Source organism: Carettochelys insculpta, chromosome 22 (assembly GCF_033958435.1).
Source record: "Carettochelys insculpta isolate YL-2023 chromosome 22, ASM3395843v1, whole genome shotgun sequence".
NCBI classification, from domain to species: Eukaryota; Metazoa; Chordata; order Testudines; family Carettochelyidae; genus Carettochelys; species Carettochelys insculpta.
In genome coordinates this window covers 22,311,638-22,432,830 of record NC_134158.1, presented here as the reverse complement: position 1 = coordinate 22,432,830, position 121,193 = coordinate 22,311,638, and the positions used below count along the sequence as shown (strand labels likewise).

Here is a 121,193-nt window from a genome sequence, read left to right as displayed (position 1 = left end):
AGGCAGGGTTTTCCCACCTTCAAAGGTCTAAAGCAAGCGTCAGCAACCCCTATGAGAAGGAGGGCAGAAATCTGACTTCTTGAACTCTTGTCCCATGGGAAGCAAGATTAACAGAAAAAACAACTGAAGAGAGCTGGCAGGTTTTCAAAAGGACATTATTAAGTGCCCAAAAGCAAACTATACTGCTCCGTAGGAAGGATAGAAATTATGGCAAAGGTCCGGCTTGGCTTCGCCAAGAGATCTTGCATAATCTCATGTAACCCTTCTATTAATGCCGGGTGCCTGCCAGAAGGGCCGGGTTCAGCTCCTAGCGTTTTTTTGTCAAGGATACAACCAACCAGCTCGAGCCCCAACCCAGTGGCCTGGGACAATCTCACCCTACTTGCTGGGTGCCTGTACGGCTGTTCTCCCCACAACTCACGAGCACAGAGTTTAAGATGGAAACAGCTTATTTAATAACAATAACTTACGCCAAGTTTACAGTGACGTATCTAAGTCACTGGATATCTAAGCAAAGGAGAGACAAACCCCTTAACAAGACACCATCCCCATACGCTACAGAACCAAGTATCCTGCTGGGGCTCTTTGCCTTTCCCTCACACACAGTTACAGGGTGTACCTCTCACCATGCAGTCCCACACCCAGAGCCCACAGGTACATCACCAGGGCAGTACTAGCTGTCCACTTGCCGGCAGCATCCCACTGACCTGCTGGCTGCTTCTCCTACCAGCCACCTGCCACTTGTGCTGTCTGGCCACTAGCTGCTCACCATCATCCACACCCTGAGACAGAAAACTGTGATTTTAGCTCTAAATATCTCTAGTGCACAGATTCATGAAAACCCTAGTACCCAACTCTATGCTTCAATAGGGCTAAGTCCACACTAGTCAAAAACTTCAAAATGGCCATGCAAATGTCCATTTCAAAGTTTACTAGTAGAAGTGCTGAAATACGTATTCAGCACCTTATTAGAATGCAGAATTAACACCTCTCATCACCCCACAGCTGGTGCAATCACAATTCCTCTTCAAAAAGACCTCTGAGGCTACATCTACACTAGCCCCAAACTTCGAAATGGCCACACAAATGGCCATTTTGAAGTTTACTAATGAAGCACTGAAATACATATTCAGCGCCTCATTAGCAGGCGGGTGGCTATGGCACTTCGAAATTGACGCGCCTCGCCGCTGCGCGGCTTGTCCCGACGGGGCTCCTTTTCGAAAGGATCCTGCCTACTTTGAAGTCCCCTTATTCCCATCTACTCACAGGAATAAGGGGACTTCGAAGTAGGCGGGGTCCTTTCAAAAAGGAGCCCCGTCGGGACGAGCTGTGCGGCAGCGAGTCGCATCAATTTCGAAGTGCCACAGCCGCCCGCATGCTAATGAGGCGCTGAATATGTATTTCAGTGCTTCATTAGTAAACTTCAAAATGGCCATTTACATGGCCATTTCGAAGTTTGGAGTTAGTGTAGACATAGCCATAAGGGCCATCTCCATGCTAGCCAAAAACTTCAAAATGGCTATGCAAATGGCTATTTTGAAGTTTACTAATGAAGTGCTGAAATACATATTCAGTGCCTCATTAGCATGCAGATGGCCACAGCACTTCGAAATTGATGTGGCTCCTCCAGACAGGGCTCCTTTTCGAAAGGACCCCGCCTACTTCTAAGTCCCCTTATTCCTATGAGCAGATAGGGTAAAGGGACTTAGAAGTAGGCGGGGTCCTTTCGAAAAGGAGCCCCGTCGGATGAGCCACGCAGCGGTGAGCCGCATCAATTTCAAAGTGCCGCGGCTGCCCGCATGCTAATGAGGCACTGAATATGTATTTCAGTGCTTCATTAGCAAACTTCTAAATGGCCATTTGCATGGCCATTTCGAAGTTTTTGGCTAGTGTAGACATGGCCTACACTTGCATTCCTCTTTCGAAAGAGACATGCAAATGAGGTAAATCAAAAATGCAAATGAGACATACATTTGCATGTTCTGCACCTCATTTGCATATTCTAATTTGAAAAGAGCTTCCTTCGAAAGAAGAAAGCCCATGTAGACGGTGCTTTTTCAAAAGTACACCCCATCTTCGAAAGAATCCTTCTTCCCATTAAATAAAGGGAAGGATTCTTTCGAAGATGGGTTTACTTTCGAAAGAGCAGCGTCTACGCTGGCTTTCTTCTTTCGAAAGAAGCTCTTTCGAAATTAGAATATGCAAATGAAGTGCTGGGTATGCAAATTTATACCTCATTTGCATTTTCAATTTGCCTCATTTGCATACCTCTTTCGCAAGAGGAATGCAAGTGTAGACACACCCAGGGTCCATCTACACTAGCCAGCTGCTTTGAAGTAGCCGGCACAACGTTGAAATAGCAAGCGTCACGTATACACGCACAGTGTGCTATTTCGACATTGAAATCAACGTTAGGCAGTGAGATGTCGAAGTCACTGTTCCCATCCAAAGATGGGCATAACGCCCTACTTCGACGTTCAACATCGAAGTAGGGCATGTGTAAACGATCCACATCCTGCTACTTTGAAATAGCGGGGTCCTCCATGGTGGCCATCAGCTGAGTGGTTGAGACGCTCTGTCCAGCCCCTGCAGGGCTCGATGGTTGCCACGTGCAGCAGCCCTTGCCCCAGGGCTTCTGGCTGCTGCTGCTGCAGCTGGGGGTCCATGCTGCATGCACAGGTTCTGCAAATGGTTGTCAGCTCTGTGGATCTCATGCTGTGCAGGGCAAGTGTGTCTGGGAGGGGCCTTTAAGGGAGCGGGTTGGGGCTTTGCTGGCCCCTTATTTCGATGGGGAGTGCTTGTGTGTGCGGACGCTCCACATTTCCTTCTGGGGCAGCTCCTTTTGACGTTCTCTGTCCCTACTTCGATGTTGAACATCGATGGCACCAGCCCTGGAAGACATGTAGATGATACATGTCGAAGTAGCCTATTTCGATGTCCTTACTTCGAAATGGGCTACTTCGACGTAGTGTGCTAGTGTAGACGTAGCCGAGGAGATTTCTGAGCCTTTAGCTATAATTTTTTAAAAGTCCTGGAAGTCAGGAGAGATTCCAGAAGACTGGAAAAGGGCAAACAGTTCCCACCTATAAAAAGGGGAAAATGAACAACCCAGGAAACTACAGACCAGTCAGTTTAACTTCTGTGTCGGGAAAGATAATGGAGCAACTAATTAAGGAATCCATCTGCAAACATCTAGAAGAAAATAAGTTGATAGGTAACAGCGAGCATGGATTTGTAAAGAATAGCTCATGCCAGACCAATCTGATAGCTTTTTTGACAGGATAACAAGTCTAGTGGATAAGGGAGAAGTGGTGGATATGGTATACCTAGACTTTAGTAAGGCATCTGACACAGTCTTGCATGATCTTCTTATCAATAAACTAAGCAAACACAGCTTAGTTGGGTTGGTGCATAACTGGCTGGATAACCGTTCTCAGAGACGAAGGGTCCTGTGGCACCTTATAGACTAACAGAAAAATTTTGAGCATGAGCATTCGTGAGCACAGACTCACTTCATCAGATGCTGGTCTTGGAAATCTGCAGGGCCAGGTATAAATAAACCAGAGCGAGGGTGGGGATAACAAGGTTAGCTCAGTCAGCAAGGGTGAGGCTTACTACCAGCAGTTGATCTGGAGGTGTGAACACCAAGGGAGGGCATTCACACCTCCAGATCAACTGCTGGTAGTAAGCCTCACCCTTCCTGACTGAGCTAACCTTGTTATCCCCACCCTTGCTCTGGCTTATTTATACCTGGCCCTGCAGATTTCCAAGACCAGCATCTGATGAAGTGAGTCTGTGCTCACAAAAGCTCATGCTCAAAACTTTTCTGTTAGTCCATAAGGTGCCACAGGACCCTTTGTTGTTGTTACAGATCCAGACGAACACGGCTGCCCCTCCGATACTCGTTCTCAGAGAGTAGTTCTCAATGGTTTGCAGTCAAGCTGGAAAGGTATAACAAGTGGAGATCCACAGGGGTCTGTTTTGGGACCGGTTCTATTCAATATCTTCATCGATGCTTTAGATATTGGCATAGAGAGCACACTTATTAAGTTTGCAGATGATACCAAGCTGAGAGGGGTGGCAACTGCTTCGAAGGACAGGGTCAGAATTTAAAATGATCTGGACAAACTGGAGAAATGGTCTGAAGTAAACAAGATGAAGTTTAATAAAGACAAATGAAAAGTGCTCTGCTTAGGAAAAACAATCAACTTCATACATATAGACTGGGAAGCAACTGTCTAGGAAGGAGTAGTGCAGAAAGGATTTCCAGGGGTCATAGTGGACCACAAGCTAAATATGAGTCAACAGTGTGATGCTGTTGCAAAAAAGCAAACTTGATTCTGGGATGCATTAACAGGAGTGTTGTGAGCAAGACACGAGAGGTCATTATTCTGCTCTACTCAGCTCTCATTAGGCCTCAGCTGGAGTATTGTGTCCAGTTCTGGGCACCACATTTCAAGAAAGATGTGGAGAAATTGGAGACGGTCCAGAGAAGAGTAACAAGAATGATTAAAGTTTGAGAGAACACGAGCGAGGACGGAAGACTGAAAGAACTGGGCTTGTTTAGTTTAGAAAAGAGAAGACTGAGAAGAGCCATGACAGCAGTTTCCAAGTACCTCAAACAGGGTTATAAGGAGGAGGGAGAAAAATTGTTCTCCTGGGCCTCTTAGGTTAGGACAAGGAGCAATGGGCTTAAACTGCAGCATGTTTAAACTAGACATTAGGAAAAAGTTCCTAACTGTCAGGGTGGTTAAACACTGGAATAAATTAGCTAGGCAGGTTGTGAAATCTCCATTGCTGAGGATGTAGTCAAGAGCAGGTTAGATAGACACCTGTGTGGTATAGTCTAGCTGCTGTTTTCTCCTGCCAAGAGAGCAGGGAACTGGCCTCGCTGACTCTTGAGGTCCCTTCCAGTTCTAGTGTTCTATGAGTCTATCTATGTACGCTCCGAGTGCCAGTGATACTTTCTAAAGTCACTCAGGCTATGGCGGGACTGTAGCTATAGTTCAAAATAATTTATGCAATTTGGATAATGCAAATTGCATAAATTATTTCAAGCTACCTTATTTTGAACTCAGTGCCAACCAAACAGCACCAGCATTCAAAGTAAGGCACAATTGGGAGATATCCACCACCCCTCCTCATGAGAGGGAAAGAGACAGACAGACACAGGTCAGCCAGCTGTATGTGGTGTGTGTGCTGCAGGGACGGCTGGATCATTTGTGGTTGCAGACCCCCTGTGCTGGCCTGTCCTCAGGGCCAGGGTCAGCTAAGAGGGTGGCAAGAAAAGGCCAGGAGGAATGGCTCCCCCTCCACCCGGGTCGGGGGACCTTCACCTTGTTCCTGTGGGTAAGCCTGGCCTGGGCTGGGCAAGCCGGGTTTTTTTACTTGTTGGGTGCTATAGATTTTGCCTGCAAGGGACTCCTGAATGACATAGATCCCGTAGCCCGGGTCTGTGACAGCCAGAATCTCCATCACCCGGTGATTATTGCCTATAATAATAATAAAAGACAGGATCTGATTTATGCAAACCAAACGAGTGGAAGTTTACTATGGGTAAATGTACAAATAAAGGAGGAAATGTAAACTACATGAGATTATAAAACTAATGTATAAAAGCAAGATCCAGGATCAAGGAGTGGAACTGATGGTGGCACAAGAGAACTGGAGTGCCAGAGGGGATTACGTATACAGCGTCTTGCTGGCCAGCATGCTGAAGAGGAGCACGTTGTGTGACTGGTTGGGTGCCTTGCAGTGGAGGATTCTCAGGCGTGGGCTGTCGGTAGCTCTGTCTCTCAGCAGTTTGCCCTGACTTGACACTTCCAGCAGCGCGCTGTGCGTCCATACACTCAGTGAACACAGCAGCAGGGTGTGTGCGTTACAATAAGGCGGTGTGCCATTGCACTTCTGTTCACACCCATGTGCATCCATGGCTGTAACCAACGGTCCCGGGCTACGTGTACATTACCGCAATGCAAGGGGCAGCCGGGCAGTGGGCACACATTACCCAATGAGGGCTGTAGTGCCTGTGTTGCCCAGTTCCTCACATGTGCTCAGGCAGTGCTACCATAGCCAGCTGGGCACACTTGGCTGGTTACTGGAAGCACCAGGCACCAGAGTGTGCACGTGTTACCATGGCCAGCCTGGGCACGAGTGCAGCCATGTGTGTCCGGGCAGGTTACCATCCCACACCAAGCTGGGCGTGCACAGGAGTGCGGCCGTTACCGTAACGAGCCGTGCTGCAAGAGGACCGGGGTGTGGGTGTCCCTGCTCTCGCACAACAGACTCACCAGGCGAGTGATGAGACGGTTCAGCTGGGACCAAGGAGACGCAGACCAATTGCTCTCCATGTCTGCCTAGGAGGGCAGCCAAGAGGACCACCCACGGGTGGATGGAAACCCGCCCCCCGAGACGCAGCCCCCCCCCGCCCCCAGCAGCACCCACTTGGCCCCACAGGGAGGTCAAGCTGCAGGTGATGAGGTTGACCAGGGTGAGAAATTTCCTATCCCCACAGTCGAAGCGCTGCCCGAAGACGATGGAGCTGACGACGTTGGAGACAACCTGGTTGGCGAGGATGGTGGGTGTGGCTAGCAAAGGGGATGAAACCAGCTGTCGTTGGTGTGGGTTGTCACGGGGCACAGTCCTGAGCTGGCGGGCGTCCAAGCTAAGTAGCGTCTGCCTGAGTCACTGCAGGGCTGGGAAACTGGGGTGCAGACGGAAGCGGTGGGAGGGGACTCTCCTTGGAGTCAGGACAGTGTCCCAGCTGGCATGGGGGGGAGGGGCTGTGCCGAGGGCAGCAGGGAGCTCGGGAGGGGGACACTCCCTTGGCTGGTAGATCTTGCATCAGGGCAATGCAACAGGCCAGGTTCAGCAGGGGGCGCTCTGCCCCGGCTGGCAGCACTGGCTGTGATGCCCCAGCACAGCACTAGGGGGCGCCGACTGTTCCCTCCCTGCAGGAGGTATGGCAGCAATTCTGCCTGGACGGGAGCTGCGTCCCGGCGGCTGCAGCCCGGCCGGGCCTTTCCCCCAGGCGCCCACCTTGGGTTCGGGCGAGCTCCTGCACCAGGCACTGCGCCTCCTCCTGGATCCGCTGCTCCAGGCTGCGCTTCCCCACGCCCAAGTCGCGCAGCGTGTGCACAGTGAATCTCCGCAGCACCTTCCACTGCTCCCCATGGCTCATAAAAAGACCTGGGGGGCAGAGGGGTGAAGGACGGGCATAAAAAAATCCTCCCCCCCCCCCGAATACAGCTGGGGTCCCTCAATGTGCACCAGCCCCAGGCCTGGAGAAAATGAGGATCTCTGAGCTCTGCTCATCCACAGCCAGGAGACCCTCCCCAGTGCCCGGCATTCCTTCTCTAGCCCACTCGTCCCCACTGCCCTCAGGAGCTAAGGAGAGAACCCAGGAGTCCTGGCTCTCAGCAACCTGCCCCAGCTCTAAGCACTAGACCTCACTGCTCCTGAAACTGGCCCCTCTGTCTGTAACGCTCTAACACACACAAGGATTGAGGAGCACTAGGAATAGAGGTCACCTGGAGACAGCCTGAAACACCAACCATTTGGGGTTCTTCCACCAATGTCCCTGCATGACTTTGGGTTGGTTACCACTGCTCCCTTGACCTCAGTTTCCCCACCTGTGAAAGCATTTGGGCAGTTCTAACCCAAGGTGGCAGAGGGTCACTTCACTGCAAGGTTTCCTAAACCTACGTGGTCCCAAAACATTGCACGAAGACACATCATTTCCTGGGCTGTCTGTGCCTCTTTCTCCTTCATATCCAGCTATGAACGGTACAATTTTGCACACACTCATTTGCACCCCTTGTCTCCAGCTGGAGATTAATGCTGGGCAATGCAGTCCCTCCAAACTGTCCAGGTCAGTGTAGTGCCACTGAAAGCTTCCTGCAGAGCTGCTAAGCCTTTTGCTTAATGCAACCTCTGCATGGTTTGACTGGATAGTCCATAGTCCTCCTTGGAACAACTGTGCACTTCAGGAGCTGCTGGAAGCAGCTGGAAGCCAGGACGCCAGGGTCCTATCCCTGCCTCAGAGATGGGAGAAGGTGGCATAGAGTAGGTTTCTGGGGCACTGTTGAGTGAGTTCCTCAGGGACAGGGCTACATATAGCCCAAGACAGGACTGAAGTCCTCCACTGTAAGGTACCCCAAACCAGTCACAAAGAGCATGTCTGTTCACCACACTGTCCAGCAGGAAGTCAGACAAGGAACCTCCTTCAGACAGCAGCTTCTCCTGTGCAATCGTCAGCACCACTCCTTCTATAGGTGAAAATGAATGAAAATGAATCTCACCAACTCTGAAAAAAAGAGCAGTCCAGTAGCAGAAGGGTGGGGGGGAGTCAAGAATTAGATTAAGCCAAGTATGCAAACAAGCCCCTACAGTGACCCAGAAAGTTCCAGTCTCGGTTCAAACCACGTGTTAATGTGTCAAATTTGAATATAAAAGAGAGTTCAGGAGCTTCCCTTTGAAGAGTGTTGTGAAAATTCCTCTTCAGTAACACGCAAACTCTTAAGTCATTAACAGAATGGCCCACTCCATTAAAATGCCGGCTAACAGGTTTGTGGATCGGGAGTGTTTTGATGTCTATTTTGGGCCCATTAATTCTTTGTCTAAGAGAGTTTGAAGTCTGTCCAATATACAAAGTATCTGGGCATTGCTGGCACATGATGGCATATATGATGTTAGTAGAGGAGCATGAGAAAGTGCCACAGAATCATGAGATTGGAACTTTCTGGATCACTATAGGGGCTCGTTTGCATACTTGGCTTAATCTAATTCTTAACTTCCCCCGCTTCTACCTCTCTGCTCTCTGATTTGCTCACCTTGATATTTTTTTTCTGATTTGTCCACCTTGATTACTGTTTTTGGTTCTCTGTGCCTTAAGTATCGAGTCTGTTTTGGTCTGGCTCTGGTCTGAAGAAGTGGATCTGTCCCACAAAAGCTCACCTAATAAATTATTTTGTTAGTCTTTAAAGTGCTACTTGACTGCTTTTTTGTTTTGATAGTATATAGACTAGCACAGCTTTCTCTCTGTTACTACTCATCTCTGAAAAAGTTCTTCTGATCCTAAAGTGGGAAATCCCCACATTCCCAGATCCATTTATACATCAGATCTTACCCCACAGAACACACTGTGCCCGTCCTTCAGCATCTAAAATCGAAAGGGTTGTTAATAAGAGGAAATAAGAGGTTGAGAGTAAAATTGTTAAAGAAATCAAATTACGGCATTAATAGCAAAGTTCCTGGCACAGGCTTGCAGCAGAGATGAAATAAACTGCTGTCTTATAAATCTCTGGAATTCATACCCTTTGGTAGGATGGGTCATTGGCTCAGTTCATAGCAAAGATGCTCTAGATGTGATGAGCCTGAATGAAGACAAATGGAGGAACCTCTAAGGCCCTTTTTATAACCTTTCCCAAGTGAAGGGAATTCCAGCATTCTTGCTGTCTGAAAGTGTGCCCCAGATGGAGGGTATCACATGAGCAAGTCACCTCTCAATGCGTGACTCAGTCAGTTTTAGGTAGCAGCCATTGCTTACATGCTGGCTGGAACATTGACAGGAAGGTTCCTCCGATATGAACGGGCACATTGTCAGTCAAGTGCTGTGATTCACCTGACCTGCCACCCCTTCCCAACAGGTTGGCCAACGCTCCTGTTTATACCTCCCAAAAGCAAATATTTGAAATACAAGATCATGTTCTTATGTTCTTAAGCAACACTCGTAACTTCAAAAACAGAAGTGATGCATGCGTGTGAGCAGTAGCAGAGCGGTAGCTGTGTGAGTGTATATTTGAACAACACAAAACAGCTGTCATGTAGCACTTTAAACACTAACAGAATGATTTAGTAGGTGAGGAGCTTTCATGGGACAGACCCACCTCATCAGATCATATATAGTACCTGAGCAATATAACCAGAACCAGCAAATTATGAGCTTTTCATAGACATCTCATTTGGTCCACTTTGTGCAAGATTCTCATGCAAATATAAAACAAGTGGTTGAAACAATGTTCGCACATCCATCTCAAAAATTCACTAACATCAGAGTGTACTACAGTCGTCGGGGGATATGTGGAAGCCAGTACTCCTGGGTTTTCTCCTAAGAGCTGGGAGCACAGTGAGTCTTAGTGGTGGGAGGAGGGAAGCTGGGCACCATGACTCCTGGGTTCTAAGTCCCATCTCTACCATGGGAGTGGGGGCTAGTGGTTAGAACTGCAGACACTGGGAGGCCGGACTCTTGGGTTCCATCTGTGCTCCTGAAAGGTCTGTGGGATCTAGTGCTGAATTCATAGGTCTAGCAGCTTGGAGTCCTGGGCCATAGCCTTTCTTCTAGCTCTGCCCCAATTCCTCGCGTGGTGTGAGAAGAAGCTGCAGCACCCAACAGAACAGGCCCTGATCCAGAATGAGGTCCTCTGGTGTGAGCCTCAGACACAGAGAGAGGGAGCTGGGAGGAACCCCAGCATTAGGGAGCCTGCTCTCGGTACCTGTGGGAACAGAATAGGATCGGCCCCTCACTGTGTTAAGCTGTTCATTCTCCTAGCAGGGCCTGGGACCCGCCTGGCTTGCATTAACCTGCCCTGTCCCTCTCCAGTCACAGCTCAAGGTAGCCAGAAATTCCCCAGCCCTGTGCCCATGCCAGCCCCTGTGAGAAGGCAAAGCCGCCCCTCCAGGCAAGCAGTGCTCTGGCCATGTTCTGTGTGTCCAGCTGCAGCAGGTTCCCCAAGAGGGGCAGCAGGCGCAGGTCGGGGGGCAGATGTCCACTGCTCCTCTGGCCCTTCCCGCTGCAGAAGTGGAGCAGCACAAGCAGCGCAGCCGCAGCGATCGCCATGTGGGCGCAGCAACAGGAGCCCGGCTCAGCTCAGCAGAGGGTGAGCAGCCCAGTGGGGTGTCGGCGGCTGTGCTGGTATAAAATGCCCCTTCAGGTGCACGGCTGATGGACTCCTCTGGAGAGAGAGGGGCGGGTTTTGCAGCCAGCTGACTTGCCGGCAGCAGGGCCCAGGGCTTTGTGCCAGCAGCAGCAAGTGCAGGGGGCGTCTCTCTCCCACTTGCAAAGATGCAAAACATGGCAGACTGGGAGTTTCATAGGCCTGCTCCGGACCCAGGCCCCAAGTGGGGCTGGCATGGGGTGTTACCAGCCAGTAAGTTCTTTGGCACGTCCTCCCCTCCGCTCAGGGCCAGGACTAGAACCCCAGGGGCCTGGCTCCTGGGATGGCTGCTTGGCCACATTCCCTCCAACCCAGATTCCGGTCAGGAATCCTACATGTTTTCCCTCATGGGGCAAAATACACGGGTTTTAGGCAGGGTTTTCCCTAGCGGGGCTGGTATGGAGTGGCACCAGCTGGTAAGTTCTTTGGCATGTCCTCCCCTCCGCTAAAAGCGAGGACTAGAGAGGCTAGAAAGACTGGGACTTTTCAGTCTGGAAAAGAGGCGATTGAGGGGCGATATGATAGAGGTATATAAAATCATGAATGGTGTGGAGAAAGTGAATATAGAAAAATTATTTACCTTTTCCCATAATACAAGAACTAGGGGACACCAAATGAAATTGGTGGGTAGTAGGTTCAAAACTAATACAAGGAAATTTTCCTTCACACAGCGCACAGTCAACCTGTGGAACTCCTTGCCGGAGGAGGCTGTGAAGGCCAGGACACTATTAGGGTTTAAAAAAGAGCTCAATAAATTTTTGCAGGTTAGGTCCATAAATGGCTATTAGCCGGGGTAAAGTATGGTGCCCTGGCCTTCAGTACAAGGGCAGGAGATGGATGGCAGGAGATAAATCACTTGATCATTGTCTTCTGTTCTCCTTCTCTGGGGCACCTGGCATTGGCCACTGTTGGCAGACGGGATACTGGGCTGGATGGACCTTTGGTCTGACCCAGTATGGCCATTCTTATGTTCTTATGACTAGAATTCAGGGGCCTGGGTCCCTGGGCTGACCACTTGGCCATGTTCCCTTCAGCCCAGGAGTCCTAGGCTCATAGAAGCTCAGAGATTCTATCTAGTCCAGTCTCCTGCTCTCATGGCAGGACTAAGTATCACCTGGAGGGGGCAAAGTACAATCCACAGGCTACTTCCAGCCTGCAGGACACTTCTATCCTGCCCCCAGCTCCTCCCTGAGCAGGCGAGCCCCAGACTCTCTGTAGCCCCCTCCCACGCAGCCTCAGCATGGATGTGTTGTATCAGGGGCTGGCCATGCAGAGGTACTGAATTAGAAGCGCTAATCGTGGGACTCACAAATAGGAACTGTCAGTCACAGGTTTTTCTACGCCCCGAGAGCAGAAACACAGGCAGCTTCCAAATGCCCAGAGCCCCTCTCACTGCTCCTAGGGAACAAATCCTGGAAAGTTCCAGTTTCCGCTGATTGAGAAATAGCTGTCCGTTCCTCACACAACGAAACCAGGGGTCAGGCCTCAGCCTCAGCTCCCATTTGCCCCTGGACAGGAAGCAAATGGCTGGAATCAGTCTGCAAAAGCCCCCACCTCATTTCTGGCTTATAAAAGCAAGTTGAGGACCTCCCATGGTTATTACGCACCTCAGACAAGGAATAGGAATTGCCAAGGGACAGGGATCCTGTTAGTACAATCCAGGCTGGCAGCTGCTTTAACAATAGCGCCGTTCAGCTCGCAGAACCAAGCAGGCAAACTGTCCCACTGAGGTAGTGTGGTGATGCCAGGCCAGGGGCAGAACCTACATCTGCAGGGGTGAAGGAGCCAATTGAGTGTGGGCCGGCTAAACACAGGCTTGTGAGCTTGATCCTCGAAGGAGCCATTTAGGGATCAGGAGCAAACAGGTTTTAAAAAAAAAAAAGAGGGGTGGTGCTTGATCCTGCCAAGAGGAGAGCGAACTGGACTCGATGACCTTGTGAGGTCCCTTCCCGTTCCATGAAATGTGTGTATCTCCAATCCCCAGCCCTGTTCTCACAAGGTAAATGTCATCCCCCCTCCAACGGAAAGAGTTGAGACTGAAAAGACCTATGCTGCCAATACCTTTCTTCCCTGCCCTCCCCAACCAAGCACCCGCCTGCCCTGTCCATGGGAATCACAAATAAGAATTGCCAGTCACAGTTAAGGTAAAAATCCTAGGTTTTTCTGTTGATAGAAGTTGAGTACTGTTTATGTTAATGGCAGGGAAGCCATTTTGTTAAACAAAATGGTAGTTTGGTCAGGTGATCTTCAGGTTGACCATTGGCTCTTCCCACCTTTTTCTTATGCTAAACTAATTCCAGTCCAAACCAGATTCCAATCAGAAATCCTACAAGGTTTTCCTCGCCAGGACAAAATACACAGGGTTTCTGGCAGGGATTTTCCTGCCTTTGAAAGTTTGGCACACAAATTTAGTTAATAATAATTATAAGGTTTCTAACCATTGTGGGAACACGAAAAAGGAAGACTGTCCTTAACTGACTTCAAGGGAAGGCGATGCTCTCAGTTTAAAAATGAAATTCTGGCATGTCTATATAAATACATTTTGCTCCCATGTGCTTAGATATGACAGACAGTCAACTGACCCAGAAAAGTTTTGCCTATTGTAATCAATTTGGTTGCTGTGCAACAACAAATTATGTTACTACTAAACACAGGAATTATGAAATGTGATCAGCAATGCTTGCCATGATTGTGGGAATACAGAAAAAACAGAGTGTATTTAACCCATTTCGTAAGGAGAGAGGCTCTGTGAGTTTAAAGAATCTTGGCTGGACAAGTATCAGAGCCGAGTCAGTCTGTATCTTCAAAAACAAAAAGTCCCGTGGCACCTTATAGGCTAACAGATATTTTGGAGCATCAACTTTTGTGGGCACAGACCTGCTTCTGTCAGATGCATGAGTCGGGGGGTTCCAGAGGAGGGTTTATATATTTGGGCTCATGAAAAGGAGGGAGGGACAGAGTTAACAAGGTCTGTTGAGTCACAGAGGAAGTGGCCCATTATCAGCAGCTAATGTGGAGCTGTAAACACCAAGAGAGGAGAAATCAGGTCAGTTCAGTCAGGGAGGATGTGGCCCATTGTCAGTAGCTAATGTGGAGGCATGAACACCAAGAGTAGGAAAACTGCTTTTGTAATGGGCCAGCCACTCCCAGTCTCTGTTCAGTCCTTGGTTGATGGTGTCAAATTCACAAATGAATTGCAGCTCTGCAGCTTCTCTTTGGAGTCTGTTTTTAAAAGTTATTTTTATTGTAGGACGGCTACTTTTAAGTCTGGTATTGAGTGTCCGGGGAGACTGAAGTGTTCTCCTACAGGTTTTTTGTATGTTACCGTTCCTGATGTCTGATTTGTGTCCATTTGTTCTTTTGTGTAGACACTCCTCGCCAGACCTCTGTGAGGATACATGGGGACCTTATGGTTTGGAGTCACCAGCTGGGCTGCCCTCCAGGTGTGAGCTGAAAGACTTGTTTGACTTGTTACTCCTGCTGTTTTTATGAAAGAGCTCACACAGGAGCCTCTTCTTATTGAAAACTCTCTCCGTTGGATGCCGGAAGTATCTTGTGGCTAGACTCTGCTCTGGGCCACAAAAACACTGAAGAGTTGTTCAGAGCTGTAACCCTTGCAAGCTGAGAGGGTGGGTGGCTTTTGGGGGGCAGCATGAGATGACATGCCCCCCCCTTTGTTCACATTAAGGGGAGACTTCATGCAGATGTACCAATGGACTGTGAGTCAGCGCAGAACTGGAGCTGAAGTGGGGGGAACTCTCAGTGGGTATTAAGCTAAACAACTGGAAGCAAAAGAACTCTGCACAGTGGACTCTGGGAAACCAGCCATACATTGTGTGTGCAGAAAGTGCGTGTGCTGCAGGGAGGGCAGGGTCATTTGTGGCTGCAGACCCCCTGCGCTGGCCTTGTCCTCAGGGCCGGGTCAGCTAAGAAGTTGGCAAGAAATGGCCAGGAGGAATGGCTCCCCCTCCACCTGGGCCAGGGCCCTTCACCTTGTTCCCACAAGTAAGCCTCCAAGTCAGGTTTTGTACTTGTTGTTAGGTACTATAGATTTTGCCTGCAAGGGACTCCCGAACAATGTAGATCTCCTTACCCAGGTCTGTGACAGCCAGTATCTCCGTCACCCGGTGATTACTGCCGAAATAATAATAGAAAGGAGAGGATCTGATTTATGCAAACCAAACGAGTGGAAGTTTACTAAAGGTAAATGCCCAAATAAGGGAGATAAAAGGGGTAATTGGAAACAACATCAAATTATAAAACGAATGCAGGAGTCGGTCTTCATGGTATGAAACCTAGATCCAGGATCAAACCCTTGGCCCGGAAAACAACTGCAGTGAGTAAAACAGATTATAGAAACGTTCTTCAAAGTTCCTGTCAGCCGCTCAGGATCAACCTGTCAGTTCATGGCGCCTTCAGAGGGGACGACTGAGTGGTCCCTCGGTGTCGGGTGGAGTGGGTGAGGTGTGCCTGGCTGCTGGCTGGAGCGGAGTCGCCGGACCGCTGGGTGGTGTATGGAAGGGAGTACGTGAGATGTTCTGCGGGGAGGACTGGCACACCTCCACTACTGCGATGGGCGGTGTTGGACTGACCCTGCACTCACCTTTCATGTGAGGGGTCGGCAACCCTGGCACGGGGGCCAGGAGTGGCACGTAGTCATCGGCACGCAAGGCAGGAGCTCAGCCCCCGTCCCACCCCACCTCCCCCACGCAGCAGGGAGCTTGTTCAAAGCCTGTAGATGAGCAGAAGCCCAGCTCATGCCGCCAACCACCACCTAAACGGTAAAGCTCGGCCTCTTCGTTTATTTGTTAATGAAGCTGTGGTAAGTAGAACTACTGGGGATTTTAAATAGTATCATTGGCCATGGGACCGTCCGTAGAGGTCAAAAGGACAAATTTCAGCACTCTGCCTCCGAAAAGTGGCTAATCCCCGGTTCAAACCTTCCAAGGCAGGAAAATCTCTGCCAGAAATCCTGTGTATTTTGCCCCCGCCAGGGAAAGCCCCATAGGATTTCTGACTGGAATCCGGTTCAGACTAGAATTTGCTTACCACGAGAAAAAGGCGGGAAGAGCCAACGGTCAGCCTGACGATCACCTGAGCAAACCACCATTTTGTTTAACAAAATGGCTTCCCTGCCATGAGCACAAGCAGTACTCAACTTCTATCAACAGAAGAACCTAGGATTTTTACCCTAACGTTACTCCCATTCTGTGATGGGCAGGGCAGGGGGGTGCTTGGTTGGGGAGGGCAGTGAGCTTGATGCGGGGGAGTCTGGGGAGAGAGGCATGTGGAGGGAAGAAAGGGGGCGCATAGGGAGGAGGGTTGTGATATCTGGGAAGAGAGGGGGTATCAGTAGGATAGGTCTTAACTCTTTAAGTCTCAACTCTTTCCGATGGAGGGGAGATGACGTTTGCCTGGTGAGACCAGGCTGAGGATTTGATTCCTTCACCCCTGGGGATGTAGGTTCTGCCCCGGTCTGGTAACGCAGGCACCGCCACGCTGCTTCAGTGGGACGTTTTGCTTTCTTGGTTCTGCAAGCTGAATGGTGCTATTGTTAAAGCCACCACCAGCCTGGATTCTACTGACAGGATCCTGGTCCCTTGGCAATTCCTATTCCTTGTCTGAGGTGCGTGCTGCTGTTTGTACCAATAAGCATGGGACGACCTCTGCTTTTGCTCATGGCACAATGAAAATGAGGTGGGAGCTTTCGCAGACCGATTCCAGCCATTTGCTTCCTGTCTGGGGAAAATGGGAGCTGAGGCTGAGACTTGACCCCTGGTTTTGTTGTGTGAAGTAAGCGCAGCCACTTCACAAACAGCGGAAATTGTGGAGTTGCCCAGTGTTTGTTCCCCAGGCTCGGTGAGAGGGGTTCCGGGCATTTGAGAGCTGCCTGAGTGTCAGGTAGCAAAAAACCTTGTGACTCACGTCTCCTATTCATTGTTCCCAAGTGTAGCGCTACGAATTCCGTACCTTCTGCAGGGCCAGCCCCCGGGTACCAAACATGCTCCACTGCACTGAGAAAGAAATTGCACTGAAGAGGAGGGTTTGCAGGGCTGTTTGCTTTTTCCAAAATAGTATGCTTGGGCTGAGGGATTTGGCTGGGAAGGGAGCAGCGCGCGCTGAGCAGAGAAACAGCACGCACAGGGTGGGGAATGGAAAAGAGGAGGGAGAGGGTGGGAAGGGGTGCAGCTTGGGCAGGGAATCTACTGCCTCCCCAAGGGGAGCTACACCCACCACACATTGCTAAGGCTGCGTGGGAGGGGGCTACGGAGAGTCTGGGGCTAGCCTGCTCGGGGAGGAGCTGGGGCCAGGATAGAAGTGTCCTGCAGGCTGGAAGTGGCCCATGGGCTGTACTTTGCCCCTTCCAGGCGATACTTAGTCCTGCCATGAGAGCAGGAGCCTGGACCAGATAGAATCTCTGAGCTTCTATGAGTCTAGGACGCCTGGGTTGGAGGGAACGTGGCCAAGCAGCCAGCCCGGAGAGCCAGGCCCCTGCGTTCTAGTCCAGTTCTAGTCCTGGCTCTCAGTGGAGGGGAGATCATGCCAGAGAACTTACCGGCTGGTACCACTCCATACCAGCCCTGCTAAGCACCTGGGTCCAGAGCAGGCCTAGGAAACTCCCAGTCCGCCATGTTTTGCCTCAGTGCCCGGGTGCAAGTGGGAGAGAGAAGCCCCCTGCACTTGCCGCGACCGGCACAAAGCCCTGGGCTCTGCTGCCGGCAAGTCAGCTGGCTGCAAAACCTGCCCCTCTCTCGCCCGAGGAGTCCGCCAGCTGTGCACCTGAAGGGGCATTTAATACCAGCACAGCCGCCAACACCCCACCGGGCTGCTCACCCTCTGCTGAGCTGAGCCGGGCTCCTGTCGCTGCGCCCACATGGCGATCGCTGCGGCCGCGCTGCTTGTGCTGCTCATCGGCATCGGCCTGCTTCTGTTCCGCATCAGGAAGGGCCAGAGGAGCGGCGGACATCTGCCCTCCGGCCCGTGCCCGCTGCCCCTTCTGGGAAACCTGCTGCAGCTGGACCTGCAGGACATGTCCAGAGAGCTGCTCACGGTGTGGAGTGGCTTTGCCTTCCCAGAGCGGCTGACGTGGGCACGGGGCTGGGGAATTTCTGCCTACTTGTAGTTGTGGCCAGCAGGGAAGAGGGGGCTACTGAATGCAGGCTCCCTAATTCTGCAGACTCCTCCCAGCTCCCTTCATACATGTCTGATGATTGCACCTGGAGTCCTTCATCTGGATCAGGGCCCCTTGCATTTGGCTGTTGCAGTTTCCCTGAGGTCACACCAAGAATCAGGGCAGAGCCAGCAGTAGGACTAGAGCAGGGATTCCTAACCTATGGGTCAGGGCCCAAACATGGGTTATGATTAGGTTGGTTAAGGGTCCCTAGCAGCTCAGAGCTGTATGTGGCTCTTAAAGAAGCCATTTGCAGCTCCTTAACACTGCCACATCCAGCAGCTATCTCTACCAATAGAGAAGCAATGACACCTTACAAAGACAGCTTCTCCACTTTTAATATTCAGAGGCATCCCAGGTGAGCCACTTTAGACTTTTGCGATAAGCAATTTTCAGCCCCTCGTCCCCCTTTTGCTCCCCCGCTTCTGTTCTGTGTGGCTCATTTGTCAGTTTTCCTCTTTCTTTTTTTTGTATCTCACCTTCAACCTCTGAGTGTGACTCACCCAGACCCTCCACTCTCTGAGTGTGACCCTCCCAGTCCTCCTGGCCCATGCGTGACTCCCCCAGGATCTGCCTGTGACCCCCCAGCCCCTGAATGAGACTCCCATCCCCTCCACCCCCTGAGTGTGACCTCCCAGCCCCAAGTGTGACTCTCGCCCATCCCCTCCAGCCTCTGAGTCGGGGGTTGGAGCTGGGGGAGCAGGGGGAGCGGTTTGGGGATGAGGGTCTTTCCCCCACCACAGCTCGGATCAACTATAATAATAAAATAATTAACTATAATACACATAGTGTTTTTTATTATTAACGTATTTTTCCTTTTTCAATTAAATTACTGCTACGAATATATGAACATGAGGGGGCATGAGTTTATATTCTTCCCTCAGGCTTAAAATTAGCTAGGTATGGCTCTGCTTCCCTTTCCTTCACCTTGTTTTTGAATTGTTTTGGGTCACCAAGTCTTCCTGAATTGTCAAAACGGGTCCCCGTCTGGAAAAGGTTGGGAACCGCTGGACTACAGCCCAGGCTTCCAGATGTCTGCTGTAAGCACTAGGCCCAACAGCCCTCTCACAGAGAGAGGTGGAACCCAGGAGTCCCTATTCCCACTGTCTCCAGTTCTAACCACTAGCCCCTTCTCCTCTGCTAGAGATAGGGTAGAACCCAGCAGATCTGGTTCCCAGCTGCAACCACAAAGAGAAAACCCAGCTGTCCTGGCTCCCAATTCCCCCTCAACCACTAGCCCCACACTGTGATGTTACTGAATATTTGAGATGAACACACATACATTCTTGCAAAAGCAAACAGAATACTAGGAACCCTTAAAAAGGGATAGAGAATAAGACAGGAAATATCTTATTGCTTCTATATAAATCCATGGTATGCCCACACCTTGCATACTGAAAAAGGTAGGTTGTTACTGGAAAAGGTTCAAAAAGAAGGCAACAGAAATGATTAGCAGTTTGGAAGGGGTGCTATATGAAGAAAGATTAAAGAGACAGGAACTTTTCAGCTTAGAAAAAAGGAGACTAAGGCAGGGGGGATATGATAGAGGTCTATAAAATCATGACTGGTATGGAGAGAGTGAATAAGGAAAAGTTATTTACTTTTTCCCATAACAAAAGAACTAGGGGGTCACCCAATGAAATTAGCAGGTAGCAGGTTTTAAACTAACAAAAGGAAGCTTTTCTTCACACAGCACACGGTCGGGCTGTGGAACTCCTGGCCAGAAGAGGTTGTGACAGCCAAGACTTTAAGAGGGTTCAAAACAGAGCTGGATAAATTCATGGAGGTTCGGTCCATCAATGGCTGTTAACCAGGATGGGTAGGAATAGTGTCCCCTCACCTCTCTTTGTCAGAAGTTGGAAATGGATGTCAGGAGGGGGGATGGCTTTGGTGATTACTTGTCCTGTTCACTCTCTCTGGGGCCTCTGGCATTGGCCTCTTTCAAAGACAGGACACTGCGCTAGATGGACCTTGGGCCTGATCCACTGTGGCCGTTCTTAAATACTTGTTATATGGTTGCATGGACTCTGCTCAAAGTGGGCCAAGAGAGGTGTCTATGAAAACCTAGTAATTTACTGATTCTGATTGTACTGCTCACATGCACGTCTCTGTTTTGTATCTGAAGTTATGAGTATTGGCTCACTGCTTGTATTTCATATATTTGCTTTCGGGATGTATCAACAGGAGGGTGTCTAGTCAAGTGACTAGCAGCTCTTGGCTGACAATGTGCGTTCCTATGCGCCAATCCACATCTGAGGAGCTTTGCTGTAAACATTCAGACCAACATGTAAACCATGGCTGATCCCTAAAAGGAGAGAGGCACATGTGGACAGGTGGCTTCCTCATGTGACAAACTCCGTCTTGGGCATATATTCAGAAAGCAAGAACAGTGGGATTCCCTTCATGTGGACAAGGCTATAAAAGGGGCCTACAGGTCCCTCTATTTCTTTTCATTCCAGCTCTGCACTCCTAGACCATCTTCACTATACAATCACAGAACACTAGAACTGGGAGGGACCTTGAGAGGTCAGTGGGTCCAGCCCCCTGCCCTCATGGCAGGAGCAAGCACTGTCTGATTTCAGATTCTAAAGCACAGGCACGGCGTGCTCTGTGGGGTAAGATCTGAGTTATAAACTGATGTGGGAATGCCGCGGCACACTGTTGGATCAGAAGAACTTGTCTGGAGTTGGTAAGATTCGTTTTCATGTCTTCTCACCTGTAGAAGGAGTGGTGCTGGTGATTCACAGCATCATAGAATCCCAGGGCTGGAAGGGACCTCAGGAGGTCATTGAGTCCAGCCCCCTGCCCAAAGCAGGATCAACCCCAACAGGAGAAGCTGGACAGTCAAAGGGGGGGTTGCTTGTCTGACTTCCTGCAAGCCAGTGTGGTGAACAGACATGCTCTTTGTGACTGGTGTGGGGTGCTTTACAGTGGAGGACCCAGGTCTTGAGACATATGTAGCCCTGTACCTGAGCAACTCACCCTGAATCAACCTTCTCAGCAGTGCTCCAGAAACCTACTATATTCCACTCTCTCCCCTCTCCGAAGCAGGGGGACAACCCCGGCATCCTGGCCCCCAGCAGCTCCTGCAGTGCACAATTGTTCCAAGGAGGAATATGGAATACCCCATTAACAGCAGCAATGGCTACACAAAAGCAAAATTACGAGGTGCTCCACAGGAAGGTGTTGGTGGGGTTGCACTGGGTTCATCTCTCCACCAAAACTCTACTAACACCTACACTGACCTGAACATGTTGACTAGTAGCAGAGAGGGAGCCATGCTAGTCTATATACTATCAAAACAAAAAAGCAGTCAAGTAGCACTTTAAAGACTAACAAAATAATTTATTAGGTGATGAGCTTTCATGGGACAGACCCACTTCTTCAGACCATAGCCAGACCAGAACAGACTCAATATTTAAGGCACAGAGAACCAAAAACAGTAATCAAAGTTGACAAATCAGAAAAAAATTATCAAGGTGAGCAAATCAGAGACCAGAGGTGGGAGGGGGGGGGTGTCAAGGGGCTCTTTGGCATACTTGGCTTAATCTAATTCTGCTCTCTGATTTGCTCACCTTGATAATTTTTTTCTGATTTGTCAACTTTGATTACTGTTTTTGGTTCTCTGTGCCTTAAATATTGAGTCTGTTCTGTTCTGGCTCTGGTCTGAAGAAGTGGGTCTGTCCCACGAAAGCTCGTCACCTAATAAATTATTTTGTTAGTTTTTAAAGCACTACTTGACTACTTTTTTGTTTTGACCTGACCAGTTTGGAGGGATTGATTTGCCAATATTAAGCCCAGTGGAGACACAGGGAGTGAATGATTGTATGCAAAACCCTAGCACTACTACCTGAGTAAGAAGGAGAAAGAGGCAGGGACATTCCAGCAAATGACTAGTTTTAGGGCAATGTTTGGGACCACTCAGATGTAGAAAACAATGCAGTGTCGCAACCCTCTGGCACCTGGGGTTAGAGCAGCTCAAATCTTTCCACAGATGGGGAAACTGAGGCCAAGGCAGCAGAGGTAACAAGCCCAAGGTCATGCAGGGACCTCGGTGGAAGAATCCTAACGAACCGAAGGTTTCTGATGCCCAGTTAGTCTCCCCATGGGGTCCTGCTGAGTAGAAGTGACAGAAACTTTGGATTTCTGGTTCATGTGAAGTTTTGCTATTTTCATTTTTTTTTTTCAAATTTTATTCACAATTTCTTTCTGGGAAATGGAAATTCCAATATAGCTTGTTCTGCAAACACCTTTTTTTGCTGCCAATTTCAAATGAAGATCACCTGCTGTTCTGAATGCTCTGTGGTAGGACTTCCTTTGAGGCTGTTCTCAGGCCTGTTCCAGCCAGGGGGACAGACACAATGTTCCTTTTTGGGCCTTGGCATCTCCCAGACTGTGAAAGGAAACCTAGGCTCTGCCCCTAGTGAAATGGACGATTCCTGTCAGTTTCAAGCTGACCTCAGTGAAGAGCAGCATTGAAACGGACCACCAGCATGTCTGTTTCACTCCACAGCACTTGGCTCTGCAACTACTGTGCCAGTGGCTGCTCCAGGCTGAGGACCTCAGTGCTCCCAGTGTCTTGGGCCAGCTCCTAACAAAGGCTGCTTGGTGCTTTGGGGCAGTCTGGGGTGCTGAGGTCCTATCCTGGAGCAGGAGCCCCGAAGCTCAGCCCCATCCCCACTGCCCACTAAGACACCAAGCAGGTGCCGTTGGAAACGTTTCACACATCTGGATTTTCCCACACACTGCTTTTCCATTGGAAATTCCCTGACCAGCTCCAATGTTAATAGCCAACAGGACACGTGCTATCCCGGACTCCTGGGTTTGCCTCCCAGTTCTGTGAGGACAGTGAGGTCTAGTGGTTAGGGTAGGGCAGTGGCACTAGGAGCCAAGACAGCTGGGTTCTGTCGTGGGCTTCAAGGCAGGAGTGGGGCTCGCAGTGGGAGCTAAGTGGTGTGGTTGGATGGCTGTATGTTTGACACACGGCCCCAGGGCCTCATGCTTAGATCCCGCCGTGTTTGCAGTTGTGCCAGCGCTATGGGCCAGTCTGCACCATATACCTGGGCTCCCAGCCCTCCATGGTGCTGTGCGGCTACCAGGTGGTGAAGGATGCCCTGCAGGACCAAGCTGAGGAGTTCAGTGGACGTGGAGATTTGCCAGTTTTCTTCCGCATCAACCAAGGAGATGGTAAGGAATCCCCCTCCCCCAACCAGAGTGGCTGGATGGCACTGCCCAGAAATTAGTAACTCTGGTCTGAAATCCTGGGGAAATGGGGCAGGACCCACAGAGGAGCCACCTGCTCTTATAGCTCAAGAGCCAGGACACATCAGTTGCCCAATAACCTGCTGGATGACCAGACTGGCCAGTCAGTTTCCTGCTCTCTGCCTCAGTTTCCCCCAACTCTGCTATCAACCCTCTGCGTGATCTTGAGAAGATCCCCACATGTCACTGTGCCTCAGTTTCCCACCAGTAAAATGTGGATAATAATTCTGCCCCTGCAGAGGGCTATAGGGTTAGCATCAGTGTCACAGGCCATCTCCAGGTGACCTGTACTCCTAGTGTCCTTCAGTTCCAATGTGTTTTAATGTCCCTGCAGAATGCACGAGAGAGGGGCCTGTTTCAGGGGCAGTGAGGTCTAGTGCTTAGACCTGGGGCAAGTTGCTGAGAGCCAGGACTCCTGGGTTCTCTCCTTAGGTCCTGAGGGCAGTGGGGACGAGGGGGCTAGAGAAGGAATGCCGGGCACTGGGGAGGGTCTCTTGGCTGTGGATGAGCAGAGCTCAGAGATCCTCATTTCTTCCAGGCCTGGGGCTGGTGCACATTGAGAGAGCCCAGCTGTATTCGGGGGGCGGGGGGGTTTATGAGCCACAGGGAGCAGTGGAAGGTGCTGCAGAGATTCACTGTGCACACGCTGCACGACTTGGGCGTGGGGAAGCGCAGCCTGGAGCAGCGGATCCAGGAGGCGGCGCAGTGCCTGGTGCAGGAGCTCGCCCGAACCCAAGGTGGGCGCCTGGGGGAAAGGCCCGGCCGGGCTGCAGCCGCCGGGACGCAGCTCCCGTCCAGGCAGAATTGCTGCCATACCTCCTGCAGGGAGGGAACAGTCGGCGCCCCCTAGTGCTGTGCTGGGGCATCACAGCCAGTGCTGCCAGCCGGGGCAGAGCACCCCCTGCTGAACCCCCACCCCACTCCCTGCCTCACTCAGTACCCCTTAGCACCACCCTGGGCCAGCCCTGCCTGCCGGGGCAGAGCGCCCCCTGCTGAACCCCCACCCTGCTCCCTGCCTCACTCAGTACCCCTTAGCACCACCCTGGGCCCCGGAGCACTGCCTTAGCTCCAGCCCCGCCTGATGACGGGGGGGCGCCCTCCTGAGGTTTTGCTCCCCTCAGCACTGCACCCTCCAGTCCCCAGGCCAGGTCGGACCCTGGGGTCAGCGCTGAGAGAAGAGAACCCTCCCCTGGTTCCCACTACACAGCACCCCCTGGTGCTGACCTGACTCCAAGGAGAGTCCTAGAATTAATACTGAGGCTCCCCACAAACCGCTGGTTTTCCAGCCCTGCAGTGACCCAGCCAGATCCTGCTTAGCCTGCAGCCCTCCGCTTCGCCCACCAGCTTAGGGCTATTCCTCACAGTTTTCCCCTCTTCATTAGCCTCACCCTTCGACCTCGCCATCCTCACCAGCAAGGCCGTCTCCAGTATCGTGTGGTCCATCCTCTTTGGGCAGCGCCTCGACTATGAGGACAGGAACTTTCTCACCCTGGTCAACCTCATCATCCCAAGCTTACAGGTGTTTCACACCCTGTGGGTACAGGTGTGTGCTACTGACGGGGGGGGGTCCATGCATCTCTGGGGGGAGTCTCCTTGCATCTGTGTGGGGGGTGCTCCTGGCTGATCTCAACAGACATGGAGACCAGTTGGTCTGCGTCTCCTGGGTCTCCACTGAGCCATTTTGTCACTTGCCTGGGGTCTCTGTCCTGCAGGAACAGCGACGCACACGCCCCAGTGCTCATGCAGCACAGCTCATTATGGCGACGGCCACGCTCCTGGGCATGCCCGACATGGTCTGGGATGGTAACCTGCCCGGACACACATAGCCGGGCTTGTACCCAGCCTGGCTCTCCTCTCTTCACTGCCCAGCCGTCCTTTCACAATGGGCTGGCCAAGCCTCCTGCTGGTGTCCCCCGCGGTACCCTGGGAGAGCGGCGTCCCCTGGGTCTCCTGGAGCTGTGAGGATGGCCGCAGCTGCTGCTCTGCTCCAGGTGAGGAACCGGATGGGCTGACGGAGAGCTGGGGAGGGGCTGTGAACGGCCTGGGCCCAGGGGTCTCCCAGTGCTCTGGGGGGTGCACTCGCCCAGCTCGCTGACACCAGTCACACAGCTGCCCTGCAGCCAGGGAAATGAGGTGGGGACAGCAGGCATGGCTGTTACTTGGGTCCTAGATGCTCCGGGGGAGCCAGCACCTCCCAGGGAGTCTGGGGGACACACCTTGCTGACAGCTGGAGTCACCCTGTCCCCTCCCCTCCCTGCACAGGACCCCCCAGGATCTCAGAGGACAAGGAGGGGGAGGAGGAGGAGGAGGAGAGGGTGGATGACAACATGGAGGAGATGGAGAAGGAGAACGAGTTGCTCCTTGAGGGCTTTGCCGAAGCTGATTTCCGGGACATCTGAGAGCAGCTCAAGGCACAAACGTTCCCCAGCTGGGCAGGAACTGTGTGTCCATCTCCTGGGCAAGGCTTTCCCCAAGCACAGGATGGGGGTGAGGGGACTGGAGAGGCTGCAGGGGGGCTAACAACTGGGGAGAAAAGATGGGGAATTCTGAGCTTGGTCACTCATGGGCAGTGGGTAGTGAGGGGGTGGGGGGCAGCTGAAGCTGGGGATGAGGAAGAAGCTGGTTCCAGCTCAGGAGCTGGGACAGTGCTGGACAGGGAAGTTCTGGCAGGAGGAGGGGAGAAGGGGAAGGGGCCGAGCAGGGCAGGACCAAGGAGGGGGCCCTGCCTGCTGGGCAGGAAGGAAGTGGAGCAGCGGGAGGCGGGGTGTGGATGCTGCTGGCTGGGTGGGCGCTGGCTGTGGGGCTCCTCATGGACGTGTGCGAATGGGGCCCGAATGTCACACACTCCTTTGTCTCCTCGGGGTCTCACAGGAAATCATTGAAGATGAGCCTGAGGACTCTCCACCCCGCGCTGTGCTGGCCAACGCCCTCAGCACTGTGGGCAGCCTCAGGGACCGAGCCCTTCCCCTGGCTCCCTGCCCTGGTGCTGCTATGGCCTTGGCCTGGGCCTTGGCCCTTCCAGGTTCCTACCAAGGGCAGCTCCGCTGGCACAGGGGATGGGCATATTCCTTGTCTCCTGCCTGGTCTTCTCCTTTCAGTCCAGTGATGTTCTGGGGGCCTTGGGGAGAGGCTCCTTCCTGGGGTCAGATACAGAAGAGCAGCAGAGTGCAGGGAAGAGGTGCTAGTCCTGCCCTGCCGCTCTCTGTGTGAGTGGCTTTACCATGCCCTGGCTCGCTGCCTCAGTTTCCTTTTTTGCCAGTTGTAATGTGTCAGGTTAGTTGGGGTATCGCCAAGAGGATCAAATCAGGGCACTTACAGCCCAAGACTGGCTGTCTCCCACAGTAAGGCACCAAATCAGTCACAAAGACACTTCTGTTCGCTGCGCTGACTACAAGAACTCACACAGGCCATCTCCTCAGACGCTTCTCTTCTCCTGGGCCGCGACCAGGACCCCTCCGTACACAGCTGAGAGCTGATGAAAACCAATCTCAGCAAATCCAGACAGGTTCTCCTGATTCCAAAAAACCAGCTGCCTTCCCAGCTCAATTTATCCCTCGGATCTTACCCCCAGGAGCTCGCTGTGCTGATCCCACAGAATCTAACGTCAAAAGGTTTCCGAATAAAAGAAAGAGGGAAAGGTTGAGCGTAAAATTGCTAAAGGAATCAAATGACACACACCAGAGCAAAGTCCCTGGTGCGGGCTTGGAGCAGAGATGCAGTAGAAGTCGCTGCAATCCAGCCTTTGTTGGGATGGGGCATGAGTCCTCCCAGGCTGAGTTCGTGGCAAAGAGGCTCCTGACGTGAGGAGCTGGAACAAAGACAAAGGCGAACGAAGCTCTAGAGCCCTTTCTAGATCCTGGCCCAGGTGCAGGGAATTCCATTGTTCTCGATGTGTGACAGGGACCTCCCAAGATGGAGATGGTCACATGACCAAGTCACCGGTCCAGGCATGACTCTGCCGCAGCCATTGGTGACGTGCTGGGCTGAACCATCCCAGCAAAGTCCCTCGGGGCGGTTTGGCCCCACTTGAGGTGCGTTGTCCATGCAGTGCAGAGGCGTCTGTGGTGAAGGTCGCAGGGGCAGAGGAGCTAACTCCAGCAGAGAGTGGACCCCCCGAGAAGGGGCAGCAGCACTGAAGGGGGACCCCCCAGGGATGGTGCGGGACCAAGTGTGGGCACGACCTGGGAGTCTGTAACACCACATCAGGTTCTCTCTCTCACTGTCGGGACCAGGGCAACTTAATGACTCCTGTGAGCTGCTGGGAACCAGATGGAGACCCAGAGATCCCACCGCCCCCACCACCGGCTGGGAACAGCTCCTGCTCCCTGGGGCAGGCAAAGCAGCTGCCCTGCCCCTGCCTCACAGGTCTCGAACTCAGGCCCACAAGGCACATAAAAGCAGCCTCACGCCAACCCTCCCCTCACCCAGCTGCCCAACCCAGCTCTGCTCCGGCGCCCTGACGTGTAATCCCCAACCCCGGCTTTGCCTCCTGCCTCTGACCCCCTGGTCTCCTAACCCGGCCTGACCGAGTCCTGGCTTGTGACCCCGACTACCACGAGCCAGCCCTGACAGCTGGGCCTATGAGCTCGGAGCTCCACTCAGGCCAGGGGCACAGAAGGACCAGGTCTTCCATGAGCAGAGCCCGGCGGGAGCAGCTTTCAGCACCTGGGTAAGTTTTCAAGAACTTGAACTTTTTCCCTATGTGGAATTGGGACAAAAGGGTAAAATCTCCCAAACACTCGTGAGCTGCCAGATGGAACCCAGAAAGGTGGCCCGGCGCCGTGGAACCGCATTACTGCAGAGACGCTTTCATTCAGGTCTGATCTTTTGACTTTTAATTCTTTTAAAGGAAAACAAAAGTCCAGGTGAAAGATTTGAAACTTCCCATTTTCCAGCATCTCCGTCATGCTGGGAAATTCATCTGTGAGGCCGCGGGGTGTGAGGTGTTTAGGCCCTGGTTGGGTCACGTGTATTTCCTACGGGCCTGTAGTAACACCAGCTGGGTGCCTCAGTTTCCCTTGGCACAGCATCAGTGCATAGTTGGCGATGGGTGTTTTGGCGTGATGACCTCTCGCACACATACAGTGGCATCGGTGGCCTTTTTTAATCTAGGCAACCAGGGGACATCCTTCTTTCTGGGGAAACAGGACAAAGGCAGGGGGAGAGGCCTGGCAGGGTTGAATTGGAACAGGGAGTGGGATGGGGGCACTCTGTTCTGGCTGGAGAGGGAGGAACGAGGACCAGGGCCCTGGCTCAGGGACCCCCTCCGGGCCCAGAGGGGTGGATAGCTCAGTGGTTTGAGCATTGGCCTGCTAAACTTGGGGCTGTGAGTTTAATCCTTGAGGAGGCCATTTAGGGATTGGGGCAAATAGATATCAGAGATGGTACTATGGTCCTGCCAAGAGGGCAGGGACTGGACTAGATGACCTCCTGTGGTCCCTTCCAGTTCTAGGAGATGTGTATCCCCAGTTATCTCCCCATGATGGATTGTACTGACGCTTCTGGTTTCTGTGCTAAGTCTGTTCTACACTGGGTCCCTGTTGCCCCATAACCTCCTGCTCTCCCTGTGGAGTGAGTCATAGCTGGGTGCAGCACCTGGGGACCCACACCCACTGTGACATCATAGCTCCCCATAGGCGCCTGCCAGCTTCCAGACCCTGCATGGGTGAGGGCACAGAGATTCCTCTCCCCAAGAAGTCAGTAGCCAGCTGGAGTTCTAACCCCTCTCCAGCCCCCTCGGTTTGGGTGCAGCAGTGACGGGGGTATGTAGGTGTTCTTCTGCCCCAGGTTTCTCTCCCGGAGCTTGGCGCTCCAGCTCATGAGGTACTCGACATCATAGAACCGGCTACAGAGGTACCGGAGGAGGTGACTGTTCTGCACCTCTGAGGCGGCAGTGCTGCCGTACAGCTGACGGGTGAAGCAGCGGAGCTGCAAAACGCCCGGTTCGTGGTGTGAACGGGTGGGGTATTCAGTCGGACTCAAGGCCTGGGGGTCTGTCACTGCAATTACAGCAATATGGAGCCTCCCCAGCTAATGCTGGCCCCGAGCACCCCCCCAGGAGGGTCTGAGGTTAAACGCAGCCGCTCCTCTCCCAGGCGGCGAGAGCCTCAGCCTGCAGCCCAGCACGGCAGCAGGTGGTGGCCACACAGGGTTCCCTCTGCAAATCCCAGCACCAGCGCGTGGGTGATTTACGCCGCTGCATCCTCTGCGCTCGCACCAGGCGGGTGGGAAACTGACCCTCACACCTCGGATGGCTGCCCACGAGCTCACGGCCACAGACAGCTCAGCCCATGGCCAGGAGCCCTCCACCCCCAGGCTGGGAGCAGCCTCTCCTTTACCATCCTTCTTCCTGGGGGGTGGCAGCCAGGACTCCTGGGTTCTAGCTCCGGCTCTGGGAGGGGAGTGCGGCTAATGGTTAAAGCTGCAGGGGGCAGGAACTAGGATGCAGGACTCCTGGGTTTCTTTCCCTGCTCTCATCTGCCTACTTCATGACTCAGTTTCCCCTGTGCATAAAAAGGATAATAAGGAACCTGAGAGATGAAAACCTCAATCCCATCCCCAGCTGGACGACCAGTTTACCACCAAACCTTGGGCAACTCCCTTCCCTGCTCCAGGTATCAGAGAGGGAGACGTGTCAGTCTGTGGCTTCAAAAACAAGAAGTCTTGTGGCATCTTACAGACTAACAGATATTTTGGAGCATCAGCTGTCATGGGCACAGCCCCCGCTTGGCTGTACTTCTGTTTCCCTGTACCTACTCACCTCGCAGCTTCATTCACTCGCTGCATAACCAGAAGCTACACTTAGAGGGTCTTTTTTTAGCCTGAGCCAAAAAGCCCTCTGCCCTCTCCCCCACCACAGCCCTGGAGCAGAGCAGCCCACCCGAGCTGGGGAAGCGGGTGACCAGGAAGAAATCGTTGTTTGGCCCTGGCTGAGAAACCCCCGGCTGCACAGCTGCAGACAGACTCTGCCCCCTCTGCATATGACCTGAGCACTTCTGTTCAGGGCTGGAGCCATGTTACCAAGGGGAGATCTAAGCCGTCTGGTTTTGCATTCCCTCACCAAAGGGGGAAAAGCAAAGCACAGACGTTACAAACCAAAGCTGAGCTGGGGACGTGGGTGTGGCGGGAGCCCTCTGCAGGGAGCAGCTCACACAGCTCCACCTGTGTGGAGGGAAGCAGGGCGAGCCGTCTGTCCTGCGTTTTTAGGCCAACCTCCCGATTCTGGGCGAGTCACTGAATGCTGGCGGCTGGCACTGCTGGGGTCCGCAGGCAGGTCTGACCCACAGCGCACCTGGGCCTGGTTCTCCTGTCGGGTGACGGGGTTGCAGGCAACCCCACAAATTAACCAGGTGGCAAAGATTATGGCCAAGAGGCGTCATCCCCCCAAGAAAGATGATGTCACGAGAACAGGGGCTGGGGCCTGCCCCATGGCGTCCTGCTGAGGGTGGTCAAGGCTAAGGAGCCCTTCACAGCAGGTCCCGGCTGGATTCCTGCTGTCCCTGCAGAGGGGCAGCTCGGCCACACACCAAGTCCCTCACCAAGCGCCCTGAGCTCGTCCCATAGAGATCCAGTGACACCTACTGGCCACTGTCCTCGGCTCCCTCTTCCTTCCCAGCGGTTCTCAACTCACAGCCAGCGCCTGTATCAAACCGACCCGGCTCTGCCCTCCCTAGCAAAGGCCACCAGCGTGCGGCTCGGCCCCTGCAGCCAGAGGCATGTCTGCTGCCCAGGAAATGCAGCCAGCTCTGGGCTGGAGCACAGCTGCTGTGTCAAGGTGAAATCTGCCCCAAAATATCGGGAGGGTCTCATCAAAGTCCCAGTCCGGCTCTCAATGGCTCCGGGCGGGACAGTGACCAGAGAGGGAGCTGACAGTGACACAGCCCAGCAGACAGCCGGCTCCAGGAGGCACCAGCTGGCTGCCAGCACCGGGCTCACATTCCCAAGGCCTGGCTCTGCCAGTGAGGCTCATGCACCTGAAAGCTGCCGGCCTGCGCTAGAGAACCTGGACACTGGGCTGCCCCCGGAGGACCCAGGACCACAGGCCTGTGCTGTGCTCCCAGGGGGCTGACGCGGCGTTCGGCTGCTCCCCAGACCCAAGGCAGGGGTCACCCCCTGCTCCATGGCAGGGATATGAGCCGCCTCATGGCCGACAGCAGGGAACTCCACACGAACAGTGCAGTGACGCTGGGGGTGCCTCAGCACAGCCAGGCAGGCTCAGCCCCGCAACACTTGCCCCAGGGGCCCTGCAGAAACAGCCCCAGGACGGTCCAGACCCGGTGGAGCCACAGCCCAAGAGGGCAGGAGGGGCTGGCCAAGGCAGGGAACGGCCGGCACAGGGTATGTGGCACTAGGACCAGGGATGCGCTCAGGCAGCAGAGTCGGGTGAGTGGAGCCGGCCAGGAGCTTGGGGAGCAGGTGACCTCTGCAGCAGCCCAAGGCGCTGTGGAGGGGGCGTTACAGGGCAGGGGGAACAGCAGGGGGGAGCTGTGGATGGGGTGCTACAGGGCGGGGGAAACAGCAGGGGGCGCTGTGGATGGGGCGTTACAGGGGGTGCACAGTAGGGGGTGCTGTGGATGGGGTGTTACAGGGTGGGGGGAACAGCGGGGGCGCTGTGGATGGGGCGTTACAGGGTGGGGGGAACAGCGGGGGTGCTGTGGATGGGGCGTTACAGGGGCGCACAGCCGGGGGCGCTGTGGATGGGGTGTTACAGGGTGGGGGGAACAGCGGGGGTGCTGTGGATGGGGCGTTACAGGGGCGCACAGCCGGGGGCGCTGTGGATGGGGCGTTACAGGGTGGGGGGAACAGCGGGGGTGCTGTGGATGGGGCGTTACAGGGGCGCACAGCCGGGGGCGCTGTGGATGGGGTGTTACAGGGTGGGGGGAACAGCGGGGGCGCTGTGGATGGGGCGTTACAGGGTGGGGGGAACAGCGGGGGTGCTGTGGATGGGGCGTTACGGGGGGGCACAGCCGGGGGCACTGTGGATGGGGTGTTACAGGGTGGGGGGCGCACAGCAGGGGGTGCTGTGGATGGGGCATTACAGGGGCGCACAGCCGGGGGCGCTGTGGATGGGGTGTTACAGGGTGGGGGGAACAGCGGGGGCGCTGTGGATGGGGCGTTACGGGGGGGCACAGCCGGGGGCACTGTGGATGGGGCGTTACAGGCAGGGAACACGCAGTGGTTGCCCTGTGGGTCAGGGCAATATGAAGCAGAGTATTACATAGATGGGTCACCAGGGGGGCTGGGGGCTGTTCCCAGCCCCGGAGCAGAAGGGCTGGACGGTAATGGGGAGGGCCCTGGGCTAGGGGGTGGGGTCCCCCCCTCGTGCTGCCATTGTAGGCTTTGCGAGAAGCAGGACACCCTCCCCCCTGCCTCCTTCCTGGTTTAGCCGCACCCGCTCTGCCTTCCTGTCCCCTTAGTGTGCACAGGGCTGGGAGGCCGGACTCTTGGGTTCTCTGCCTGGCTTTGGGGGGGTCGGGGGAGCTCAGTTCTGTGCCCCACTGACAGCCCTGCTCCATGCCTCAGTTTCCCCTGTTGCTGCCCTGCTCCTGGCCTGTACCCAGCCAAGTCCTAGTGCAGACTGTGGGTGGGCATGGGTCCCCAGCCCTGCCCTCCACCATGGGGAAAGCAGCTGGGCCCCTCAGCGCCAACCCACTATGGGGCCTTTCTTGGGGGGTGCTGGCCCCAGGCACCACACCTCTGTCCCCTGGCATGAGCCAGCCTGGGCACCCGCTCCCCATCACCTCCCCAGCAGCTGTGAAACCCCCACTGCCTGCCCTGGGGTGAGGATGGAGCTGGCCCCCAGCTGAGCAGCCCCACCTGCCTGCCCGCCCCCCCGACCCCATGCCTGGCCCACAGGCTCTGTGCCCCTTCACCGCTCGGGGTCCTCAGCTCAGGCCAGGAGTTTTCCTGCCCCAGCTTGGCCTCCCCCCGGCGCAGCCCCTTCCCCACAGCCTCGGCCTGCCCCAGGCCCCGTCCCACCAGAGCACAGATAATGCTGCACTTTCCTGACAAGGGCCCTGCAACAGGCAGCGCCGGCTCCCGGCACCTCCCGCGCAGGCCGCTAGGGAGTCACTGGGGAGGACGGGACCCCGCACAGGGCCGCCTGCCAAAGGGCGCGGGGACTCGCTGCGAACTTTGCCCCACAGTGCTGCAGGGCCTGGCCACTTATTACCCTCTGCCGTCAGCGTGCAGAGCCGCTCCCTGCGCCACAGGCCCCGGCTGGGCTCAGCGCCTCCCCGGGCTGGAGGAGGAGAGAACCGGGGCTGCGGCTCTCACGCTGGGCCGGCCCTTCTGCTCGCTCGGTAAGGAGGGGCCCTTCAGCTGCTGGGGGCCGGTGCTCCACGGCCGGCTTTCCTGCCGTCCCGTCCTCCTGCTCTACCACCCGCAATGCAAGAACCACCTCCTTTGCAATCCCCTCCCACAGGTAACAGACTGCCGGCCCTTACCGCAGGCCTCAGCCAGGCTCTCTGCGCGGGCCGTCTGCCCACACGCCCCCATGAGCATCCCAAGGGCTCTGCTTGGGCACGGGGTGCTCTAGGAACGACAGCCGAGCTGCAGGGTCCCGGTCGGCTGGTGGCCACCTCCATGCTCCTTGGCCAGGAGAGTGGTGTAGTCAGGAAGGATTGCCAGGGGAAAACCAGGGGCAGGGAAGGTGTGGATGATGGCATGGCTGGGATAGAGCCTTTGGAGCAGGAATCCACTTGGGGGAGCCACTAACAGGGGTTTGCCAAACCCCCAAGCCTGCCTCAGGGACGCCCATGGCGGAACACCACTGGATGGAAGAAGAGGGCTCCTTTTGCAAGGGGCTGCCCCCGCTCCCTAGAGGGCTGCAGACGCCCCCCGCATGGGGCCCGCTGGCGACGAAGGCGCTAGGAGCACATGAGACAAGCCGCCAGGGGGGCCTCGCTCCGACGTCCAGCCTCCAGGCCAGGATCTCGTGGGTGCAGAAGGAGCTGGTGAGTCCGGGCTGGGTGCAGGCGAGTGGCCCTGGAGAAGATCGAGTCCTAAGGGGGTGACTGACTGCAGGCAAAGGCCGGTCTGGTCCCCACAGGCTGCCCCAGGGAGGGAGGGAACATCCTCCTTTGCTGGTGGTTTCTCCGCTGGCTTGACAGGCTGAAACACAGGAGCAGCCGCAGTGGGGCGCCTCCAGCACAGGCTCGGGCTGGGGTTGTGGGTAGCGCTCCCCACCCCCAGCCACCTCCTGTAACTTGCTTGTCCTCTGCCCCCAGCTCAGCCTGCAGCAGGGTGACCTGGCACTTCTCCGGCAGCTGGGCAGCCTGGCCCAGGAGATCCAGGACCTGCGGGAGCTGCGCCTGGAGCTGGAGGAGTTCTTTGCCGCAGGGGAGCTGCTGGGTTCAGCTGCCTCCTCCCACTGGCTGGGGAGCAGCTCTGGAGGGGAGGGCATCATGGCTGCAGCCTTCTAAGGGACCCTATGAAGCCAGAGAGCTGCATGACCCTGCAGCGCTCTAGTCCTCACTGCACCTGGGACAGGCCTCAGGCAGGTGGCTCATGCTCCCAGCCCTTCCCCTCACATCTGAGCAGCATGAACCTAGTGAGCTGGAGGGAAAGCCCTTTAAGCACGCAGGGAAGAGCGGATTGGCTAGATGAACCGTCAATAGCCCACCCCAGGGGAGGGACTTCCTTACTCTGCAAAGGGTTCTGGGTAGGGAAGCCCCTTATAAAAGCCCTGCCACGCAAGGCTTGGACAATATACAATAGGGTCCATCTAAGGTGGGAAAAGAGGTTATTGTCTGCGAGGGTTTGTGTTGTATTTAAAATAAAATGTGTTGAGCCTTTTCTTTCTTCTTGCCACGACTCCTCTGACCTGGGCCCTGCTGGTTTCTTGGGAGTTTTATGCCCATGTGTGATGGAGTGGGGGGAGTGCATGTGTGAGACTCAGGCTGGGTGTGTGTGAGACAAGCAGAGCAGCTCTCAGCAGCTAAGGATGACCCTGGGGCTATAACCTGGGCTGATCTATGCCCCTTCTGCCCACAGTGATAACAGCCCAGGTCTTGCTGTGTCCCTCTGGTCAGCTGCTCTGTCCAGGCTCTGGCTGGCCCTCTGGGGGGTGGGCAGCCAGCCCTTCTTTCCTGGGCTCGCCCAAGAGGTGATCCCCTCTGTCGTACAGCCAGGAATCGGTCTCTCCGGGACTCCCTCTCTTTGTGGGGCTCACTTTCAAACATGGCCCAGGTGTTTGTGAAGTCATCCGCCAGCTTCCCTGCACTGTGTGGGTCCCTGGGCGTCCAGTCCATGAGCCACACCCTTAGGTCAGGTGAGCACATCTCGTAGAATCGCTCCAGGACCACCAGCTCGACCAGGTCCTCCACGGACTGGGCTCCCATCCCGAACACCCACTTCTGGTAGTATTGCATCAGCCAGGAAGCCGCATCTACACAGGTTTCCTCTGGCCTCTTCTGCGCCTCCTCGAACTTCTTCTTGTACATCTCCGGAGTCAGCCCAAACTTCTGCAGCAGGGCCTGTTTGACCCGTTCATAGTCCCCAGGCTGCAGCCCCTCCAGCTGGCTGAGCACCGCTGTGGCCTTCTGGCCCAGCAAGGGGGTGAGATTTCGGAGCCACTCAGCTGGGGGAACCTCGTGCAACTCACAGGCTCGCTCAAAGGCGGTAAGGAACCCGTCCATATCCCCTGGGTCCTGACACTGGGCCAGCACACGCGTCTCCAAGTGACTGGCCACCCCGAGCCGCCTGGCCCTCTCCCCGCTTACCGCAGCTGGGGCCTCTTGGCGTCTCGCCTCCGCCATGGCCCGCTCATGCTCCCGCTCTCGCTCTCTCTCCTCCCACTGTCTCTCTGGTAGCTGGCGCTCATGTTCACGCTCTCTTTCCCACTCCTGGCGCTTGTGTTCCCCCTGCTGTTCCTGGTGCTCTCTGCCCCGTCCCTGGGCTTCCAGTTCCTTTAATCTCACCTCGAGCTCCAGCCGTCGCAGCTCTGCAGCAGGGAACTCTGCCCGCGATGGACCACCGCTAGCTGAGCTTGACCCGGTGCACACCATGTCTGTCTGACGGCATCAAGCCCCTGCTCCTGTCTGAGAATCCGAAACACTTCCAGGGGGTGACCGGCCAGTTCCTGCTGAGACAGGCTCTGGCCCCCCGGATCGGTCATTCTCTTCCAGCTGGGCAATCAGCTGGGCCTTGGTCGCCTTCCCCGCGGTCAGGCCCCTCTCTCTGCACAGCCCCGCTAGCTCTGCCTTCAGGAGTCGGGTATAATCCATCTCCCCGCTGTCTCCCGGGGTATCCACTCATCACCAGCAGCAGCAGGAATCGCTCTATTCCACCTCCGGCACCTCCAGCTCTTGTGAGGCTCCTTCCTTCTCCTGCAATCAGTCAGCCACCGCTGGGAGCTCATCCATGGGTGCAATGCATCCCACTGCTGACACCAGTGTGATGGGGTTCAGGGGTCCCCATGCACTGCACCCCGTCCGCAGGCAGGAGTGACTCTTACTCAGCAGGTAGAACAGGAAGTTTATTAGGCGACAGAGGCCCAGTTTCTTACAGAAGAGTCAGTGCAGCAGTCAGAGACAGTCATTCCCACCCGTCCGGGGAAGAGAAGCCCGAGGGGTGCCCCTTTGGGCGTAGCTTCCCCCTCGCTGGCTGGCTGCCTTCCAGCTCCCTCTCCCCTCCAGCCTCTCACTGCCACTTCCGGTTCAAACCCAGCTCGGCTCCTCCCTCCTCTTTGTTCAGGGCAGAGGTGTTACCTGCCAGCCTAGGTTATAGCCCCAGGGTCATCCTTAGCCGCTGAGAGCTGCTCTGCTTGTCTCACACACATCCAGCCTGAGTCTCACACATGCACCCCCCACTCCATCACACCATGCCCTGCTCCCACCACAGGACCGGGGTGAACCAGAACAAATCACACGTGCTCTTCTCATGTGGCATGTCTGTCATTACCTGTCTCATGAGCTGGTGCAGTGAAATCAAGGTGGGTAACAGGATTGTCCTGCTGTGGAAGCGGGGCAGAGCAGGGAGATTTCTTGGGGGGAAGAGGGCACAACCCCTCCCCTGAGGGGGGCCCTGGATCTGGAATTCTCTTTGCTCTCCAGGGCGTACAGAGAGCAGCACTCGTAGGTGGCGATGAGAAAGGATGGGGCGATTCCCACACGCACCGGGGCCCCTGTGCATAATGAGGGAGCAGCAGCCCTTGAGAAGCGTCACACCCACAAGGGGCGGAATTCAAGGTAGAGCAGCCCCAAGGCTGCTGTAACTAATGCAGAGCCCAGAACCAGAGGAACTATGGGGGTGTTTCAAAGCTGACCTCACTCTGGCCTCTCAAAACCGCCCCGGGGGGTGTTCCCTGCAGGCTCTGCACAGCCTGGTCCTGATCCCGGTGCCAGGTTAGGACAACAGAATCTGCACGATTAGAGCAGCGATGGGCTGACCCTGCTCCGCTCCCCTCAGTCTTTGCCTCAAAGGAGCTGACGGATCCATGGAAATGTCTTAAAAACCATCTTTAGTTGGACAGAAAATTTAAGGGAGCCAGAACGACGCAGCAGGGGACGACACCGTCCCCAGGCGATTCACAGCAACGTGGCTGGGCCTGCACAGTGGGTGGCTTGCTGCCCTCCTGTGCCCCCTGCCGGCCAATCCTGATGCGTGGTGTGTGGCCGGGCGGTAGCTGGGCACCCCCGTCCTGGCAGCACTGTGCTAGGAGCTGTACGTAGGCAGGGCAGCAGCTGGCCCTGCACCTGTGAGGTTGGAGTCCACATGGCGTCGGGGGGTGAGTGACATCCGGAGACTCAGGAAGCTGAAGGCTCCTTCGGTGCTGATCTCAACCACTGCCCCACATAGGAGTTGATCCGCTGAGGACGCAGGAGGGGGCGGGGACAAGGAGAGAGCTGGAGAGACCCCGCTGGGATCATGGCACTTCCCCCACCCCTCCAGGCCCCTCCTGTGGGCAAAAGCCCCTGTCCTGTGCCCCCAAAGGGCCTCATCCTCAGGGGTGGGACCAGCCCCCCCATCTGACCTAATGGCTCTGAACCGCCCCCGCTCCCAGCACACAGGCTATGTCTACACTAGCCCCAAACTTCGAAACGGCCACGCAAATGGCCATTTCGAAGTTTACTAATGAAGCGCTGAAATGCATATTCAGCGCCTCATTAGCATGCGGGCGGCCGCAGCACTTCGAAATTGACGCGACTCGCTGCCACACGGCTCGTCCAGACAGGGCTCCTTTTCGAGAGGACCCCGCCTACTTCGAAGTCCCCTTATTCCTATGAGCAGGTGGGAAAATATGTATTTCAGCGCTTCATTAGTAAACTTCAAAATGGCCATTTGCATGGCCGTTTCGAAGTTTGGGGCTGGTGTAGACACGGCCATAGTGTAGGAGTCAGTCGGGGGTGCGGGGGTACGCAGTGGATGTTTCCTTCCTTTCCCCACTGCACTGGGGCTGTTCCCTGCCCCCCAGGGCCCATAGGAGGCAGATTGGGGGTGTGGCCAGGCCTCCCAGCCCTGGGGCTATTCCCTACCCCCCCCAGGGCCCATAGGAGGCAGACTGGGGGCCATGGCCAGTTCTCCCAGCCCTGGGGCTGCTCCCTGCCGCCCAAGCCCAGAAGTGGCAGATTGGGGGTGTGTCCAGGCCTCCCGGCCCTGGGGATGTTCCCTACCCACCCCCAGAGCCCATAGGAGGCAGACTGAGGGTGTGACCAGGCCTCCTGGCTCTGGGGCTGTTCCCTGGCCCCCAGGACCCTCACAGGGCAGTGTGCGAACTACAGCAGCCCAGGGGCTGCGCAGGCATCACAAGCGGTTGTGGGGTTTGAGCCCGGGTTGGTCCCGAGGGCAGCACCCCCCCCAGCTGCAGGCCATGGCTCTTACCTGCCGGGCCCAGACGAGGGTGGGGCGGTCCGAGGGCCGGGTGGGGTTCATGTCGGCGCAGTGGGCGGTCCCGTTGATGAGGATGGCCGGCTCCGAGCGGGACTGGTTCCTCAGGACGCCCAGGGCGTGCCAGGGGTCAATGTTGCCTGGGTGGGCCAGAGGGGAGGGACAGCAGATGACACGGCGAGCAGTTGGCTCTGGGGTGGCTGGGATGGGCCCAAGGGTCCCATCCTGCCAGCCACCCCCCCCGCCCCGCAGCTGCGCCCTCCCCCGTACCGTTCACAAAGAGGACCCTGCTGGCCTTGGGGTGGTCGGCCCCATAGTACTGGTTGGTGAAATTCACGGCCCCCTCCACGTGCTGGGGCGCGAGGCCGAAGATCTGGGAGCAGAGGTCGAGCGCAGGTGCCAGGGTCAGGAGACGGGAGAAGGGGCAGGTGGCGTCTTCGCAGGTCTGGTCTGGAGCCGGGGTTGGGGGGACAGGGTGAGACGCCCACACTGCAGCTCTGGGGTCCCCCCCCACCGAGACACACAAGGAAATGGGGCGACAGGGGGCAGGCAGAGCAGGGCCAGTGGGTCTCCCAGGCAGGGGGACGCCAGGCGAGCGGGAAAGGGATCCCTGGGCAGAGCCCCTGGTTGCTCTGTTCCTCCCCCCAGCTACACGAGGGGCCCCATTGCCACTCCCCCACATTAGAGCAGGGACGGGGGGGCTTTAAGTGCCATTGTGCTCCCCATATTCTGCCCCCTGGGGTGGGGAGCAGGGAGGAAGCTGGGAGCAGTGAAGGGGTTGCGGGGGGGGGGGATCTCACGGGGGCAGCCCCCCCCGGCTTACAGTAGCCGAACTCGGTGCAGGTCTGGAAGTACCACTGCCTCTCGCCCACACCGGTCAGCGTCAGGTTCGTGCTGCGCAGCTCCTCCAGGGTGTGCTGGTGCGAGTTGTCCATGCAGGCCAACGCCATGCACTCCAGGTACCCCTGCCGCAGGAGCACACGGGCGCAGGGTCAGCCGGTGCCAGGGCCACCCCCTCCCTCCCTCCCTCCCTCCGCCCTGCGAGGCACCTGCCAGCCAGGCCAGGTCCAGCTCTGGCGTGTGGGATGGGGCCCCCAGGTGCTCCAAGAGATGGACAGGAGCAGGCGCACCCAGCACACTGGCCGGGGGGCAGGACCCTCTGCTAGCAGAGGAGGGAGAAACTGTGACCCCCTTCGCCCATCGGGTTGGCTGAAATCACACACACACACACACAGAGTGTGCATTGCGGGAGATTACACACACACACACACACACAGAGCGTGCATTGCGGGAGATCTCACACACACACACACACACACACACACAGAGCGTGCATTGCGGGAGATTACACACACACACACACACACAGAGTGTGCATTGCGGGAGATCTCACACACACACACACACACACAGCGTGCATTGCGGGAGATTACACACACACACACACACAGAGTGTGCATTGCGGGAGATTACACACACACACACACACACAGAGCGTGCATTGCGGGAGATCTCACACACACACACACACAGTGTGCATTGCGGGAGATCTCACACACACACACACACAGAGCGTGCATTGCGGGAGATCTCACACACACACACACACACACACACACAGAGCATGCATTGTGGGAGATCTCACACACACACACACACACACAGAGCATGCATTACGGGAGATCTCACACACACACACACAGAGTGTGCATTGCGGGAGATCACACACACACACACACACACAGAGCGTGCATTGCGGGAGATCACACACACACAGAGTGTGCATTGTGGGAGATCACACACACACACACACACACACAGCGTGCATTGCGGGAGATCACACACACACACACACACACACACAGAGCGTGCATTGCGGGAGATTACACACACACACACACACACACAGAGTGTGCATTGCGGGAGATCAAACACACACAGCGTGCATTGCGGGAGATCACACACACACACACACACACACACACACAGAGCGTGCATTGCGGGAGATCAAACACACACAGCGTGCATTGCGGGAGATCACACACACACACACACACACAGAGTGTGCATTGCGGGAGATCAAACACACACAGCGTGCATTGCGGGAGATCACACACACACACACACACACACACACACACACAGAGCGTGCATTGCGGGAGATCAAACACACACAGAGCGTGCATTGCGGGAGATCACACACACACACACACACACACACAGAGTGTGCATTGCGGTAGATGCCTTTCCAGCGCTTCCTTCCTGTTTCCCAAAGGGGGTTCTGCAGAAGAGCCTTGGGGGTCCGGCCAAGTGACAATAAGGGTTGGGCGACTCCTCGGCGGCTCCCTGCCCCATGGCGCAGCCCCGGCAGAACTCAATGGAGTTGGTTTAACGGCTGGCAGGGCGGCGGGAGGGATGTGGCCGTTAAGCCCAGTGAATTCAGTTCCATTGTTTTGAGGGGGCAGGGCAGGGAGCCCCTCACTCACCCCGCTCCCTGAGCGGCCACCTCCCTCCGTTGGGCCTGGCTCGGCTGACCCCCGCCAGCAGAACGCCTCCTCGCCAGCCTTCCCTCCGCCGGGCACGCGTGGCTGCCTGCCGTAGGCTCCCCAGCCAGCGCCGCCGATGGGTTAGCCCTGGGGGAGCGGTTTGGGGCTGGGGCAGGTTAAGCCTGGGGATGGGGTGCCGGGATTGCAGGGTGGGGGGGAAAGCCTGGAGATGGGGGTGGAGGAGGGTAGAACATGGAAATGGGCTTCCGCCAAATTGTTTCAAGTCTAAAACGGTTCTCTGGCTAAATAAAATTGGGAAACACGGCCTTATTGGTTGGGCTTCCCAGCTGGACTTCATCTCCCATGATGCTCTGCAGCATGGGCCCCCCCCCCATACTGCAGTGCATCATGGGAGATGTAGTACCACCTCCTTATTCCCTAAGGGCTGGGCATCACAGCTGGACTTTTATCTCCCATGATGCTCTCCAGTATAGCTCCCCTACTGCAGTGCATCATGGGAGATGTAGTACCAGCACCTTATTCCCTCAGGGCTGGGCTTCACAGCTGGACTTTATCTCCCAAGATGCACAGCAGCCACTCCTGTGAGGCACCTCACTCCCCAGCTGGGGTGCCTCAGGCCCTCGCTGTCCTGGGCTTCCCAGTCAGATTCCCTCTCCCGTGAAGCGCTGCAGCCACCACCTGGCTGCCTTGAGGCTACGGTGCATCATGGGAGATGTAGTCCAAGCCGGGAGGCTGGGCCATAGAGGACAGCAGCAGAGGAAAGCTCTGGACTGCGCCCCAGCTCAGCTGGGATGTTCCCTGGCCCTGCGTGCAGTGAGTGTGCTGGGTCTCGGCAGACTGGCTCCAGGCCCCGCCCCGTCTCACATTCATGATGACAACGAGTCTCTGGTAGGGGGAGCCCAGGCTGTCCCTGGTCATGACACTGCACTGCTTGGTGACACTGCCGCACAGGAACTCCTCATTGTACTGCACCGCGCCCATGAAGATGTCGGCCAGGTTGCTGGCGAATTCCCAGTGGTCGCTGGGCTCCGTCAGGGGCCTGCAGGAGCGGAAGTCCTTCTCCAGCTCGGCCAGGCGCCCGGCCGCCAGGTGCTCATCCACGGCGGCGAAGGCCTCTGCCACGGCCTGGCAGCACTGCAGGGAAAGGAGAGGATACGCTCGCCAGGGCATCTGCGGTGGCTGGGGCTTTAACTAGTGGGAGAGGTGTGGAGGCTGGGAGCCAGGACTCCTGGGTTCTCTTCCTGGCTCTTGGGGGGGAGTGGTGCCTAGTGGTTAGAGCAGAGGGGTGAGAGCCGGGACTCCTGGGTTCTCTCCCTGGCTCTGGGAGGGAAGAGGTGCCTAGTGGTTAGAGCAGAGGGGTGCGAGCTGTGACTCCTGGGTTCTCTTCCTGGCTCTGGGGGGAAGTGGTGCCTAGTGGTTAGAGCAGAGGGGTGAGAGCCGGGACTCCTGGGTTCTCTCCCTGGCTCTGGGAGGGAAGAGGTGCCTAGTGGTTAGAGCAGAGGGGTGCGAGCTGTGACTCCTGGGTTCTCTTCCTGGCTCTGGGGGGAAGTGTTGCCTAGTGGTTAGAGCAGAGTGGACTAGGAGCCGGGACTCCTGGGTTCTCTCCCTGGCTCCCGGAGGGTGCAGGGTCTAATTCTCTGCTCATTGACTCTGGCCCCAGTCAGGAGGACACGGGTGAATGTGGGGCCGGGGGCGAGAGCCCTGGAAATCCGACGCCCCTTCCTCTCCACCTGCCCAGCTGGGAGCGTCCCGCGCAAGGCTGGGGGAGGGGGACATGGGAATCTCCGGGATTTTCCCCCACCCTGACTCGAGCCGCTCACCCACCTGGGCCGAGCCCCCCACCACCGGGTCCGACAGACTCGCCGCCACCACCTGCAGGGGGGACAGAGGCAATTTAGCGCAGCTGGGACGGCGCCATGGCGCTGAACGGGTTAACCCCCGGCCAGGGCCCTTCCACCCACCTCTTCCCCTAGAGCGAGGGGGGCTGGGGGTGCCCCCCTGCTGCCCAGGGCCAGGCCTGCAGCCTGCAGGCACAGGAAGGGAGCCCAGAGAACTCCAGGTGGGGTTGGGACAGAGACACCCCCAGTGTCTGCTTCCCTGCCCGGATCCCCCACCACTGGGGTGTGGGGCTGGGGGAGGAGGGGAGAGCTGTGCTGGGCCCAGGTCTTCCCCAGGGAAAAGAGGGGTACAGCAGCTGCCCCTCCCCCCGCACCGCTGGACGCCACCCGCTCACCCGGTTGTAGCCAGTGAAGTCCAGCTGGGCCCGGACCGGGGCGGAGGACGCGACGGCGGCAAAGACCAGGTGGGGGAACTAGGGGAGAGAGGACCCCAGCCCTGTCAGTGTTCTCCTGCCAGGCAGGAGTGCGCCCCTGCGCCCTGCCCCCTCCCATAGGCCCTGGGGGTGGTAACTGGGGGCTGCCGAGGAGTTCTGGGGTGAGCCCAGGACTGGATCAGTCGTTCCTCCTCCCCCACAAACCCACGAGATCCCCACATCCCTGCCCCAGCTGAAAACAGAACCCAGGAGTCCGGGGTCCCAACCTCCTTCATAAGAACCCCCCACTGCCCTCCCAGAGCTGGGATAGTACCCAGGAGTCTGGGTTCCCAGCCCCCCGCCCCCCCCGATCTAACCACTAACCCCCACTGCCCTCCCAGAGCTGGGAGAGTACGTAGGAGTCCTGGCCCCCTGCCCACTTATCTGCCCACTGGACTCCAGGCTAGCACCATCTGCCTCTGCATCCCCCTCCAGGGCCTGCACCACTCCCAGCTAAGTGCCCACAGAAGGGCACCGGGTCGCACTTCCAGGTCCTGAGATGCTGGTCCCAGTGCTGTATTCTGGGGGTGGTCGGAGGAGCCCCACAAAACAACAGCCCGGCCGGTACCTTGAGCCTGAACCAGGCAGCGAGGGACCCAGGGTAGGAGCCCCCAAAGCAGATCCAGGTGTTCTGCCCCAGGCTGTACTTCTGAGTGACGAAGAGGTGGAAGGAGGCCAGGTCAGCCAGGCTGTGGGACATGGGGAGAAAAGCCCACACTGGTGAGCCAGGGTCCCCCTCCCCGGTCCTTCACGGGCACACCCCTGGGAGGGCGGCTGTCTAATCACCCCAGGTCACTGAGGGGAAACTGAGGCACAAAGGGTCCGTGACTCGCCTGAGGCCATCGACAGAGCCAGGCTAACTTCCAGCCCCCTTCCCCCACGGAAACCACTGTCCCGCACTCCCAGCACTGGGGAAAGAACCCAGGAGTCCGAGCCCCCAGCCCCCGCAACCCCCGCTCGCCTCCAACCACCACTCCCTTCCCAGGGCTGTGGAGAGAGCCCAGAAGTCCTGCCCCCCAGCCGCTTGCCCCAACCACTAGCCCCACTCCCCGGGCAGAGCTGGGACAGAGCCCAGAAGTCCTGGCTCCCAGCCCCCACGCTGCACACCACGGGACCGGCCGGCGCTGAGCACCGGGCGCCCAGGACCCTGCCCAGCCAGCGGCCGGGGGGACTCACGCCTGCTGGCTGGACAGGAAGCGGAGGCTGGTGTTCGTCAGGCCATCGGGGTTGATGCTGGCGCCGTAGAAACGATGCTCCAGGGCCACCAGCAACGCGCCATGTTCCTCAGCCAGCTCCACATGGTGCCCTGGGGCCAGGCCCGGTGTTAGTGGCCTGGGAACCCCAGACCCGTTCTCCACCCCGAGGCAGCCAGTCCCTGCTCTAGGGCTGGGGGGGAGCCAGCGCCCCCTAGAGGGGACAGGCTTCTGCCCCATCCCATGCACCCCCCCGCCCCCCAGCAGTCCCTGCCCTAGGGCTGATGGGAACCAGCGCCCCCTAGAGGGGAGAGGCTTCTGCCCCATCCCATGCGCCCCCCCCAGCAGTCCCTGCCCTAGGGCTGATGGGAACCAGCGCCCCCTAGAGGGGACAGGCCTCTGCCCCATCCTGCACGCCCCCCACCGGCAGTCCCTGCCCTAGGGCTGATGGGAACCAGTGCCCCCCTAGAGAGGATAGGCCTCTACCCCATCCCATGCGCCCCCCCTCCCCCCTCCGGCAGTCCCTGCCCAAGGGCTGATGGGAACCAGTGCCCTCTAGAGGGGACAAGCCTCTGCCCCATCCCATGCCCCCCCGGCAGTCCCTGCCCTAGGGCTGATGGGAATCAGCGCCCCCTAGAAGGGACAGGCCCCTGCCCCATGTCCCACCCTCTCAACGCTGTCCCACCCCCACTCACCTGACAGCACAGCATATGGCGACAGAGCATTCTCGCCCCCAATGTAGAGGAAGACGGGCCCGGCTGGGCGGTTCCAGTGTTCCTCATTGATCCAGAACCGCTGCAGGCGGGGAGAAGGAGCCATGGATTCAATGTGGTGGGGACCCTGGGCCTGGCACTGCCAGGGCTGTTGGGGGCAGGAGCTGGCCTGGCACTGCCAGAGCTGTTGGGGGCTGAAAGCCAGACTGGCAGCACTGGAGCTGGTATTGGTGACTGGAAGATTGCTAATGTGACGCCAGTCTTTAAAAAGGGCTCTAGCGGCGATCCTGGCAATCACAGACCACTCAGTCTAGCGTGCCAGAGGACCCCTCTCACCTGTTGGAAGGTGTGCCCCTCCTCCCGATTGAAGTGGTCCAGGGGCTGGCTCAGGGAGCCCTCGATGGGGGCCCTCCAGGACGCAGGGCGCAGCAGCAGCCTACGCGAAACCACCTCCTTCATGGCCAGCACCTCTCGCTGCTGCAGCACCCGCTGCTGCACCAGCCAGAAGTTGCGCCCTGGGGAGATAAAGGCAGATGGGGGCTGGGGCTGGGGCAGACCACCCTGCACTGGCCAGGTGGGCCCAGGGCTGCTCCCTGGCTGGCAGGGAGTGGAGGTGAGGTGACCCCACAGGAGCAAAGCCCCCAGCCCAGCTGGCACAGACCAGCCCTGCGCTGGCCCCAGGGGGCGCACACGATGGGGGCGAGGTTCCCCCCCCATTTCCCAGGGTTGCAGGCAGAGGGACCCGGCCTCCAGCTGCCGCATTAGCAGAAGTGAAACCATCGCACCCAGCAGGAAGGAGGCGGCCAGGTCACATGAGCCGTCACACCACGCTGCCTCTCAGAAACCGACTCAGCAGAATCCAGAGGCAGATGCTTCCCACACGCTGGCTACAGCCCCCCGCATGCCTTTGGCACTGGAAATGGGACCCAGGTGCCCAACCATCCTGCTCTAACCATTAGACTCCACTTCCTAGAGTCAGGGGGCAGGGGGAGAACCCAGGTGTCCTGGCTCCCTGCCCCCTGGTCCAACCCACCAGCCCCTGACTCCCTTCCCGGGGACAGAACCCAGGTGTCCTGGTGTCCAGCCATCCCCACCAACCACTAGGCCTCACACCCTAGCAAGTACGTGTGTGGCTTGTGAGACAGGCCCATACAGAAACCCAAAAATCTCACCTCCAGGCTGGGAACACTCCCGATGTGGCCCGACCCCCCCATCCTACCTGCACCACTTCACCTCGCTTGGGTGTGAACGCCAGGGCGTGAGGAGTGGGGCAGCTGATCTCTGGTTCAGCGTGGCCTCGTGCCTCCTCCCCACCCCCCATCTGAAGAGTGATCCTCTTCCCCTGTCCTTACGCCCCTTAGCTGGGTGCCAAATGCAGCCACCTCTGGGGTGCGGCCCAGCAGCTGTGAACACAGGGCTGGTTCCCTCAGCAGGGACACCCAGTCTCCTCCGAGACAGTGTGGCCCCGTTTCAACAGGGTTCCCGCACTGAAATGCAGCCGCTCCTGAGGGCTGGGACACAGGACTGTTCATACAGGGCTCCCTCTGTGCCAAAATGCAGCCACCTCTTGGGGGGAGGCAGGGGCTGTTCACACAGGGCTTCCCCAGCACTGAAATGCAGACACATCTGGGTGGGGACCGGGGGGGCTGTTAAAGAGGAAGCCACACAATTCACATTACCCTAAGCCTGCACGCTAACCCCCATCTCCCTCCCCCAGGCACCGGAGCAGCCCTGATCACCCATGTCCAACTCCATCGGGGCCAGGCCCAGCTCGCCCTTGGGTGCCCGTACAGCACCAAGCACCATCGAGGCTGCACCCATCTCGACTGTCACCCGCTTACCTGCCTCGGTGAGGCTGAGCAGCACCAGGAGCACAGCCCAGGGGATCAGCCGCCCCATCTCCTGCCCGCTCGCCGCCAGGCTCCCTGCTCGCCTGGCCCAGCGCCAGGCGCAGTCTGAACACTTCCTTCCTCCCGGGGCGGGGGCCGGGGCCCAGGCAGAGCTGAGGGAGTGCCTGAGGCTGGCCGTGGATCTGGCTGGGCCCTTCCCCAGCACCCCCACAGTAACGCCCCTGTGGCCAGATGTGCAGCTCCAGCAGGCGAGGGGGTGGGGCCGGGCAGAGGGCGTGAATTGTCCCGTGGCTGGGGTCCCCTGCTCAGAAAGCAGCGCCCGGCCCCTCTGCAGGGAGGCCCGCGGCTCCCAGGGTGCCCGTCGTCGTGTCTGTCCAGGGGCAGAATAAATTTTATGTGCACCACCACTAGGAATCCATGCTGCCAGCTGGGGGTGCTCTGCCACTCAGCTGGGTGCCCCCGCCCCCCCCCCGAGCGGCACTGGGGGAGAGGGTCTGGACAGGGGGTTCTGGGGTGGGGGGGTGAGGAGCGGCTGAGCTCAGAGTCGGCGCTGGCTGATCCCTGGGGGATCTGTGGTCCCTGGAGCACAGCAGCTGCCTGGCTCAACCCCAGGTGTCTAGTCAGACCCCACCGGTGTGGGGCTGGCTGGCAGCACAGCCCCAGGTGTAGGGTGGCAGCTGGGACCCTGGGTGTGGGGTTGCGGGGTGGACCCCCCCCCAGCCCATGGGAAGGCAGAGGGGACCCAGGCATGTGGTGGGGGCAGAGGGGACCTGGCAAGTGCAGGGTGCACAGGGCACCTGGCTGCATTGAGCTGCCTTCGCACCCCTCATTCCTGGGCCTGTGACAACCAGGACCACCCAGTCAACTGTTCCAGCCCACAGAGAGGGGCCCCCCGACTCCCTGCACCCCAGGAACAGCTCCGTGCTGCCTGCGGCGTGTCCAGGCTGACGGGTCTGGAAGACTGGCTTGCCATCCACCCTGCTCCCAGCCCCCTGCCCTCACACAGGGCCTGGGTCCCAGGAGCCCCACCCCCCAGGTACCCCCCGGCCCATCTCCCTGCCCAAGGCCAGCCTGGGCCTTGTTCAGTGGGTTTGGGAAGCAGGGAGGTGAGTGGGCCGTGCGGGGTTATTCCGGACAAAGGAGGCCGGGGACTGGCTTTCCCACTTCCCAGAGGCCACTGGCTCCAGCAGGGCTGGGGGGGGGGGCTCCGAAAGCCCCCGCCACACCCAGGGGCAAGCGCCTGGGCCCTGCCACTCCAGCCACCTGACCCCCATCCCAGCGCCTCGGCTGGGGCTGTTGGCATGAGCCCGCAGCCCGCCTGGCCCAGCCGGGTACCAAAGACGCGACCATTCGCGGGACTCATCGATCGACTCCCTAGTTCCACTCGGGTGGGTTCAGAGCCAGCCTGCGCAGGAGAGCTGCTGAGTGTGACTCACCGGCACAACGGCACCCACGCTCCACCACTCACCACCACATACCGGGGCCAAGTGACACGGCGGTGACGCTCCTGGGGAGCTTAGCGCAGGGGTGGCTGCAGGAGGGGTTCAGGGCCCCAGCGGATCCGCAGAGCTCCCCCATCCAGCAAGCGTGCTTGTCTCCTGGCGGTGCACCTCTGCACACAGCTGGGAAAACGAGAGGGAGGGAGCCCACACAGGGGCTGCCTTTTGTTACACATCCTTTGCCTGGGTGGTCAGGTCTGCCAAGACCCCCGGCGGCAGCAGAAGCGGGATGCTGGCCTTGTCGGCTGCACCACGAGGCCGAATCCCTGAGCCAGTCACACCTCCCCTTGGGATCCAGGCACAGGCCCATACAGGGTGCCACAGCCCAGGTCTCCGTGCTCAAGCCCCACACCAGGCCTGGCCCATGGCCCCCAGGCGATGGAGAAGGTCTCTGGGTGGGAGGGCAGAGGAGAGGGGCTCACGGAGCCTTTGGCCCTTCATGCGATTAACACGCACAACCCGAACTCAGCCCTGACGAAGGGTTCGGCACCACCATGACGTTCCCACACCTCCGTCCGCTCTCCTTGGCTCCAGGTCCGTCCCCAAACCCAGAGCCGTCGGCACAGGAGCAAGGTCGTCGGACGCTAAGCCAGCCAGCACAAGGCCCAGATCTCAGAGCTGCAAGCCTCACCGACCAAGGCCCAATGCAGCCCAGGCTTCGATTCGCCTCCTCTGGGGTTGCTTCAGGAAGCTGCTTTTGCAGAAACTCCCACCGCCAACATTTGGGAGGCAACGTTCGCTGTTTCCATTCCACGCAGCAGCCGTGTTCCAGCCCAGAGCTGGCTGCATTTCAGGGGCGGGAGATGCTGCGCTCTGGCAGCCGGTGCTAGGAAGGACCAGCCGGTCAGCTGGAGTTTTGGCAGGGCCGGGAGCACTAACCAGTAGGTGTCCCCAGCTGGCCAAGGGACAAGCCTCCCAGCTGGAGCGATTGGTGCCAGCTTCAGCAAGGGGAACAGGGCTGGCACTGGGTCAAAGGGCTGATCCAGCCAGATCTCCAACCCCCAGCTGGGAGTTTGCAGCCCCTCCAGAAAAGCTCACCCGGCCCCAGCCACCCGCAGCACCTCTCCATCCGCTCTGGCAGGGCCTGGCCGCGTCCGCACCAGGGAGGAGGTCGCTGTAATGGTTAAATGGGGACCAGACCTTGCCTCCAAATCCCCCCTGTGACTCGTGGGGGGTGGATGTCTGTCTAGTAACTCTCCTGGCTGGGTTTGAGTCCCCATGATTCCCCCACACGTGCATTAGCCCAGACAGCTCGGCCCAGCCGGAGCAGGTAAGAAGGCTGTTCCCATGGAGAGACAATGGAAGATGGGCAGGACGGCTGCCAGGCTTGGGGCTGGGGGCTGGGAGGGGAGTTGGTCTCAGCTGGGTAGGATGAGGACAGGAGACTGGGAGCCGGAAAGGGGGGTTCAGGCCCCGTGAGCCTTACCCCCCAAGGGGCATTGGGCTGCCCGTGCTCGCCCCGCTCCTGTGCTGTGCTGTGTCTGTGAGCAGCAAGAAAACCTGCTACTCTACGGGCCAGTGGAGAGTCACATCTGGCTGCGGATGAGGGTGCAGAGTCAAGGGCTCCCCGATGCACCGTCAGCCCCACCTCCATGCTGCCCTGGAGACCCTACAATAACAAACGCCAGTGATTAGAAGCAGCCAGAACTCAAACAGCCTGATAAACACAAATCTACAGACACAGCTACAGTGCCCACAAGCAACCCTACAAAAACAAACCCACATATTCCCCAGCCCTGCCCAGTAACCCTACGTAAAGAAACCCTGTACACAGCTTGCACGTTACCCACCAACCCTACAAAAACAAACCCACGTGTCCCCCGCCCTGCCCAGTGACCCTACATAAACAAACCCTGCACAAAGCCCACACGCTCCCCCCCAGCCCTACAACAACAGTGAAGTCCCTGCACACAACCCACAGGCGACCCGGTGCCCCGCTCCGAGAGTGGCAATGCGTGCTGGGAGCTGCACGTCACGCAGCAGGACGGCCGGTCGGTTCTCGTCACGCAGGCCCACGTGCGACCCGCTCCCCGTGGAGCTGCAGCCCCAAGGGAAGCGCTCCTGGAGGAGGGGAGCCCCAGCACGTCTGCACCCCCCTCTCTGTGCATCTCTGCACTGGCTGCTCCCCAGCGCACAGCGGGGCCTGGCTCTTCATGGGCCAGCACAGCACCCCAAAGGCACTCGCCTGGTGCCCACAGCCAAGGCTGGGAGTTGGGAGATGGGTGCGGCTCACCCAACTCAAACGGCCCCAGATCAAACTGCCCCCAGAGGCTCTGCTTTGGGGCCCCAGGGAGAATTACCCACAGGCCCTGCTAGCCTAGAGCCCTGTCCACACCGGTGCCCCTCGGTCCCGACCCAGAGCTCCTGCCAGCCCAGCCCTGGGCTCCCCCCAGCTCTGCCGGGGCCACTCACTCCCAACCCATAGCCTCTGGAACCCCAGCTTTCCCACAGAGGCAGGCTGGGCAGGGGAGACCCCTTTTCCCAGCAGGTCAGGGCCCCCCGACTCTCCTTGTCCACTTCATTAGAAAATTTAAACCAAGCTTAGCCCCCTCCCGCCGCACACCCCCAGGGCTCCATTCCTTGGTTCACCTTTGCAAGGTCTCCGCCCAGCTGCCTCCCTGCGGATCAGGCAGATTAGAGTCCAAGCTGCTGGCTGGCTCCTGCTTTAAAACCTGCTGACAGGTTCGCAGATTACATTCCCCAGCCCCCCACAACGCTCCCCCCCTCACACCCCACCCAGGGTCACAGGAGGAACCTGAGTGGCACTTGGGGGGGGGCAGTTTATTTTGGGGTTACCCTGGGGCCTCTGCTGCTTCAAGAAACCCCACGCCACTGCAGGGACTGGGGGGGGGCATCTGTCCATCCATCTGTGTCCCCCCCGCCCCACAACCAGGCTGAGCTGGCACGCGCGTGTGCTCCTGCTGGGGCACTCTGACACACAGCATCTTTTGGCCTTTCTTAGCACTGCCTGGCTGTGCCTCAGATTCCCTTTCTTAGCACCGCCTGACCGTGCCTCAGCTTCCCTTTCTTAGCAACATCTGGCTGTGCCTCAGTTTCCCTGAGCGCTCTGGTGGCCCTGGCAGTGCCAGGCTCTCACTGGGCCTGGTACTGACTCAGCTGTCATGCTTGTCCTCTCATTTTGGCCATTGCAGGTTTGCACGTGAGCCCTCTGGGTCCTAGCCTTACACCTATGGATGTAACATCGCCCCTGGGTCCTAGAACCTCACTGTCCCCCTTTCAAGGCAACTCAGACACCCCACCCCCCAGCCTCTCTGTGGGGAGCAGGTGGGGCTATGGAAGGGGGCTCAGACCAGGCACACTCATAGCATGCAAGGACACCACATCCAGGAGTTAATCACAGTCATCTGAGCCACTGCCTGGCCCCTGCCTGGCCCAGCCACATGGGGCCATCCTGCCCGGCTCAGCGTCACAGGGAGTGGGGCTCATGTACCCTGACGTGGCACCAGAACCATGGGCTGCAGCCAGGGCATGCTGGTACCAGGGGACCAGCCATTGCATTGCCTCACATCCCAAACACACACCCTACCTCTCAGCTGGGGGCTGGGCAGCGCCCAGCCCAACGGGGCCCTGATCTCGGCTGGGGTCTGGGTGGTACCCAGCCCGACAGGGCCCTGATCTCAGCTGGCGTTTGGGTGGTGAGTGGCCTGACGGGGCCCTGATCTCGGCCGGGCTCTGGGCAGCGCCATCTAATGCGCTCCCAGCCCCGCCTTTGGGCTGCCAGATGCCATACCCCCATGCAGCATTCAGGGGGTTCCTGTGTTGGGGGACAGAGGGCAGGCTCCCCTGGGGGTGACCCCCACCAAGCACAGCACTCAGCTGAGGGAGGGGGCTGAGCTCCCCCAGCCCTGGCTCCGAGCTGGTGCGGCAGCTGTGCTGCGTCTGTGGGGATTTGCCAGGCATGACCCACATCGGCCCAGGCTGGGCCCGGGTCACATGGGCGCCTGGCATCGCCGGCTTAGAGCGCCAGGATTTGCAGAGTCGTTTCAGGGCGGCTTTGGGGGTTAAAGGAGACGGATTTTTTTCCAAACACAACATTCATTACAGGGCCTGAATTAAAGACGCTCTGGGAGGGAGGCCAGGAGCCTGGGAAGCCCAGGGGGCAGGGGGCCACCCCCACGCCCAGCCAGCTCTGACAAAGGTGGCTGCAGTGGGGGGGTCTGGGGCTGGCTTCTGACCGGTGAATCCCTGTGCTGCCGGCTGGGCAACAAGGGGAGTTTGGAGTGTGGCCTCCTGGGTTCTAGTCCCAGCAGGGAGTGGTGCCTAGTGGATAGAGCAGGGCTGGGCTCTGCAGCAGGGGCTGTGGTACAGCATAGGAGGGACAGTGGTCCCTCAGAGGCAGCCACCTCTGGGGACTAGCACAGCAGCTGATAACCACCGCATCAGCTGTATGAGAGCACTGAGGTTTTTGCCTCTGTCCCAAGGGGCTGCTTCACATCAGTGCAGACGGATGGATCTGTATCCATCACCCCTCCAGCCAATGGACCGAACCCCTCCTGCCCCAACCTGTAGCGAAGAAAACGAGAATACGAGAACGTGCGATGTCATTTTACACCATCAGGCCGGGCACAGCCCAGATACCAGCAGAGCTCAGGGCCCCATCGGGCCGGATACAGCCAGACCCCGGTCAAGACCAGGGCCCCATCAGCCAGGCATCATATGGACAATGAGGAAGATTGACCCTGCCCCAGCTAGCTCAAAGCCTAAAACTCCAAAGGGAGTGCTGTTCTCCCCATTTTACAGATGGGAAAACTGAGGCCCAGGGCAGAATGGTGAGTTGCCCAAGGAGCCTGCGACGGAGCTGGGAATTTAACCCAGATCTCCCGAGCCCCAGGGCAGGTTTAGCCATATCCCTCTGGGTGCCAGGACACCCGGGTTCTCCCCCAGCTCTGGCGAGGGAGTGAAGTTATCCTGGGGCTGGGTGTGGGGGCACGAGGAACCTGGCCCCTCTTTTGAGTTCCTGGTTGTAGCATGACTCTTCTGAAAAAGCGCTCTTGGCTCTAACCGCTGTCTCCCGCTGCCCAGCCAGGGCCAGGCTCCCTTTAATGAACGCCCAGCCCCCAGGGCTCCCCATGCCCGCCCGGTGGCAGCTGTCAGCCGGCATCGGGGAACCAATTTGTCATCTCTCCCAGCCCCCTAATCCCCTGCTAATTCAGCCCCAGCTGCGGGGGAGGGGCAGCCCCCTAAGCCGATCGGGACATTTGCTAAATTAGATCAGTAAAAATAACAAATTGTGTGTGGTGGGTGGGCGGGTGGGCAGGGCTGGGGGGACTTGGCCGGCCCAGGGGAATGGGGGGTGGGTGGGAAGGGCTGCAGGGGCTCGGCCGGCCCTGGGAAACAGGGGGCACATGGTGGGTGGTGCAGGGCTGGTGGGGGCTCAGCTGGCCCTGGGAAATGGGACACATTGTGGGTGGTGCAGGGCTGGGGGGGACTCAGCCAGCCCTGGAAACGGGGGGACAGGGCAACAGGGGCTGGGGGCTCAGGCGGCCCCAGGGGTAGGTGGCACAGCGGGGGGGCCAGCGAGAGCCCTGGGGGGCACCCTGGGCCAGCACAAGCAGAGCTCCCCTCCCATGGGGTGAGACTGCAGGGCTCAGCCCGGTTCCGAGCTTGTCCCCCTCTGTGTGCGGTGCTGGATGGGGCTGGGGCCCAGCTGGCCTCTCAGGGCAGGGAACTGACCCCAGGAGTCCTGGCTCCCAGGCCCACCCACCCAGCTGTAACCATTAGACCCCACTCCCCTCCCAGAGCTTGGGAGAGAACCCAGGCTCCAGGTGCCCCTGGCCACTAGCTTTGCAGCCCCTTCATGGAGCCACGTTGCCCTGGCTCCTGGCCCCCTCCCTTCCTGCTCTGTGCCATTGTCCCCCCCCCCCCCGCCCTGTGCAGCAGGAGGGCAGGGGGGCAGGGGGACACTCCTGGCTCTGCCAAGCTCAGAGCCAGAGGAAGGACCATGGCCCTGATTCCCAGAGGCCATGAGAGAAGACGACTTCAGCCACTAGGCAGCACTGCCTGGCACGGCCCCTCCGGCCTGGCAAGCCAGGAGAGCGCTGAGAGCTGCCTCTCACGCCCACTGTCCCTGCCGGGGCTCTGCCCCCTGCTGAGCGCAGGCTGAGGGTAAGCGGGACAGCACGGAACCCCCGGCACCCCCACCTCTGGGTCCTGCCCCTCCCCAGTCAGCCCTGTTACAGGGATGACCCCAGGGAGCCGACCTGACCAGTCAGGCAGCAGGGAGTGCAGGCTAGTGGTTAGAGCAGTGCGGAGGGGGCTGGAAACCAGGACTCCTGGGTTCTCTCCCTGGCTTTGGGAGAGGAGCAGGGGCTAGTGGTTAGAGCTGGGGGGAGGCGTGGGAACCAGGACTCCTGGGTCCTGGGGGAGGGTGCTGATGACATTCAAAGGACAGGCCTGTGCTGTCTGCGGCTGAGCCAGCCTGAGCCCTGCCCCGCACTTGGGGGGGAGCCCTGGGCACAGGTCCTGCTTGTGGGCACATCCAGGGCTCCGGATACTGCTGCAGAGCCCTAAGGGCTGACAAGGGAGGGCCCCAGAGACCCGCGGGAAAAGCCCCCTAGAGGCTGGGAGTGCTCTGAAGAATTTCACGCCCCCGTCGGCCCCCAATCCAAGGGGGATTGAGGCACCTCTGGGTCCCTGGAAACTCCAGCCTGACCCTGCTCCCCTGAGTCTGGCCTTTGGGTGAGGATGAGCACCCGATCACCTACAGCCACTGGGCTGCCTCAGTTTCCCCTGCTGCTTTGAAGCCAGTGGGGGAGGGGTCCAGGGGTCAGGAGGGCAACAGGGACGGGGGGTGGGGGCAACGTGGCAGCTCTGAGGTTGAGCTCTGGTGCCAGGGCCCTGAGCAGAGGCCGGCGATTTTGTGACAGGAGTGATTCCAGGTTTGCTTAGAGCCGAGCTGGGGGCTCAAGCAGCGAGTGCTCATCCAGGGCGGGGACCCCCTGGCTGCTCAGCAGGTTCACACCCCAGCCTGCCTGCTCCCTGCCTCAGTGCGGGGCTGCCCGTCCCATGGCCCCCAGGCCGGAGCACCCAGGAGACAGTACCCCAGTTAACTAGGCTGCAAACCCCCAACCCGGGGCCACGGGCCACAACTGGTAGCCTGCCTGCCCCCCACAGCTCTGCAGTGCCCCTCACTCCCGACCCCCAGCCCCTGCCAGCCCAGCCCTGCTCCCCACCAGTGCCCCTCACTCCCAAACCACGCCCCCCATTCCCCCAGCCCTGCCAGTGCCCCTCACTCCCAACCCCCAGCCCCTGCCCACCCCCCTGCCTGCCCAGTTCTGCCAGTGCCCCTCACTCCCACCCCCCCCAGCTGGTCAGTCCTGGCCTCCCCCCAGCTCTGCAGTTGCCTCCCATTCCTGCCCTACCCTGTGAGCATCTCACCTGAGCGACCTCACACAGGTGTGTGAGCATTTTGCAGGCTTGGGGCTTAAATCAGCAAGGGTAAAAACCAAAAAAGCCAGCCCAGAACAGAGAGTCCTTTGCACAGATCTGGTTTTATTTTTAAAATGTTTTTTCTTTCTTTCTTTTTCAGTCTTTAAATCACCAAAAACGGGCTGGTACAGGAAACTGCCTCTCGCTAAAACAAGAATAAATATCAAGTCATCAAAAATAGCTTGCGTGCAACGGCTGTATTCCTACAGACCCTGGACTTCAGCATCTAACACACCTACTCTAAGCCCTCCCCTACAGCAAGTTACAAAATAGATTTTATTTTTAAGCCAGTATTTTAGTGCACACACAAAAATCAGATTCTTTACAGGTATTTCTTTTCTCTGATTGTATTTGTTGCCCGTTTCTTCCTTTAAGAAAACTGACTGGAGCAAACCTAGGGCTAGGAAAAAAAGCAAAAAAATAAAACGTTTCCACAGAGAGGGGCATAAAAATAAACCCAGCCAGGCCAAATACAGACGGATGTGCCAACGTCAGCAGCTACGCGGCTTGCTGCTTCTTTGAAAAGGGAACAGTGGCAGGAATTAATTCCACTGAGGTATTCAGCAAAATAATAAATAAAACTGGCCTTTGTCTCTGAAGGTGGAAACCGGGATTGTACTCATGACGGTTTGGTTGCGAATGAAGAACTACAGAATAGCCCTAAACGAAACTCACGACTTGGTGGGTTTTATTTACATGCAACATTTCAAAACACGGCCACTTAATTCCCCTCGTGAGATTCACCACTGCAGATTGCTGCTGGGTCACGAGTGTTTTGCACTGGTGAAAATGATTGCACAACAGGAGACATGTGGGCCCCAGAATGATGTCAGGTGGCTGATTTAAATGCAAGTCCCTTGCAAGGAAAATTAATCTGCTACAGGCGACGTGTGTGGTGAGGGGGTTTCTGTTGTTAGAACCTCTGCCAGAGCAAAAGGGCCACCCCGCTTCTGAGTCGGGCACCGGTGGGTCTCAGCAGGTCAACTCCCGCAGGGATGGAGCAGAAGCTGGTTCTACTATGGCTTTGGGGTTCGTTTCCAGCCAGCCAGCTTGGGAAAAGAGGAGCAGCTGAAGTGGTCTGATCTGAAAAGAAACAGACCACCTCAGCCCTCATCTTGCACCTGCTAGTGCAGAGCAGGCGTGGACAAGAATTCTTCTGATCGGGTTTCACACCTCTGGTGCGCTGGTGGAAATGCATGTGCACGGCAATGCAATCGTACCAATTCCCTCCCCTCCAACATGCTTTGCAACTTTACGCAAAGCTCCGTGTGAACGCAGCTGGGGTGAGTGGGGGCCCCCCAACACCCAGCCACCTCTGGAGAAGAGCTCTCGGCCCTGCCCCGCAATGGGGCTGCAGACCAGGACGATTCCAGGAAAGCGGCTGGACGGTGGGAACACGGGCCAGGCTCCCCCATTGCTGGGCTGTTCACCCTCTCGGCTCTCCTGCCCGCATAAGGGAGGGCCTGATCCTGTCCCCATCCGGGGGCGGTTGCCACTGAGCTCTGAGAGGCACAGGACCCAAATCTGACTTGACCGCATCCCTTTCGGGTAAGCCCTGGGTGCTGGAAGCACGTGCAAAAGGCTTCCTGGCTTGGGGCCTCCGTCCATGCAAGGCTGTGCTTTGCACGTGGACTCTGCCCAGCTCCTCCGAGGTGCTGCGGGGCTGGCTTCCCCCAGGCCTCTCTTGGGAGAGCCCGGCTGGGTCCTTGCATCACGCTCGCCCTGGAGCTGTTTCCAGGCTGCTGGCCTGACAGCTGGTGATGTGCAGCCTGAAATCAACCCTCCCAGCAGAGTGCTGGGGTGGAAAGGGAGCCAGTGGCCCCAGGGCAGGGGCCTGGAACAGCTGGGGCAATATTCCAGAGCCCGGAGCATGCGGCTGGGAGCTTTGCAGGGGAGGAGGACAGAGGGGAGCCCTCGAAGCACAAGAGTTTCTCGTCGCTTTCAAGCAAAACCCCTCGAAACAGGCTTTGCACCTGAAATATCCAGGGGGATGAGGAAACGGGGGCTGCTGCCCTACCGGCGGCAGGTGGGCCTTGATCCCAGCTCGCTGCTGGCCTCTCAGCATAGATCTCACCCCTACAACTCACTACGCAAGAGCCCCTCCCTGGACCCACTTGGCTGCCTCAGCATAGGATGAGCTGGGATCTCCACAGCCTGGGATGCAGGCTCCTGTCCCCAACCCACTGCTGAAATGCAGCCACCTCTGGGGCAGAGCTCAGCTGCTGGCATCCCTGCACCACAGCACCCTCTGGCTGGACGTGGCTGGGAAACTCTCCACTCAGCGAGGCTGCTGAACTGGAGCCCATTCAAATCTCCTCGGGGGGCTGTGACCACAGGGCATGCCCTTCCTCCTGCCCCTCCGCTGTGCACCGGCTCCCCCACCTCGGCTACCAAGCACACAGCCCAGAGCTGAAGGGGAAACTGAGGCACACGGGTCCCCAGTCATGGGCTGAGCTGGAACTGAAGCCAAAGTCCGAACCGCCAGGCCCATTTCTCTAACCCTCGCTCCCCTCCCAGCATTGGAAATAGATCCCAGGAATCCTGCGGCACATGACTGGACCTGACCCCCACCCCCATTTCATTCACCTGTAACTCCTTGGCACGGACCCTTGATTCCAAGGCTCAGAGCCTGGGGGCTGCTACAGCTGTGGCCTAGCTAGTTCCAGCCCCAGCCGGTGATGGGGGGGCTGCTGCGCCAGCTGCCCCCCACCCCCGCTGAGCCAGCCAGGCGAGATCCCATGACAGCTTTCCCCTCCATTGCTCAGGCAGAGACCCCCCACCTGCTGCCCGGCACCAGCCCCGCAGTTCAGCCACCGAAAGACCAATGGGAGCAAGGCAGGAGGATTCCCCGCGGTGATGTCACATGGGGGGAATCCCCCAGACACCTGCAGTCTCAGCGGAGGTGGTTGGAGGACGGTGTCCCAGAGTGCTTTGCAGGGGAGAGGGGGGGCCGGGGAGGGAGCGGTGGAGGGGTCCCCCCGTCAGCCTCCCGCTCACTTCACAAGACCTGGAACTTCCAGGAGCTCTGGTCTTTGTAATCCAAGCAGTCCGCGGCATTGAAGTTGAGTTTCCAAGAGCTGGTCTGATCCTTGTAGTCTAAGCAGTCCACGGTGCTGAAGCCCAGGCCAGCCGCGCCGTAGCCCTGGCTGGAGAGGGAGGCCGGGGACTGGCTGAGGTGGCTGCCCATGGCCGGGGTGGCGATGGGGCTGAGGGCGGCGCCCGGCGCGGCCAGCTGCGGGTGCATGGGCGAGAGGTAGGAGCTGCAGTCCAGGCCGCTGAAGTAGGAAGAGGAGCTGGCGTAGCTCTGGGGGTAGCCGGCGGCCTGGGTGTAGGTCATGGGGTAGGCGGCTGAGCGCTGCATGCAGGGTGTGGCGGAGGAGGCCAGGGGGTCGGGGATGGGGGAGATGGAGGCCGGGCTCCAGATGGAGACGGTGGCGCTGGCGGAGGAGCTGGGGGTCCCCGAGGCGCCGGCGGGCGGGGGGCTGTACTGCCCGGTGGCACTGGTCTCTGAGCTGGTCTCCCGGGCGGGTGAGCTCTTCTTCTTGGCCGGGCGCGCCTTGGCCTGCCCGCTGCTCTGCTGCTGCTGCTGCCGGCACTTGGCCCGGCGGTTCTTGAACCACACCTGCCGGGAGACGGGGCGTCAGGGCAGCAACGCGGGGGGGGGGCCCAGCTGGCCTGGCCCAGCCACAGTGGCCTCCAGCACCCGGCTCCGCCCCCTCCCACCAGACAGGGGCTGCTGAGTGCCACCTTCGTCCTCTCCCGCTGGACCGACCCGCTGGGGGGCCATTGCCCAGCCCGTCTCTCAGAGGACCTCAAAGGCCCTCATGGAGCATTGGCTCAGCCCCATAACCCCCCCCACACACACACACACGGAACCAGGCAGCCTCCTCCCACAAGGCAGAGCAGAGCCAGCTGCCATTAGGATTAGCCCCAGAGCAGGAGGGGAAACCGAGGCAGCAGAGGGCTCTGCCACAGGGGGACCCCGAGGGCTGGGGAGTGCCTGGCGGCAGCAGGTACATAAGACTCGGTCTCCCTCTCTCACTGCCCCCCTCGCTGCGTTCTGCACTGACCCTTGGCAGTACAGGGCCTAGGACACAGAGTGGTGCGCTGCTGGGTCCGTCCAGTAGAGGGCAGTGCTGCAAACCCACCCACACAGCCCACCCTTCCACCGGGGGCAGCAGGGCACCCAGGTACCACCCACCCCGCTCTCCCGGCCTCCCACCCCGCCTGGGATGTGTCCCCCCCGGCCTGCTGCCTGCCTGGGCTAGCCCCAGATGGCTCAGCTGCTGGGACCCTGGGGGAGAACGGCTCCCGGCCCCACCACGGCGCTGCTGGTCAGGGGCTGGCTTTGGCCTCCCTCTGAACACAGCCGGGGGGCAGACACCCCCGGCCCGAGGCCATCCCAGCATTAGCAGCAGCGCGGCATTTCGTGGGTTAACAGCTCGTGTGGCGGGAAAGCTGAGCGGCCGGCGAGGGGCAGAGGCTGTGACCCTCCACAGACTCTGGGTCTGGGGCTCAGCCCTTCGTGGTCGCGGCGGTGACCTCATCCCAAAACGTCTCCCCCGAAACCTGGATCGCTTCCCCTCCCACCCAAGGCTGGCAGCAGGGCAGAGGTAGGGAGCACTGCGGGGCACAGCTCAGTAGGGGGCGCTCTCCCGGGCAGGTTGGGCTGGCCCCATGGCAGAGCTAGGGGGCGCTGTGGGGCAGGGCTCAGCAGGGGGTGCTCTACCAGGCAGGTTGGGCTGGACCCATGGCAGTGCTAGGGGAACGCTGTGGGGCAGGGCTCAGCAGGGGGCGCTCTCCCGGGCAGGTTGGGCTGGCCCCATGGCAGAGCTAGGGGGCGCTGTGGGGCAGGGCTCAGCAGGGGGCGCTCTCCCGGGCAGGTTGGGCTGGCCCCACGGCGGTGCTAGGGGAACGCTGTGGGGCAGGGCTCAGCAGGGGGTGCTCTCCCGGGCAGGTTGGGCTGGCCCCACGGCGGTGCTAGGGGAACGCTGTGGGGCAGGGCTCAGCAGGGGGCGCTCTCCCGGGCAGGTTGGGCTGGCCCCATGGCAGTGCTAGGGGGCGCTGTGGGGCAGGGCTCAGCAGGGGGCGCTCTCTCCAGTGGGATGGGCTGGCCCCCAGTGCCATTTTCCAGCAGAGATGCCCATGGCAGCCTCTCATGGCTCCCTGTTGCTTTGCACGCAGCCCAGGTATCTACCCAGGTGCCCTGCGGACACAACCACATTCATTGTCCCAAACCTCCTGGCACTTTCCCTGGGTGTCAGCTCCTATCTCACTTTGCCCAGTTCATCGCACAGCCCTCGCGCCTCTCCAGAAGTGGCTGCCTCCCAGGGCTGGGCAAACAACCCTCTCCAGACATCATCCACATGGGATTGCATTTGTGCAGCCTCCCAGAGGGTGTAAAATCAGGTTCCACCTCCTGTGTGATGTAGACTTTCCCTGGCGGTGCCGTGTGACCACAGGGAACTGTGCCCAGTTTCAAGCCTGCTCCCAAACCCCAGCATTCTGCTAAAGGAGAATCCCCCCTTGGCTGTCTGCAGTACAGGGCTTATGACACACTGGTGAGCAGTGCCAATTCCACCCAGCAGAGGGCAGGGGACAGCCTTGTGTGCTGACACACACCCTTTCCAGCAGGGAGAAGTCGTACAGTGCGTGTGCATGTGCGTGCGCGCACACAAACACACACACGTCTAGCCAGGAGTCAAATCCAGCCTCACCTGCACCCGGGACTCTGGCAGGTTGATCTTCAGCGCCACCTCCTCTCGCATGAAGATGTCGGGGTAGCGGGTCTTGGCGAAGAGCGCCTCCAAGATGTCCAGCTGCGCCCGCGTGAAGGTGGTGCGCTCACGCCGCTGCTTCCGTGGGGTTGCTGGGGGCGTAGGGAAGATGGTTATGCCCACCTGGGGGTTGCATTGTTCCCTTCTCCCCGGATCAGGGAGCAACAAGAAAAATTCCCTCTGGCTCCCCCATCTGCCTTTCCTTGCCCATCAGCAATCCCCTCCTCCAGCGCACGGCTGGGGAGCAAACGGCTTGTTCCACTGCACTACCGTACTGCACTTAATAAAAAACGTACAGCACCTAGCACCTTGGGGGCATGGCATGCCACTGGGGCACAGAGGCATTACCATAATACACCTACTAAATAACCATCATCATTCAGCCCTGGGATTTTTGGGCCACTCCACAGTTCAGAGCAGTTTGTTACCAGCGAAACAGACCTTGGCTAATTTGTGACTCAGGAGGCAGGAGAGTCTAGTGGTTAGGCCACCAGGCACGGGAGCAACGAACTTGGGCCAGCAGCACTTTGTGCCTCAGTTTCCCACCCAGGGAAATGAGGGCCCTGTCCCCATGGGGACTGCCCACAGCGCATCAGGGCAGGGGGGTCTTGAAAATCTCCCCCCCCCCAAAAAAAAATATGGTCTTTGATTTACGGGACAGGCCAGGGCTCAGCGGGCTAAATCATAGAATTAGAGAACACTAGGACTGGAAGGGACCGTGCAAGGTCATCGAGTCCAGTCCCTGCCCTCACAGCAGGACCAAGCACCATCTGGACCATCCCCTTACAGACATATGTCTCACCTAGTCTTAAATATCTCCAGCGATGGGGATTCCACAACCTCCCTTGGTAACTTAGTCCAGTGGTTAACCATCGTGACAGTTAGGGACCTTTTCCTAATGTCCAACCTCAACCTCCCCAGCTGCTATTTAAGCCCCTTGCTCCTTGTCCTACCCTCAGAGGCCCAGGAGAACAATTTCTCTCCATCCTCCTTGTAACCCTCCTTGAGGTACTTGAAAACCGCTGTCATGTCCCCGCTAAGGCTCCTCTTTTCTAAACTAAACAAGCCCGGTTCTTTCAGTCGTCCCTCCTCGCTGGTGTTCTCTCAGCCTTTCATCCTTCTTGTCGCTCTTCTCTGGACCTTCTCCAATTTCTCCACATCCCTCTTGCAATGTGGTGCCCAGAGCTGGACACAACGCTGTAACCGAGGCCTAACCAGTGCCCAGCGGAGCGGGAGAGCGACCTCTCCCGCCTTTCTCTCAATACTCCCGTCTGTTCACTCATCCCAGAACCACGTTTGCTTCTTGTGCAACTGCGTCACGCTGCTGCCCCACATTTAGCTGGTGCTCCACTCTGACCCCTCGATCCCTTTCTGCAGGACTCCGTCTGAGTCACACACCCAGCTCACGAGGGGCTCAGCTGGGCTCGGATGCTTAAGGGAGCTGAAGGAGCCAGGCAGAGCTGCCCCCAGGGGCAGGGGTGGAGCAGCTGTGTCTGTCAGAGTGAAGGCCCCAGGTGCAGTCATTGGCCTAGCTCCATGGAGAGCGAGTGGTGGGGTGGGCAGTTTGGGTGGCTGTGGAGGATCCCAGATGGAGCCTGGCTGCCCGGGCAGGTGATTTAAACTGGCCGGTTGGACTCGATTATGCTGTTGCTTGCACCAGTTTCATCCCAGGGGGATGGTTCGCCTCTTGCCACTGGGCAAAACAAGGGCACAGTGCTGTCACCTCAGGGTCACCCATATCACACTGGGGTATATGAATTTGTGCAAGGAGCCGTGCTCGGGGTACCTGCAAGGGGCACAGCACAGCACTGCGCTGCACTGCAGGGCATGCACGGAGCATTGCATTGCACAGGGATGGGTGCGCAAGGGGCACTGCACTGCGGGGCACGCATGAAGCATTACACTGCTTGGGGATGGGTGTGCAAGAAGCACTGCACTGCACTGCACTGCACTGCACTGCACTGCGGGGCATGCATGAAGCATTACACTGCTTGGGGATGGGTGTGCAAGAAGCACTGCACTGCACTGCACTGCACTGCACTGCACTGCACTGCACTGCACTGCGGGGCATGCATGAAGCATTACACTGCTTGGGGTGGGTGTGCAAGAAGCACTGCACTGCACTGCACTGTGGGGCATGCGGGGAGCATTGCATGGGGATGGGTGTGCAAGGGGCACTGCACTGCACTGCGGGGCATGCATGGATCATTGCATGGGGATGGGTGCGCAAGGGGCACTGCACTGTGGGGCACGCATGAAGCATTACACTGCTTGGGGATGGTGTAGCCAGACAAAGTCTCCCCCTTACAAGCCAGCTTGCTCGTTGTCCCCGTCCCCCACCCACCGAGGAGCACAAAGGGCACAGAAATGGCTGCTGACAGCACAGTCTTTGATGCCCTCATTGAGGCCCAGATATGCTGGCTTATCGTGACCCTGAGAAGCAGAAAGTACAGATGGAAGGCTAACAGGCCAGACTGTCAACACAAGAGGGGGGGGGACCCTCAGAAATCACCCCAGCTGGCATTGATCAATATGATGCACACACACAATCACCCAGAAGGGGAAGTGCCCCGCCCGCACAAAAGAATGTCCTGTACTCCTAAATTGCTTATCTCTTGTCTTACAAGTGCAAACTAAGTAGAAATGCCCTTGTAACAAACTGGAGTCACAAAGACAGACCAGTATGATCTGGTACCATAGATAAGAAAGAGAATACATAACCCAGAAGGGGTATAAAAGATGGGTCCAGCAGAACTCTAACGTTGAGTGCATTCAACCAACTTCCTGCTGGTCGGGTCAGGTGATTGCCTCCCGAGGTCCACAACTGGGGACACCCAACCTCGTATTCTTCTTTCCGTGGAATTGAGTGACCGATCCGGCTTGGCTACGCTGGTATCGAGAGACACAGAGAGGGTAAGATACACCCATGCTAGGTCTCCGACTTTTTTTTGTGCACAGCTAAAGAATTAGAGCTCTGTAACTAGTGTCAAGATATCATTGTGTTAGATGGTAACAGATATCTTTGTATTGGATTGTAACGTAACTTATTAACACCTGTACTTTGCTAGCATATAAGAAGTAAACAATAGCCTTTTGTAACCGTACGCTTATAACTGTAGCTTAATAAACTTGTAACTAGTTAAGATCCAAGCCTAACTATTTTGTTAACCCTTTTGTTACTGCAACACAGCCGGCACAACAAAAGAACTTTAACCGTTTGGTTACTAAAGCCTGGCCGTGGGTCAGAGAGCTAGCAGGTCCCTGCTCTAACAGTAAAAAACTGGGTTGCTTAGGACCCAGGGGAATCCGTCAGCCTGTCTTGGCTGCTTGCAGCGACGAGCTCTCTGCTCTTGTAGTTTTAAACTTGGATGATAATAAGGGCATAGTTGGTACCTCACCGCACATTACCTGGCCACCGGCTAACAGAATTGGCGCAGCGAGCAGAGTTGTGACTCAGGCTGTACCACAGTGACAAAATGAAACCAGTCATGATAAACAACTCAGATTTCCTTGACATAGAAAAGAATCTAGCTCAGGAAGGATGGGGTAACCCACAGTGGAGTAAAGATGTGATAGAGAAGGATTGGGGAAAACCGAAGGACATTTGGCAACACTATTGTAACTGGAGAACTGCCTGTAAAATGAAAAGAGGGGCATGTGTGGATCATTGCACGGGAATGGGTGTGCAAGGGGCACTGCACTGCACTGCACTGTGGGGCATGCGGGGAGCATTGCATGGGGATGGGTGTGCAAGGGGCACGGCACTGCACTGCACTGCGGGGCATGCATGGATCATTGCATGGGGATGGGTGTGCAAGGGGTACTGCACTGCACTGCACTGTGGGGCATGCGTGGAGCATTGCATGGGGATGGGTGTGCAAGGGACACTGCACTGCACTGCACTGCACTGTGGGGCATGCGTGGAGCATTGCATGGGGATGGGTGTGCAGGGGCACTGCACTGCACAGTGGGGCATGCGTGGAGCATTGCACTGCACAGGGATGGGTGTGCAAGGGGCACTCCATTACACTGTGGGCACTATGCAAGGGGCACTGCACAGGGGAACTAGATCCTTTAGTGCAATTACTCCTGCTTCATGCCCATTGCAATGGAGAGCCAGGGACCATGGAAAGCAAGATCAGGGGGATTTAATGCGTGGTGACTTCCGACCCTCTTTATTTTGAGTTTCCACCCAGGGGCATTAGTATAGTGGCATTGAAATAAATAATACAAAGATCCTGTATTGGATGCAATTTGGATTACGTCTCCGGCATTTGATGCTTCTCTGACAATTGCGGATTTCAGGTGAGTGGAGAGGGATCTCTAACAATGTCAGAGCATTTCTGAGCAAAAATGCAGGAACCAAATGACTTTACGGTTCTGACCAAAAACCCAACAGCAATCCTAGTCGCATCGACCAGAACCACAAAGAGCATTGCAAAGTTGTGGTGAGCCTGGCCTTGCCACCATAGCGATACAAGCAAATAAAAGGGTTTCAAACTGCTGGAGAATCCTCACAGGGTGGCTTTAAGAAGGGATGGAATATTTTCTAAAATATCCCTCTTCCGAAAACTCAATCATTTTATTGACGGATCCAACTCCGTGAGGCTCGGAGAACATTCGCTTTCCCAGCCGAAATTCTGGCTTCCGGGAGCTCTGAAGACTGACCCATAAGATCCCAAGTATCAGAGCGGTAACTGTGTTAGTCTGTATCTTCAAAAACAAGAAGTCCTGTGGCACCTCATAGACGAACGGATATTTTGGAGCATCAGCTTTCTTGGGCAAAGACCTGCTTCGTCATCTGACGAAGCAGGTCTTTGCCCAAGAAAGCTGATGCTCCAAAATATCTGTTCGTCTATAAGGTGCCACAGGACTTCTTGTTGTTCCGTAGGATCCCATAAGACTAACAGGTTGGGACCCCGTTCAGGTGAGTTGTCTATATCTGGATTTCACGCTAGTTTTGAGCTGAGACTCCCTCACACCGCTAGGGCCCCGGGCTGGTTTTATAAGGTGGTACGTTTCCAGACCCATTTAACATTCACAGTGGGTTGTCATCCAGCTCCACAGTTCACTGCAGACATCCAGTTTCGTGCTTGGGACATTCACGTACTGAACTGGGGTCATGTCTCTTTGAGTTCCACTTTTGGAGTGACCTAGGCACTATTCTGACACTTTTTTTCTTACTGATGCTTTGTTTCCACCAATAAAGTGGTAACACCAAACAGCTCCAAGGCAAGAGCTGCTTGAGACCCACGGATTTCGGTTGTGCTGAGCGGCTGGCCCCAGAACAGCAAGGAGATCTGGGGACTTAAACCATACAGCGTACGCAATGCATTAAATCCCTCTGCTGGGGAAAGCAGCCAGGGCCGTGAGACCTACTGGACTATCTGGTTTTTGAGCACTTGATTCACGACGATGCAGCTTAAAGTTTGTAAACGAGTCCACCGCCGAGCTTCTGTTTCCTTTTAAAACGCGAATAAAATCCAGGTGGCAATAAAGCATTTGCAAGCGAGCGAAACGCGTTTCAATAAGGGGGATGTGAATGCAGGGACAACCAAACGATTCTGATCCCAACCCTCCGGCACTCAGCTGACCTCTCTCAGAGCTCCTCAGAACCTCTAGCTGTGCCACGAATCAAACCCCAATCCCTTCTAGGTGACTGGTTCACTCTGGCACCTGGTTCCGCTCCCTCGCTAATAAGTAGCACAGAGTAAAATAAACGGATCACAGAAAACAAATAAAATAAACCTAAGTCTGTATAGCTCACTGGATAATAACAGATTTATTTCATAGAATCATAGAATCCCAGGGCTGGAAGGGACCTCAGGAGGTCATCTAGTCCAGCCCCCTGCCCAAAGCAGGATGAACCCCAACTAAGTCATCCCAGCCAGGACCTTGTCAAGCTGGGACTTAAAAACCTCTAGGGATGGAGATTCCACCACCTCTCTAGGCAACACATTCCAGTGCTTCACCACCTGCCTGGGGAAAGAGTTTTTCCGAATATCCAGCCTACACCTCCCCCTCTGTAAGGTGAGACAGTTTCACTCACCTTCTAGACAAACTGGCCTACCCCAATAATTAATTAGGTGATGAGCTTTCATGGGACAGACCCACTTCTTCAGACCACAGCCAGACCAGAACCGACACTATTTAAGTCACAGAGAACTTAAGAATATTGAGTCTGTTCTGTTCTGGCTCTGATCTGAGGAAGTGGGTCTGTCCCACGAAAGCTCATCACCTAATAAATTATTTTGTTAGTCTTTAAAGTGCTACTGGACTGCTTTTTTGTTTTGCTAGTACATAGGATAGCACAGCTCTCTCTTGGTTACTGGCCTACCCCAGTCTCTGCAGAATAACTGGGCTCCCTGACTCTTCCCAGGTCTGGGTAACTTGTGCATTTTGCTGTATTTACGGTAATAAGCAGCTGATTTTACTTTCTCTTGCTACAGAGTTCTAGCAAGAGCCATCTGCTTTCTGCAGGGCCTGTGGTGGAACTTCCCTCACTCGACAGACAGCGGAGGCCATGCTCCTGCGCTCCGCAGACCCAGCCTGGGTGAAACGATCGTTAACAGGCCCAAGTGGCTCACACAGATGAATGGCAAGTGGGGCTTTCAGCTCTGGGCACAAGCCCCAAGGCCTTTGGCGGGCGTGATCATGTTAAGGCGAAGGGAAGGCAAAGGAATCCCAGCCACAATGGGGTGACCAGCTGCCCCAGCACTCAGGCTGTGTCCTCCAGTACATTTTTCACACTGTATCTGGTCAGCCTGATCCACAACCCGCCTGGCAGATGCTGCCGGCTCTGAAATCGATGGTAGGTCCCTCTACGCCTCCCGGCCCCTAGGCTCTGAGTGCCCCCGGAGGACTCTGGAGAGGCACTTACTTGGGTATCCCACGGCGGAGTGGAGCAGGTCCATGCTCGGTCCAGTCAGCGTTAAGCCATTGACTGCGTAATGAGGCTGCTTGATATAGGACATCATGCTCAGCCGGGGGCGATCCCAGGGGGCGCCTGCTCTTCTCACCCTCCCAGGGGACTGGCCGCTAGGTTATTCCGATCCACGCAGCCTCCCAGGCCACCTGCAGAGTGGGGAGAGGAAGAGACACCCCCAGACATTGTAGTCGCCCTCTTCTCCAAGCGGCCAGGGGGAGCCGGGGCGGAGAAGGGCTCGTCCAATGGTGAGGAGGCAGTGCTGGGACTTCACACCTTCCGGGCCCCACAAGCGAAGGAGATGCCAGTTAACCCTTTAATCCACGTTTCCCTGTCCGTTAAGTCAATCAAGCCTACTCTCGGCCAAGCCTTAGCAACCTGCTGTGCCCTTCCCGGCACCGACGCAGCTCAGGCGCTGGGGCACGAGAAGTGGGCGGCGGCAGACCACAGCCCCTTGAGGGCATCCCCTGAAAGGTGAGGCCCCCCACTGCGGCACCAGCCCACGCCGCACGTGGCACATCGGCACCTTTGCCAGAGATGCTCTGGGTCAGTTTTCACAGCAGCAGAGGGGGAACTTTGGCTGGGAGGTGCACAGGCCAGATTTGCTGCACAAGAGTGGGATGAGGATGGGCAGGTTTGGGGCTGATTTTATCAGGCCACCTCTGCACTGGTGTGAATCAGACCCGATGTGCTCACGAGCACCAGCTGAAGTTCTAGAACTCGGGCAGCAGCTGCCAGCTGGGTTGGGGGGCAAACGGGGGGGGGAGGCTCTGCTGGGGGGGAGCAGGGTCTGCTTACGGGGGTGGGCTCTGCTGGGGGGGGGCAGGCTGGCTGTGCAGTGCTCCCAAGACAGATGAAGAAATGCCCCAAGTTTCGCAAACAGAATAAATGAATGTGGTCAGGTGACCGGGGACAGACCCGGCGGGGTGTGACAGAGGATGAGGCCCTGGACAGGGATGCTGAAAACCAAGTTCCACTCCTAGCTCTGCCAGCGCACTGATAAATCCCAGTTTCCCCTCCCCCTCCTGTTTTGTCCGCTCTTGGGAGCAAGGGTTGCCTATCACAGCGGTTCGCAAACTTTTTCCAGCTGAGAAACACTTGGACGCCGCAGCGCTCTCTGCGGAACACTTCCTCTTTCTTACACCGTCATACGAACGATGAGGAATATTAATTATTTAATTTGTCGACCTTTCCTACGTTTTACACATTTAAATTGGTTTTATTTTTACGAAATTGTTTAATAAAAATGTATGTTCATGTTGCTGCGGCCCACGAGGACTTTCGGATAGAAACAACAGTTTCAATTGGCCCTGTCCCAAAACAAGTTACTCACCGCTGGTCCGAGGCGTCTAAGCTCTTCACAGACACAAGCGGTGACTTAACAAAGTGAGCGCTTGTTGCCTGTTAACGAGCAGCGATGATAAGATGAATTGGTGACTGTACCGTCATTTCAAGAAAACGGTAAAATCGAGACAATTCCATCCCCAAATTAATTTTTTTCCTTGGGAATGGGGGAAGCGACACCATTACTCAATCTCACTCGCCAGAGCTTGTGGAACACCAGTGGTCCACCAGACATAGCCTGGGAACTGCTGGGCTATCACTCTTTGGGCATTATCTGGCACAAAGTGAGTCCTGATCTCAGTCACTGTCTGGGCCGCGCCCAGCCCGACGGGCCCTGATCTCAGCCAGGGTCTGGGCAGCGCCCGGCCCAATGGGCCCTGATCTCAGCCGGGGTGTGGGTGAGATCACCTCCAGGGCCAGCACACTACAGACAAATCTTTCCCATGCCAAAGGCTGCCAGTCTAAGCACAGCTCTCCCTGAAAAGCAGCTGGTCTCAAGTCCCAGACAGGCCCCCACTACCACTGGCCTTCCCTGTGGAACTGTTGCCCCAGTCTTCAACCCTGGCTCCTTAATTTCCCCCCACCCAGGAGGCAGCAACTTCGGTAGCTCTCATGGAGCTGAACCTCAAGCACGTTGGAGTTGGCTGCCAGGAGCAGAGCTGTCACCACCCTGCTGTGCAGGGGATTTATGTCCCATCCCTCCCTGGTCACACTGCCACGGACACGGCAGGAGGGCGCCGTGAGCCCCCGCTTCAAGATTGTTTTAGGTTCTGAGCTGCGGGAGCCAGGCGTCCCTTTTTCCAGTGGAGATGAGAACTCACTTCTCCCTTTTGCCTTAACTTGCTGCCCTGGCCTCCACTGTTCCATTCCGAGCCACAGCCAGGGCTGGCGAGAGAAACCACGCCACCCTTCCACCTCCCCACCTATGCCATTCCAGTTCCCCCCAGGGAAGACGCTGTGCCTGGCCAAGCCACATTTTATTGCTCTCGTTCCGGTTAATAACAGGGCTCGCGATGAGCAAAGCCCACGAAATGCTCATAAATCAGGCGCGGATTCCACATGTGCTCTTGGTCAGGTTTGAGGCTGCTGAGAGAGAGCCCCAAGAAATGGGTCCGAACAAGCCAAACGGAAAGGAATAAAATGAAATGAGCCCTGGAGACGGACGAGGTTTGCCAGGGCTTCGGCTGCCAGCAAGTTTCTAAAGGAGGGCAGTCGTTTCGCAAAATTCCCAGCCCTATGTTTTGTAGTTCCTTCTTTCTGATTGGATTGTGGGGGCTGTAAGATACCGCCAGGCAGATTTCTGAAAGCAGAAGACTCTCTCTTCCAGCAAACAAATGCTAAATGAGCCCCTGTCTTCATTTGTACAGCACCAGGCACAACGGGGTCTGGGGAAAGGTGCCACCATAATACACCCAGCAGAAAAGTGGGTCTGTCCCACGAAAGCTCATCACCTAATAAATTATTTTGATAGTCTTTAAAGTGCTACTGGACTGCTTGTTTGTTTTGATAGTATATAGGCTAGCACAGCTGTCTCTCTGTTACTAACAGAAACAAATATGTACAGTACGTGCCACAGCAGGGGGCTGTCCCATGCCTGGGTTATCTAGGTGCTACTGTAATGCACGTAATAGAAACAAAAATGTACAGCCCCTGGCACGGGGGGTGGGGCACAGGGGTTATGGTGATAAAAGTAAAAGAAAGAGACAATGGCTGGAAGTGGTCCGGAATCGAGGTCTGGCACCTTTAGGGGTCACGTTTACCAGCCATTCTCTGCCCCCCTGACAGGTAAAACAAGCCCAGTGAGCAACCTCGCATCATCACGGCACTCCAGGGGCCGAGGTCTCAAGGCAAGCCTCCGCTCTCACAGACTGGCCATGCTGGGACACCTGGGGGTGGCTTTTTACAAGACAGATGCCCCTGATGGAATCTGGTGTGGGAACTGCTGCTTGAATTTCTCTGATGGGGGCCATGTGGGGCATTCAATCTGGTTCCTTTCAGCCTTCAAATCTGTCCATCAGAGTAAGCCCTGAAACGCCACATGCCTGGGCCTTTTATACTGCCGGGGGCTGCTAGTTTTACCTGGCCCCGGGACTTCTGGCCTGTGCTGCTTTGGCAGCAATTAATGGAGCTATTTGATGGTGTTGTGGGGGAGTCCTGTTAATTCCTATTCTACCCATGAAAACAAACAGTGGGTAATGGACAAAAATAATGAGGGTTAAACCAAACTTCCTCCTCAGCCAGTCCCTGGATTGAAATTAGCCGCCTGGAAGGGTGCTTGTAAACAAGTGGAAGGCAGGCGTGGAATGAACTGATAGACTGACAGTTAGCAACCCATTTGCACCTTCCACAGCTGCATGTTGACCCTGGAGTGAAACCTGCAAACAGGGCACTGATGGATTTTTTGCCTGTCTGGATAAGATCAGTGGAAAAACACATCCGAGCCAGAAACCAAAGCCAGCCCTGCACGGCCACCACAACCAAATCAGAAATAGAGCCTATCAGGGGAGGGAAATCCGGCGGGAGCCTTTCAGAACACATTGATGGATTGTTTAAGGGGAAACTCTCTTTGCATCACTTGACGTTTCCATAAAATGAAGAAAGCAGTCCTGCAGCACCTTAAAAACAATATTACTTGTTAGGTGGGTCTTTCCCAAGAAAGCTCATCACCTAATAAATAATTCCACTAGTCTTTAAGACGCTACAGGACTGCTTTCCTCCTCTGTGACGATACAGAATAACACGGTGACCTGACAAATGTGGGGTAAAATTAGCAAAAGCATCTAAGCAATAGGGGAATTTAAAGTCCTGTGTTTTCAAGAGGGCTCCCAAAGTCGAAGTGACTTGGGCACTATTGAAAATGTTACCCTGAGTTACAAATTATTATTATTATTATTATTATTATTATTATTATTACCTACTTCTTGCATAGCACTTTTCATCAGTAGCTTCCAACTCTGAAACGACAACAACCTGAGGTGACTGTTAATAAATTCTCCCCACCCCCGGAACCAGTTTAAATGCCCATGTGGTTTTCTTCCAACCCTTTTATACAAATAATTCCAGTGATTTCACTGACAAATCAACGAAATCCACTTTAACTAAAGCCAGCAGGGATAATCTGGAAAAGCACTCAGATCAATTTAAAATAGTGGGTTTCGCAGAATGGTCGGGCAAGGGAATGGAAAACGCAGTGTGGAGTGTTGAAAATACACCTTTCAATAGCTCAAAGCATTTGAAAGAGGTTTTGTTGGCTTTGCTCAAATTAAATTCAGATCTTTTCTCTTCTTCCTAGTCCATAAAGACAGCTGAGAAATCAGGTTTTCCTCTATGAGGGGACAGCCCAGGAATAAATGAAGAAATGTTCTTTTAGCAGGGTTGGGTCTGAAATATTTTGTTAGCTTTTAGCTTTTTTCTGGCAAAAATACAAGCCACGAATCACTGAATTTTTAAATTAAAAAAGCAAGATACATGCATCCTCGGTCAGGATGCAAACCGAGCTGACCTGTAGAATATTGTTACCAATCATAACTCTGCATTTGCAGTGTGACCAATATGTTGGGCATTATTTCCCCTTCTATCGGTTAATGCACGGAATTTAGAAAAACTCAGGTGTCCCTCAGAGTTTAAAATTGGACCTTAAAACTGGGTAATATCGATTGAGTTTTGAAGAGCTTTTTATAAATTACTCTTCGTTTGCGTTTGATGGATTGAAAGTAACAACCATTGGAAGGGTCCTTTTCAAGGCTTGTGGTGAGGACTTAAAAGACAAAATATTCTTCTTCTGAGTTAGAATGAAACAGGCAAGATTATTGATGGTTTGATGCATTTCTGGAGGGAGGTTCCCACACTGGATCATAACAGAGAGATAGCCGTGTTAGTCTTTATTCTAACAAAACAAACCAGCAGAAATGTATCAGAGGGGTAGCCGTGTTAGTCTGTAGCTTCGAGAACAACAATAAGTCTTGTGGCACCTTATAGACCAACAGATAGTTTGGAGCATAAGCTTTCGTGGGCAAAGAGCCAGGTCTTTGCCCATGAAAGCTTATGCTCCAAAGTATCTGTTGGTCTATAAGGTGCCACAAGACTTATTGTTGTTCCAGCAGAAATGTAGTACTTTAAAGACTAATAAAATGATTTATCCGGTGATGGGCTTTCATGAGACAGACCCAATTCCAAATGCGATTGATCTGATGAAGGGGGTTTGTCCCTCAAAAGCGCATCACTGAATAGACCACTTTGTTACTCTTTAAAGTGCTCCCTTTCTGCTGTTTTGTTACATTGGATGGTAGTTCTTTGTGTGGATCACAGCAAACAATCATGCTGCTCTGACTACCCCGTTTGCACCTTGAAAGGGCATGTATTCACCTTGGAGCACTCAGTATTGTTTGGTGAACTTTGTCAGTGAGTCATTTTGTAACAAAACTTCTCAGGCTAAATGCCCATTGGTCAGATATTGTTTTCTCCTAAGTTTTCTCCCAGTGTTGTTCACAGTGAGTCAAATGGTGAGTTTAAACCCAGCCTATGTGGGTTCAATAGATCATCCAACCAAAAATGTGTTCTTCTTTAATCACTGAAGACAAAACCTGGGCTCCTTCAAATCTACTTTATTATTGTTACTTTGCCATTATAGAAGCAACTTTGGTTAAAATGCCTGTAAAAAAAAAGCTGATTTGACTTCCATTAATTTGGTATCAGAGGGGTAGTTGTGTTAGTCTGTATCTGCAAATACAATGAGAAGTCCTGTGGCATCTAATAAACAAACAGATATTTTGGAGCATAATCTGATGTTTAAATCTGTAGCAAAAATGAGATTTTTTTAAAAATTACAATTTCTTCTTCAATTTGTTCTCAACATATCCTTGTTTTTCAGTGTGTTTGGTGCCAGTTTAAGCCATTTTTCCCTAGTCAAGTTATAATCTTTGCAACAGGAAAAAGCAAAGATTAAATTACTCTCTGAATTAAAAAACATGACAAAAGTATAAATAGTAAATGCAGTTTTAAAGTCCGCTCAATTTAATGCAATCCCAATCCCAGAAACTGACACACGGCTGTTGAATATATGGGTGTTTGCTTTTCTTTAATCTGTCTCTTTAGATATATTTTGCAACATTTCACATAAAATGACAGCTTACAAACAAAACATAAGGGAGCAAAGTGCTCCTGTAGCACTTGAAAGACTAACAAAATAATTTATTACATGATGAGGTTCCTTACAGAGTTTTCCAGATCTGAAGAAGTGGGTCTGCCCCAGGAAAGCTCATCACTTAATAAATTATTTTGTTAGTCTTTCAAGTGCTACAGGACCACAGGTTTGTTTTCTGAATATACGGACTAACACTGCGACCTCCATGTGACTGTCCAAAATGTAAGGGGAAATCCTTAGTTGCTTAGCTGCTGAGAATGGGTACCCAAAAGGTAAGCAATAAAAATAAACCAAAGAAGAATGCCTCGTTTTAGAGCTACCCAGCTAGCAGAAATAAGGAAGATTTACATATTTGCTGTAGTTGTGTTGTTTTCTTTTTGAACTGTCCTTACCTTGGAAAGGTCAGGAAAGTTAGTTTTCAGGGGTACTTTGGGGACTTTCATTCTTGCCCTAGCCAGTGCTTCAATGATATCAAAGTCAGCTCTGGTGTTGGCCGCCAAGGTGTGCAAAGTCTGCTCTGGAGGGAGAAAAAAAATTCCCTCCCCCTTTTCCCAAACACCTTCTTACCTTTTTGCGCAAGCGAATGCCTTTCCAAGGGTCCCAGGTGGAACAGAGCCGGGGGGCGCTGGAAGAGAACATAACAGAGACCAGTTTGCTGCTGGATCACTAGAAGAGGATGTGCAAATCTTCAGCAAACCCCGGCCACGCCACCCCCCAAAAAGCAGCCAGAAAGAGCAAAATGTGTTAAAAGGATAACGGAGAGGAGTGGAGCTGTATAATCTGCAATAAAAAGAGAAGCTTAACCTGACTCGGGGAGCAGATTTAGAGCAGTGCAGTGGATTCAGCAGACTTTTCCTCTCCCTCTCTCTCTGCGCTTCCCGAGCTGAAGATTTGGGATTTTCTCCTCTAAGCCCCAGGAGTGGGGGTGCGGGGGAGGGGAGAGGGTGTTTGCTCAAGACAGTTTGTGTGTGAGCTAGGTCCACTCTCAGTGCTGCCTTGAGAACCTCACATGATAGGAATTATAACAATAGCCCTCTTGCGGATTAATATCCGGGGACTGTGGGGTCCTCAGGAGGCAGAAAACAGCAAAGGAAGGGTGCGGGTCCAGCATGGGGAGCTGTCTTTTAAAATTCCATTGGAGATTTTGGCTTGAAATTGACCGTGATTGGGCTAGAAGAAGTCCCGTGGCCCCTTATAGACTAACAGATGTTTCGGAGCATAAGCTTTCGTGGGCCAAGACCTGCTTCGTCAGATGCATGTGATTGGGCTAGGTGTCTCTTGGGGTAGCCTGTGATCCAGGACAGCAGACGGAAACAACCTATTGTCACCCTGTTGGATTTGAATTGGTCTAACTTATTTTCCCATTCCAACAGGTGGATTTAAAAAAAAAACGAGAAGACCTTGTGTGGTGGCAGCGGGGTCATATTTCTTCTGGAAAATGTCAAATCTATCGTTCTGACAGGGTAAATCTGATTTATTTTTTAAAATATCAGAAACAAATTGGCTTTGACCTCGGTAGGAACACTCCTTGTTAGTTACCCATATGTTAGTTACCCATACACAGAAATCTCTGCAGCACTGAGGCCTGGGGTTTCAAAAAGCTCAGCTACAGCTATTGTTTTTAGAGATCACCAATCTACTCGTGAAACATAAACCTCCCATTCCAAAAAAAGATACAAATCAATACAAGATTGTTTCCTAAAATCATCAACATCATATTTAAGGTTACTTAAAAGCAATTACCAGAGGAAAATAACATATAAGCAGAAAGAACATTCATGTTTATTACAGTCAGATTAACCCAGTTTGCATAAAATGTGCTTAGCTGGCAATTAACAGTTTTATTTCACTTCAGCATTCCTTCCCCTTACGTTTAAACCCATGTAAATTTAAAAAACAAAACAAAACAAAACAAAAAAACCCCATGGTATTAAAAGAAGAAAGCTCCAGATTTTAAAAGTTTTATGGGCTTTCAGAGGGAGGAAGAGCTCTTTGCAATCTATGGACCCGGTGTTTAACCAAGTTGCTTGCGTGCCTTTAAAAAGGAACATTTCACTTTTGAATTGTGTCTCTAAATTTGCAGGTCCAAATTGCTGCCTGCAGAAGAAGTCGGCTCTTTTCTGCAGAGCTGTGCATCCTCAGAGAAGATATGGTCCTTTCATCCAACTCCTTCCCTTCCCCCCGGCCTTCTTTTTTTTTTTCTTTTTTATATATATATATAAAAACAAATAACCAAATGGACACTCTCCGCAAAGGCAGCGAAATGAGAGATTGTAGCTGGAGATTAACAATCTTTGGAGCAAGCTGATGAGAGTAGAGACAAGGTCCAAAAATTTCATTCAGGAGCGCTCAGATGGCTCGGCTAAAATTACTCTCCTAAGAAGCTTAGAGGCAAAAATAAAATTCAGGGAGAATGTCGGATTCATTTAGATACAATTCACTAGCAGAGAAAGAGGGAATACGTTACTTTCCCCTTGCTTTCTCCTGCTTATTTTATCAGCAAACCAAAGGGGGGGTACAATAGATTAAGGGTTCACTTTGCATCTAAGAAAATGCAAAGGCCAAAGGGTGTGAAGGGTGGCGTGTGTGTCCTTTGGATGTTGAGTTGTTGTGTCTGGAGTCCAGCTAATAATCAAGGGCCCAGTTGTGTCAGGCGAGGGGAGAAACAGTTCCTGCCCCGAGAAACTTACAATGTGTGGGTAAGAAGAAAGACAATAGGTAGAGCCAAACCCACAAAGCATATGGTTCAAAGAGATAACATGGCTCCGCCTAGTTTCACACCATTTCCAAAAGTCTCTCATTTCCTTTGTCTTTAAAACAATCGTATATGGCCACAGCCAGCTTCTCAGATCTGATCTGCTTCCCTGGAAATATCAGAATGGTCCACTTCCTTTTCCGTCTCCCCCTCTGATCTCTGCTTCTAAGGCTACATCTGCGCTACCCCAGAAGATCAACCTACTCAGGGTCAGTCTTCTGGGGTTTGATTTTATGCGTCTAGTGGGACATGCAAAATCGACCTCTCCTTGCAAGATGTGAATAGTAAGGGAGGTCGAGGGCCACCAACCTTGTTCACTAGGGACAGCCAAATAAGCCGATTGCCAATAGGTTGATTCTAGCTACGCAATTGCCATGGCTAGAATTGCATACCTGCGGTTGACTTACTTTGTCTAGAGTAGAGATAGCCAAAGTATTTAGCTTCTTGTCATCACTGGTCTGTAACCCAAGGGATCAGTATAAGTACATGGTGTGTGTTCCATAACTTGCGTAATACCACATAGTCAATTTCTGTTGTAACACCTTCACAGCCTACAGCTTACCTATGTAATGCTAGGTAGTGGTGAGACTAGCATGAGAAGGGAACGTGTTACAAGCAGTTTCTTCCATTACGTAGTTGTTCTCAATGCATATTTTGAAATGTTTGATAAAATGCGACTAGAAAAAAAGAACTGCACCATCTAATAAAGAGGATACGGGGCTCAACATTGCATCTTTCCAGCACAATGTTCTCCAGGGAGCCAGACCACGAACCAAGAGGCTTCTGCAGTATCATTTGTTTGTTCTTCCATTTGATGGTTGAGAACTTTTGGGTCAAAAGGACAAGAAAACCCAGCCACTGTGGAGCTGCCTTAAGAACCTTTGTAAAAGACTCGTTCATCCTCTGCTTTGTCCAGTCATTGACGCGCCCCCCCGTCAGGCTCTGGTGACTGCGACCGATGGCATCCCGCCCCCTTCCCTGCTCGGTGCACTCCAGGAAGTCCAGCACAAAAGGGAATTGGCTTGCTGAGAAATTTCACCGTATCTGGACTTTGAAATCTGACCATTTCAATCTGTTCTCATCTCACCCAACAGGCTGGTTCTAAAGTAAAGTTTCACACCCTATCAGCATCCAGAACACTGGCTTGGTAGTGCCTTACAGGGACAGTCCTATTGCAGCCTAGGCCCCTGATGGCTTTTGCCAGGGCTGGGCCTGGAAGTCAAAGTCCTGTGGCCAAAGCCTGGGGCTGGAGTCAGAAGCCTGCATCCCACTATCCCCAGGAAGGAGGGTCAAGAAACCAACTACCCCCCTCCCCCCAGCATTGAGCCCCACATCTCTGGACGGATGCAGGGCGACTCCTGCTGGCGGTCCCAGCAACCTGCACCATGGTAGCACCTCCAGGATCCACAGGAAGGAGAGGGGCTGCGGCTTTGTGCTCTGTGGCCGCCTTTGATGAACACCGCCTAGTCGCAGCTCTGTCATTGACAGCGATAATCCAGGAAGGGATCGTCCCTTCTGTCTCCTGCTCTCTGGCTCCGGGACTCACACAGGCAGTGTTGTCCCCTGAGTCACAGCCCCAGGGCAGGGACCTCTGTACTGTCTACACCAGCTAACCTAGTCTCTCGTCCCGGGCAGCATCGCTGCAGGGATGTTTGGGAGCCAGTCAGTCCACAGGCTGTTTGGAGCTGCACCCAGGGGGAGACACCCACCATTCCTCCCGGGTCGCAGATTTCTAAGCCTCTTTGTCACCCAACCTTGTGAAGAGCCACGGACCAGAGCATCACAAGGCATGTTCCCCACCCAGCCCAGCAGGATTTTAACACGGACCATCCTGCGAGTCAGGGCTGGTTTATCAGGCCAGTCCCACTCTGAAATGATAAGCCACGCGCCCCTACTCTGTCACCAACGACACCAGCTCTAGAGATGGCACAAATCACTAAGTGATCACCTCGCACAAAAGTGCCTCGCTTCCCGGTATCTGACCCGACCAACGAAGATCCCCAGCTGCACGGGCCTTTATCCCAAGCCCAGCCCAGCCAGCTGAATGAACGCCGCTGGCACCTACCAAGAAATCCCTCCCACCCCCTCCTACACCTCCAAACCAACTGGGACCGTGCCCCTCTCCCCCAGTCTGACAGCACTTTCATGAGGCGCACTAAAGCCAGCCGAGTGGCATTACAGAGGTAAAGACTTTAAATCATTAGATACAATTTTATCCAGAGCACTAACCCCCCTCCACTGCCCCCGCCCGCTAAAGCTGGATCAGTGGCAAATAAAATCTCCCCATCGCGTGCACAGACAAAAAAGTCAGAATAGCCAATCTGTCGGCAGAGCAACTCACCTGGGTGTGCTGAGCCCGGGAGGCGAGAGCTGTCTGGAGGGGGTGGATGTGAGGAGCAAGAGAGGGGGAAAGGCTAGACAAGGAAGAGGCCCCCGAAATGTGGAAGATTTAAGTAAGGGAGGCAGTGATGTCAGCTGTCATTGTCTATATTTCACCCCTTAATCCTGGGAGTGTGGCAGGCCAAGGGGGTCGGAGGTGGACTCGCAGCGAGGTGACTTTGGGGAAGACAGTCCACCCGGCTGGCAGCGAGTCACTAATCCCTTGCCGAAATGCCAGACGCAATTAACTTTGATCCCCCAGGATGGACGGGGGGCTCTCTGCAGGCCCGGGGGGGAGCATGGAAGGGGAGAGGGGCAGCTGCTTGGGGCCCAGAGACCCTCCTGCACAATCGGGGCTTGAGTCTCAGGTGCCTCCTAAACTGGTGGGCTCATTTAGAAGTGGAGTCTACTGGTTAGAGCAGCGAGGCTGGGAGCCAGGCCTCCTGGGCTTTTTCCTCAGCTCTAGGAGGGGAGTGGGGTTGGATGGTTAGAGCAGCGAGGCTGGGAGCCAGGCCTCCTGGGCTTTTTCCTCAGCTCTAGGAGGGGAGTGGGGTTGGATGGTTAGAGCAGGGGCGCTGGGAGCCAGGCCTCCTGGGCTTTTTCCTCAGCTCTAGGAGGGGAGTGGGGTTGGATGGTTAGAGCAGGGGCGCTGGGAGCCAGGACTCCTGGGTTCTATTCCCAGCCCTGGCAAGGGAATGGGGCCTGGTGCTTAAAGCAGTGGGGCGCAGGAGCCAGGAATCTGACAGGATCCTGATCTTGCTCGGGGTCCGGGCAGCGTCTGGTGCAATGGGGGCTGATCATTTCATGCCTAGGTGTTATTGTGGGTGATAGATTTAGGCTGGGCTCCCCTGCTGTGATAGGGGTCCCTCCCTGGGGCTGGGCCACGTGGCTTGACTAGACAGGGGCTGGAAGGGGAGGGCTGGTGATGAATGGAGCTGCAGAACCCACCCTTGCTGGAGCCCCGGGCGCCTCTGGCATTGGGGGTTGAGGAAAGAGACTGGGGTGCAGAACTGCTGGGGAGCTGCAGGAGGAATATGATCCAATCCAGAGATGCACCCCACCCCCACAGGGCATTAGCACATGAGTCTGTTCTATCCTGAATCGGGGCCTCCCATGCAAGGTCCTGGCTGAGGTCACACACTCCAGGGCCTCCCTGACACCGTGGCGCATGGACAGCACAAAAACCCCTGGCACTGCCCCCACGCATGGCTTGCGGGATGAGATTATTAGCGGAATTACAGTAGCACCTAGACGTCCCAAGCAAATTTGGAGCCTCCTTGAACCAGGTGCTGCACACACATGCAAGAGGGGGAAGGAAAGTGAGGCCCAGATGCCAAAGCTGGTTCATGGCAGAGACCCCCAGCATGCTGAGTCCCAGTGCAGCATGGGGGGCTGGGAGCCAGGACTCCTGGGTTCCATCTCTGGTTGTGGGAGGCAGGGACAGTGGGGGCTAGTGCTTGGAGCAGGATGAGCTAGGAGCCAGGGTACCCAGGCAGTGTTCCCTCTCGTCTTCTCCATCCATGTGCAGAATAAATTTTGTTCTGTGCACCGAGATGTGTGTGCATGTGCACCACCCAGAGAAACACAAACCTGGCTGTGGACACGCTGCTGATCAGCTGGATGGCACTGGGATCTCTCCTGAGCGGCTGCACAGGAGTCCGGTCTACAGGGAACACTGCCGGGCGCCACCCAGACCCTGGAGCAACGTCAGGGCCCCGTCAGGCTGGGCACCACCCAGACCCTGGCCGAGATCAGGTCCCCATGTGGGACAGTGCCTCGGCAAAGGTTGTCCAGATGTAGAACTGACACCTCCCATAGGGGTGCTGTGCCCCTCTCCCGCCCTCCCTGGCTAGGGAAAGGAAGGACACCGACCGACACAAGCCACCTGCCCCATTGCTCAGGGTTCGTGGCACTGGGTGGCAGCCCGGTGCTAGGAGAAGGTTGCCACGACGACCAAAGGGATGATGCCCCAGAAGACTCCCCCACCCCGGATGTGCCGTGAGGGGGTGGCAGGCCAGGATGACCCAACCAGCTCCCCTCATGCCCCAGGTGTTCCCTTGCCCAGGAAGGAGGCTGCCCACCACAGCTGCAGTGTGGAGGTCAGGGCAAGCGGGTGCTCTGCCAATGCCACTCCGAGCCTGGATTCCCTCTCCACCTGTGTGCTGGGTTTGAGATGCAGTGTCCTGGCAGAGAGCAGGGTGCGCATGTGGGGGTCACACCCCACCTGAGCCCGTGTCTGCCAGGCGTAAGCAGAAGGCTCTGGAGTACGGAGACAGAAAGGGGGAAACCCCCTCCACAAGCCCTCCATGGGATCCTCTCGACCGGGGACGGGGGGGTCTGGTCCTACCCACAGCATAAATGCTGGATGGATGGCTCCCAGCTCTAACCTCTAGCCCCCATTGCCCGCAAGAGCTCAGATGGAACCCAGGAGTCCTGGCTCCCAGCCAACTTTCCCTCTAATTTTTTTTCCATCCGTGTGTGGAATAAATTTTCTTACGTGCACTGAGGCCTGTGTGGCTGTGCACCACCAGTAGAAACACAGGCTGCCGGCTGTGTGTGCTCTGCTTTTCAGCTAGGCAGCACCCGAGTCTCTGCCGGGCAGCTGCCCAATCGGGAACCCTGCTCCCAGCCCCCTTTGTTCTAACTCATTAGGCCTGCTCCCTTCTGAGATCAAGGAAATGCACCCAAGGCTTTAGGTTCCTGGCACTACTAACAGGCCCCTCTCCTCTCCCAGTCCTGGGGATAGAGCCCAGGATACCTGGCTCCCAGCCCCCCCTGCTCTCCCCACCAGCCCCCACTCCCCACCTGGCCCAGAACCCAGGAGTCCTACCCTCTCTCTCCACCCCCTCCTTTTTGACCCCTCGCTCCCCGCCCACCCAGAGCCCACTGTTTAATTGGACTCTTGCTCTGCTATCCCCTTTAGCTAATGCACTTAAAATGAGGCTGGCGAAAGGACTATTCCATTGTCATCAGTCGGAGAAGCCGGGACAACAATGCACTTTTAATTACCATTAATTCCCAGCCAAGACAAAACCAAGCAATGGGATTTGCCACCGAGCAGCCGGGCAGCCAGGCCGGCTAAGTGGGGCTGGACCCGGGGCTGTGTTCAATAATTCCCCTGGGGCAGGGCTGGGGGGCTGCAGGAATGAGTCCAGAGAGAGAAAAGTTAAACTAAGGGGTTTCGTTAATCCCCAGCCTTGCCCTGGCCACGTGTTGATTAATTACACACAGCGGGCTGGACCCAAGCAAGGCCTTCCCTCTCTTAATTATAATACACAGGAGGATTAGGGTCACACTGTCAGGGCTATTAATTTGTTACCAGCCACTGCTCATTAGGGAAAGAGCAGGGAGAGGAGAGGAAGGCTGTAAGTATTCTTAATTGAAAATCCCCTGTCTTGGAATAGAAGCAGGGAGGAGATTAGAGGCCGTAGCATAGGGCTGAGCACTGGCTGGGGTATATACACAGCACAGCAGGCAGCCTGGGCACCATTAGACGGGAAGGGTTTGAAATGGTTTTTGGGCCCCTGGCACAAGCCAGCATTGAGGCATTTGGCCTGCGCCCATGGAAACTCAAAGGGAGTCAGCCTGGGAGTATTCGCCCTGAGAATTGGTGCCACCCACGTATAGAGCTGCAGAGAGCAGGGCGGGGCTCCCGCAGGGAGCGCTTGCCACCCACGGTCCAGGCTGGTGTAACCACCCACAGGCAGACTCGAAGCTGGGACCTCTGGAGCCTTGTGCAGGGGCCGCTACAGCAGGGATTCCCAGCCTGTGGGTCGGGACCCAAACGTGGGTCACGATTAGATTTGTTAAGGGTCGCCAGCAGCTCGGAGCTGCACATGGCTCTCAAAGAAGCCATTTGCAGCTCCTTAACGCTGCCATATCCAGCAGCTACTGCTATCAACAGAGAAGCAATTACGCACTACAAACACAGCGTCTCCGCCTTTGAGATGCGTAGTAACAGGGAGACAGCCGTGCTAGTCTATACACTATAAAAACCAAAAAGCAGTCCAGTAGCACTTTAAAGACTAACAAAATAATTTATTAGGTGATGAGCTTTCCTGGGATAGACCCACTTCTTCGGATCAAAAGCTCTTCACCTAATAAATGTGCTGCAGAAGGTGGGACGGGGGTTCCCATAGGGGGGTGCTCTCTTGCAATCCATGCAGGCCGCTTTCTCGGAGTGTATGTCTACACAGCAGCCTTATTCCGAAATGAGCCATCCCAGAAGAGCTCTTCCGAACTAGCGCAGCGACACACACAAATGCATTTCGAGATCGCACTCAGCTACGTCGAAATATGGCGTCTGCGCCCATAAAGCCTATGTCGAAATAGAGACATTGGCCACACTAGGGCTTATTTCGAAATAGGCGCTGGTCTTACAGGTGAGGCCAGATTAGGGCTACATGAACCCCTCAAAGATTCAATGGGAACTTTTGGCAAAAACAGAGGCCTGGCCACCCCGGGTAGCAAGGCCGAACCCCACTGTGGTTCAAATACTCCTACTTGGGCGTCTGAAATCCTACCCCCAGCTCTGAGATTTGTCTCCATAGCTCACCTGTGGCCCAGGCAGTGGTGTCAGACCGAGAGATCACCCTCCTTTTTTCCCCCAGATAAAGCCCCAGAGACTGAAGACTAACGACACTATCGCAAAGAAATGCAGCGACGGGTCTCTGCCGCAGAACACGGCGGGGCAGGGGCACTTCAGCCTGATATTACGGTAGCGCTGACCCCAAACAGAAACTGCAATTACTGCGCAGAGTGGCGGTGGTGACTGGCAAGCCAGTCCGCAAAACAGCAGGTCCAAAGGTATTAAACGCTGATGAAAATGGATTGCCAGCGTCCTTAATCCCCTGCCAATCCTCCGCGCAAAGGCACAACGCACGGCGCGACCCTCTGCAATTAGACACTTACAATTTAATTTGTCCAACTGGCTTAGAGAAAATTGAAAAGCAAAACAAGGGAAACGTACGGAACCGGGATGTTTAAAAGGCTACCTCGCGCCACACAGGGCTCTGCTTCAGGGCTTAAAGACACCCTGTGGTCAATGGCCTTTTCTCTGGTAAGCTTGGTTGGGAAGTTTCTAGTCTTGCACAAACCCAGCTGGGTGCTAGGCCCAGGGGGTGTTTTGGAATCAGAGGGTGTCAGCAACACTCACGGATCAGTTCGAGTCCTGCTAAACTTACAAGAGTTGGAGAAACACAAAATCACGAGGTTGGTGTAAAACTAACAAGATTTAGCATAAAAATCATGAGATTGGCTTAAGACACAGGAGAACTGGCTGTAAATCACGATTTCTCTAAAAATATATTTCAGGCTTATTTTTATTTGCGGCCTGGGTCTAGCACCTTTCAGGTTCCCCCTGTGACCAGGAAGGCTAGCAAAGTATTTGTTTTAATTTGTTTTAATTTTTTTAAGATTCACATGACTCCAGGGGCTGAGGCTTTTAAGAAAAGCTCCTTTGACTGGGAGATACAACACCAGCAGCTCTCCACTGCCCTACTGCTGCAGTGCCCAAGGCCTCAACCTCAACTCTCAGGGCCAGGCAGGGCCTGGCTGCGATCCACATTGTGTAATTGCAGAAACTGAGTCACGGAGCCATTAATTGTCTTGGCCGTAGTCCAACAGGCAGTCGGTGGTGCAGCAAAGAATCAGAACCAGGTCTCCCAAGTCCCAGATGAATGCTGCAGCTCCCTCCTGGCAGCCTCTTTGTGGCTTCTGGGATGGCGGGCTGAGACTTTTCAGCACAGTAAGATTGAGGAGCGAGCATTGGACATTGCCACGGCCGTGCAATCAGTGGAAGGATCTGTAAAATTTCATAAGGTAACACACCCAGTAAAGTACAGTGCCCAGCACTGCATGTCCCCGTTCCCTACCGGGGACATGTAGGCAGCAATGTTTGCTCAAATCTTTTCCATACATGCACAAATATTTTCCACCAGTGTGTGGAATAAATTTTATGTGCCCTGAGATGTGTGAATGTGCACCACCAAGAGACACACAAAACCTAGCTGTAGGCGCTGTGCTAATGAGCCACGCAGCATTGGAATCTCTACTGACTGGTCGCACAAGCCCACAGCTTTCGAGGCACACCAGTAGGCACTTCCCTAATATACCCAATAACATACAGCCCCTAGCACCACAGGGTTCCGGCCCCTGATAGGGACTAGTAGGCACTGCCATAATACACCTACCAATCTACAGCACCCAGCACCTCCGAGCACCAGCCCCGACTGGGGCTTGTTGGCATTACCATAATACACCTACTAATGCGCAGCACCATGCGCCACAGAGCCCTGGCCCAGGAGTGGGGCACGCAGATGCTGCCGTAATACAGCTACTAACGCGCAGCGCCAAGCCCTGGCCCAGGAGTGGGGCACGCAGATGCTACCGTAAGACACCAAATAACTGGAACTCCCAGCTCTGAGCTTTGGATGTGGACTCAGTGAAACCTCCCAGCACTTGGGGGTCATTAACAACTCCCTTCTTGCCCCCTTCCCAGCTCGCAGACACCCCCCTTCGTGGGCTGCCTGTTCTAGGATGGCCTCTCTTACCAAGCTGCTGCTGTCACCTGGCTCCTCCCTGCAAATTAACACAAATCAACATACAGGGGCTAATTCCACACTCCTGTCCCCAGCTCCGTCCCCACTCCGGGCCAATTAACATCTCCCCTGCCCCCCACCCTGGCTGCCCAGGAACACAAGGCTCCCAGACATCATCTTCCCCTCCAAGGGACATCCTGCCCAAGGGGCCGAAGGCTTCCAGAGTGGGATAGGCAGAAGGAAGCCAGGTGGCTCCCCAGCACATGAGCGGGCAAAGGATCCGGCACAGCTCTGTGGTCGGCTGAGGCTGCTGCCCACTGCGGTGCCCACAGGAGAGGGATGGAGCCGTGATGCCAGGCCCAAGGCAAAGCAGGGGCTCCATGCTGAAGGCTCATTCCCTCATCTCCATGGGGTGCCGCCGGCAGGGCAGGGAGCAGCCCAAGGCTCCAGGAAGGCATTAATCCTGGAATGGCTTTTCCCCCGCCAGGCTGTGTCCCCGTCATGTGGCCAGGGCCTGGGATGTGGGAGAGAGAACAAAGGAGACCATTGAAAGATGCTGTAAATCGCCTTGTTACGTCAGGTGGGAGGGCATGTGGGGGACGGAGGGCGCAGGCCCTTCAGATGGGGCTGGGCCTCACACAAACCTGTGTGCCAGTGTGTGTCCCCTCTACTTTCAGAGAGACATGGACCCTCATGGCCCCGCTCGGCTGGTTGCACAGGAACAGGGAAATCAAGGACCCCCACCCTGAGTGTACGTGCACCAGATACCACGGCCCCCTGTGCACCCGGTACAGACGCACGCTGTACGCACAACCCCCCCAACTTACCCATTGTAGCCACACAGCCCTGCCTCACCGCACACACACACACCCCTACCTGCATCCACACTGTACACACAACCTAACTCACCCTGTACGCACACACACACACTTTATGTAACACACCCCACCTCATGCACTGTTCACACACCCACACACATTCCAACTCCCTGTACACGCTCCCCCCAGCACCAGGCACACCCCTACCCACAGCACACACACCTTGTGCACATCCCCCAACTCACAGAGCACACACACGCACACCCCTCCTTGTACGCACACGCCCCCCAACCCGTTCCACTGTGCCCACATGGAACACACAGCCCCCCCACCACCACCGCACACACTGTACAAGCCACTTACAAGAGACACACACGGGGCCCCCAGCGTGCACAAACTACCGCCCCCACACCACACCCAAAGCAAACCACTTGTGCACACAAGCACACTGTGCACACCACAGGCACGCCCCGCACCCCTCCACACGCGGCACATTCCCCCAACCCCGCCATGCACACGCCCTCCAGGCAGCTGCTGCTGCGGGTATGTCCAGAGGGCCCGTTTCTGCAGCGCCTGGGGTCCGAAGCATAGCCCTGGGCAGAGGGAGGCCATACACCAGCCGGGCAAGGGTCTGTTCATCCCCCTTAGCCTGGAGGGATGGAGCAGGGGCTGTTCAGCCAGGGCTGCGACCCTCCCCTCAAATTTGCTAATCTGGCAGCCTCCTAGCCCATTCCCGCGGGCGCCGGCTGGACTAGGCTGCAGACTGGCAGACTCCACACACCCAAGCCTAGACCTGCCCTGGCACTCCGTTGCAAAGGCAGGTCAGTGCCCTACAGATGGGGAAACTGAGGCTGAGGACAGGAAGGAGTTTTACTGGCGATGTCACAGTTCGAACATACTGAAACAGCCCTGCCCCAGAGGTGGCCACATTGCCAGAGCAGGCAACGGGGCCTTGTATAGACAGGCCCTGCACCCTGCCCCAGAGGTGGCTGCATCACCAGACCAGGTGACAGGTCCCTGTATAAGCAGCCCTTGTGCCCTGCCCCAGAGGTGGCTGCATCTCAGGCAAGCAATGCCCACAAAATGCAAAGCACAGAAGGAAAGAGAAGCACCTGATCATCAACAGACACAGCAGGGGGCAGAGGTTAGATTCAGCAACACAAGAGCCCCTTGGGGGGGAGCTGTGTGGGGCAGGCAGGGAAGCCACTGGGGGATAATTATTCCTGGTGCATGGGCTGTTGATTTCATTAGGCCGGCTCTCAGCAGACAATGGCTGGAATTTCCTTATCAATCACCCTCATCCCCATACAATGGGCCTGCTGATGGCTTCCCTAATTAGCCAGGGGGAGTCAGTGCCCAGCCCCACCCCAGGTCCTAAGCACTGGGTTCTCCCTGTGCATCCCTGGGACAGGTTCTCCCCAGGCCCCTCTGCTTTGGGAAGGGAGCAGGGCCCAGCAGTTAGATGGAGGAGAAGCTGGGAGCCAGGACTCCCGGGTTCTCTCCCTGGTTCTGGGAGGACAGTGAGGCCTCATGACTACAGCAGGGCACCAGGACCACGAGGTTCTGGTCCTGCCAGCGGGTGGGAAGCCCAGTGGGTGTTTTACCCCACAACTCCCGTGGAGGTGGAGGGAAGTGAATGGGGAGAGCAGCCCTGGGCCCTGCAGAGCCAAGCATGAGGCTCCCCAGCTGAAGTAAAAGCCGGGGCTCAGACAGCCAGGGCTGCAGCTGCTCAGGTTGGCCCAGCACAGAGCTCCCTCCAGAATGGCGCTGGGTGACAGGGCCCTGGCTCCTGGCCTCCTTCCCCAGTCCGGCAGCACCCAGCACTAAGGGGGTGGGTGGCAGCTCTGCAGCTCGGATGCTAACACACTGGGCGGATGGGAAAAGTGACAGTGAATTTGGCTTTTCCAGTCTCTTTAGCAATTAAGCAGAGACACCCCCGGGCACCTGTCTGAGTGCAGCCTGTCAGTTCACACACGACTGGGGAAACTGAGGCACCTTCTGGGAGCCAGGACCTGGGCCTGGAGCATCTGAGCCTCAGTTTAGCACCTTATCCAGCTGGCCAGTCCTTCATCCCAGAGCTAAGCCACTGCCCCCAACAGCATAGCCCGGTGACTAACACAGGCCTCGGGGCTGCTGGGTTCTGTTCCCAGCTCGGCTGCTGGCTGACCTTTGGCAAGTCACTCGCCTTGCTTTGTGCCTTGGTCTCCCCATCTGTGAAATGGGGAAGATCCCGCTAGGTGTGACTCTGATGAGCTGTCACGGCGACACCCTGTGCCCCGGAGCACTGGATGGAGCCCAGGGTTCTACCGGGCTGGATGCCAGCCCAAAAGCCACCCACCAAACCCTGGCTGTGGGGCGCCAGGCCAGCAGCTCCCTTGCTGGAACTGGTGCTTTTATAGCTGGGCTGGGCTGCTTTTTTATGGGATGGGGAGGGAGGGAGCAAGGGCTTGTTCCATTGTTTCCCAGGAAGACTCTGGCAAAACCCATTATTAATTTTATTGCTGCTTTAACTCATCTCCCAGCCATGCTGCACGCCTGCCAACCCCTGGGGCAACAAGGTGGGATGGGGGGGGTGATTTTCCCGCTAACACTAACACTCCCTCCACCCCCGCCACCCTTTCCCCAACTGGTCAGAAGCACCTTCCTTTGCCCCGGGGGCTTGGGGTGGAGTTAAGGGTGCAGCCCAGCCCCCCACCTGCCCAGGTGAGTCACCTAATGGAATCAGAGTTCAGCTGCCCCTACTCACACAAAGGCCTGATCTCACAGTGCCCTGCCCTGGCCCCGGCCTGGGGATAAAGTCGCAGGAGTCAGTTCCTTCCCCGTCTCCTCGCCCTGTGGTGCAAGGTCACAGGGCTGCCTTGATTTCACCTGTCTGCCCAGAGGCGGGAAAGAGACAGGGCCAACCCCCTGAGCGTGCATCCCCAAAGCGCCTGTCCGCTGCTGGCCTTATTCACGGCCAAACAGATATTAACCCATGGCAGAGAGACAGGCTTGGATAACTAGTGGCCCTGTGTGGTCTGGTTCCCTGCCTCCCAGGCCAGCATCTCAGCTCGACTTGCAGAATTGTATAGATATATATATAACTGAGATCAGAGCCGTTCCCCACTGTGTCCAGTGCCACGTCGACAGACAGCGGGACCCAGAGGTCTGCACTGAACAGCTCCCAGGCTAACCAGCTACAGGTTGGGTCAGCTGAGGCTCACAGCTGACGTGATTTGATCACAGTCCCCCAAGGAGCAAGGAACTGAAACTTCCTGCAGTCCAGCCCTCAGCCATCAGAGCTGCAGGCGAGATGCAGTCTGTTTCATGTCAAGTTCCCCCGCAGCACAGGTATTCCTGCTCCCAAACAGAAGGAACAAACCAAGCCACAAGCAAACAAAGACAAACCAGAAATTTCCCACACAACGAACTTCTGAGGGTGGGGTTAAACCCCCCACGCCAACCGTTCCAGGTTGAACAAAATGGCTTGTTCTGATCCAGATCTGTGATTTTTCAAAATGTAAGTCCAGCAAACCCCTGCAGCCCACCAGGCTGCCCTGGAAGTGTCAGCACAGGGCGTTTGACAAGAGCCAACTCTTCCTTCCGAGAGGGGGATATTAAGAAGGAAGTTTCCAAAGGGATGTGGTTTTTCCAAGCCTTTTGGCATTTTTCTTGGGAAAACTGTTTGGATGAAACTGTTATCCTCCAGCCCAGGCCTCCCCTCTAACACGCCTGGCACAGGCTGCACACTGTGCATCCACCCCGGAGGTTTAAATCCAGAAGGCACCATTGCAGTCCTGGGTGAACTACACACGGTCCTTCAGCAGGCTTGATCCTTCCCAGGCTTGACCTCCCAAGTGACAGCCAATCCACCCCGCTCTTCCGATGGCTGTGCCCTCTCCACCTTAACAAAAACCACAGCAACCCAACCACATAATCTAACGGCGTCTAGGCAGCGAGGCCGTTATTAACGAGCTCTCACCAGATCCATGGCTCATCTCACCCAAGCCTCTTGCCCCGGTTGCAGGAGAGTCACCCCTGCATGTACACCCCCTAAAATCCACCTCAGTACAACAAGCTACCAACCGTGAGCGGCAACGGGGGCCAGCACCTTGCCCTGACCCGTTTCCCCAGCGGCTGCTCCTAGGGAAGCGTCCTGGTCCGACCCTTTGTCTCCATTTTATTCTCCACCTGCCTTCTCATTTTTTTTAAACAAACTGAGCCGCTGGCGTGTTCCTACAAGCGCCAGACCCACCCTGTGCCGGCGCTGGGAGCAAAGCAGCACCCTGTGCGCTCCACACAGCCGGGGACGGTTAGGACTCGCTCGGGTCGTGTCATGGCTGGAAGCGTTGGCTGGAGAAAGGCGGGACACGGTTGCTGTTGAGAGCCCAGCCCAGAGAGGAGGGGGTTTATGGCAGCTCCCTCCTGCCTCCCGACAGCGCACGACATTAACATTTTAAGAGCAAGGCATTTTCCCCTCTTCGAGAGACCTCCCACGAGGCCCCAGTGGAACAGCCAAAAGGCAGCTGAAGCACGGGAGTAAGACACCAGTGATCTCTGTTCAGTTGCCTGTGCCAGTCACTCCAGCGCTCTCCGTGCCTCGGTTTCCCCTCCAGGCATTCATGCCTCAGTTGCTACGGTGATCATTCCCTGGCTTTATAAAGCAGCCCATCACCATAGGAGCTGGGCGCCTTGCACATACAATCAACAGCAATGGCAAAGCCCCCTGGACACTGCATGGGAACTCGAGTTCTCAGAAGTGAGCAAGGGCAGGGGCTTCCCGAGGGGACGAGGAGCAGGGCAACGGTGTGGGGTTGGGATCAGGAGCCTCGCTGAAATGGGCAAGCGCTCTCCCATCGCTTCCTAAAGAGATTCTGCGGTGGCCTGGCCTCTGGAAGACGCTTCTACCATCGGCTGCTGCTCGTTCATCCTCACCTTCCGCATGACCTGCTCTGGGCAGTGAGATCTGAACAGGGCGACCGCAGCTCCCTGTCCCATGTATGGGACAGAGCAATATGGCGGGGAGGGGCGTGCTCTCCCTATCCAGCCCCAGGGAAGCAGCAGCCGCCAGCCCTCCCCGCCAGGAGCCCCAGGAAAGCGGCAGCCACGGGCACTCCCGCCCACGCCCCCACTCTATTTACCACCCCCTGTGCGGGCCCCCCCACTACCGCCAGCAGGCGGCAGAGCTAGAACAGCTCCTGCGCCACCATAGCACATCCCTGTGGCCCATGGATGGCGTGTGCAGACCTGGCCTCATTGCACTAGGGATGGGACAGCCCCCATTCTCGGGTTAGCCCCTGGGACCCGAGAGGGGCTGGGACCAGCGGCAGGGGTTGCCCCTCCTCCCCCCACACGCACTGCAGCAGCCTCTGCTCCACTCTGCCACCTCCCAGGCCAGACTGGTCCTGGTGAAGAGCCCGGGGCTGGGCTGGGAGATGATGGCAGAACAGAGCCATGGCTGCTGCATGGTTCCATTTCTCCAGGATTCCTGCTGCTGCAGCGAGGGCAGGGGGAGCAGACCCCTGCTGCCGCCCCACACCAGGCCTGGGCGGCAATCCCTGAAGCCGCGTGCCTCAGGGGAGGGGACTTGAGGAAAGGGGTGCAGAGCAGGGATGGAAAAAGGTGGGACGGGGGACAGAGCAGGGTTCGGGCCCCCTCCCAAGGGCCACACAGCAGCAGTCGCATATGAGCCAGATTGTGGAACTGCCTGGTCTGTAGACGGCCCAAGGGCTGTGAGTCTGAGACTCCTGATCTAGTGCTAGAAAGTGACATCTAAGTCCCCAGGCCAGACCCTCATGATAGGTCAGAGTTGGCTGCGGCACTGGTTTCCTGCCTTTGCAAGAGGGGGGGATTTTGCCCTACGTAGGACCAGGGGCAGAAATCAAAATCTTCAACAAACTGAGACTCCAGAAGGAAAAATGGGCTCAGCTGAGACCTTCGCGTCAAGGGCAACGTTTCCTTCGTCTAGCCGTCTCGTGCAGAAGAACCCCGGGTTCCTGAAGAAGTTCTTAAGACAGCTGGTTTTGGAACAAAACATCACCCTGGCCTGTTTGGATCATTTCAAATCTGGTTTCTCCCCACCCCCTGCTAAAAAAAATCTGGATGGCAGACTCATGGGACAACCCCCTTCCCGCCAAGACGCAACCAGCGATCTACCCGGCTCTGAGCAGCTCTCGTACCGTATTTTGGTTTCTGAAACAGGCATGAGCCAGGACTGCAAGCGGGGGGCCAACTCCGAGAGCCCAATTCTGCACGTGCTGGTGTCTGCACTGTGCCCGCACGACTGTGTGATCTAGGCGGTGCAGGAAGGCTTGTGTTTGCATGACCAAAGTGACACGCATTATTCTGGACACGCAAGTCCTGCCAACGGTTGTACCGACACGGACACTTGTGCATCGGCTTTATGCCCTGGGCTGCGACCCTGACTAGGTCCTTGCCAAGCCAAAGGCCAACCAAGCCCAACAGGCGGGGGGGCATGTCGTGCTGCGTCTATCACCCTCTCGTGGCAGTAACAGAGAGGTGGCCGTGTGACTCTGTATCCTAACAAAGCCAACCAGCAGTCCTGGAGCACTTTAAAGACTAACACAACAATTTACGAGGCGATGAGCTTTCGTGGAGCAGATCCACTCCCCCAGATCCCACATTATTAAACCGTCGGGTCTGTACTGGAAATGTTACGTCTGCAGAGCTGAGGGTGTGGGTCTGCCCCCGAAAGCTAAATAAATTATTGTGTTAGTCTTCAAAGTGCTCCAGGACCGCTGGTTTGCCCAACTGGGCCAATGGAGAGGACCAGCAAGAAGAGGATGCAGGGAAAGAGGGCAGGCAGACCTTACTTTGCACCATGACTTGGAGAGTTGCCCCATCTAAGCTGTCCATCAGCACTGAAGGCCCCGCTCCCCTGCTGCTGTCAGAGGTCGGCTGGGGATTGCGGGATGCCTGGGCGAGGGTGGAGACTGAGAGGCAGGAAAAGGCAGGGCGACAGGAGGGAAGCTATAAGCATCGTTTTCCTTTGGAGAAACAGGAAATGTTTGGGCCCATGAGCCAGGGCTGAAGCCAGACCTAAGGAGAGGCTGGTGCCCCTCTCTCTGGCACCAAGCCCCCCATATTCGTGACGCTGCACTGACCCAGCTTGTACACAGCCAGGGCCTCGGCTCTTCGCTCAGGATCAGGGCAGGGGCCTTCTCCAACCAGGGACGGGGGCTGGCTTTGCATAGTTTTGACTGAGACGGAGTTCATTCTGGTGAGGGGCTGGGGAGCAGACAGATGCTTCACTTGTAACTGGGACCGGGGATGCCTGGGTTATGTCCCCATCTCTTGGCCTAGTGGGGAGATTGGGGGTGGGAGCCAGGACTCCTGGGTTCTCTCCCCAGCTCTAGGAGAGGAGGGGGGGCAGGAACCAAAAGGACCCACTGTGATTATCTAGTCTGACCTGCCACAGTCCCACAGAACCTCTCACCTGCCTGTAGCAGATCCTGGCTGAGTTACTGGAACCCTCCACGTGGGATTTACTTTCCCATAAAAAGGAAAGATTCTTTCGAAGATGGGATTTACTTTCGAAGGAGCAGCGCCTACCCTGGCTTTCTTCTTTCGAAAGAAGCTATTGCAAAATAAGAAAATGCAAATGAGGTGCCAGATACGTAAACCTGCACCTCATTTGCATCTTCAATTTCCCTCATTTTCATGCCTCTTTCGGAAGAAGAATGCAAGTGTAGACACCGCCTAAAAGACTCCACCTGCGAGAGAATCAACCACCGCATAGCAGATGGTGGAAAGCCCCAGCCTGACCTTCACCCAAAGCCAGCAGCTTGGTCCCTCAAGCCAGGATAGCAACCACTCAATAGGCGCCTGCACAGTGTGAGGGGGTTCAGGGGTCCCCAAGCTTTGCACCCTGTCCTCAGGCAGGAGTGACTCTCACTCAGCAGGTAGAACAGGAAGTTTATTAGTCGACAGAGGCCCAGCATCTTACAGAAGAGTCAATGCAGCCATCAGAGACAGTCATTCCAACCCATCCTGGGGAGAGCAGCCCGAGGGGTGCCCCTTTGGGGTGTAGCTTCCCCCCCCTCGCCAGGCTGGCTGCACCTTCCAGCTCCCTCTCCCTACAGCTTCTAACTGCTGCCCCCGATTCAAAGCCAGCTCAGCTCCTCCCCGCTCTTTGTTTAGGTCAGAGGTGTTACCTGCCAGCTTAGGTTACAGTCCCAGGGGGTCATCCTTAGCCGCTGGGAGCTGCTCTGCCTGTCACACATACATCTAGCCTAAATCTCACATGCACCACCCCGCCCCCCACTCCATCACACACAGCATGATCCAAGTAGGGGATCTCAAAACATTGGGTCCTTGCAGAGCAATTTCCTACTTGGGGAAACTGAGGTGCAGAACACTGAAGGGAGCTAGGCTGACCCAACCTGGAATATGGACTACTGCTTATACTCTGGCAGGCTGTAGGGACCCCACGGGAGGAAGGATTCACCTAAGGCCCAGCTCCTTCCTGCAGGGTGTGGCCTAGCAGATCTGTCTTCTCTGGCACCGCCTGCAGACAGCTTCTCAGTCCCACTGTGGTCCATCATGCCTCGGCTGGGCCATGTTTTCGTACCACCCGTTCCAAGCTAATGGCAAGCAACGTCCAATCTCATCTTTTCCAGCCATGTGCAGAATGAATTTTTTCTGTGCACTGAAGCATGTGGGCATGTGCACCAATGGGAACCCAAACCTGGCTGTGGACGCTCTGCTCATCAGCTGGGTAGCACTGGAATCTCTCCAAAGCTGCCTGAGCCCACAGCTTACAGGATACGCTCGTGGCAAGTCCCCCAGACAATCCAGTGCCCACATGTCTGGTACTGAGCCCCAAAGGCCCAGCCCTGTGGGCTTCACAGCCTTTCCCTCCATGCGTAAGACAACTGTATCCCCTTACATCAGGGGCTCAGGAACCCTCACGTGAGTGGGTGAAGGCTGAGCCACCAGGCCACTTCCCACCAGTGGCCTTTCATCCCTGTTCCTGCCAGGGCTTTTTGTAAAGATCAACCCCTTTCTGCCAGCCTTGTGCTGGGGGCACCCACAGGAGCTGGCTCCAGTCCTACATCTTCCTCCCACCCCTTCTGCTAAGAGCAGGGCCTGCAGAATTTTCCCTTCCTGCTCCGGACTTCCAGTTTCTCTGGCAGGTGCCAGCCGGGCTCCCACTCCGATCAGCCTCCAGATGCAGCCAGATGTTTAAACTGGCCTCATTCACCACCTGTGTAGGACCGTGAACCCCAAGGCAGGCCCCAGTCACTGGACAGAGCCCCGCTGTGACAGGCAGACCACGAACACAGGCTAAACAGACAAGCGCTGGGAGGGGAAACTGAGGCAGAGAAAGGGGGGTGGGAGCTGGGAAGATGACCCAGGCCCTTAGAGATCTTACAATGCACCCCCTCCCACTCGGCCTGAACTGGAGAGGGGTGCAATTTATGGCGACAGTTGGAAAAGACCTGAACAAAGGCAACAACATTTCCACTCCAGCAGGGGATCAAGCTAATCCTCTAGGTGACAGCTGTGTGTGTCTGAGAGGCCAGGCCTGCGCATGCTGGGGAAGGATGTGCCCTGTCTACCAGAGCCCACCATGAGGAGCCCCCTCGCCACTCCTGCGGCCAGAGGGTGACAGTGAGGTCTGGGGTACAGGCATAGAGGGACCACCAAGGGGGTGGCCATCTCATAAGGGGAAAACCTTCAGGCACCCCTCAGCAGGGTGCCCAGCAACCCCATTGGATCAGCAGCAAAGCTGCCACAGGCTCGCTGGGCTCCCGGGGAATGAAGCCACCAGGATATAGCAGAGAGGGGGCACCAGAGTACTGGGTCAGCTCCCTGCCCACTAATCTGAGCACAAGGGGAGCTGAGCGGCACAACCCTCCTGTGCTGCAGTGGCAGCTTCACAGTGGCGATGCTGGATCAGAACCAGATCCGCCCTCACCAGCACCAGCTGCTCGACCCCTGCACGTCCCTGATGGCGGGAGCTGGGTTTGTGTCTGGGAGCATGGGGGACGGCCAATGGTCTTTTAGGGGAGGGATAGCTCAGAGGCGAGAGCATTGGCCTTGTGAACCCAGTGTTGTGAGCTCAGTCCGTGAGGGGCCTGTATAGGGCGGGTTAGGTTTTAAAAGAAAAATGTCAGGGATAGGGACGGATGGGGCTGGGACTCAGTGACCTCTGAAGGTCCCTCCCAGCTCTGTGAGGTAGGTATATCTCCATGTCCCCTTGTGTTTTAACCCCAGCTCTCCTGAACAAGCCAGCATGGCATGAACGACCGGGCACTGGGCACCAAGAGAGGGGTCCATAACCTCCTTGCACCATCAGGATCAATAGCAACAGAGAGGGAGCCGTGCTAGTCTATACACTATCCAAACAAAAAGCAGTCAAGTAGCACTTTAAAGACTAGCAAAATAGTTTATTAGTGACGAGCTTTCGTGGGACAGACCCACTTCTTCAGACCAGAGCCAGACCAGAACAGACTCAATATTTAAGGCACAGAGAACCAAAAACAGTAAGCAAGGAGGACAAATCAGAAAAAGATAATCAAGGTGAGCCAATCAGAGAGTGGAGGGGTGGGGGGGGAAAGTCAAGAATTAGATTGAGCTCAGTGTGCAGACGAGCCCCTATAGTGACTCAGAAAGTTCCCATCACGATTTAAACCATGTGTTAATGCGCCGAATTTGAATATAAAAGCCAGCTCGGCTGCTTCCCTTTCCAGAACGGTGCGTGTCTGGTCTGGTTCTGGTCTGGCTATGGTCTGAAGAAGTGGGTCTGTCCCACGGAAGCTCACCTAATAAACTATTTTGCTAGTCTTTAAAGTGCTACTTGACTGCTTTTTGTTTTCATCAGGATCAAGAAGCAACTGGCCCTAGGGCCGGTTTCTCTCCCCATGGCCAAGCACAGGGAAGTGGGAACAGCCTGTGGGGCCAGATAGATGATCCTGGCTCCGGGGCTGCTTTGACCCCCAAATTTAACCTTCCTTCTCCCTCCCTGCCACCCAGGGCCGGAGGGGTGTGTGGAGTCAACTTCCCAGCTGCTATGTCTGGTGTTGAGCAGCACGGTCCTAGGGCTGGGAGCCGGCGGCAGCCCTCGGAGGGAAGAGGTGCATCAGCCAGCAGACCACTTCAACGTGCGTGCAGAGCACAAAGCAGCCTTGTGAGCCCAGCTGGCAAATCCCCCCAAGAATCCCAAACGGCTGCTAATGCTAATGCCCTGGCTGGGCACTGTACTGCGCCCTCCTGGAGGCGGCCAGTCCCTCCTCACCATTCCCAGCAGGGCCGGGGAGAGGCCACCGTGACGGACCACTGGCTGTGGCAGTCTCCAGCCCTCTCTGAATCGAAACACAGGAGCAACCCAGGAGGGCAGGACCAGCCCCCACAGTTATTGAGTGGGTGGCTAGAAAGACCAGCCGTCGGAGACCATCTTGCTCTCTGCCACAGGTGGCAAGGGGCAGGGGAGTGACGGAGCAGAAAAAGGAGCCAAAGACCCAATTCTACCGTCCCATCTCTCGGCTCAGGGAACATCAGTGTTTCAGTCTGCCACAGATACCCCTCCCCACCCCAGCAGAGGCTGTCTCTGGGCCACCACGGAGCAGCTGGGGGGAGAGTGTTGAAATCTTGATTAGTTTGTTTTTTAGACGCAGGGATTTGGAGCTGGTTAGCCCTAATCCTTTCAGTGTGATGGAAGCCCATATGCACTGGAGGTCTCTCTCTCTCATGCACATGCACTACTTACACTGGACCCCAGCTGCAACCTACCACTCCACATCACCTTTAGGACCACCCCTTCCCATGCCCTTGGAAGAAACGTGCCCTTAGGCAGAGTGCACCATGGGACTAACCTTTGCAGGAGCTTAGCACGACAAAAGGGGCCACATCTGCCAAGGACCTGTGGCACGAACGCGGAGGTCTTGAGCTTGTCACCACAAATGAGCACAGGTGCAGCTCAGCGTCGTTTCACAGGATGTGTGGCTAAGCGACTCACATGAACCCTGCACTAACTGGTGCTGGCTGCACCCCAGTTCAGGTTGCCTCAGAATCAGGCCATGCTGTGGGGGTGCTGGGGAGCACTGGCTGGCAAGAGGACCAGGCCTAGAAGAAAGGGGATGCTGCCTGGCATTCTGTCTTGATGCCCCCACACAAAGCAGCTGGCACTGGGTGTTCACAAGGACTGAGCCAGAAGGACCCTTGGCCTGGCAGCTTCTCTGTAAACCCTCCCTTCCCACACAGCCCGTGAGCCTGGCACTGCTACAGCACAGCAACGAGGGAGTGCTGCCCAGCATGGCAACAAAGGGCAGGAACCCTATGCCACTTCCACAGTCAGGATGGCATTTCATTAATCCCCCGCCACACCACCTCTTTGCTACAGCATAGATGTTTGCCCATTTATGTCCCACCTCCTTGGGAAGGGAGGATTTGCCAGGCCTGGGTGAGCCATCTGGGCTGCTACCCAGCGTATCATTAATGCAGCAGCAACTAGAGGCCCCAATGAGATCAGAGGCTCTTTGTGCCGGGCACTGCACAGACACTAAACAAGATCAAGGCCCCATGGTGCCAGGCTTTGCTCCGATGCCAACAGGGATCAGGGTCCTCAGTGTACTGCCCAAAGTGCCCCCAGTCCAAATAGACCAAGAGTGATTTTCCCCTGGTACAGATGGGGAAACTGCAGTCCAGGCTGGTTCAGTGACTTCCTCAAATTTGTGCAGGGTGGCTGCAGCTGAAATAAAACACAGATTTCCTGCAGCCCAGCCACCGCCTTATCCACACAGCCACTCTGGAGAGCAGTGAGCGGGGCAGAAGCCAGAGGCTCTGATTTCAGGCAGGGCCTAGCTTAGTGTGCCAGCTGGTCGGCATGCTGCTTGCGGCAGGACACAGGCCTCTCGCTGTGCTGTCAAACCTCTTACACAACTCTGCCTGTCCCACGTCCAAACACACTGTCTGCACTCTCTCTCTCTCTCTCTCTCTCTCTCTCACACACACACACACACACAACCTCTCGCGTGTGAGGCCTCTTGCTCATCTGGACAGCTGCTTCTGTCATGAGACGGATCCCGAAGAGGGCCTCTGACAGTCGCTCTGTAGACAGGGTCCAGTCAGTACCACCTGCCTCAGCAGGTGTGTGACAATCGCATCCTCCTGGTCCAACCCTAGGCCCCAGGAGACAGGCCTGCGGCTGGGCAGAGACCTAAACTGCTGGGCGGTTGTGGCAGAGGGGACTGGACATACCAGGAGAGAAGGCAGCCCAGGGCAAGAGCCAGTCTCTGAGCCCACATCTGCAGCACAACACGTGGCTCTGGGTTTGCACCACAGGCTGGGAGCACACACCCAAGGGCAGCCTTTTCTCAGCTAAGAGGATTATTTTTGGGAAACACAGTGCCTGCTGCCTTGGATCACTAAGACCAGCTTCGCTAGTAGCACTGTTCATCAGCCTCCTGTTGGTTACATCCCCATGCAGCGGTACAGCCGGGAATGAACCAAAGGGTCCAGAGCAGCTTGTCAGCTTGCTCCCCAGCACCAATTCAACAGAACTTCCCCCACCCCAACCCCTTAGTAGTAGCACCAACAGCTTGGCCAAGCTATGCAGAAGAGGGCCTGGCCAGTCCTGGAATGAGAAAGTGCAAAGAAAACCAGGGGTGTTGCAAGGTGCTGCTGCTGGAGGGCTGCCCCCGGCAGTCATTTCTGGCCCCCAGGGATGACAAGGGGCTCTCCCATCAGTGCTGACCCCAGCTCCTAGCAGGGGCTGGTGGGTCCTCTTCTGAAGGGAAGGGGGTGGTGGAGTCAGGGGGATGCTCGCCTTTCACAGTCAGTATTCGTAGCCCAAAGTGGCACTATGCAGCTTTGTGTACCACTGTTCAGAAAGTTAGGCCTGCCAAACCTCAACCCGCAGCCTCCCACTCTCAGCTGGAAAGTGGACTTCACTTACTATCCTCACCTGCGCCTGCTGTGTCCTGCCCCAGCAGTGGCTGAATTTCAGCAGCAAGGGAGCGAGGCACACTGCCATGCTAACACAGCTGAGAACAGTGCATACTCACACTTCAAAAGCTCAGGCGCGCTTGCCTCTTGAGCTAATGGAGAATCCCATTAGCATCTGGCTGTATGGAAAGTCTTGACTGCGTGTCAGACTCTCTAATTCCACCCATTCCATTCTTTAGGAGCGGCACACATCTACGCGTAGCCACAGGGCAACGCTTAGTGTTCATCTAGCACAGGCTGGATTTAAAGACAAGCAAAATTATCAAATTAGTTCTTTTTGCACAGCCAGGCAGGAGCATCATCGTCCAGAGATACTTGCAACCTGGATCTGTCCTCTCGGATGCAGAGAGGACGAGTATGCCGCAAGGGGTGGAAGAAATCTAGACGTGCTGCTTCAAGCCCAGGGGGAAGCGGCGCCACACACAGCTATTTCCAAACCTTTAAGACGTTAATTCAAATCCTGCCCTCGGGTCAAAGACCAGCCCTGAGCAGTGGCCACATGGCAGAGCAGCCATAATTAAACCTCAAATGGTGCAGCACTGCTCCAACAAACCTGGGACTCATTTGCAGAGCACAGCAGGGAGAGAAGGGGGAATGCAAAAGGGACATAAACCAACTGCAGCCACATTAAAGGAGAAAAGTCATTGTGGATAACCCATTTCCTTCCCGGACAGGCCAAAATTCCTCAGCCTGTCAGCTTCCTATGTCCCTGTTGAGACCTACCCATGGTAAGCTTTTAGCCACTGCTCTCGCTTGCTGAAAACATCTAGGCTGTGTCTACACTTGCATTCCTCACCCAAGAGAGACATGCAAATGATGGAAATAAAAATGCAAATGAGGTGAAGATTTACATATCTGATGTCTCATTTGCATATTCTTTCAAAAGACAAAAAGCCGTGTAGACGCAGCTCTTTCAAAAGTAAAATCCATTTTTTTATGGGAAGAAGGGTTCTTTCCAAGATGGGGTTTACTTTCAAAACAGCCACATCTATACCGCTTTTCCTCTTTTGAAAGAAGCTCTTTTGAAATATGCAAATGAGGCACCAGATACGTAAATCTGCACCTCATTTGCCTTTTCAATTTCCTCATTTGCATGCCTCTTTTGAAAGAGGAATGCAAGCGTAGACACAGCCCCATTGTGTTTCTCACCTGTGTTAGGGCAGCACCCAGCATCTTCAACCAAGGGCGAGGTCCCATCATGACCAGCGCTGTGCAGACACAAAGCTAGATGCAGGCTCAGCCCTGCAGGGCTCACAGGCTAATGAGCCAGGAGTGGGGAAAAACCCCAAAAGGGTTATTTATCCCTATTTTACAGAGAGCAGAACTGAGACCCACAGGGATGAAAGTATTAGTGACAGATGGGAGAACAAGGAGCAATGGTCTCAGGTTACAGTGGGGGAGGTGTAGATTGGATATTAGAAAAAACTATTTCCCCAGGCGGGTGGTGAAGCACTGGGATGTTACCTAGAGAGGTGGTGGAATCTTCATCCCTAGAGGTTTTTAAGTCCTGGCCTGACAAAGCCCTGGCTGGGATGATTTAGTTGGGGTTGATGCTGCTTTGGGCAGCGGGGCTGGACTCGATGACCTCCTGTGGCTCCTTCCAGCCCTAAGAGTCCATGGAGGTCACCTGGGGAGTCACAGCCAGGAGTCCTGACTACCAGTGCTGCTCTAACCGCTAGATAACATGCAGTCCCCTGAACCAGGAGTCCAGGAGCCCACTCTCTTGTTAGCCACTAGACCCCACTCCCCTCAAGAGCTAGGAACAGAACCTGGCTCTCCCACCCCTGCGCTAATCAGCAGATCACCCTTCCTCCTACAGGCTGGTGTTGAACAACTCTCCCATCATTTTGAAAACAGCATTTGGACCGAACAGGGCACAAGTATCAGAGGGGTCTCCCTGTTAGTCTGTAGCCACAGAAACGAGAAGTGCTGCGGCAGTTATGTTAGTCTATAAGGTGCCACAGGACTTCTTGTTTTAACAGGGCACAGAGCAGCTCCCATTACAGCCATTTGGCCTCCTCCCAGTCTCTTGAGACAGCACCTGGGAAGGGAAGCAAGAGATCTGCTTGGGGGCTGGCTGTTTGGAAAACTGCCAGTCCCTCAGATCTCCTGAAGTTCCTTTTCCATCCCAGACACTTCAACCTGGTTCCAACAGCAAACAGTTGTTGATAGTGAACAGCTCCCTTTAGAGCCGGGGCCTAAATACTCTTAACTAACACACCACTGCCGCCTTCTGGTCACTGAGCCTCTTTACAAGGGCACTAGCAAGGAGGCCTGGCAGAAGAGGTTCCAGAGATGCAAGGCTTCAGTTGCTTTTCCAGCAGTGAAATTTCTGCCAACGGTCACCAGAACTGGGAGGTTCTTATCTCCCCTCCTGCAAAATGAGCCTCTCGTGGTGCAACACATCATTTGTTACATTTCTGAATCTGAAATGACATCGGGGGAGGACACAGCATCAAAATCCATGTCCCCAGCCACATGTAATGTCCAAAAGCTTGTAATTCTGATGTGGAAATTCAGAGCATCTGAATTTTGATAGCATCTAAAAGTGCCAGGGGAAGGCCCCATTGGTGCAGTGACAGGCAGTCTCTGCCCACAAAGAGCTGAGCCTGAATCAGTGCTTCCCAACTTTGTCCATACCATGACTCTTAAGCATACAGCTGGGATCTGCCAAGGACCCCCCCCGCCCCCACCACATGGAGCAACAAGGTGAGAGATATAATGCCCCCTACAGAACAGGGAATTTTAACTAGGAGCAGAGAGGTTATTTGTCCTCTGTATTTGGCCCTGGTGCAACCACTCCTGTGATCCTGTCCAGCTGTGGTACCCAAAACTCAGGAAAGAGGTTGATAAACTGGAGAGGGGTCAGAGAACAGCCACAGACATTGTTAAAGGAGTGGAACACCTGCCTTATAATGACAGACTCCAGCAGCAACCTGTTTAACTTGTCAAAGAGAAAGTGAAGGGGTGACTTGGTCCCAGGCTGCACGTTCCTAGATAGGGAACAATAAATTCTGAGTGGAATGAACATGCAAATTTTTAACAGTTCGGGTGACTAACGCCTGGAAGAACCTACCCAGGGTCACGAATCACAATGAATTCTCCATTACTGGAAATATTTAAAATGAGCCTGGAAGTTTTGGTAGACGACTGACTCTAATCCATCCACAGAGATAGGATATGAAACTGGAATACGTGCCAGGAAGTTCCATGCCAATGGCACACAAGAAGTCAGCCAATACCAGCACAGTGGTCCACGCCAGCTCCCTAATCACTGAAACATCCTGAAAAAGGTCATACTTCTGGGACACAAGATGATGAGGGAACTGAGGCTGTGACCTACCTGATTCTAATCCCAGGGTTGCTCCAGCAGACCAGGGCTCAGCATTAAAACTCGAGTCCCTCAGCTTCTACCCTACAGGTAGTCAGAAGTCTACAGGTGTCAGAAGTCTGACTCTGGCCTAAGACCGTCTCCAGCTGCCTGCTTAACTCACCTCCTTCTCTCCGAAGCAGGAGACCAGGGGGTGCGCTCCCATCCCATCCGATGGTGGGGGGGAGGTGTCGGAGTGAGGGTGCAGTACTCAGCAAGCCCAATTTCAAGTGCGGCTTTAATTATTTCCTTTAACAATGTTTATCCGAGAGGGTTGTTTGGGCTTTACCACATGGTCCCGCTCACTCACCTGGTGAAACTCAGTGAGGCAGATCACTGCACACACAAAACCGGGGGATCGGCCACCTGCAGCTCTTTAAGGAGCCAGTTGCAGCTCCAAGCACTGCCACCACCCAGCTAACTGCAGTGACAGCAGGGGAGGGGGGCAGCCCTCACTAAGGAAGCAGCGATAGGACGGGACACAGGAGGGGAGCCAGGCTGGGTTAAAACCTGACCCCCGTGCACTCCAAACTTCCCTGGCTGCTGCTCTGGGCCTGGCTCTGAACTCAGCCACCCCCAGGGCCCCCTTTCTCTGCCACGCGTCACCTTCCTGGATCAGAGTACCCAGCAACCTGAGCCTCTCCCCAGGGTACAGGGGGCTAAGCTGCACTATTCCAGGCCTCCAAGCCCAGCCCCACTGTCGCCTGCTGCACGCCCAGTACAGCCCGGCTGGGACTCAGCAGTTTGCTGCCTCCAGGACAGAGCCCGGGTCTGCTTATGCTGCGTCCCTGGTGCAGCTAGCACCTCTGCTCTGCTGGCAGCTGGTGTGCGCAGCCAGCCTGGCCAGGCCCATGCCCAGTCCCAGAACAACTCAGCACTGCCAGCTTTTGAGGGCGCAGCTGCCCCTGCTCAGGCCAGCTGAGAGCTCTCTCGTGGTAAGGCTCCCAGCGCTAACACCCCCAGGAGGCTGGGACGGAGCTCATGGGACGGGGGTTCTGATCCTTCACCCCAGTCACTAGAGCATGGGGCAGTGGCTCTGCTGCCTGCCCCTCAGGGAAGGTTAACACCTCAGAGGGGTTAAGACTGGGGATGGCGGGGCAGGTTTGCAGGATGTGAGGGTAAAGCTTGGAAGGGTGTGGGGGCGCAGATTTGGGGCTGAGCTGGGTAGAGCCTGGAAATGGAGGAGGTGTGGAGGGTTGATGAGAACATTACTCCTCCCTGCTTAAGAGCTTATCCCCAGGTGCAATGTTTTCCTTGTCCTCATTTGCTCTCCAATCCAGGGGTGAAAGTAACAAGCTTCCTAACTGGTACAAATCATTGCGTGCGCTGTTCTTAAAAGAGGGGTTACAAAAAGTACAGTTTGCCTGTCTCTTGCATCCAGATGTTTGCAGCTCTTGAAGTATTGATTTTGTCACTGAACTTGAAAAAGTGTCTCTCCTCGCTATTTTGGTTGCAGATCGTCACCCTAGGGCCTGGCTGGGTTGGGAAGAACGATATATATTATACGATGCTAATAACAATAGACCAGTCACATATCCCGCCTGTGGCTTTAGCAGGTCACAATAAGCAGACGTGGGAGCGTGGATATTTTAGAAGGTAAATTAGCATCTGATATTCACTGCCCTCTGCCGAATGGAAACAGAACTTCCCAGCTGTGGCTTCTAGATCTTATCTGGTTAACTGCTAATGTGAAGTACCCTCAGATCAAGGCCTACCCTTTTGGAGGAGGGGTCCTAGGCTCCATTCCCACTACCGTCATGAAGTTGGCATGACACCGTGCAGCACAACGATCATAAAGGTGGGGTGAGCCATGGCAAAAGGCAGCCACCATATTTTGAGTGCTTCGGTCCATCACATTTTGTGTTCTGAGCCCTGAGTCCTGACATCCACCAGGCACCGGCTCCCACTTAACAGCTTGTTCTTTGTTACAGTGGCCTCCTACTCAACACGGACCTGAATACAGAGCAGAAAGGAACCAGTTAGATGGCTGGTCTGTTGAGATCCAGGGAGATAAGTGCTGCCCCTGTTACAGTGCTGTGCATTTCCTTTTGACAAGGCAGCTTATTAATAATAAATATGTGGCTGTTGAGTGGCCTTTTCATGCAGACTCTCACAGTGCTCAGCTAACAAAGCTGGCCCTAACCTCCACAGGGCAGGCACTTTTATCCTCACCTTACAAAGGGGCCTAGGGAGGGGACAAAAATTAGTGAAGGATAAATGAGTCTGTGCCAGCTCAGGACTAGAAAGAAGAAAATCCACTCTGTGGTTCCCTGCTGTAACCTCTACCCCCGCCCCATGTCCCTCCCGGAGCAGGGAACAGAAACCAGGAATCCTGCATCCCTACTTCCTGCTCTAATCCTTAATTGATATCCTCCAGAGCAGGCAACAGAACCCCCAGCATCCTGAGTCCCAGGCCTGTTGCTCTAACCACTAGACCATATTGCTTCCCTGCAAGGCACAACACAGAGATATTAAAAGCTTTGTAAACAAGAAAGGAAAAAACCCTCCAGCAATCACCATACACTTGTCCTTTTTAAGCAGAGGGACTGCATGTCCTCAAAGGCCCATCTGCCTTCACTACCCTTGAGAAAATAAAGCAGCCCTGACACACCAGCACTGTAATTCCACTTAACGTGGCTAAAACAGAGCTTTCGCTCTGCCACACTGTCTCTAAATTTGATGCAACTTGTCAAGTACAATCAAGTCAGCACTCCAGGGTAATCTGCACTCAGCCCCCTTAGCACCTGCACCATGGTGATTTGACAGAACAGATGTACAAAGGGACTGGAGGGGGTTTTCACTACCAGTTGAAAGGAGAACAGCGAAGCTGGATAAGTGGAAGCAGTGCAGCTGGAAATGTGCAAGACACAGGTCAGAGCCTGCAGCAATCTTGGGCCTGAACTGATGTCATCTTGACTAGTTATCTACCCTACTGCGAAGTGAAAAGCACTTAGAGCAGAATACGAGATTTTACATCCATGTTGCCAAGGAACAGAATCCAGACATGGACTGCACTTGGCTTGCCTCTTCCTGGCAGAAACCAGTAGGTCTGGGACTCCGGACTGCTGGCTTCTCTGTCTGTCTCTCTGCCAGTGCCTTGCACTTTAAAAACAGAGACTTCAGCACAGCTACTTCCCACATGTAACCTCATCTGTAAAGCTCTTCGTGATTTACAGAGAAGAAATACTTCGATAAATAAAGCTACAGGTGTTCATCTGCTTCAACTTTTACTGGTACATTTTTTTCCCTCAACATGTTTTCTAGTCAACATCTGGTGATTTCAGATACAGACCCACCCACGACAATAATTTTGTGATTGAGTTTTCCAAGACATTAAGCAAGTGAGTGGCATCCACAGTCCAAAACTATGTGTGGGAGTAAAGTGCTTTTTAAATGTGTCTTGTGGATTCAGACACTAAGATTCCAAAGCAAATCCTACAGAGGGCAGAACACCTGAGCAAAAAGTAGGTCAGTGCAAAAAAAAAATAAACACTTTCCCTCCATTCTTACTGCAAGAGAGACACTGCTCTTCTCTAAAGGGCAGTATGTGTTAAAGGCAAAGACAGAGACACTTCCATTCAGAACAGATCCTCTTGGAAAACAAAACAAGTACAAAATATCCAGCTGAGTGGCTGAGGCATATCAAGAAAGGACCAATCAGAAATCCCAGATCCTTCACCAGCAGCAGGAAACAAGCACTAAGCTAGCTAGGGTCCAGATTCTGATCTCGGCTATATCACTGTAGTACTACAGCACATCCACTGAAGTCAATATACCGTAGGACAGAGCTGAATTTGGCTAAGGCTTGGTCTATGCCAGGAAAATAAGTCTATTTCAGATATACAATTCTAGCTATGGCAACTGCGTAGCTAGAATCAACTTATCTGAAACTGACTCACCTAGCCATCCTCACTGAGGAAGGCTAACGGGAGAGTTTCTTCCATCAACTTCCCTTACTCATCATCATAGCAAGGAGCACGGGGGTTGGCTGCCACCCTTGATATGTCAATTTCATGCACTCCCATCAGGCACGTGAAATCGAACCCTGGAAGATCAACCCTCAGCAGGTCGACCTTCTGGATAATGTAGATGTTGCTTCAGTAAACTTCAGTAAGGGCAAGATGTGTGTGGTCTGAGTTGAAACTAAGGGCTTGTCAGTACTTGAAATGGTACAGCAGCACAGCCGTAGCACTTTGGGACGGGTTGTCCATCAGCAAAGGTAATCCATCCCGCACCTCATCTCACTCCCAGAACAAAGGACAACCAGGCCTGGATGGAACACCACAGCTGAAAGAGCAGATGTCTGAAATTCTAAATCACCATCTTCTTAAAGGGCTGCTAGAAGGAGGACTTATCTATCAGAGTTCACACCCCCTATACTTTCTGACTATACAGCACCCTTCAAACTGACCTGAGCCCAAATCATTTTAGAACACCACAAATATGGCACTCTCAGGCACCAGGGAGAAGACGAGCAGCCAGCTTCACTGTGTCCAAGGTCATACCAAATCAGCCCAAGAACACAGGAGTCGTGAGTCCCCAGCCTTCAGTAAATACTACAACACAAAAGGAGGGTTGAGATGGAACTGGGGAGGCATCTTTCCTCTGCATCCTGAAGCCAAATTGCATAGTATAGTATCACATCAAGTAATTGGATTTGCTTTCGCTGGAGCAGGGCCCAGGATTCCAGACTCCTGGGTTTTATTTCTGGTTCTGGTACTGGCTGCTGTGGGATTTGGGGATGGTTACAACAGTCTTAAATTTCAACTTCCCACCTGTGCAAAATGGATCTAATACCCCAAAAGGGTGTGAAAGCTTTAAACAATGCTCACAGAAGGGCTCAGATATCCTCACAGCACAAGATTTATCTGACATAATATGTTGCTTTGGATTTACTAGAGAGCATGACTTACACACCTATCTTAGTTTTACAGCAAATATCAGATTCAAAGCAAAAAGGTTATTGTTCAACATTTATTTTTTTCTTTTGTTCCCACCACAGGGTGAAGAAACCTGAAAGTTACAAAGGTCCAAGTCACATTTTACCAGACAGATGGAAATAAGAAAACAAATTTAAAGATCATGCCCATTCTGAATACAAAGGAAAACAAATCAAGTGATGCAAAATAGCATAGCGTGATCTTTTGCAGATATATTTTTACAAACCAAAGACCAAAAGCTGCTTATGTTATGCCTATATCTACTTACGTTTTGTGTATAAAACCAGATATTTCAAAAATGTTTCTCCCTTGTTTCATATTTTTTTTGCAATTCTGAAAAAAAAAGTTTACAAAAACAAAAAAATCCAAGTCTTGTAAATTTCTCAAAGTTTTTTTTCCTTGTATATTATGAACAAAAGGATTCAATTCTCCTGATTGCTTACATACTACTAAGATAGATTTATAACATCTCCCCATGTCCTAGCCACTACAAACAGGAGTAGGAAAAAAACAACCCTGGAGTCTATTCTAATACACCGTGTGAGCAGGTATCGGCCACCAATGAGTTAAGCCCGCTCGCCGCGGATACGACGCGCCAGCTGGATGTCTTTTGGCATGATGGTGACTCTTTTGGCGTGGATAGCACACAAGTTGGTGTCTTCAAAGAGACCCACGAGATAAGCCTCACTGGCTTCCTACCAAGGAAAAACCACAACAGAAGTAACAGCTCAATTTGTTTTGCAACAGTCTCTTTAGGAGGCATCAAAATGCTCCCATTGTACGAAGGGCCAGATTTTTTTCTAGGTGTGTTGATTTTGATGTCTATTTGCTAGCTGGGCTCTCTTGAAAAACTGGCATGCTCAGCTCCTACCTGGCTCTGTGTGGTTCCCAAGTGTCAACCCATTTGGCATGTGAGAACACTCATTCAGATATCCCAAATTTGCACCCCACCCATCTATATTAGCAAGCAGCACAGGCTCAGGCCATTTGCTCAACATCTGCAGGCCAGCAGCTCTGAGAGGTGGATGCTTTCCCTTGCTACAAATGGGTGGATTCAGAGCACAGTCATAGTAAGCACATTACATTTCTGCAGAACCTTGTGCCCACAGAAGTTCACATGCCTTAGACAGAGATATTGGGGAATGCAGCTGCCACGGATATCAGCATCACTCCTCTGCCTAAGCACACACATCACTGAGGTGCAGTCACCTGTGGACATCAGCAGGCAATACAGATTCCACATTCTGAAGCCAGCGGCTCTGAGCAGCAGAGGAATGTTCTCCAGGTCCCTCTCTAGATAAGCATATACCGCCATCTCTAGTGTCTACAGATGTTGTGAACGCAAAGCAGGACAGATTCACTCTTTGGAAGGTGCTTCCCAATCTTCTGGGGAGGACGCTGGACAAGTTTCCTTCTGTTTGCCTGGTGGGAAAGAGATACAAACTTGCCTACCTGAAGGGCTCCAATGGCCGCACTCTGGAACCGCAGATCCGTCTTGAAGTCCTGAGCGATTTCACGGACCAGACGCTGGAACGGGAGCTTGCGAATCAGCAGCTCGGTGGATTTCTGGTACCGCCGGATCTCTCGAAGGGCCACAGTGCCAGGCCTGGAAGTGATTTCAAAGGCATACCCTGAACAGCTCAGAATTTAATCCCTGTGCTCCCACTAACACTCAGACTTCAGAGGGGCCAAGGACTGCAGATAGGACCTCCCTTTCCTCTGCATGCCTCAGTTGTTCCCAGGAAGGGCTATACGTACACACTGACAGAGAGAGGGTGCACAGAAATAACTTGCCCTTCCACAAACAACAAGAAGTCTTGTGGCACCTTATAGACCAACAGATATTTTGGAGCGTATGTTAGTCTATAAGGTGCCATAGGACTTCTTGTTTTTGAAGACAGACTAACTCAACTACCTCTCTGATACTTGCCCTTCCACAGTGTCTAGGGACCAAGAGGACTCCCAAGTTGTTAAACTGGCTTATTTCACATACAAAAATAAAGCAGAGCATTTAAAGGGGATCAGCAAATTTGACAGCCCCTAATACATCTATGTTTTCTTCTTTTTTAAGTGGCCTTCTGATACTTTCAGAAGTGGAAAAAGTACCCAAAAAGTTACCTGAGTAAAAGTGCAGCTGCTTTGGGGGGGTGGGATGAAACATACAAGACACAGGTGCTGCTCTGGAAAACTACTTGAGTAACAGTACACACACATGTGCATGCATGCATGTCACATCTTGATCGTACTCATGTATCCAGAAGTGAAAGCGGCTGCACTTTTACTCAAGTAACTTTTTGAGTACTTTTTCCACTCTGGGTACTTTCACAGCTCCTTCTGAACAAGGACTGGAACAAAGATAAAATCTCAATCTTTGGAGAGGAGCCCCACCAAACATGGGTTGCTGGGATGGCCACAAGCATCTTTGTATGCATGTAGTTGTCCCTTATGCTTGTCTTTATTAGTCAGCAGAGAGGTATTATGTTCAGAAAACTTTTCACTACAAATCACTATTTATTATCTGTAATTACAACAGCCACTTGGAGTCCTGATCTACGTCGATGCCTCTTTGTGCTCAGTCCTGTACATATCCCTCTGGAGAGGCTGTCCTTGCTCTGAAGAGCTTACATGCTAAGCAGATGGGACTGGCAAAATCTGAGTCAGGATACTGAGACACAGGAAAGGGAAGCAACATCCCCAAGGTCACACCAGCAGGCCAGCAACATAAACCAGAACAGTAGTCTTAATCTCCAACCATTAGCTCACACTCCCTCACATATACTACATAGGAATATAGGCTACAACAAAGATCACTTTTTTTTTTTTCTCCTTATGCTGGCAAACCTCAGCCCTACCCTTTACATCTCCCACATACACCAGCAGAGAAAGCAGATGCCAAGTACCTGTAACGATGAGGTTTCTTCACTCCCCCGGTTGAGGGCGCACTTTTCCTGGCTGCTTTGGTGGCCAGCTGTTTACGGGGGGCTTTACCCCCAGTAGATTTACGAGCTGTCTGCTTGGTACGGGCCATTGCAGATGGTCTTTAATGCGGAAGAAATCTGCTAAAAAGGGGGGAGGGGCAGAAAAGACGTTAATTTAACCTTATCAGTAACAGCTAGGCTCCGACTGTGCTTGTGGCAGGGACACTGATCACCAGATGGCAGAGTACATGGTTAGGAGGACTACCCAGTGGGGCACTACCCTCAGATTTCAGTCATGTGGTTCATGTTGTGTGACTGGCAAGTTCCTAAACCAGGGTGGTTCCCTGCTGGTAAAATGGAGCTAATCGTACTGCCCTGCCTTTCCAGGATGTTGGGAGGAGAAATATATCGACAACTGTGCAGTGTTCACCTATTACATTAACTCAAAAGATTGCCATATAAACGTTTAGGGCACGTTTCCAACACTCTATATAATAAAAAGTACAAAAACATTCATGAAAACTTTAGCTACAAAACCGCTCACTCAGAACTACTTGGTTTACAAAAGCATCCAACTAGATGTGATAGTCAGAATTTAATGGTGTGGTGCCCTGACAGGTCTTGAACTCCGTCAATGATGAAAATCGTTCGGCTGTGCGTTTCTGTGTATTTCTATACATTTGGCCCCTCTGTGACATGTGTTAGCCTGTGTAAATAGCTAACACAGCAGACACAGGGAGAGCCCATCCCAAAGACCACCAAATCAGATAAGGATCGAAGACACCAGGCTAGGTTTATTACAAACAAAACACAGTAACAGCTTCTCCAGATCAGATGCCTTCAGGTAAGTGAAGAAATCTGTGCCTGTGACAATGGATGTGACTCAGTCAGTGACATGTGATCCACCTCTGACTGCTAGGTCAGATAAAGACTAACTCCCTTGGGTGACGTTTTTATGTACAGATACCAACAAGCTACACATCGCTCCTGATGCCTCCCTCTGAATTACAACCCAACTACCTGGTGCATGGGGATGTTATCACTCTCTACCTTGCTGTCAGTAACATGAGCTTAGATCCTGTCCTGAACCTGGGTTGGCAGGTCTGTTATCTGTGGGGAATGTGTTGGTACCAAGATGTTATTTCACAAGGTGCTCTGTTACCATCCGTCTGGAACGTGCTCCCAGTCAGTGCCTAGTGCCATTTAGTGTTTTATACCCTTAACCCTCTTTGTGCCAGATTCTGTTAGCAGTGTCAGTCTCTTCTTCACAGCTTAGCATTAGGACAGTCTTGACCACTGTGGCACAGGCTGCAGGCCTCGGAGCAGGCCTGCGATACGTGGGCTTGTATTTGAGGCCCTCGTCTTACCACACTAGACTTACACAGATAAACCCATGTTTTGTTACTGGTATAATAGAAAACGATCGTTTCAGTCAGTAACAGGAGTTGCTCAGCATAGAAGAGAACCATTGTCTTCCCAGCTCTGGAGAAGGATGGGGTCTAACGGTTAGGCCTAGGAGCCAGGACTCCTGGATTCTAGCCCCAGCTTTGAGAAGGCAGCAGGAGATAGTGATTACATTAGGAAGTGGATGTGAGCACCAGGACTTCTGGGCTCTGGCAAAGGACTAGGGCAGGGGTCAGCAACCAGAGAGCCAGTGGTACTTTTTAAAGTCCCTAATAGTCCTCTTTACAGCAGCTTCATTAATAAAGAAATGAAGATGCAGAGTGCACCATTTCAGTGGTGGTTGGTGGCACTAGCTGGTCTTTCGTTAACTCACAGGCAGCCTGGCTTCCAGCAAGCTCCCAGCTGCAGGAGGGAGGAAGGGCGAGATCGGGCTCCCACCTCACACGCCGATGAGACTAGGCCCACGTACTGCTCTTGGCACCTGTGCCGGGGGGCTGCTGCCCCCTGGATTAGGGTCTGCTGCGGAGATTCTCAGACTGCGGTCAGGACCCCAAAGTGGGTTGCGCCTCCATTGTAAAGGGGTCGCCAAGGCTGGCTGAGACTTGCTGGAGCCTAGGGTTGAAGCCAAAGCCCCAGCAGAGGTGCTCACTTTCCCCCCACCCCCGCGGCAGCCGGGCCCGGGCAGGGCCAGGCTGTAAGTGCCAGTGTCAGAAGGGAGGTGGTGCAGGGAGGCTGCGGACCTGACTCGACTGGGAGGGACGTGGGAACCTCCACCTGCTGGGAGGAGAACCCAGCTGTGAGAAAATCCCACCAGGCTGCCGGGGCTCTTGTGCGGAGGGTGCTGGGGCACGGAGAGGCAGGCAGGGAGGGCATGGCCGGGAAAGGGGGGTGCTGGGGCAGAGGGGCAGGCAAGGTGGGAGTCAACGTGCAGCTCCCCCATCGTGCTACACAGCACCACAGCGCCCTGACAGAGCCACCGCCAGAGTGTCTTGCACGGAACCCAGGAGTCCGAGAGCCCAGGCCCCTTCCCAGCGTGCCCCTTTTACCTAGCTCAAGAAGTGGGTCTCTCCCACAAAAAGCTCATCACCCAAGAAATTATTTTGCTAGTCTTTACAGTGCTACTGGACTGCTCTTTTGTTTTGGTAGTGTATAGACTAGCACGGCTCGCTCTCTGTTCCTTTGACCTTTTTAAAAAAAACTACATCTCCCAGAGGTCTTTGCGCCAGCACTGGATTTGATTGGTTAACAAGAATCAAGTGACCTTCCCCAGCCTGAGGTGGTCTTTCCCCCGATTGGCCAGCGTGGCCAGCCAACCGGTTTGTAAACTGAGAAGAAATGGGGAGGGGGGCCGAGCCGCGAAGCCTCCTCGGTGACTGACGTGACCCGTGACCAATCGATCTCGGGGCTTTCTCAGGGGTTTCCAGCCAATCAGCACGAACACTGTACACCCGCATCGCCCGACCAATGAGCTGCAGGATACAGACGGAAGGCGGGACTTACTTGGTGGCAGGGTCTCCCTGTCTCCCCTCAGACCATCGCGCTTTCTACTCCCCCTTTCCGAACGCGGGGGAGGGGGAGCCTCGCGCCCCTTTGTTACCTGTGCGTGCGGCTCGCGCCCCTCGCTGCAGCGACCGTTGGAGCCGTTGGGAGTCCCGCGCCGGCGCTCGCGCCGCTCTCGCTGCCTTCCCGCCTTTCCCGCCAGCCGCATCAGAAAATGGCGGGCTCCCCGGCTGGAGCTATTTAACCATCATGCAGTGGGGCAGCGGGGCGGGGAGGGAAGGGGAGGTCAGCTGAGGTGAGCCAGGCTGTGTGGTCGCCATCTTGTGAGCGCCACCCGGGCTTCTCCTGCCTCCCCCGAGGAGCAGGGCCGGCCAGGGGAGCCTTCATTTGCACCCTGTGGCCCTCATGTGAGTTACGGACAGACCTCCCCAGTGCAGCGAAACCATGGCAGGTGTCATGCCAGCTGGCCTTCGTGTAACACGCCAAGCCTTGCACAAGTCACGCCAACCTGTGCCTATGTGTAATATGCCAAGCCTGGCCCGAGTCACATCATTTGTGTCACGCCAAACTGTGCCTATGTGTAACATGCTAAGCCTTGCACAAGTCACACCACATTGTCACACCAATCTGTGCCTATGTGTAACACACAGCCTTGCACAAGTCAGACCATGTGTGTCACGCCAACCTGTGCCTATGTGTAACACAGCCTCGCACAAGTCAGGCCATGTGTGTCACACCCATCTGCTTATGTGTAACACACAGCCTCACACAAGTCAGGCCATGTGTGTCACACCAACTTGTGTCTGTGTAACACACTAAGCCTCGCACAAGTCAGACCATGTGTGTCACACCAAACTGCCTATGTGTAACATGCTATGCCTTGCACAAATCAGGCCATGTGTGTGACACCAACCTGTGCCTATGTGTAACACGCCAAGCCTCGCACAAGCCATGCCATGTACATCCCACCAAACTGTGTGTAACATGCTAAGCCTCACACAAGTCATGCCACCTGCCTCACACTAAACCATGCCTATGTATAACAGGTATTGGAGGCAAGTATCGGAGGGGTAGCCGTGTTAGTCTGGACCAGCATCTGATGAAGTGAGTCTGTGCTTATGAAAGCTCATGCTCAAAACTTTTCTGTTAGTGTATAAGGTGCCACAGGACCCTTCGCTGCAGGTATTGGAGGGGTAGCCATGTTCATCTGGATCTGTAACAGCAACGAAGGGTCCTGTGGCACCTTACAGACTAACAGAAAAGTTTTGAGCATGAGCTTTCGTGAGCACAGACAGGCTAAGTCTCACACAAGTCAAATCATAGCCCCCCTCATGCATGCCACACCAAACCATGTGTACATGTAACATGCAAAGACAAGTCATATCAAGTGCATCACATCAAACCATGCTTACGTATAACATCCTAAACCTCCGGCACAAGTCACGCCATGTGTCACATGAAACTGCTTACATATAACATTAAATTGGCCCAAGTGCTAAGCGCCCCTGGTATGTGTCATGCCAACTTCACCAAAGTAACACAATAAATCTCTGGCACAAGTCACATCATGTGCCATCCCATGTGTCAGAGCAAATTGTCCTTATATGTTACATGCCAAAGAACTATTGCATTAAACCATGCGCCCCTCACGTATGTCATCAGCCTTGGCTTCATATAACACACTATACTGTCACAAGTCACGCCAAGCACAACTGATGTGTGTCATGCCAACCTCATCTACATCTACCATGTGGATAACACCTAACTGTGCCTATGGGTACCAGGCCAAAACTCTGGAATGCATCTCGCCAACTACCTCCCACCTGCATCACACTAGCCTGGCCTACATGTAACATGATAAGTCTCTGGCACAAGCTATGCAGGCTCCCCTTAACATTCAGCTCTGGTACAAGTCATATCAGGTGTCACCGGTGCATGGTCTGCCAACCTTGCCTACATGTCACATGCCAAGTCTACATGTTCATGCCAATTTATCATGAACATTAAACTGGCACACATCACACCAACCTTCCCTATATGTATCATGCCAAGCCACCAACACATCTTGCTAAATCCCAGTATTTCATATCCGCAACATGTTCGCACCAATCTTCCCAATACATACCACACCAAAGCCCTAAACCTTTCACAACCCCCTCAAGTGCACAAATTAGTCATATGAAACTCCCCTGTATGAGGCACATCAAGCCACTTGTGTCATGCCAACTAGCCACATATGTCACTACCAAAACCTCACGAGTAAGATCTACCCCTCCTGCAGTGGGCAGTTGGGCTGATGCCTCCATATGTCAGCAGTTATCATCAGTCATGTCAATTAGTGTGGGGGCACATTTGTTTTCCTGGCATCAAAGCATGCTAAGTGGGATGGCTGCTAACATCATGCCAATCTCCCTCCAAGCCCTGTCAAATGACCTTGACGTGTGCTGTGCCAGCAACCTTCTGGCACAAGTCACTTCAAGCTGGGTCAACATTATGCGAGCCATCCCTGTCACCAAGTCACGTCAACTGGCATTGATGCCAAAACCACATCAGATGAGCACCTACACAGGCAGGTGCGTTAGAGAGGAGAATTAACTAGGCCTTGACATCCTACTATCTCCTGCATAGCACTTCTGGTACCTTTGGACATGTCATTAGACAGTCTGTCACTTCTCCCATATGCTCAGTTTTCTCTTTGTGAGTAGAAAATACTCTTGACACAAGAGCTGCCTCAGTGAATACACCCCCTCGTGGTGCTGTGTTTAAAGATTGAGGAAATGTGGTGGAGTAGGAAAATCATTACAACCTGTACAAAGGTCATTGCCAGTGGCCTATGGTAGGAAAGAGATGATGGTTTCACTGACTGCTCACCGGAGAGGTATCCACATTGTTACCAGTCCCCTTGCTGAAGCTCACTGATGATGGGTAAAGGGGGAAATGAAGTCTGACTTCTCCTCAAATTAATGCTCCATCTAACTTTTAGTATCCATGTGTGGAATAAATGTTATGTGCATCAAGGCGTGTGAGGATGAGCATCTCTAACAGAAACACATGCTGCCAGCCGTGTGCACTCTGTCAGTTGGCTGCGTGGCACCTTAACCTCTCCTGGGTGGCTTCCCAAGTGCTCAGGGCTTATAGAAAACACTGCCTCTAACCCTTAGTACTCACTCTAGGGATATGGTGAGGTCCTTTGTCCTGCCATTGCCTGGGCTGTGCAGGTTCTGCAGACAAACACACTGTATTAGGCTGCAAAGCTGCCAAACTGGTGCTATTCTTTTCCATGCAGTCAGCTACCCAAAAGGCACTGCATAGCTGAAGATCTGTAAATTTTGACACCAAGAGGGACACCCATTTGTAGAACAAACACAAACGTATTTACTTTGGGGTCATGCGGAAATCTTCAGTCTTAGGCGTTGATCCTGCAGACATATGTTTAACTTTATTGTCATGAGCAGTCCTCTCACTCAACTCCTAGCTGCTTTAGTGCAGCATATGCAAAACGTGTTGGCAGGATTGCAGCCTTGGGAGCATTGTAGGAACATATGGCTGAACAGGACCACAAGAGGTCATCTAACCTATCCCTGAGCACCACAGTAGGTTGAATTATGCTTAGATCATCCCTGACAGGGATGTGCTTAACCGCTGCTTAAAAACCTCCAGTGATGGGGATTCCCCAACCTTTCAGGGTCACTTGTTCCAGTGCTTAGGTCTCCTCAGAGATAGTTTATCTTGGTATCCAGTGTGAGAAATTAAGTCAATTACTTCTTGCCCTGCCCTCAAAGAACAATGGATCATATTCAAAATATGTTCAACTCTACTATATGTTTAAAATGCCTACGCTCTTTGGGGCGGTGGTATGTCCTTTTCTGTATATGTGGAACACAACATAATGAGGCCCTGTTCTTGGCCAGTACATCCAGCAGGGCCTCCATTTGCACTTGGATAACCCACAGACCTCAGCCTACATAAGTAAGAGTGTGTAGTAATTTCTAAGTAATCACCAGTACAAAGTCAGTTACAACAGCAGACAGATGGAAAAGACTGCCTGATCCAGTTTTCCTCAAAGGCCCACTGCTAAGACAATTCAAAACTCATTCCAATGCCTGATTCTTCAGACAGAAAGTCCAAAATTCCAGGACTATTTCTCCCTGAGTGTTCCCACAACAGCCCAGCACAGACAATCAAATGATCCTGACTGGGCTCCCCAGGACACCACCCCAAAAGAAATGATGAATTCCTAGACATGTCTTGCAAAGACATTCAGAAAATCACCAGAAGGAAAATCACTAATTTACACTAATTGCACTTATCACTGTACACACCAGAGGGCACCCTTGTACCTCATCACCCTCAGCAGACAGAGCTGCTGAAAACTGTCTAAATATGAAGAGAGGTAGCTGTGTCAGTCTGTACTCCAAAAAAACAAGGCAGCAGAAATGCAGCACTTTAACGACTAACAAAATGATTTAGTTGGTAAGGAGCTTTTATGGGACAGACCCACTTCTTCAGATGAAATAAAGATGAAAAGTCCCAGTCTTTTTAATGCTATTTATATGGCATGTTCCAAACCCCTAATCATTTTTGCAGCCCTTTTCTGAACCTTTTCCTAATATCTTTTTTGAGAGGAGGCAACCACATCTGTACATCATATTCACAATGTGGGTGTACCACAGATTTACAGAAAGGCAGTAGGATATTCTCTGCCTTATTCTCTGCC

At 54.9% G+C, this 121,193-nt stretch overlaps 3 protein-coding genes across 4 annotated transcripts; all 3 read right to left on the bottom strand.

Annotated features, from left to right (window-relative positions):
* Positions 1-36,906: 36,906 nt before the first annotated feature.
* PRSS16 (serine protease 16) lies at positions 36,907-47,844 on the bottom strand. Its single transcript, XM_075016357.1, has 12 exons — positions 47,761-47,844; positions 46,256-46,434; positions 45,902-46,001; positions 45,190-45,319; positions 44,582-44,702; positions 43,936-44,013; positions 43,527-43,574; positions 42,567-42,836; positions 40,019-40,160; positions 39,466-39,645; positions 39,190-39,335; positions 36,907-38,177 (listed from the first exon to the last, which is right to left on the bottom strand). Exons 1-12 carry the CDS (start codon positions 47,816-47,818, stop codon positions 38,115-38,117), a joined length of 1,515 nt encoding a protein of 504 aa, XP_074872458.1. The 5' UTR covers positions 47,819-47,844; the 3' UTR covers positions 36,907-38,114.
* An 8,924-nt stretch (positions 47,845-56,768) lies between these two features.
* CRX (cone-rod homeobox) lies at positions 56,769-112,099 on the bottom strand. Its single transcript, XM_075016268.1, has 5 exons — positions 111,864-112,099; positions 76,474-76,531; positions 69,375-69,568; positions 62,435-62,586; positions 56,769-60,339 (listed from the first exon to the last, which is right to left on the bottom strand). The coding sequence occupies exons 3-5, from the start codon at positions 69,469-69,471 to the stop codon at positions 59,716-59,718; spliced, it is 873 nt and encodes a 290-aa protein (XP_074872369.1). The 5' UTR covers positions 69,472-69,568; positions 76,474-76,531; positions 111,864-112,099; the 3' UTR covers positions 56,769-59,715.
* LOC142024341 (histone H3.3A) lies at positions 110,675-116,701 on the bottom strand. 2 transcript variants are annotated; one of them, XM_075016270.1, is made up of 4 exons: positions 116,574-116,701; positions 113,555-113,713; positions 112,107-112,260; positions 110,675-111,349 (listed from the first exon to the last, which is right to left on the bottom strand). In XM_075016270.1, exons 2-4 carry the CDS (start codon positions 113,680-113,682, stop codon positions 111,221-111,223), a joined length of 411 nt encoding a protein of 136 aa, XP_074872371.1. In that variant the 5' UTR covers positions 113,683-113,713; positions 116,574-116,701; the 3' UTR covers positions 110,675-111,220. The 2 variants fall into 2 exon arrangements, with proteins under 2 accessions (XP_074872371.1, XP_074872372.1); XM_075016271.1 differs by having other exon boundaries at positions 110,675-110,987.
* Positions 116,702-121,193: the final 4,492 nt, after the last annotated feature.

Excerpts from the sequence above, each read along its gene's own strand:
- PRSS16 (XM_075016357.1), bottom strand. The coding sequence starts at position 47,818 with ATGGGGCGGCTGATCCCCTGGGCTGTGCTCCTGGTGCTGCTCAGCCTC. Across the intron at positions 44,014-44,581 it reads CTGCCTGGTTCAGGCTCAAG|TTCCCCCACCTGGTCTTTGC; the intron begins GTACCGGCCGGG and ends TCTCTCCCCTAG. Across the intron at positions 43,575-43,935 it reads ACTTCACTGGCTACAACCGG|GTGGTGGCGGCGAGTCTGTC; the intron begins GTGAGCGGGTGG and ends TCCCCCCTGCAG.
- CRX (XM_075016268.1), bottom strand. The coding sequence starts at position 69,471 with ATGATGTCCTATATCAAGCAGCCTCATTACGCAGTCAATGGCTTAACG. Across the intron at positions 62,587-69,374 it reads CTCCGCCGTGGGATACCCAA|CAACCCCACGGAAGCAGCGG; the intron begins GTAAGTGCCTCT and ends CTACGCCCCCAG. Across the intron at positions 60,340-62,434 it reads TGCCAGAGTCCCGGGTGCAG|GTGTGGTTCAAGAACCGCCG; the intron begins GTGAGGCTGGAT and ends GTCTCCCGGCAG.
- LOC142024341 (XM_075016270.1), bottom strand. The coding sequence starts at position 113,682 with ATGGCCCGTACCAAGCAGACAGCTCGTAAATCTACTGGGGGTAAAGCC. Across the intron at positions 112,261-113,554 it reads AAGAAACCTCATCGTTACAG|GCCTGGCACTGTGGCCCTTC; the intron begins GTACTTGGCATC and ends AATCACTTCCAG. Across the intron at positions 111,350-112,106 it reads CGGCCATTGGAGCCCTTCAG|GAAGCCAGTGAGGCTTATCT; the intron begins GTAGGCAAGTTT and ends TTTCCTTGGTAG.